General features: G+C 38.0%; 1 protein-coding gene across 1 annotated transcript; it reads right to left on the bottom strand.

Annotated features, from left to right (window-relative positions):
* Positions 1 to 63,870: 63,870 nt before the first annotated feature.
* Positions 63,871 to 130,908, bottom strand: timm50 (translocase of inner mitochondrial membrane 50 homolog (S. cerevisiae)). The gene is made up of 11 exons (XM_028797463.2): positions 130,694 to 130,908; positions 122,521 to 122,686; positions 114,404 to 114,435; positions 99,694 to 99,715; positions 95,278 to 95,336; positions 94,655 to 94,774; positions 91,538 to 91,642; positions 81,702 to 81,800; positions 71,734 to 71,890; positions 69,311 to 69,417; positions 63,871 to 64,526 (listed from the first exon to the last, which is right to left on the bottom strand). Exons 1-11 carry the CDS (start codon positions 130,871 to 130,873, stop codon positions 64,425 to 64,427), a joined length of 1,149 nt encoding a protein of 382 aa, XP_028653296.1. The 5' UTR covers positions 130,874 to 130,908; the 3' UTR covers positions 63,871 to 64,424.
* Between the last annotated feature and the right edge of the window lie 7,997 nt (positions 130,909 to 138,905).

Raw genomic sequence — 138,905 nt, 5'->3', positions numbered from 1 at the left:
ATTTTAGCAGGTTTTCATAAATACGATTCATCGTTATATGCTATCTACTCCTGAAATTAGACGCAACTTTTCTGCGAAGTAGTGTGGAGTTCCAACGCAGAGATAATAAAAGTATGTCTTGGGGTGAGCCATCATTGTGATGCAGAGGCAAAGTTTGATGCCGGATAAAAGCTCGGCGACGGAAATAAAGTTAAGGAACCCACAATTTTGATTGTGTTTTTGACTTTTAATAAATGTGTAAACATTTCTGAAAAGTTGTTTTCACTTTCCCATAATGGGGTACTACGTAAGACTGACAGGCAGAAATGGCATATTTATCCATTTAAAACGCAATCTACAACACAGTAAAGTGTGCAGAACGTGAAGGGATCTGCACACTTTCAAAATCTAGCTCAATTGAAAATAATAAGCATCTATCTATCTATCTCTCTATCTATCTAACAATCTATCTACCTATCGATCTATCTATCTATCTATCTATCTATCTAGCTATCTATCAATCTATCTAAGTCTGTCTACCCCAAAAACAACAGTATTCTTTTAGTTTTGCCCCATTCTTGGAGGATACCCGCCTGTCTGAGTCCTTTGTAATCTAATAAGTGGCAGACGGGCGGGCAGGCTACCGAAATCTGTGCTATTGTTGTCGATCGGGGTGGGGTTAGGATTTCTATTCGAATTTCTCAATAGAGGTGCTGTCGGCCTCAGGCCTGACGAACTTCTGCTAAGCGAAGTGTGTCTGCCATATGCCCATTACAATAAAGAGACAAGTTGGAGGAACCCGCGGGCTGTAGTTGCATTCTTCCTCACAGCACTGATTTCACTGAAATATTAGACAAGATTTAACTTTTATAAACACCTTTACGTACGTTAGCGGGTAGGCTTAATACTAGAAAAATGCATAATTAAACAATACTGGACTCAGCTTATTTCACACTTTGAACAAGTGCGCAGCCAAGCAGCTCCCTTCTAGTTTTGTTTCTTTCTTTCAGCGCGCAGCTAACTTTGAACTTTTTACAAGTGGACTTCGGTGTTTGACAGCATAGGACTTTGGCAGCACTTTCTGCGGAGAGAGATATAGAGTACTAGGTGATCCTTTTTCCTTTAACAGAGCTATACTTTGTATAAGCAATAAAGGAAGTGCAAATTCATCTCAGTTTTTTAAATCATAATCAGTAAGTGTTTCGCCCCCTAACATTACGATTCTCTCTGTAATGATAATTTTAATATATTCTCCAATAGTCTATACGGAGCACACCACCTGGTTAAGCGAGTTTTCTGTTTAATCTGAACAAAGATCTGGCATGTGCCATTTGATAAATGGTCGAAAGAAAATCGATGATTTTGTTTCCCCCGCTGTAAGACACCGTATGTGTCACAGTAAGATTATGTGTGTGTGTGTGCGGCACAGAGAGAGAGAGAGCGAGAGGAGGAGGAGGGAGAGCTCGCGTGTGTTTTCGCCTGCTTGCCACATGTCCTTTGGAGATTGTAATCTATAGTTTGAGGGATTTCGTTTGTGCCTATGTGTGCGTGGGGAGGGGGGCGGCGGTCGGATCTGCAAACTGTTGCCCGCGTTTGCACCCCTCTTCTTTTGTCATTGTAATGACTGCAGCGCGTGCCTCAGCTGCTCATCCAGGACCTGCGCACACTCCGCGTGCAGCCGCTCTGCCCGCCCGCCTGGCTGCCTGGGAGCGGATCAAGCAATTAACTCTCTCGCGCGCCCCGTCCTTCCTGTTCGATGTCATTTTCTAGGGATGGTGTCTTGAACTTTTAATCATAGCGAACTGTGTACATAGTGGTTACACACCAGTTGGGAATACTAGGAATAGGTTCAGATTCCCAATTTATTTGTTCCTCTCTCCTATCAGATTAGCTTCAAATCAGCAACGCAAAATCGGCTAAAAGTAATACTATTTTTTACCAACAAAAGATGTTAGTTTGCACAGTCTTAATTGCTTCAATAGACAAATACGTTAACAAAAGCTACGTCTTTTCTGGTTATTCTGTTTTGTTAATCTTTGAATCTCAGCCCCTGCTTTCAGGCTGTTTCAGCGATAGCCTAATTGTTTTATGCATGAATGCATACACACTGGACCATTCTTGTGTCAGCGAGGCAGATCTGCACATCTCCCACCTGTCTGTATCTATGAATCTCTGCCTTGTGACACCTGTTAAGTGCGCAGCTTGTGTTACGCGCTGTTATCTCGAGCATCGCGCCCCGCGTGCGTCTGTAAACACCGACGCTTGCCGTCCACTCTAATCACAGATTACGCGAGTCACCGCTCTCTTCATACTTACCTGTTTAATTAAAACCAAAAAAGACTACAAATGTGGCCGTTATGAAAACAAGAGGACTTTTTGATGAGATAAAAAAATATAGGATACAAAAAGGAAACTCAATCATAGCTGCCAGGTTGCAGATTGTGGTGAAAGTCGTTAGTTTAAATTGAATTATTTTGAGTAAGTGTGGACTTGAGGGGCGCCATGATCGCCGACGCTGCACTCTAAAAAATAATAAAATTACCAGAGCGATGGCATTTTTATATCCCAAAGGAACCATCCACATGAAGGCGCTAGAAAGAACTTTTATTTATTTCGACCAGTAAAGGGCTCCGTAACTACCCATGAAACAGATAATAACAGATTTGTGAAATACCTATTGGTTCATGATTTTACAGGACTCTTGCGGCGTACCTCTTCTTATCCTGCTAGTTAGCCTACTATACATTAAGGATTTTTGTTTCGACACATATTAAGAACCTCTTCAAAGCCCAAATACCTAAATTCATCAGCACAGAGCCCTTCCCAGAACAAAATGGTTCTTTGTCAAGCAATAGTTCGACGGGGATCCACACTTCCCAATAAAGTGCCATTAAAGAGGCACCATTTTAAAGAGTGTGTTGGAAGAACGGTCCAAGAACCCACGAGACTCCGAAATGCTTAGGAAAAATAGATGGATGGGCCAGCTGGGTACAATGGAGTTATCCAGACGCTTGATCACATAATGTACGCGGACTGGTAGCGTCTTTGATTTGAGAAATCGCGAACTAAACATCTGTCGTGTGTGTTCTGTCTCTAGAACTATAAAACGTGTCAGTAACCCTTTAAATAAAAATTGAGGATTTATTTTTTAAACAAAAAGGAAGATTTTTAATTAATAATTTAATTAATGCGCTTTTTAATTAATCTTACACAGACTCCAATGAAACAGAACGTTAAAGTGTCGCGTTTAATTGGATATCATTGGCACGCTCTTAAAATAACGGTTCTGCAATGGTACTTTAGTGGCTTCTGTGCTTCATTGTGCTTCCTTTCATTCCGTGAAGGGTGCTTTGAATCTAAAATTGTGTTTTTGGCCTTTGAAAAGTCAGTCATTGTCCAACCCGCTATATCCTAACACAGGGTCACGGGGGTCTGCTGGAGCCAATCTCAGTCAGCACAGGGCGCAAGGCAGGAACAAACCCCGGGCAGGGCGCTAGCCCACCGCAGGGCGCACACACCCACACACCAGGGAAAATTTAGAATCGCCAATGCACCTAACCTGCAAGTCTTTGGACTGTGGGAGGAAACCGAAGCACCCGGAGGAAACCCACGCAGACACGGGGAGAACATGAAAACTCCACGCAGGGAGGACCTGGGAAGCGAACCCGGGTCTTAATTGTGAGGCAGCAGCGCTACCACTGCGCCACCGTGCTGCCCAGCTTTGAAAAGTTTTATAATATAAAACAGAAATCTTAAATGTATAGGCTACATAGGACAGCAAACGATCAGGAATACCCGAACTTAGTCTGTGTTACTGTACAGCGAGAGTCCTTTGAAAATCAGGAACTCGTGTGATATTTCACAGATCTGTTGTCATGTATTCGGGTTTATATGTGGAAATTTATATATATACATATATATGGCATCACTTTGAAGAACCATTTAGCACCTTCATTTTTAATTATACTTATATATAGGACCTGCATGCGTTTTTACTGTAGATCAAGGTTTTAAAGTCCAAGTGTCCACTGAAAGATGGCCACTGTGAAAATGCCTCACGTGCTTACCAGTTTTAGGCTTTAACGTATACTTTATCAAGTAAATGAAACCATTATGATAGGAATTACTATAGTCCGTGAGACATTTCTTCTTTGTGTTGGTCTTGAATAATGGGTTTAATAGTGTTTTCATACAGCGACGCAGAAGATAGCTGTTTTATCAAGCGAAAATTTCAGAAAGTATCATTAACAAGTTTCATGTACACAGGCAAGTCTTGCTCATGTACGGTAAAACAAAATCGTAATGGTTTATTATGATTGCGATTTGAAATCATTTCATTTGGGCTTCTTTCCTTTTCTTATAATTTTACTTCTGTTAAAAGAAAAACGTTGCTTTACATGCAGGTCAGTGTAAAAAAAAAACTGTGCACAACTATTAAAAGTATCTGAAAACTGAAAACGAAAATATTTTGCCAACTCGGTGATGTCACTTTACTTATTTACTACCAAACTTTATTGTGTGCTCACTGAATCCTGTCCAAATGGAGATAAGAGATCACCTAAGTGTACGTATGCAACGTCAAGAAGAAACCGCAAGTGAAGCAGACAGACAGACAGACAGACAGACAGACAGACAGACAGACAGACAGACAGACAGACAGACAGACAGACAGATAGATAGATAGATAGATAGATAGATAGATAGATAGATAGATAGATAGATAGATAGATAGATATGGAAAGACTATATAACAGATCAGTGCGTTAGTGTAAATAAAACAATGGTGGGCAGAAAGCCGGAGCTCCGTCCTGAACTGAGAGACCGGCAGTAGGGCCGATCCAGCCCTGGACGAGATGACATTCCGTTAGGAGATCTGAATGGAGTTTTTTGCTGCAATTCAATACTTATTTTTGATTTCGAATTTTGAAAATGGTGCTTTTTTAACAAGAATCCGAGGATTCGGAAATCAGTGCATTGATTTTATTTTTATTTTGTTAAGATATTTAGTATGAGTTCTACACTTATCTGTCTAATTTAACTGTCCTGGAGAAGAAGGTTAAAATGTATTTTGAAATAAAACGGTAATACATGTCTTCCTTTAACCCTGACATCAAAATATTTTTCTAATGCATAAGGCATATAACACGTCTTATACTGCATGTTCTACTTCGTATTTGGTTATTATTATTTAAAACACAGTAGTTGGTTGCACTCGTGTCCACACATTCTTGTTATGTTTCTATAATACATTGATTATTTTTCTTTGTAACTCGCCTGCTAGGCTTACTCTTAAGGTGCCAGCGTTGTTCTTCACACTCATGACATAAGAGAACCATTTTTGGTTCCTAAAAGGATGAAGTTGCCAGAAATATATATCTATTTTTTATTAATTTAGATCCGTATGGTTTAGCTATGAATAGTTGATAGCATATGAAACACTCGTGTTCATGATTTTAGAAGATTCTGTTCAGGTGTCACTATACACGAAAGATTTCAGTTTTGTCCACATATATTTGGAATCTTTTCAAAGCCTGAGCAACTAAATTAAACAACAAAGAACCTTTCCCAGAATTATTTTTTTTCTGTCAAGCAAAGCTGCTTACAGCCCATGGTCAAATTCCATTAAAGAACCACTATTTTTATATTCCACATGATCTCATATTCATTTAATCTGCTATCTCTTAATGTGACACACAAAAATGAAATGTCAGATGCAAAGGGCTCTTCCAGAAATGAAAAGGTTCTTTTTTCAAGCAAAAGTTCTAAAAGGAACCACACATCCCTGTAAAGTGCCATTGAAGATCCATTATTTTTAACAGTGTAGTCAGAATCAGCTTTAATGGAGCCAGCGTCAAAAATGTGCCGCTAATGATCTTTTTCTTCTTCTTCTTCTTCTTCCTTCTCTGAGCTGTTTATCTGTTTACCCGAGTCAAACATTTGTCGGATGCCCTTAATGTAGTCGTTCGCATTAATTGAACAAAATGTTGCGCAGAAACTGTTGCTTTTCTGGCGTACCTCTGTTATTCTCAGATTGTAAAGCGTTAAAATGTGAAGGTGAGTGAAATTGAATATAATATAAGGAATAATTACAGAAATCTTTTTCCCATAAACTGCACAAACTCCAGGCATTTAAACAGTTATTGTAAATTTGTAATAGAGTTGTGAAAAGGTGGTGGTTCTGTTTGAATATTCATAGCTCGGCTGGTTGGCATGCCAGTCTAAAGTGCACGTTGTGATTAATAATTAACTCTCTGATGGGGCATTTATAGGCCGAGATGATTGTTTTTTCTTTTTCTTTTTTAACTCTAACCCCCCCATTCTCTCGATCCGCCATTCAACTCCCCGGTGATTCGACATAACTGTGCAGACACATGTCGGTAAAAGAATTTGCATTGCAGCAAAAGAGATTGACGCGATTCCAGTTTTTGGGGGGTGGACTTTCAACGTCCGGGGGTCTGTGGAGGTGTCATTTGGTGGCAGAAGGCAGTCAATCCGCTCATTTGCTGTGAAGGTGTTAAAAAGCGACAGGAGACCAAACGTCATTTTATTTACACACTTTCACAAGTGAGTGAGACTTTTACAAAAAGTTAAATGGCCAGACTTTTTTTCACTTTAACTCTCACCTTCTGTTTAGTGAATGCAGTTTGTTCACACGCTTTCACATGTCGGTGATATTTTCACTTTGTTTTACGGGGGCATTTTGTTCACACGTTTGCTTAATACGACCCTCATTTAGATGCACCGTCGTGTGATCTTTGAATGCAAAATCTAGCGGCGTTTGAAGGGTCTCCGCAAAGAAAGGACCACTTAAGGTGCCTTTCCTTGACCAACACGAAATGATGGGAAAAACAAAACAAAGAATAATAAAGAAAGTCAAAAAATGGTCAACTCAATTGGTGTATTAATTCCCACACGCTAGGAATATGACCAAACTTAACAGACGCTGTAAACGAGCTGTCCATAATACGCTTATTCAAATACCACTAAAAAGTAAAATCTATTACAAAAAATGTCGGTAGCGAAAGCTTTCAGTGAATTTCTGTAGCGCTGTACGAAATTAAACTTTGGTTTGTGGCGAGTTGAGCTGACAGAGCTTCGTTGTTAAGATGAAATAATTATACTCTTCATCAAAAGCAGCAACATTGATAGTTTATGCTGCTCTAGCAGTCCTCGTTAATTTCAAACGTCTCCTTATTCCTTAAGCACGGTTTCTTTTAAAAACGTTTATTGATCCAAATTACAATCCATTTACTTAAGAAAATTTGGCGTCAAACGATTTTCATAAATCCTCAGGTCCCATTGGACATCCAGCACAGAACCTGCAATAAAGCAAGAGGCGTGTAACCTTAAAAACAACGATTCGGAAATGGTCCTTTGCTGGGTGGTGTGGTTCCTCGTAGAACCTTTGGCTTGACACAAAAACACGCATTTCATTCCGTAAAGGGTTTATCTGCACATGAAACTGGCTTTTTGGACTTTGAAATGGTTCCTAAAATAGCACGTGGACAAAACATAAATCTTTAATGTATAGCAGACTGTGGATGCTGACCGATGAAGAGAACCTGAATCTAGCGTTATTGCCTGCAGCCAGAGTCCTTTTAAAAAGCAGAAAGCCATTGGTATTTCATAAATCTGTTATCGTCTTTTTATGGCTACTTCTGGAACTTGTTACAGATCTAAAGAAATTAAGGGATCTATACGGATGGTTCATTTGGAAAACAAACCTTCTGGGATCGCTCTGAAGGAGAACCTTTTCATTCTGGGAAGGGTTCTTTGCTTATGAATGTAGTGTTTGGGGGGCTTTGAAAAGGTTCCTAAAATGTAGACAAACAAAAATCGTTAATGTAAAGGCTACTTAGCCGGATATGAACCGATCAAGGAAACCTGAATTTAGCCTGTATGATTGTATGCAGTAAGAATGCTTTAAAATCAGAAACCCCTTGATGTTTTATAAATCTGTTATCATCTATTCATGGTTAGTTTATGGAGCCTTTATCTGATAGATAAAGGTTCATTCTAGAAAGTTCACGTGGGTGGTTCCTTTGGGCTCCAAAAATGGTTTTACTATATGGCATGACTCTGAAGAACCGTTTGATTTTTAAAAGTGCACTGCGTCCCTCCAGGATCTGAGTTTGACACCCCTGCTATTAGGTGTAATTGGCCAAGGACACAATAATGAACATCCGACCCGGAGAGATGAGAATTCATGGCATGGTGCGACTCTCACAATCGTTCAAATTGACCTAACCACATTGAACCAAAAACGGTTCCCCTATGGCCTCGCTCCGAGGAAGCACTTTGGTGTTTTAATTTTTTGAATGTGCTATGGAGTGGATTAGAGACTTCTGAGAGTATCATTTGCTTATCTTTTTTTTCACTCGATACATCTCATCTTTTTTGTACGCGTCTTTGGAACACTGCCTGCAGTTCAAACCATGACGATATGAATCAAATGTGCCCCTTTTCTACTTTGTTTTAAAATTCTAAAATGAATACGACATTTTATAGTATGTATTGACGATCATCAATCGATTCATCCATCCATCCACACTTTTGTATTTCTTCTAAACTTCTTATCCGATAGGTCACACTCATTTACAATTTACAAGTCGATCATTTACATAACGCGAACTTACACTTTTAACAGTAAAGGTGCCAAAGTGAATGTTCCACAAAGACTTTATTTAGATCCGTAACTGATTCTAATAATAACCATGAACAGAGATGATAACAGATTTATGAAATGCCAATGGGTTACTGATTATGAAAGGATTCTTGCTGCATACACCACATTCTGGATTTTTGATCTGCCAGCATCCTGCTGCAGCCTATATATATATATATATATATATATATATATATATATATATATATATATATATATCCCCACATATTTGAAACATGTTTAAAGCACAAGGACCCAAATTCACCAGCAAAGAACGCTTCCCAGAATTAAATGGTTCTTTGTCAAGCGATAATCCAATAAGGAATCGCGCAAACCAATAAAGCGACATTTTGTTACAGTGGTCAGTGTTGCACGGATAGGTTAGCTAGAAATTAATTAACCAGAGTCAGAAAATGGATGGATGGATATTAGGGTCCCTTTCCAAAGATCAAACATTATATGGAAAAAAAAACATTTTCAGAACGAAATGGTCCTTTGTCAAACAATATAAGACGAACAACACAACCCAGTAAAGTGACATTTTAGACCCAGTATTTTAAGAGTGCATCTGAAGCTACAGAGCATTCGTGTCACAGCCATGACGATGATGATGATGATTACGATTGTGGTGAGATTATGTAATAAATCTAAATTGCAGATCTGCATGACATCATCCTGGGCTTCGAACCTGTTTGATTGTGAGGGATACAGATGATGAAGAGGAAGGAAGATGGTGATGACAAAAAATGAAAACCGATGATGACTGAGGGAAAATGTTCACAGCAAGACAGAGGGATGTATTTTATCGAATGTTATTTTTTAAACCTGCCCTTTCCTTTACAAGTTTGCAGGATCCCTGAGCTTTTCCCAAAATTTTAAACAAATGTATGCCAACACCCAGTGTATAACTTGATAATGTAGTCTTTAATTAATATACCATGTAAGACTTTAGGAAGAAAACAGATCAATCGAAGAAACCCAATTCATAAACTAGGGCCCGTGCCTCATGGAGACTAATATCCAGAGGCTGCCTTAGGGGTGTGCGGGGCCTAGGGCTTCCCAATCCCACGCGGGGCCGGTTACGTTAAACGCTGTTACCGGTATGCGTGAAATGTATAAACTTGCACGCGAATTTAATAAAAAATAATGTTAACATACACCGGATTTTTTCATTTCAGTATTCAGCTAAATGTTTGCAAGATAGCACGCAGACTTTATCAAAATATAACGATATAATCTATTTAAAAAGCGCGATTGATCATTCATGACAATACCACGACAGTGCAGAATGCAATGCGGTGTCTTCCGGAAATTAGCCGGTTATCATTAGCGACACAAGTTTTTCTGCATTAATATCCACATACGGAATTTGACCTCGAAGAAGGATTTTAAAAGGGTTCTTCTTAGAAGCATCTCAAATATATATACACTATATATATATATATATATAGAGAGAGAGAGAGAGAGAGAGAGAGAGAGAGAGAGAGAGAGAGAGAGAGAGAGAACGGGATATGGGGACGTCAAAAGCGGGCTCCCTTTAGGCGCAGGGCCTGGGTCGTTCGCCCCACTTGCCACCCCAAAACGCTGCTCTTGCTAATATCTGAACACTTTCATAGATAGATAGATAGATAGATAGATAGATAGATAGATAGATAGATAGATAGATAGATAGATAGATAGATAGATAGATAGATAGATAGATTGCTCAGTGCACATACACGTATTAGCGCTCATTACTTTATGTTCACCAGCGGACTGGCGCCTTTTTCTGCAGGCGCACTTTTCCTCCCGCACTCTCGTCCGTGATGTCAGCTCCCTCCATCCCTCCCTCCAGACCCATTGTGCGCATTCCCGCAAAGAGCGCGCGTAGATGAGCGCGCCGAGCCTTGGCGCTGCCCCGGGGCCTCGCATTGCAGATGGCAGCCTGTGCAGCACTCTTTAAAAGCCGACATTTGACTGAACCTTTCAGAAGTGTCAGACCTGCGTATCAAGATTCTGGAGGCTACTTCAAGTAGCCTCAAAGTAAGCACGTGTCACTGCTAAAAGGAATTGTTCTGAGATATTTGCTTACATACCTGGCCAGGGGCGGCTGTTTAAGCGGTTGAAACGCTTATGTAGAATCCGCTCGATGTGACCTTTTGCTATAGTGTTTAGAAATTACAAAATTCTGTTTTGAAGATTTGCATTGCAGCAGAATAATTTCTTTTCAATCACGGCATACTACTTTGTTAAGCAGAGATAAGAATATAAAGAGCTCGTACTGAGTCACTATACAGAGTTTAAAAGCACACTAACCTGCGTGCTTAGTAGTAAGATGCAGGTAGTGCAGAATTATGAACAAAATATTAATTTTCATGGTGTAATTCAGTTCCAAGAACAACCTACTTAGAATTTACGTCAATATTGTACTCAGGCAGGACTGTTGTTGCACATCTGCAAAATGTTTTTTTTTTTTTCAAAACTATAACAATATTTTATTTTTGTGTATATTAATTGTAATAGACAGAAATTTTGTAAAATGCAACACTATAATATTAAACACTGTTGTAAATAAGCAGAATCTTAAGAAATTTCATGAACAATATTTTTATATCATCATAGCTAAGAACATTTTTTTCCAAACAAAAGAATTTTCGTGTTTAGAGGTAAGCTAATTTTTGTTTAGTTATGAAGTAAAAAGTATCCTGCATGTGTTTTATTTATTTTTTCCCTTATAGGAAACAGTGAGATTCTGTATGAGTTCATATGAGAACGGCATAACTTTTGAATTGTTCTTTTGTTGCTTGTTAAATGTGAAATAACCATAGATTGTTTTTGGAAATGTTGCAGTATTTCCTCTCAGGACTGAACGGATTCTCATTTCAATAGTATGTGCAGGTCCAGAGTGAGCTGAAAGGGAAGTTATATCTTTGAGAATGAGACCATGGCTGGCAGACAGCCCCATCTGAAGAGAAAGTTGCCTTTTAAAGACTTTTTATAATACGTGGAATTTGCTTAGACCGGTATCTCCAATGACTTAATCGTTTTCAAAAACATTCTTTGATTTAAAGATGTTGGCAAACAAAGGGGAGGTCTTCATCAATTTCAGCTGCATTGTTTACCAAAGGATGTAGCCTGTCGGGTCCCGAAACTTTGAGTTATACAAGAGAGGAAAAAAAAATATGAAATAAAACAGAATTCTGCATGCAAAAAAGCAGAACTTGACAACACAGTGTATCTGTTTATCTATATCATAAATAACTTGTCTTATTTGTCTGGCAACATATATAATTAAGATCCACATAACAACATTACACGAAATGTTAAATGGCTCATAAAGATCAGTTTAAAATGACAAGCATCACTCAAAATAACACAGCAGACTCAGTTATTACAGATGCGTTAACCATTTGCAAAAATACTGACTTGAGTATTTCTAAAAAAAAAAAAAAAAAGCTGAACAAAATAATTTAAAAATAATTAATTGCCTTAATTGGCTATTCAAGTGCAGTATAATATATTGGGTGTACCCTAAGTTCTAGAATTCAAACTGATTATAAGTTAGCAACAATGTTTCATCCAGAAAGCACACACAAATTCATAGCCTTTATCTGTTTATAGGAGCTAAGACCCCCAGAGCCCATGGTGATACAAAAAAATAAAAAAATTGTTTATTTACACAAATTACCAAACTGAACAAGCTAAGAATTGTCACCAAGAGAAATATGTCAGAAAAGGAAAGAAACACATCTGCAAAATGGCCAAAATAACCACTGGCTCAAAGTAGCCATCCCCAAAGAAGATGTTAAAAAATAACCACAGTGCAAGGAAAGAATACCACCCTACCACAGTGACGAGTGATATTCTGATGTGCACATGGATAGCTGGTGGTCTACCTGCTAATGACGTTCACTGACCTTTGTAGTTAAGCATAAATTAAGTGTAAAGCATATTCATTTTGAATATAAACTTGGGTGATGTCCACAATACTAATGGCATTTACTAAATAGAAATGGTCTTTGATCACACTAGTGTCTTCATATCATTCACAAAGGCATCTCTGTTAGCACTAAATGGCAGAAAACGCACATGACATAGATGTTTGCCTACATTGGGCATGTGTTCATCAGCAGAAACAATAGTGCCTCCAGCCATGGGCTTTACCTCAAAACTGTAGCGACCAGTAAATGATTTTCCCTTTGCACATGTATGCAGCATTCCCACGGTACAAAATACAATTTAGACACATACAGGTTTGCAACACAACAAGCGCCATTCGAATGTGAAGGGTGAGCCATCAAGGAATGCTACATTGTAAAGAGCAGAATCCAATCAGGGGAGGGCTAAGTAATAAGCACGAACCAATCAGAGTGTGACTAGAGTCTGCATTTTTACAAGTCTGTGTTTTTGCCCATCTACACCACAACACCGAGGCTGCATTTTCAGAAGTATATGGCTCTGGAGAATACTTTCAGAAGACTCCTCTGTTTTCAAGGGTTAAAACCTCCAGGGTAGTGTGGACGAAACATGAAAATGGAAACTAATGCCTGTGCTTTTAAATGAAAAAGTAGCAATGTGGATGGGGCCTTGGGTTAGCCATCTAATTTTGAAAACATCCCAAGAGTAATTCTGTCAGATAAATGAACCTGTTGATGGCTAGGGTGCTCATCAAACATGGTTTGCCAGCAGCATTTAACCCTGGTTTAGATGGAGAATATTTCATGCTGAAACACAAGGACAACATTTTGACACAAACCAGCCTTACAGCCCAAAAAGCCCACCAATATTAATTGTCACCCAGTTTTTCTGGTATAATAATAAATATGAGATATGAAGGTCCCTCATAGGTCTACCTCCAATTGCAATATCACGAAATTTATTTCATGTGTCTATGGTTTGAAGAAATACTTTCCAACATTGCATTAAACTTACTTTTATTCTACCGCCATCTATGTACCCATGGGTTAAATTTCTTTTTTTCAAATGGCTCCAGGATGTCTTATTACCTTTAACACTCCAAATTCCTCCTTTTCATCACCTTCTAATCTACATTTCTTTAAACTAAAAATATTGAATTTCTTTCATTTTTCTTAAAGCCTAGTCCTTCACGTATTTTTCTGGACCCACTCTCTAAGGTCTATCATTATGTTTTTATTAGAATTCATGGACCAGCTTAAGTAGAAGTTGCCAGCTTTGTGATCCAGACACTTTTTTTTATATACACACAGTTTGGATAAATGAAATTTTCTAAGATGAATTTATTGTGTTTCATAACTTGATGATTTATCCAGCTAAATCTGGGTCCAAATGTAGCTGGTAGAGTCATAATTTGGACCTTATCCAGTGAGCACATCACCCCTCATCAGGTTGTTAGAAGTATAAAAAAAATTGACAGGAGACCATTCAGTCTTTCAGGCTCATTTGTTTATCTGATAGCTAAGCTGTCCCCAGTGGCGGATCTACCATTAGGGCATTTCAAGGCTTTTGACAGCAAGTGGACATTTCATCTTGCTTCCCAGCATGCTCGATGAAACAATCAAGTGTTCACACCTCAAAATCACAAGAGAGAACCTCCTCTCTGATGAAACAATCAAGTGCCCAAGACATTAAATCAAGAGTGGAAGTAAGTGCGTTGCATGAAATAGTCGGGTGTCTGTGCACAAATTGTTAAAAGTGAGATCAACTCTCTGCTTTGGGAGCTCTATTCACTAAATCACCCAGGGACTGTACCGATATCTCATCCAGATATTTTTTCAAGGTTGTCAAGGTTTCTTCTTCATATGTTTTGGTGTTTTGTTCCAGATTCCTATATTTCTTTGGGTAAAGAATTGTTTCCTGGCTTTGGTCCCAAATGCACTTCCTCTTGAATTCTACTGGTGTCTTCAAGTAGGTGATTCATCATCTAGTTCAAAGAATTTGGCTGTGTCTACTGTATGGATGTCTTTGAGAACTTTGAAGATAAGAATTAGGTCCCCACATAGTCTCTCATGCTTGAAACTAAAGAGGTTTAATTCCCTTAGTCTGTCACAGTGGGACATGTCCTTAAGTCCTGGGATGGACGTGTTTGGAAATTAGGCAGAAGTGCTTTTAGGACTAAAGTCAGGAAGTCCTTCTTCATTCTAAGAGTTATGGGATTCTGGAACAAGCTATAAGTCACGTGGTTGTGGCAGAAACCTTGCCAACCTTTAAGAAGAATCCACATGAGACATTATAGGACAGCTTAGCTATTAGATAAACAAACAAGTGACAAATGGACCGAAATCTCCTATGTTTTCATGTTTTTACACTCTAAAAATGAAGCTTCTGTAACAGGATTTGATTGGGTTGTGTAGTTCCTCACAGATCCATTGCTTGACAAAGAACTATTTAATTATTTGAAGGGTTCTTTTCATATGAAATGAGTTCTTTGATTTTTGAAAAGGTTCCTAATATGTGGGCAAAACAGAAATCTTTAACATATGGTAGGATACAAACCTGAACTGAGCCTGTGCTGTTGTATGCTGCAAGAGTCCTTTAAAATCATGAAATAATGGGCATTCACAAATCTGTTTTCATTTATTCATGATCATTTATGGAGCCTCCTACAGATATAAATAAATGAAGGTTCTTTCTGGGACCTTCATGTGAATGGTTCCCTTGTGGCATCACCCTGAAGAGTCATTTTATTTATTTATTTATGGCACATTTATTTTTAAGAGTGAAGGTGACTGCAGATGTGCTTTAGTCTGGCTGTACTGTATATGTGAGCATATCCAACAGTGGACTTTCTTCCTGTTCCTGCTTTTTGTGTATTTCATGGTATAGAAGAAGAAGTACAAACTCTGGGACATGACAAAATGGTGACAGCAGTGGGATCAGTCATTGAGCAGTAAGAATTTTTTTTTCCGACACAGAAGTAACATGGCACCATCCAAGATGTCAGGTAGGGTGACTCATACTGCAGAGATGGCAACTGGAACAGAGGAAGAACAATTGGCAGGAGCTGAAGCCACAGGAGCGGTGGCTATAGGAGATGAAGGAGAACCTCTGGGGCAAGACACATGGGCAGAATATAAGAGTAATGTCTGCACTCCTAAATTGGTAAAGTGGTCTCAGAAATGGATGGGTGGATGACTAACCATTTCAAGTGATGTATATGGAAAATAACTTTTAATTTCTCTTCAGGCGTAGTGGGTGTAGCCTTTCATTAATTCTACAATGGATGAATGGATGGATGGAGAGATGGATGGATGGATATGCTCTCCTTTAATGGTCCTATAACTCATATCATAGTATTTCCTATTGACGTTTTTTAATCTCAAAGCTATCGAAATAATATTGTACTTCTATTGCAAGGTTTACCAAACAGGTTCCATAAATAAATTTGCTGATGGAGAACAAATAATAACTTCATGAAAGACTTAACATTCCTGGCAGAAGTTTCTGTGCTCTCAGTCTACAGAGTAACATACATTTGTATTCTAAAACATGGCGCTTCTTACACTCTGTTAAATCAGTGTTCATAAATGGGACAATGAAAAGACAACGGCCAGCAATTCTGACTTGGTGTCCAGTGAGCATGTTCATCAAATCTTCAGAGATTTAGAGCAATGCTGAGGTGGAGAGGTGTTAGGACAGCAAGAGAAGGGTGGCTGGGGAGCGCTTTAACCTTTTATCTACCATTTTAAAAATGACAGTTCTGTAAGGTCACTTTATAGGCTGTGTGATTCCTTGTAGGACCTTTGCTTGACAAACAACCATTTCGTTCTGCGAACAGTTCTTTGTATGTGAAATTGCTTCTTTGGGCTTTGACAAGTTACCTAATATGTGGACAAAACAGATGTAGGGCAGGATATTGACAGATCAAGAAAACCTGAACTTAGCTAATGCTATTGTATGCAGCAAGAGATATTCTAAAATAGTCTGTTATCATCTATTTGTGGCTATTTATTGGGCCTGTTATGGATTTAAATAAATAAAAGTTCATTCTGGAATCTTCCTGCAGATGGTTCATCAGGGCCCCCCTGTTCTCCACCACAGCCCCACCCCACCAACCAAACCCCCCATTGTGGCATTGTTCTGGAGAAGGACCTTGGCACCTTTGTCTTTAAGAGTGTTGGTGCCCCTATGCCTGAGGTTAGCACAGTTTCTCTCCCAGCATTCCCAGTGTCCTCCCACATTCAGTACTTGCTTGTTTTTCTAATTTGATGGACGATTGTAAATGTCTTTAGTGAGGGGTGAATACGTTAATATGTGTGTAAGGGGTATAATAGACTGGCACCCCATCCGAAACTGGCAAATGCTTTGCTACCATTGCTTCCAATATAAATGCCCCATTCTTGAAACAATGGGTTTAACAGATGAATGAATCAAGGGCTTAATTTTTTCCTTAGTGTTTGACGTTAGCCCTTTCTATTAATAAACAAAGCACATCACTTTAAAAAACAAATGTGCCAAAGGTGTTCTTCAAAGCAATCTCATAGGGGCACCATTTTTGGTTCCCAAAAGAACCATCTTCATGAAGACTCTACAATTTACTTTTATTTATTTAGATCCATAACAGGCTCCATAAATAACAATTAATAGATTATAATAAAGGTGGGAGCGGAGGATGCCATCATCTATATGCTACATCGATTCCTCTCTCACTTGGATAGAGGCAGTGGTGCTGTAAGAATTATGTTTCTAGACTTCTCTAGCGAATTCAACACAATCCAACCTCTGCTCCTTAGGGACAAGCTGACAGAGATGGGAGTAGATTCATACCTGGTGGCATGGATCGTGGACTATCTTAAAGACAGACCTCAGTATGTGCGTCTTGGGAACTGCACGTCTGACATTGTGGTCAGCAGCACAGGAGCGCCACAAGGGACTGTACTTTCTCTGGTCCTGTTCAGCCTATATACATCGGACTTCCAATACAACTCGGAGTCCTGCCACGTGCAAAAGGTCGCTGATGACACTGCTATCGTGGGCTGCATCAGGAGTGGGCAGGAGGAGGAGTATAGGGACCTAATCAATGACTTTGTTAAATGGTGCGACTCAAACCACCTACACCTGAACACCAGCAAAACCAAGGAGCTGGTGGTGGATTTTAGGAGGCCCAGACCCCTCATGGACCGCTCGATCATCAGAGGTGACTGTGTGCAGATGGTGCAGACCTATAAATATCTGGGAGTGCAGCTGGATGATAAACTGGACTGGACTGCCAATACTGATGCTCTGTGTAAGAAAGGACAGAGCCGCCTGTACTTCCTTAGAAGGCTGGCGTCCTTCAACATCTGCAATAAGATGCTGCAGATGTTCTATCAGACGGTTGTGGCGAGCGCCATCTTCTACACGGTGGTGTGCTGGGGAGGCAGCATTAAGAAGAAAGACGCCTCACACCTGGACAAACTGGTGAGGAAGGCAGGCTCTATTGTTGGCATGGAGCTGGACAGTTTGACATCTGTGGCAGAGCGACAGGCGCTGAGCAGGCTCCTATCAATTATGGAGAATCCACTGCATCCACTGAACAGTGTCATCTCTAGACAGAGGAGCAGCTTCAGCGACAGACTGCTGTCAATGTCCTGCTCCACTGACAGATTGAGGAAATCGTTCCTCCCCCAAACTATGCGACTCTTCAATTCCACCCGGGGGGGTAAACGTTAACATTATACAAAGTTATTGTCTGTTTTTACCTGCATTATTATCAATCTTTAATTTAATATTGTTTTTTTGTATCAGTAAGGTGCTGCTGGATTATGTGAATTTCCCCTTGGGATTAATAAAGTATCTATCTATCTATCTATCTATCTATCTATCTATCTATCTATCTATCTATCTATCTATCTATCTATCTATCTATCTATCTAATGAATTTGTAAAACAACAGTGGATTCCTGACATAAAAAGGACACTTGCTGCATGCAATTTGGGGACCTTTTCAAAGACCAAAGCACCAATATGATATGCAAAGTAACCCTCCCCAGTACGAAATGGATCTTTCTCAAGCAAAGGTTCAGTGAGGAACCACACAAACCAGTAAGGTCCTATTAAAGGACCATTCATTTGAAGAGTTTATGGGTCAAGATGGAGCGCAATTGTACAGTGGTGCCCACCTTCTCACCTCCTCCCAATCAATCAGCCTTTAGATGGAGTTTGCACGTTCTCCCTGGTGGTCTGAGTTCATTAACTATAATCTTATGTGCTCTGGAAAAGGGAGAGGGGTGGACAATCAGAAAATGGTGCTCGGTTTGTGCCCAACGTTAACGAGCAGGCTCTCACTGCAAATCGTCAACAGAAAAATGTGCTTGTGGTGTCTGAGCACAGAACCCCAGAATGCAAACGTTCATTTTGCGATTGGTGTGAAAAGTGGAATGGGAACTTTGTTTTTTGTTATGTGCAAGGCATCCTGGGGTGCTTATGGTAGAGAACAAATGAGAAAAATGGAAGAGTAAGCATCTCTGAAGTCTGAGACAAATAAAAGTTTGTTTGTTACCTGAATGGTCTTTAGCATTAAACCGTGACAACCACCGCCCCCTCGGTGAGTCAAGAAAGACAGAACAATGTTCAACAAAACGGAATCAACGGGGGACGTTTTCAGACGACGGAGCTTCAAATTACCTTCGTCTGCTTTAGCCCTACACGATTCTGCTTTCGTGACAGCCGCCGTTACAAAGGCTCCACCATGCAGCACAGGATTTCCGTGGTCTTCCCCGAGTTTGTTTGCCCTGAGCAGAAGGAAGCCGGCGCATTCTCAGACCTTCTGCTCTCAGGATTCTGGAACGGCCCTTTGTTTCCCTGCCCGCTGTCTAAGCACCAGGGTGTGAAATAGGCCATTAGTAGCATTTGCCGGACTTTTGATAAGTTATTAGCCCATCGGTGGGAGATGTGATGCTTTCTGCGTGCAGCAGGGAAAATAAAAACAGAATTAGTCAGGAGTGTTTATTTTGGAGGTTTCAATGGATAGCTGTTATTAGCTCGGGTCACGCTATTGGACTTCGAAACTCCACATGAACGCTTTGGCGGATCTTTATACGATCCTCGGGCCGAATTTTATTAACACGAGCCTTTTATCGAAGGAGCTGGCACGTTTCTTGACACGATTTTTGAGATGGGGGGTGGGGGAGTTGTCTTATCATAAAATAAATAAGTAGTAAGTGATGGTCGCAATCAGCTACGGCACTAAAAGTCGTACGAGAATTTGTGTTGCGCCATACACGCTTAATATTCCGGGTTCTTTTATGGCACTTTACTGGGTTATGTGGTTCCTCGTAGAGCCATTGCTTGACAAAGAAGTTTTCATTTTGGGAATAGTTCTTGGGTTATGAACTTGGCATTTTGAAATGTTCCCTAATATGTGGACAGAAATCTTTAATGTATAGTAGGCTACATATCAGGATATGAGCAGATCAAGGCAACCTGAACTGGTCCTGTGTTGTTGTGTAGCAGGAGTCCTTTACAAATCAGGAAGCCATTGGTATTTCACAAATGTTATTATCTCCCATCCATCCACTCATCCAGGGCAGGCCCGCGCGGAAGTCTAACCCGGCAATCCTGGAGGACAACATTATCTATTTATGGTTATTTTATGGAATCTGTTATAAAAGGTTGTCTCTGAAACCTTCATGGGATTGGTTCGTTTAGGAACCAAAAATGTTTCCTCTATGGCATCGCTATACAGAAGAACCTCTTCATTCTGGGAAGGCTTTTTTGCTTATAAAATTATTTTTGAGTGACTTTGAAAAGGTGCCTTAATATGTCAGCCAAGCAGTAATCTTTAGTGTATTGTAGAATACCGATAGAGCAAGACAACCTGAACTTAGCCGGTGTAACCGAATGCAGAAAGAGCCCTTTTAACATAAGGAGCCCATTGCTATTTGGCAAATCGGTTATATCTGTTCATGGGAGAGCCTGTGACATATCTAAATAAATGTTTATTCTGGAAAATTCGTCTGGATGGTTGTTTTAAGAACCAAAAATGGTTCCCCTATGGCATCGCCCTGAAGAACTGCTTTGGCTCCTTGATTTGAGTGACAGGCGGGCCACGCAGACGGGCGATGTATGATGAGCATAAATTGAACACATTTACAATAAATGTAATAATGTAAGATAAACAAGGATTGGTGTATACGTAGAGGTGTTGTAAAACTCAAGAGCAGGTATAGTGCAAACAACATTACAGTAAGTGATTTCTCCGTCACGCTTCTTGCTGCATGATCGTTATCTTTACGCCGTTATTAACTTTACTGCAGTGTTAGTCACCGCCAATTGAAACACTTGTTTACTATCGAATATCCGTTTTCAGCATTTCTGTTCGAAACCATTTATATGAGCACAAAGCTGAATCTTAGCTAACTCGTATTTGTGATGTGTTTCAATGGAGGAATTTAGCTCGACTGACCCACTGGCTCTGTTATTTGTCCTGTGAGTGTATATCATGTTTTATATGCTCAGCTGCTGTTTGCATCTGATTTTCCCCTTCTGATTAATACATTTTACCTAATCTAATGTCCATGTTCAGTAGGAAAGTGACATTTTAAGTTATAAACGTGAAGTGGCAGTGTTCAACGACACTTCAAAAATCCCGGTTCTTTAAAGGCACTTTTGTGGTCCCTCACTAAACCTTTGCTTGACAAAGAACCCTTTCATTCTGGGCAGGGTTCTTTGCAGATGATAATTGTTGTTTGGATATGTGGACAAAACAGATAATGGCAATGTATAGTAGGCGCCCAATTAATTGATAATACCAGATTTGTGAAATACTAGTGGGTTCCCGTTTTTAAAAGGATCCATTTCTGCAAGATATAACAATAAGTTCAGGTTTTCACGATCTGTTCCATTCTGTTAGGTTGCCACCTATACATGAAAGGTTTCTGTTTTGTCCACATATTAGGAACCTTGTCAAAGTCCAAAGAACAATTATCATTGGAAAGAACCCTCCCCAGAATGAAGTGAAGTGGCTCTTTGTCAAGCAAAGGGTCTGCGGGGAACCACACAACCCAGTACAGTGGCCCAATGTTTTATTATTATTATTATTATTATTATTATTATTATTAAGAGGAAGAAGAATCATAATACATCTTATTTATATTGCGCCTTTCCGATGAATGTACATATGGAAGATTCTGGGTTATCTCTTGCAAAATGACTTGTTAATGGAATACTCTTATTACTCGGCTATATGTGACAAAAAATGATTTTAAATTGTTAGACTAATCTGTTTGACAGATTTGATTGAATGGTGTGGAGACTTGTGCTTTTTTGGCCGCATGTCCTGTAGTACGCCATTATGTATCTGATAACGTACAGAAATTTCAAGAAACGTAACGAAGATATATAAGCCTAAACAAAAACATCACAGACAAGAAGTATTTCTTCTTTTTAACGTGTGCATTATCCATTTGTCCTTTATTTTTATTTATTCATTTATCTTTTTGTTTGTTTATTTTGTACCAGTTTTGCTTTCACTTTCACTAACTCTTTTAAAACGTAGACATTGGGACTGTGGATATTTTTTATATACGCATCATCCCATTTAATAATCGGACATTCCCAGCCGCTGTATTTGGAAACCGTCGACAAACGCAGCTACACTGAGATTAACGGGGACATTTTTTCTTCCAATTTGAGTAAATAAGAGAAGTTGAAATAGAAATCTTGAAAACTTTTAAGATACTGGGAGAGCTTATAGCTTTTAGACAAACAAACGAACTACAACTGGACTCAATGGTCTCCTCCCGGTTGTCAAATTTGTTATGTTGTTATGTAAATGCCATATTATATATATTTAATCTGTTATTTAAAATAACAGTCGGCTTTGTTAGTTAGTTAGTTAGTTAGTTAGTTAGTTAGTTAGTTAGTTAGTTAGTTAGTTAGTTAGTTAGTTAGTTAGTTAGAATGTGCACCTCAAACTCTCAAGTGCGAAATTAACTCTTACAAGTAAAAGTAAACTAAATACTCTAAGAGTTAAACTTCACACTCGCGATTCTGGTGTGTGACATTACTATGTTTAGTAAATATCTGAGCGTCACAAAAAATATTGCGAAATCAGTATTTGAATTCAGTTTACATCTGTAGCTGCAAATTAAAAAGGACCTGCTAAGATATAAAGCACGACATTTTATAACACTCGGTGAATAAAATATTTAAAGGCAACTATTAAAAGCAAACAAGCCAACAAGACCGTGATTTAGGAAGTCTTGACTAACGAGCTCCTAAGATTTTGAACTTTAAACGATGAAGTCTCTTTTACAGTCCTTGACAGTGACAGTGTGTGACCCTGAACGTGAAGTGTCACCTCTCCTAACGCTCCGTATTCGGAAGACCTTAACTGTCGATGTGCGTTTATATGATTTATTCACATGAAAACCGTTAAACAGTCATAAAAATCATAGATCTTTAATGGCATTTATGGTAGAACAATTGCTTGACAAAGCATCATTTCATTCTGGAAAGGGTTTTCTGAATACAAAGTTAGTTCTTTGTGTTTGAAAAATCAGATAAAAGATTACAAAAAAAACATACTGTATGATAGACAAGCCAGCAAGCTACTAACAGATTAAGAAAACCAGGATTTGCATGCGCTATTGTATGCAGCGACAGTCCTTTTAAAAACCAAGACCTGTTAGTATTTTACCAGTGCCAGACGAAGCCCATCTGGAGCTCTAGGCAGGGTTGACGGATGTCGTCCCTCGTTTTCCTAGCGCCCCATCAATAGCACAGACGGCACTCCTTTATACAACATACTTTTAAAGAGCATGCACCCCTTGCCTTTCATAAATGCCCCTCAGAATTGCATCTCTAACTCCTGGTCTGCTTATTAAGTTAAATGGTGTCTCTAGATTAGGTCAGTCGGAATGATTGTGAGAGTCACCCCAATGAATTATCTTCTCTCCAGGTCGGAAGTTCAATTGTGTCCAATGACAATTCAGATCCTGGGGGGGGCCTCAGTGCACTCTTCTAATCAAGGTGCCAGAGCAATTCTACGGAGCGATGCCATAAGGAAACCATTTTTGATTACATGAAGGTTCCAGAAGAACCTTATTTATTTAGATTAGTAAAAGGCTCTATAACTAACCATGAATAGATCAGGACAGATTTATAAAAGACCAATGGGTTCCTTATATTAAAGGATTCTTACTGCATATAAAGATGTGGGCTAAGTTCAAGTTTTATTGATCTTTTCATATCCTGCTAGGGAAACCATTTTTGGACCCAAATGAACCACCAACAAGAACTTTCCAGAATTAACTTTTCTTTATTTAGATCAGTAAAGGCTGCATTAACTATTCATGAATAGATGATTTATAAAAGACCAAAGGGTTCCTGATTTTAAAAGATTCTTAGTGCATTCAAACACACAGACTAAATTCAGGTTTTCTCATATCTGAGCACCCATAATTGTACATTAAAAATGTGTTTTGTCCACATATCAGGAACCTTTAAAAGGCTCCAAATGTGTGGACAAAACACATCTTTTGTGTATAGATGATGATACAGAAGGCTCCAACAGGTCAAGGAAACCTGAACTGAGCTTGTGCTGAGCCTTTGAAAATCAAGAAGCCACTTGTATTTCACAAATTTCTTCTGGTTATTTATGGAACCTGTTACAGGTCTAAGTACACTATATGGACAAAAGTATTGGGACACCAGACCATTATACCAACAGGGACTTTAATGACATTGTATTCAAATACATAGACTTTAATATGGAGGTGGTCCCCCCCTTTGCAGCTCATGCAGCTTCCACCCTTATTGGGAGACTTTCCACAAGATTTTGGAGTGTTTCTGTGGGAATTTGTGTCCATTCATTTTGTAGAGCATTTATGAGGCAGGCACTGATGCTGGACAAGAAGGCCTGGCTCATAATCTCCATTCCAGTTCATCCCAAAGAGTGTTTGACAGGGTTGAGGTCAGGGTATTGTGTGGGCCGGTGAAGTTCTTCACACCGAACCCATCCAACTTTGTCTTTATGGACCATGCTTTGTGCACTGGGGCAGAGTCATGCAGAAATAGAAAAGGGATTTCCCCAAACTGTTTACACAAACTTGGAAGTATAGCATTGTCCAGAATGTCTTGGTAAGTTAAAACACTAAGATTACCCTTCACTGGAAGTAAAGGGCCTAGCCCAAACCCTGAAAAACAGCTCCACGCCATTATCCATCTTCCACCAAACTTTGCAGTTGGCACAATGCAGCCAGGCAGGTTACATTCTCGTGGCATTCGCCAAACCCACACTCACTCATCTGACTTCCAAACAGAGAAGCATGATTCCTCACTGCATGGAACAAGTTTCCACCGCTCCATCTTATTCTTGCCATTGGACTTGGTGGCTTGCATGCAGCTGGTCAGCCATGAAAGCCCACTCCTTGAAGCTCCAAGCCACACATGTTTTTGTGCTTACATTAATACCAGTGGAAGTTTGGAACTCTTCAGCTATGGAATCCACAGAGCGTTGGTGACACACCGTGCACCTTAGTAGTCATTGACCCTGTTTGTTACTTTACATGGTCATCTCTTTTGTGGATGAGTTGCTTTTGTTCCTAAATGCTTCCACTTTCCAATAGTACCACTTGCAGTATACCATGGAAAGTCCAGCAGTGATGAAATTTCACGAACCATCTTATTACAAAGGTGGCATCCTATCACAGCACCATGCTTGGAGTCACTGAGCTCTTCAGAACGACCCATTCTGTTTCACAAATGTTTGTAAATGGAGACTGCATGGCTAGCAGCTTGATTCTATACCCCTGTGGCAAAGGGTCTGATTGAAACACCTGAATTCAATAATTAAGAGCTGTGTCCCAATACTTTTGTCCATAGAGTGTATATAAAGGCTCTTTCTGGAACCTTCATGTGGATGGTTCTTTTGAGAATAAAAAAAACAGTTCTTCTATGGCATCACTCTGAAGAACCATCGATGGCACCTTGATTGTTAAGAGTGTTGGTGCCCTGTGCCTGATGTTAGTAGAGTTTCTCTCCCAGTATCCCTGTTGGCCCCTCTTCTTCCCGTTTGGAACTCATATGTTTTCCTAAGTTGATGAACGATTGTAACTGGTTTTTAGTAGCGGTGTATATGTTAGCATGTGTGCAAGGGGCATAAAAAACTGGTAGATGCTTTTTTAATTAGCGAACAATTACTCCTGCTAGTGACACAGACCTCTTGTGGCTTCATTTTAGTTGACCTACTTTTCAAGACCTCTTAATGGCTTCTTTTTTTCCTTAATTAGGATCCAAACAAAAACGAGATGTGAAGTGCTCCAACAGATGACCACCGTAGCCAGGAGACCCAAACTCAAACCAATATCTCAATCAGAAGTACCACTTTTGCTGTATGAATGAAGAACAATTATTTAATTCCATGGATTTCCAAACCCGTTAAGTTTCCTTATTTGTTTTTTTTTCTGAGGTAACCATCAAAGTATTTCATGATTTGAGGGCAGATCACTGCTTCATAGATCTCCACTTTTCTTTCTTTTCCAATATGTTACTGATGGACGCAAATGTGAAAACTGGATCAGGTTATTGCATTACTGCATGTCTTGGGTTGCTTTGCATCTGACTGATAATTATGGGAAAGCAAAAAATCATTCTGGGGCTTAAATAGCAAATCAGTTATATATAAAGCAAAATAACTACATTTCATTAGCAGGGGTACTAATGAAGAAAGTGGCTGGAAAAAGAACCTGCATGGACTGTGGGCCTACAGGAGCTTAGTTTGACATTCAGGCTGTAGGCAGGCTCTTAAGCAGGGGTCTCCAACTCCGGTCCTGGAGGGCAACAGCAGCTGCAGGTTTTCATTCAAACCCTTTACTTAATTAGTGACCTGTTTTTGCTGCTAATTAACTTCTTTTGAATTCATTTTAATGGACTTGCTCTTGAAGACTCAGACCCCTTAATTGTTTCTTTTTCCTTCCTTAGCAGCCAAACAATAATAAGATACAAAACAAGCCAAAACATAACCAGCAAACTTTGTCCATCATATAATATTTGAAAATAAAGAAAGGCAAATGTCTCAGGAATATTGATCTGCTCAGGTCCACAAAACATTTTATCAGTGCTCTTAGAAAAGAGAAAATCAACAATTTCAGAAATGTCTGCTATTGCACAATGAGAGCAGCAACAAGCCATGGAATTAAAGAACGGGTTTAATGAACAACAAGAATCAGATCCTACACTGAAAAAAGTATAACCTCCATTCAACTTAAAATAATTAAGGTAATGATTCACACTTAATATTTTCAATCTGAACCAATTTAATTCTTTTTATCTTATTGAACCCACAATTTTTAAGTTGAGGCAAATCATTTAGAGTGATTGGGTGCAATTCACTTGTTTTATACTGAAGTAAATCTATTTTTTAAGTTGTTACAATTTAAAAATTTTATTGGTCGTAACCTGTTTTTATGCTATTAGAAATATTATGAACATAACACATTCCAATGCTGTACTTTTTACATTTATTTAAAAATCTAGTGCAAATACATAAGCATTTTTGCAGTGTAAATCTTAAATATACAACAAAAAGTATTAAATATTTCTACAGCTTTCTTGAAAGTATGTTTTATTACGAGTTCTAATACTTAAAATTAAGAGTTGAGAAACAGGGTTACTTACCAGAAATCCTCCGTTATAAAAGTCTGATGCTGAAAATGACCAGACCTGTAAGGCCACGTCCACTCCACTCGGGAAAGTGTTCTTCTTTTTTGGCAGCTAGAAAGCCAACACGTTGGAAAGTTCGACCGTAAGAATATACAAATGCACACAGCACATGAACAACCGAAAATATTAGGTTAACTGAAATAGGGTTTTACGTTTATTCCCTTTTACTTTGGTACAAACATTTTTTTTTACTTTGATTGAAATCTGAAACCAAATATTTCAAGCTACAACACTAAATGACTAATCTTAAGTTGTTTGAAAGAGAAAATTTACGTTGAATGAAAAAATTCAATGTTATACTTTTTCAGTGTAGTTAAGCAACTGGTTGGAGTTTGAGGCCCTGAGTTGGTTGGTTTTCTGTTGTGTTCTCTCTCACTTCACATTTCATTTCAGTTTGGGTGCCATTTAAGCAAAGAAATGAAGCAACTCAGAGGAATGATGAAGAAATTCAGAGGAATACATCTTAAAAAAAACAAGTCAATTAAAATGAAAGGAGAAGGAGTTCATTAAGAAAGGAAAGGGTCACTAATTAAGAAAAGGTTTAGAATGACAACCTGCAGCCAATGCATTCCTTCAGGACTGGAGTTGGGGACCCCTGCTCTAAAGTCTACAGGCTTTATTTCAAAATCATCAGACTTTATATGTCACCTTTAGAGATTGCAAATTCAAATGAAGCATGAAATAAAGTAGAATGTATACATTCAAAAATGATGGTACCTTGATGACACGTGGCATGCTTCCTCATTGACCCATTGGTTGATGAAGAATGAATTTATTCTGGGATGAGTTGTTTGCTTATGAAATAGGGTCTTTGTGCTTTGAAAAAGTGTCTAATATGTGAACAAAACAGAAATCTTGAATGCATAGTAGACTACCTATCAGAACAGAGTAGATCAAGAAAACCTGAACTTGGCCCGAGTTACCGTCCTCTTTAAACCAGGAAGCCATTGGTATTTCTCAAATCTGTTATCATCTCTTCATGACTAATACGTTACAGATCTAAATAAAAAGTTCTTTCTGGGGCCGTCAGAAATTGGTTCAATGAGCTTTGAAAAAGCTCCTAATGTGTGGACAAAACAAATCTTTAATGCATAGCTGACGAGATGGTCGCGACTAATCTGTGCAACCTGACAGTCAATGGAGGTTCGTCTTACAGCACACGTACCCCTTTCCATTCTCTTAAATGCCCTTAACGATGTTTTAATGTTCAGACTTTACAATTCATGGTCCAAAAACACGGTCTAATCTGTGTGTTTATTTGTGTCTTTTAAAGTGAGCAGGCGACGCTTGTCCATTTGTGACTCTCCCGCTGACGCTGTCATGTCTGCGCTTTCAGCTGCGGCTTTTTGTCATTGAGACCGAAGTCATTAAGCAGTCTTTAATGTTAATTAGCGACTTGTCGGCGCATTCATAAACAAGCAGAGAAAACTGATTGCTCTTAAAGGACAGAGAAAAAGGCACAGCTAAGGTTAATTTAAATAAACGTTTTAAAGTCCCAAAGTGCTTTTGAGACGCACACTTCTGTATGTCCATTTTAGTTAGAGTTTAATCGACAAGGGGGCACTAATCTCGATCCCCACTTCGTGTCGGGTACAGCAGAATAGCAATCCGGACGAGACGTAATACAGATTTGGATTTGTACACCAGATATTTATTTTATATGTTTGTGAATGTTATTTAAGGAAGGCCGTTTCCGCAAAAAACGTATGGCATACTTATGACATATGGTCTCATGTCTCGCAGAATTTCGAATTAGCATCTCATTATTACGAGGTTATCTCACAATCTAGGCTATGCGTAAACTCCATTATACTGTATATAAGTACAGGGTGCTACGCTGGAAATCATCAATGATAATTGGTGCACTTTCTCCCGTAATATAAAAACGAAGCTATGCTTCTCAAAACTACTAGTTCTGTTTATTTTATTCACTTAGAAAATGGGACTGGGAGTAAAAGTGAGTTTAAAATGGTCCAATATAAAAATGTAGAATAATTTAAAGTACCTTCAGAAAATGTTCAGACCCCTTCACTTTCACCCATTCTGTTATATTGCAGACTCGTGCTACACTCATTTTCCCCCAACAAACAACACCAGATACTCCAGAAAGTGTAAACAGGATATTAGAATTTTCTTGCAAATTGAATAATCTAATAATCTATCCAATTAACACACATATTAAGCCTGAAGCTTCTTTGGCAGCCATTCCAGCCTGGAGACTTCTTGAATCTGACATGACAAGCTTCACACACCAATTTGAGGTCCACAGCTCTCTGAAGTAGGATTTCATTAAGGATATCGCTTAAGGATTTTACATATTTTGGTGAAATAAAAAAAAAATGGAATATCACATTGATAAAAGTATTTAGAGCCTTTATTATGACACCCAGTCTATTGATCACCATTGCAATGTTTCTACATTTTGATTGGGGTCCACCTGTGGTCAGTTCATTCGATGGCACACACCTGTCTATAAAAGGCTGCAGAGTTGAGCCACACCAAGCCATGAGGTCTTAGGAATTGCATGCAGAGCTTTAGGGACAGGATTGTGCTGTGGCACAGCTCTCAAGAGACTGAAAAAGAAATATTCCTGCAGCATCGAAGTTTCCCAAAAGCACAGTGGCCTCCATATTTCTTTAAAAAGAAAAATAGTTGGAACAACCACAACACTTCCTAGAGCTGGTTGTCCAGCCCAACTGAGCAATCATGGGAGAAGGGCCATGGTAAAAGAAATGACTAAGAATCCAATGATCTCTGTGGCTGATCAACCAGAGAACCTGTGTGGAGATGGGAGAAACTTCCAGAAAGACAATCAGCATTGCAACACTCCACTAATCTGGGTTTTATGGCAGAATGCCCAGATGATACATGAAAGTCTACATGAAGATCGCAAAAAGACACCTAAAGGACTCTTGAGCTGTAAAAAAACAAGATTGACTGGTTTGATGAAACCATCATTGGACTGCTGCTTCTTCTTCTTTTGGCTGCTCCTGTTAGGGGTTGCCACAGCAGATCATTTTTTTCCACATCTTCCACTTCTCTACATCTTGTTCTGTTACACCCATCACCTGCATGTCCTCTCTCACCACATCCATAAACCTCCTCTTAGGCCAGTGGTTCTCAATCTGTGGGGTGGGCCCCCCTAGGGGGGCACGAAGTAACAAAAAGGGGGGTGTGAAGATATGAAAAAAAGAAAACAAGAATCAAAAAGATGAAAAATACATCTATTGAAGCCAAAACAAATTAATTTAAACTACATTCTGATACTAGAAAAATAAATATAGAGTTAGATAAATGTCGATAAAAGTAGGTATAATAAAATATGCATCTATGATATATCATTAATTAAAAAAGAACAAATTGGTATTAGTGGGCTCCTTTCAAAAAAACGTTAGGGGGGCGCAATTAAAACTGTTATGAAAACTCGGGTTGCAAATACTTAAAGGTTGAGAAACGCTGTCTTAGACCTTCCTCTTTTCCTCTTCCCTGGCAGCTCTATCCTTAACATCCTTCTCCCAATATACCCAGCACCTCTCCTCTGTACATGTCCAAACCAACACAATCTCGCCTCTCTGACTTTGTCTCCCAACTTGAGCTGACCCTCTAATGTCCTCATTTCTAATTCTATCCATCCTCGTCACACCCAATGCAAATCTTAGCATCTTCAACTCTGCTACTTCCAGCTCTGTCTCCTGCTCTCTGGTCAGTGCCATCGTCTCCAACCCATATAACATAGCTGGTCTCATTACCGTCCTGTAGACCTTCCCTTTTACTCTTGCTGATATCCGTCTGTCACAAATTACTCCTGACACTCTTCTCCACCCATTCCACCCTGCCTGCACTCTTTTTCACCTCTCTTCCACATTCTCCGTTACTCTGTACTGTTGATCCCAAGTATTTAAACTCATCCAGCTTCGCCAACTCTACTCCCTGCATCCTCACCATTTCACTGACCTCCCTCTCATTTACACACATGTATTCTGTCTTGTTCCTACTGACCTTCAATCCTTTCCTCTCTAGAGCATATCTCCACCTCTCCAGGGTCTCCTCAACCTGCTCCCTACTATCGCTACAGATCACAATGTCATCAGCAAACATCATAGTCCACTGGGACTCCTGTCTAATCTCATCTGTCAACCTGTCCATCACCATTGCAAGAAGAAACTCTTACCTACTTCTCTGCCACTCCCGACTTCCTCATACAATACCACAGCTCCTCTCGAGGCACCCTGTCATATGCTTTCTCCAGGTCCACAAAGACACAATGCAACTCCTTCTGGCCTTCTCTATACTTCTCCAACAACACCCTCAGAGCAAACATTGCATCTGTGGTGCTCTTTCTTGGCATAAAACCATACTGCTGCTCACTAATCATCACCTCACTTCTTAACTTAGCTTCCACTACTCTTTCCCGTAACTTCATGCTGTGGCTCATCAATTTTATCCTCCTGTAGTTACTACAGCTCTGCACATCCCCCTTATTCTTAAAAATCAGCACCAGTAGACTTCTTCTCCACTCCTCAAGTACCCTCTCACTTACCAACAATCTGGTTAAAAACTCCACTGCCATCTCTCCTAAACACCTCCATGCTTCCACAGATATGTTATCTGGACCAACGGCTTTTCCATTCTTCATGCTCTTCATAGCTGTCCTTACTTCCTCCTTGCTAATCTGTTGCACTTCCTGATTCACTATCTCCACATCATCCAACCTTCTCTCTCTGACATTCTCTTCATTCATCAGCCTCTCATAAAGTACTCTTTCCATCTGCTCCACACACACTCCTTGCTTTTGAGTACATTTCCATCTTTATCCTTTATCACCCTAACCTGCTGCACATCTTTCCCAGTTGAATCCCTCTGTTTGGCTTCAATTCTTAATATCACATCTGGAGGAAATTGGGCACCACCCATCACATGCACAATACCATTTAAATAATGAAGCATGGTTCTGGCAGCTTTGGGCTGGAGACTAGACTGGGAGACTAGATAGGGTTCAAGGAGCTGAACAAAGTACAGAGGAGTCTTTAATGAAAACCTTCAAGATGGTAACAGATTTGTGAAATACCAATGGCTCCTGATTTTAAGAGGACTCTTGCTGCATACAATAACTTTGGCGAAGTTCTGTTTTTCTCAGTCTATTAGTGGCCTGCTAGGTAGCCAACCATACATTGAAGATTTCAGCTTTTGTTTCTACATATTAGGAAGTTTTTCAAAGAACAAAGAACCAACTTCATCTGCATAAACCCTTCCCAGAATGAAACGGTGCTTTGTCAAGTAATAGTTCTACAAGGAACCACACAACCCAGTAAAAAACATAAAGCGCCATTAAAGAACCAGTATTTTTAAAAGTGTAGTGCGACAGGATGCCGTGTTTCACTGGAGAGGACAACAATTCTGTGGTTCCCCAGGAAGGCTGGAGTAAGGGGGGAGGTTTTGGACTTATCTATTTTATGACCTCTGAACTGTGTTGGTACTGAGGTCCGAAAGCTGGTATTGATACCAAAGACTAAATTTTAGTACTGTTCCAAAAATATTCTATAATACATCTTCATACAAGATACATTATGTATTTCAAACTGCTTTGAAAGAAGTTAAATAAAAACATTTAAACAAAATGAAATACAAAAAATAACAAACAAAATAATAAAATGCATAAATACAAAGTCATGTAATACAACTGCATGTTTTGATTATGGTAACCTTACATAATTATATTGCATCACTTTTTTCATTCAGTTTTAATGGTCTGCGTTAGTGGGATCAGGAATAGTTACAGTACAGTACAGTTCAAAGCGTTTATTCTAGAAGTCCACAAACAAAATCTGCCCCACAGTGCTCAGTGCTGTATGTCATGATGCAGACCACCATGTCACCTGGACCTGAGACAACCTGTTGCAGGGTTTCTGAGACTCAGTGTGGAACGTGTAGGAACGACATTAAGTATATTTTGCATTGCTTTTTTATCTATCTTAGCCATTTTTGGTAGAAAAAACGTTTGTTATGCTGAGATTTACATTTCATTAAAATGAGATTCATTGAACATGATGTTCTATAAATGTTTATCCGAGCCCACAAAAAGTATTTGTTGTTCTGAAAATTTCACTACTTTGGTGTTCACTATAGCTGAATTTAACCTGTGGTTAGTTAGATGTAAGTGGTGCTATTTAATAGATAGCCAGATGGATAGAAATGAACGACATTATATCAAATAAGGAAACACAGACAGTACGATAGATGTGAAAGGCACTATATGATAGATAGATAGATAGATAGATAGATAGATAGATAGATAGATAGATAGATAGATAGATAGATAGATAAGAAACGAAAGAAACGATAGATAGATAGATAGATAGATAGATAGATAGATTTTGAATCACAGTTAATTTAATTTGGCTTTTTTGACATTGATCAACGGGAAAAGTCTCTTTAATGTCAAATTAAAAACAGATCTCTGCAAAGTGGTCTACATTCACTTTGAATATCAAAACACTAATCTATTTATCTATCTATCTTATCCTGCCTTACATTTGTATCTACATATCAATATTGTATATATTGCCTTTCCTATCTATCTATCTATCTATCTATCTATCTATCTATCTATCTATCTATCTATCTATCTATCTATCTATCTATCTATCTATCTATCTATCTATCTATCTATCTATCTATCCATCCTCTTCCGCTTATCCGAGGTCGGGTTGCGGGGGCAGCAGCTTAAGCAGAGATGCCCAGACTTCCCTCTCCCCGGCCACTTCTTCTAGCTCTTCCGGGAAAATCCCAAGGCATTCCCAGGCCAGCCGGGAGACATAGTCCCTCCAGCATGTCCTGGGTCTTCCTCAGGGCCTCCTCCCTGTTGGACGTGCCCGGAACACCTCACCAGGGAGGCGTCCAGGAGGCATCCTGATCAGATGCCCGAGCCACCTCATCTGACTCCTCTCGATGCGGAGGAGCAGCGGCTCTACTCTGAGCCCCTCCTGGATAACTGAGCTTCTCACCTTATCTTTAAGGGAGAGCCCAGACACCCTGCGGAGGGTGCATGGGAGTTTGCCCAACCAGTCTACATGTGTTTTGTGGACTTGGAAAAGGCGTTCGACCGTGTCCCTCAGGGAATCCTGTGGGGGGTGCTCCGAGAGTATGGGGTACCGGACCCCCTGATTAGAGCTGTTCGGTCCCTGTACAACCGGTGTCAGAGCTTGGTCCGCATTGCCGGCAGTAAGTCGAACCCATTTCCAGTGAGAGTTGGACTCTGCCAGGGCTGCCCTTTGTCACCAATTCTGTTCATAACTTTTATGGACAGAATTTCTAGGTGCAGCCAGGGCGTTTAGGGGGTCCGGTTTGGTGGGCTCAGGATTGGGTCACTGCTTTTTGCAGATGATGTTGTCCTGTTTGCTTCATCAGGCTGTGATCTTCAGCTCTCTCTGGATCTATCTATCTATCTATCTATCTATCTATCTATCTATCTATCTATCTATCTATCTATCTATCTATCTATCTATCTATCTATCTATCTATCTATCTATCTATCTATCTATCTATCTATCTATCTATCTATCTATTATATATAGTGCCTTTTCTATCTATCTATCTATCTATCTATCTATCTATCTATCTATCTATCTATCTATCTATCTATCTATCTATCTATCTATCTATCTATCTATCTATCTATCTATCTATCTATCTATCTATCTATCTATCTATCTATCTATCTACAGTGGAGTGGTCTGTTACTTCGGTTCCCCATTATGCTAATTTAATTCTCACTGTATTGTATTGTATTATATTACACACTCTAGAGCTGCCACCTTCTTCATGTAACTTTCTCATCAAGTTCAGACCTCTAAAGAAATCACCAGTCATTGGTTCCCCCACAAATGGAGCCCAATGACATTTCTAAAACACAACATCCAGCACCCCTCAAGATGACTGATATGGTACTTGATTTGTGCCAGTCAGCAGTCACTCTGACTCTTTCAGCTCTCTAGATTGTCATTTGCTCAGTATTTAGGATGGCAGAGTGGATGAGTGTGCCAGTCAGAAGGTTGCCCAATGCTGCAGATACACACTAAATACAGTACTCTGATTTCTTACCATATGTTAAAGTCTATGTGCAAAATTCACTCAAATTTTATTAAGTGTAGTAAATAGAAGCCTTTTCATATTAAGAGCTTTTTCATATTCAGTACTCTAATGAATGAAAATTTTATAAACAGGTTGATATTTTTATCGAGAGTGGCACGTGCTCCCCTTTCCCCCAGGTTTGGCAAGCCGAATTAACATTTAGAGATATCTCAAAATGAATTTTAAGGTATCTGGAAATGCATTTTAGATATCTCAAATTGAATTACAAATATCTAAAAGTGCATCTATTTTAAGATATCTAAAAAGCATTTTATGATATCTCAAAAAGATTTCAAGATATCTTGAAATAATATGCAGTGCATTTTGAAATATCTGAAATACATTTTAAGATATCTTAAATGCAATTCGAGATATCTCGACATAGGTTCCTATGCATTTTGAGATATCTCAAATACATTTCGAGATATCTCGAAATCACTTCCTGTAAAATTTCCTATTCTTTCGATGGGACTTCCTGTCTATTTTAAGATATCTCAAAATGTATTTGAGATATCTTAAAATGTGCAGGACGTTATGTTGAGATATCTGAAAATGAATGGGAAGTTATTTTAGGATATCTCAAAATATAATTAAGATATCTCAAAAAGCATTTAAGATAACTTGAAATTCACTGTTGTTTGAGATATCCAAAATACATTTTTAGATATCTAAAATTTATTTCATGATATCTTAAAATGGGTCTCTGCTCCATTTCAGATATCTAACAATGTATGTCAAGATATCTCAAATTGCATTTCAAGATATCTACAATTCAATTTAAGATATCTGAAATACATTTCTAGATATCTCAAAACAGCTTCCTGTCCATTTTCAGATATCTCAAATACATTTTCAGATATCTCAACATCACTTCTTGCTCATTTCAAGATATCTCATAATAAACAAGAAGTTCCATTGAAATAATAGGCAGGTTTACAAGAAATAATTTTGAGATATCTTGAAATGCAGACACAATTATTTTGAGATATTTGAAAATGTATTTGAGATATCTTGGAATGTATTGCAGATATCTTAAAATGTGAAGGAAATTATTTTAAGATATCTCAAAGCAAGTTTCAGGTATCTTAAAAAGTAAATTACATTTTAAGATGTCTGAAATTCATTTTGAGATATCTCTAAATGTTAATGCGGCTTGCCATACCCCAGGAAATTCTTTCTGTTACATATCTGATTGCAATTTGAAAAAGCTGCAAATACACTCCACCAAGTTAGTTAAACTGGAAAAGATTCAAATCAAATATGGCATCCCCAGAGCTGCTCGGGGTTAAGTGAGCAGTCACTATGAGGTCCAATTGTTTGTTTAGGCAACAGCATCTCCATTTCAATTAAAATGTTGGGTTACTTTTTTCACCTTTCTTTGCTGCAGAGTGTGCTACAGCAGGGGCACTCAGACAGGCCACGAAGAGCCAACATGTCTGCAGGTTTAATTCAGCCCCCACTTCTTTGTTCGATAATTACTCATTAGCATTTTAAATATACCAATTAACAGCTCTTCCTATTTGGGGTGCTTTCGGTCGTTACTAGGAGACGTACGGTAAAAACTTGAGGCATTGTGGCTCCTTAGTGACTGACCATTTTCACAAGGTTTATTTAACATCTTGTTTAGTAGTATGTAAAGGTTTTTAAATGAATTCTTGAGCAGAGGATAAAACAGGTGAAAGCTATGAAAAACAACAAACATCTTTTATATACAACACACACACCTAGAGTATGTACTGTAGGTGAAAATGTTTAAATAACGTTTTAGCATCTTGGACTCTTAGGCTCAAAAGGTTTTTCTAAGGGAGTTAAATAAGTAAGCATTTTTAAAAAGATGCAACTGTGTTAAAGTTATCGTTGAAAGGATGCTGTGAGATTACTAAATTAATAAAAGTGCTTTACATCGACTTTACAGCGTCAAACTGGTTTGAAGTATGCGGACACTTCTGTGGGAAGAAGCATCTGACCCTGAATCTCAGCAAGAAGAATATATTTAATTGTTCATGTTAGTTCATTCTTTATTTTAACTTTGAAGACTTGCATGTTATCAAGTATATGCTAAAGATGCTCACATATATTCACATCTATAAAAGCTTTCTGTGAACAAAGACTGTGAGCACATCTCTGATTACAATACAAGAATGACATCTGATGTGGTGTGCTCTACAGGTGTCTTTGCTGTGTACTTGCTGGAGTCGAGAGAGCTCCTGTATTTATCAACAAAGGGAACTGGGGATTAAGCAGAATTTGGGGTCAAGAATTGTCCCATGTCAGTTCATACTGTATGCCTTTGCTCATCTACTTGCACTAAGTACACCGATATAATGGGGCATTGTGTTTCAATTGGCTTTCAGAACAGCATGAATTTATCTGGGCATGGGTTCTACAAGCTGCTGGATACATAATCCTGGAATGTTCTACCATGCAGATTATGCTGTGAAGTTGCTGCAAACTGAACAAACATCAATTTTCTACCTGATTTTGAAAATATTTTAAATTGTTGAGATCAAGTGATGAAGCAATGAAATCTCACTGTCATGTACCTGGAAATATTTGATGACCATATGTGTCTTATGACAGGGTGCCGTTTAATACTGGAGGTGTCCATCTGACTGTGGATAAACTGTAGCCATGAAGGAGTGGATTTGGTCAGCAATGATGTTGAGATTCTCAGTGACATTCACACATTTTCCAAGGACTTTAATTTGTGCCATGAACGCATTCTTCACACCATCACACTGCCACCACTGGCCTGGACTGGTCAGAAATGATGTTGAGATTCTCAGTGACATTAAAAAAATGCTTTAGTTGCCTCACATTTTCATGCAATCGTTTTGTTCACCCCACTGAATTAAAGCTGAAAGTCTGCACTTCAACTGCATCGGAGTTGTTTCATTTAAAATTCATTGTGGTAATGTACAGAACCAAAATTAGAAAAACGTTGTCTCTGTCCAAATATTTATGGAGCTAACTGTATCTATCTATCTATCTATCTATCTATCTATCTATCTATCTATCTATCTATCTATCTATCTATCTATCTATCTATCTATCATATAGTACTTTTCATCTATCTATCTATCTATCTATCTATCTATCTATCTATCTATCTATCTATCTATCTATCTATCTATCTATCTATCTATCTATCTATCTATCTATCTATCTATCTATCTATCTATTATAGTGCCTTTCCTATCTATCTATCTATCTATCTATCTATCTATCTATCTATCTATCTATCTATCTATCTATCTATCTATCTATCTATCTATCTATCTATCTATCTATCTATCTATCTATCATGTAGTGCCTTTCCTATCTATCTATCTATCTATCTATCTATCTATCTATCTATCTATCTATCTATCTATCTATCTATCTATCTATCTATCTATCTATCTATCTATCTATCATGTAGTGCCTTTCCTATCTATCTATCTATCTATCTATCTATCTATCTATCTATCTATCTATCTATCTATCTATCTATCTATCTATCTATCTATCTATTATAGTGCCTTTCCTATCTATCTATCTATCTATCTATCTATCTATCTATCTATCTATCTATCTATCTATCTATCTATCTATCTATCTATCTATCTATCTATCTATCTATCATGTAGTGCCTTTCCTATCTATCTATCTATCTATCTATCTATCTATCTATCTATCTATCTATCTATCTATCTATCTATCTATCTATCTATCTATCTATCTATCTATCTATCTATCTATCTATCATGTAGTGCCTTTCCTATCTATCTATCTATCTATCTATCTATCTATCTATCTATCTATCTATCTATCTATCTATCTATCTATCTATCTATCTATCTATCTATCTATCTATCTATCGATCATGTAGTGCCTTTCCTATCTATCTATCTATCTATCTATCTATCTATCTATCTATCTATCTATCTATCTATCTATCTATCTATCTATCTATCTATCTATCATGTAGTGCCTTTCCTATCTATCTATCTATCTATCTATCTATCTATCTATCTATCTATCTATCTATCTATCTATCTATCTATCTATCTATCTATCTATCTATCTATCTATCTATCTATCATGTAGTGCCTTTCCTATCTATCTATCTATCTATCTATCTATCTATCTATCTATCTATCTATCTATCTATCTATCTATCTATCTATCTATCTATCTATCTATCTATCTATCTATCATGTAGTGCCTTTCCTATCTATCTATCTATCTATCTATCTATCTATCTATCTATCTATCTATCTATCTATCTATCTATCTATCTATCTATCTATCTATCATGTAGTGCCTTTCCTATCTATCTATCTATCTATCTATCTATCTATCTATCTATCTATCTATCTATCTATCTATCTATCTATCTATCTATCTATCATGTAGTGCCTTTCCTATCTATCTATCTATCTATCTATCTATCTATCTATCTATCTATCTATCTATCTATCTATCTATCTATCTATCTATCTATCTATCTATCATGTAGTGCCTTTCCTATCTATCTATCTATCTATCTATCTATCTATCTATCTATCTATCTATCTATCTATCTATCTATCTATCTATCTATCATATAATGCCTTTCCTATCTATCTATCTATCTATCTATCTATCTATCTATCTATCTATCTATCTATCTATCTATCTATCGATCATGTAGTGCCTTTCCTATCTATCTATCTATCTATCTATCTATCTATCTATCTATCTATCTATCTATCTATCTATCTATCTATCTATCTATCGATCATGTAGTGCCTTTCCTATCTATCTATCTATCTATCTATCTATCTATCTATCTATCTATCTATCTATCTATCTATCTATCTATCTATCTATCTATCTATCTATCTATCTATCTATCTATCTATCTATCTATCATGTAGTGCCTTTCCTATCTATCTATCTATCTATCTATCTATCTATCTATCTATCTATCTATCTATCTATCTATCTATCTATCGATCATGTAGTGCCTTTCCTATCTATCTATCTATCTATCTATCTATCTATCTATCTATCTATCTATCTATCTATCTATCTATCTATCTATCTGTAGTGCCTTTCATAATCTATCTATCTATCTATCTATCTATCTATCTATCTATCTATCTATCTATCTATCTATCTATCTATCTATCTATCTATCTATCTATCTATCTATCTATCTATCTATCTATCTATCTATCTATCTACGGTTTGCCCTTTTACTTCTGCACTTTGTGACAAGGGAGCACAGAAGAAAGCACTACAAGGGTATAAGAGCTCTTGCTGTCTCAAAGTTTATTCTGCTTTCCTTTCAGTAAAAAAGATGGAAGTGATGGCTACCAAGAAGACTAATTGTTTTGGTCATATGTGTCCTAATAGATATAAAAAAATATTGTGAGCAGCAAAGGGTTCAGTTTGCCTCAGACTTGCATTATGTTCTAAATTCTTTCTGAAAGACCGTGCCAATCAGTTATTTCAGAATGAGTTTTTTCCCACTTTGTTAAGCAAGAACACTCTTTGTTCAACTAGGTGCATTAGTGGATGTCTATTACTGTAGCATTACAAAGCTATCATTGGCTTTTAGGCATCTAACTACTAAATAAGAGGAACTTGTTGTCTGTTAGGCATCAGAGAGATGGTTTTGTGAAGAGAATGCTTTAGACAAAAGGCTTCATAGAACCATGATGTTTGTGTCTCTTGGTGCTCTGGGTTCCCTAGTGGTCAATGTTGTAACAGTCTGCACTGCACATGGAGCGAGGCTGAGAGAATCTCTTCACAAGCCAAAAGTCACATCTGAACTGGACACTTTGCTTTCAAAGGTCAGAGGTTTACATCTCAGTGATGCCATTTCTGGCGGGATAGCAGCTGGGAGAGGAAAAAAGAAGTGTTCTCCTGATTTCAGCTTCCTCAGCTTTGGCTTTAAATAGGCAGCGTGTGGGGTAAAAGGTAGTGATGTCAAGGTGGCCCCGCCTCCTATGGCTCCACCCACAACACACAAGCAATGGTAGCACAATTAAACAGACAATACACAATTAGTACAACAGAAAAAAAACATAAAAATGACAAACAATCAAATAAAACATACAACACACATAAATACAGACCCTTACATGACAACTGTGAACACAGAATGGAAGAAGGTGACGATTTTTTATTTAGTTGTGTGATGATAGATTGAAGTGCTAGTACAAGTTTCCTGATCTCTGTCTGTCATTTCCTGGGAATTCCTAAATGCCTGATTCTTTTGTTATAACCCTGGTCTGTTGGAGAATTATATTGGAATATCATTCTCCATTTTTGTTGAATTTTAACTGATCAAATTATGTTAAATTTGACAGTAATCACTCCTTCCCATTTGCTATCAGATATGGTGTCTCAGTGGATTAAGTGCCTTGACTAATTTCAATTGTTTCAATATCTGTTGCTATTAGGAGTTAACATTCCAAAATATATTTTATTCTCACTCATTCCCATACATAAAGCTGTACTTCCTAATAAAATGTGTATTATTTTAATGGTGCCATTAATTGTTTCAAATCTATAAAATGATGGATAAATAAAAACTATTCATTCCTAAACTTGGACAGAATAAACATTTTCTTAGTCGGCAGCACAGACTTAGTGGAGCACAGAAAGACAGGTACACCATAACATCACTTTTTAGGACCATAGCAGCCAGAATACACAGTAGGCCTGGCAGAGATTTTTCTGGAAAGCAAATAATTTTTGTAAGGACTGCTAGGATTTTTTTTTTTAATATTCTTGTTTCAGTTTGGTGGATTTTGCCTTGAATCTGTGTTTTGGAATTTTTAGGCAAACACTTTTTTTGCCTTATTTTCCTTTTTTTGAGCAATTGTTGCTATTCTTTTGTTTACGTTAATAAAGCCTTTATTTATAGAGATTCTTCAATAAGATTTGCCATTTGATGCCAGAGGTTTATGGTTATTCTCTCCTCTGAAAAGCATTTTTGTGCCATTTTGAGTATTTTGAGAGTTTGTGCTTTTAACAGCCTGATCCTAATTTTCAGTGAAGCATGCCTTTAGAGTTTGGGGCCAGGCTGTCTGGGGTAAGGCCTTATCCTGAGGATGACCAGAGAAGTCCTGTTCATACTCCTTTTGTAAGGTTCTGTTTCAGAATTTTTAATGATATTTGAGACAGCTCTGTGCAGTATCACATATCTAATGTCAGCTTTTGTCAGCATAGTGAAATGGTAAGGGTAGTGTGTAGAATACAAAGAAGTAAGTTGAATTGTAGCATTAAGGTTGTCTCTCTACTGCAAGACAGCCTCTAGATCAGAATGCTCACTAGTCAGCCCCTAAACGTCTTTATAATCCTGTACAGTCTTTGAAGGACCCGATCTCCAAGTCATCTTTTTGACTGCCCAGGTTCCTGCTGGGACATCACACCTGCTAACCTGTAGGAGCTGCGCTGGTCCCTTTCCAGCCTTCCCGCACCTCACTGTCTCAGTCAGACAGTAATCAGCTGTGAATGTGTGCTGGAGATAATGCCAAACTCAGTTCCAGTTTCCCTAAATGTACATTATTCATTTATATATATATATATATATATATATATATATACAGTAATCCCTCCTCCATCGCGGGGGTTGCGTTCCAGAGCCACCTGCGAAATAAGAAAATCCGCGAAGTAGAAACCATATGTTTATATGGTTATTTTTATATTGTCATGCTTGGGTCACAGATTTGCGCAGAAACACAGGAGGTTGTAGAGAGACAGGAACGTTATTCAAACACTGCAAACAAACATTTGTCTCTTTTTCAAAAGTTTAAACTGTGCTCCATGACAAGACAGAGATGACAGTTCAGTCTCACAATTAAAAGAATGCAAACATATCTTCCTCTTCAAAGGAGTGCGCGTCAGGAGCAGAGTCTGTCAGAAAGACAGAGGAAAGCAAACAAATCAATATGTCTGTTTGGCTTTTAAGTATGCGAAGCACCGCGGCACAAAGCTGTTGAAGGCAGCAGCTCACACCCCCTCCGTCAGGAGCAGAGAGAGAGAGAGAGAGAGAGAGAGAGAGAGAGAGAGAGACAGAGTTTGTTTTTCAATCAAAAATCAATACGTGCCCTTCGAGCTTTTAAGTATGCGAAGCACCGTGCAGCATGTCGTTTCAGGAAGCAGCTGCACAAAAGATAGCAACGTGAAGATAATCTTTCAGCATTTTTAGACGAGCGTCCGTATCGTCTAGGTGTGCGAACAGCCCCCCTGCTCAATCCCCCTACGTCAGGATCAGAGAAAGTCAGCTCAAGAGAGACAGAAAAGTAAGCCGGGTAGCTTCTCAGCCATCTGCCAATAGCGTCCCTTGTATGAAATCAACTGGGCAAACCAACTGAGGAAGCATGTACCAGAAATTAAAAGACCCATTGTCCTCAGAAACCCGCGAAGCAGCGAAAAATCCGCGATATATATTTAAATATGCTTACATATAAAATCCGCGATGGAGTGAAGCCGCGAAAGGCGAAGCGCGATATAGCGAGGGATTACTGTATAGTGAGACATGCCCGGACACCACCAGACTGAGAACACATCTTTATAAAAAGCACACATTTAATTTTCTTCACTTTGCACAACACACAGTGCTCCTGCACCAAACACTCCTAACACAGGCCTCTTCCACAATGTCCTTGGACCGCCTTTCCTCTCTCCACGGGAGCTTCGTCCTGCTCCCACTCCCGACTCTAGCTTCCCGACTGTAGGAAGGCGGCCCCTTTTATGTTCACCCGGATGTGCTCCAGGTGCTCGATGACAATCTTCACGCAGCACTTCCTGGTGTGGTGGAAGTGCTGCTCTTGCACCCAGAAGCACTTCGGGTGTCCCTGGAAGAATCTTCCTCCATTTTCCCAGGTGTGGTGGAAGTGAATGTTTCCCAGGCTCTAAGAGGCTCGGGGCGCCCCCTGTCAGTGGCCATGGGCCCCAACGGGCTTGAGCCTCCTTGCTCCTCTCCCGTTGTCCTCTACAGATCCAGGGTGGTTGCCCCCTCATGGCCCTGAGCACATATATGCCTGTCCCCCAGCCTCCTGTGACAACATATATATATATATATTTTTTTACAATGTTTAATTTAACAAACCTTATTACACTATAAGTTCGTAAAAGTAGGCTAGTTAATGTTACACAAATCTGCTGCTTGAATAGTTGAAGTGAAAATGAAACAGGTGTGCTAAAACCAGCGTAAACCTGACAAACAGACCTAAATCACCAGGTGAATGTGGCTATGTAGGTGTAGATGCTATCAGGAGTGGATGATAGATTTAACGAATGGCATATAGAGGTACATATTAAATTCAAATCCCTGATGCTTGCCTAAAGAGTAGTCAAAGGGTCAGCAGCTTTATATATGGAGACACTTGTTAGGTCCTGTGCTCCTCCTCAATCACTCTGGTCAGCTGATGAACGGCGTCTGGTGATGACCACCTCTGCGTGATATCAAATTTCAATCCAGACCCTTTTCAGGCGCAGCTTCTAGCTTGTAAAATGAGATGCCCACCTCCACTGGAACTTCAGAGCCTTTAAGAAACATTTGAAGACTCTCTTGTTTGGTGAATTTATGACCAACTGATATTAGTTGTTAGATTTTGGTAACTGAGGAAGTGTCACTCGCTTGTGTTTTGCTCTGAGCTCTTCACCTGCGATGATGTATTTTTGTACCCGTGTCCTGTCACACTTGTTCCCCAACAGCCCCTAGACTGATGTTTCTCAATTATGTTGACTTCATTCATAAGTCACTTTGGACAAAAGCATCTGTTAAACAAATAAATGTAAATGGGAGTGACGACGCATCAGGTGAGGTTGAGAAGAGCGAAAACTCCTTCACAGAGTATGGACAGAGGAACAAGTCCAAATCGCAAGACATCCAAATGAAACTCTAATTTTGGCATCTGAGCGTATGTATAAACAGGACTGATTTCATGACATGTAATTCAATGATACCAGTGATGCGTTCTGGTGCCCAGATTACCACTCTGCTCCTGGGCAGTCACAAATTCCTGGGCAGTCACAAATTAAGAGCTGATGACAATATGATGGGGTGCTGGCCCTCAAGTACCTTGGAGAAATGCTGCACCACTTTCTCTGTGTCACTCTGTGCTTTAAAGTGCCAACACCTCACAGTTTCAGTCAGTCAGTCATTGTCCAACTCGCTATATCCTAACACAGGGTCACGGAGGTCCGCTGGAGCTAATCCCAGCCAGCACAGAGCACAAGGCAGGAACAAATCCCTGGGCAGGGCGCCAGCCCACCGCAGGACACACGTATAGACACACACACACATACATACATCCATCCATTTTCCAACCCGCTGAATCTGAACACAGGGTCACGGGGGTCTGCTGGAGCCAATCCCAGCCAACACAGGGCACAAGGCAGGAACCAATCCTGGGAAGGGTGCCAACCCACCTCAGGACACACACAAACACACCCAGCACACACTAGGGCCAATTTAGAATCACCAATCCACCTAACCTGCATGTCTTTGGACTGTGGGAGGAAACCGGAGCGCCCGGAGGAAACCCATGCGGACACGGGGAGAACATGCAAACTCCACACAGGGAGGACCCGGGAAGCGAACCCAGGTCCCCAGGTCTCCCAGCTGCGAGGCAGCAGCGCTACCGACTGCGCCACCGTGCCGCCCATAATAAAATATGCATCTATGATATATCATTAATTAAAAAGGAACAAATTGGTATTAGTGGGCTCCTTTCAAAAAAACGTTGGGTAGCGTGATTAAAACTGTTATGAAAACTCGGGTCGCAAATACTTAAAGGTTGAGAAACGCTGTCATAGATAAAGGTGTCAGCCAAATAAGTGAATGAATGTAAACGTTTGTTTGTTACATCAAAGACCATAAATTTTAATTGCATTAAAATACAAAATGTTATATTTTCATTGAAATTGCTTGCTACGTCTGCAGCATCTGGTACTTGGATAAAGAACTGATTTGCAGTGTTCAGCCCCAGCACGATATGTTAAGTAATCTTTTGTCCATTTTTGAACAGTTTCTTTTCGTTTTACCTGGTCCTTGGTTTTTGGGTCAGTTAAACCTTATTTGGTAAAGCTACAGTTTCATAAAGGGCTCTCTCAAGGTGGCTAATTCTCTGTGCACTAAGACAATGAATCAAAAGCAACGTGGGAAGGCGCACACCCACATGGCAATGAGGGAAGCAGGCACAGTGCTACAGAGGAGGAGCGAAGCATATCTAAAATCAGGAAGCACACAGAAGGCCAAATCACTCAGCCTCACGATTAGCCTGGCTCACTCTGTACACTGTTATGGGTGACCCGCTCTGTCCCTTTATAGCCAAGGAAGCTGCTGCTGCTGCTGCCGCTCTTCATTCTTACCCATAATGTGACCGGAGACTAAGGGTTCTCTTCAACTGGCACACATATGTCATTATTCTGCTTGTCTGTCGGCTATTGCACTCAGTCTGTGGTTCTGAATACAATACAGTTTATTTTTGTAAAGCCCAAAATCACACAAGAAGTGCTGCAATGGGCTTTAACAGGCCCTGCCTCTTGACAGCCCCCCAGCCTTGACTCTCTAAGAAGACAAGGAAAAACTCCCAAAAAAACCTTGTAGGGAAAAAATGGAAGAAATCTTAGGAAAGGCAGTTCAAAGAGAGACCCCTTTCCAGGTAGGCTGGGCGTGCAGTGGGTGCCAAAAGAAGGGGGTCAATACAATACAATACAGTACACAGAACAGAACAATTTCTCAATATAGTAAGAAATAAAAAATATAAATTTTAGAAGTACAGAGCAGAATTTAACAATAGATGATATATCCCATAATAAGATTTGGATTTGTGTAGAGTCCTGGAGACCTCATCCTTCAAGCTGACTCCCCCATTTGGCCATTCCACGGCTGAAACAGTGCTGGGCCAGCCATCCAATGAAAGGACCCCTCTTTCCCATGATTCCTGCGATCCTCCATCTGGGATGACTTTTCCTTAGGCAGGCAAAACAACTTGGCAGGTGGGCCGTGGCACCAAGTGCCACATTTGAGTACCGAGAAGAAAAACAGAATAAGTGAGGGTTAATATATAATTATAACTGTCATGTTACTTATACCTCAACATGTGCTGCTTTTGTAAAGGGCGAGACACAGATGTTATCACATGGACGAGGCTCATTTTGTATTTAGCTGGCCCTTTTAGGGTGACTTAGTGGTACTGTAGGTAGCAGACTTCAATTATGAATAATGCTGCACATCCACTCTGAAACACTAACACTGAAGACTTTTAGTCAATGACTTACTCTGCAGACGTGTGTCATACCGTCATACCAACAGCAAAATGCCTGAATAATGTGCCACACATGCACACCTGAGGCTTGCCTTCCCAGCTCTCCAGAGGTAAGCACTACCATTCAGTGGACACGAGTGGGCACTCTTGCTGACAGTATCATGTCTTCTTTCTCCCACAGCTCTAAAACCACTCAATAAGGGAAACTGACTCCAGCCCTTCTGGTCTGGCCACTATAAGGTCATGGCATTCCTGACAGAGGTTCTCTCATTCCAGAGAGAGAAGACCACAGAACGGAGCTCGGGCCTGAATCCTGACTGCCCTACAGAGCATTGAATCACCCTGAGCGTACCTTATCTTATCCTACTTTTTTGTGCTTTGTTATATTTATATGCACTATCAAGCACCTGTTTATTTTGGGAGTCTGCAAATATTTAAAGGGACAACAACATTTCTGTTGTGGACAGTGTGTTCCTTGGGTCGACGATAAATGCCACAATTTGACTGTAACTGCTCTTGTGTTGTTAGCCAAGTCATATTTTTTTCTTCCTTTCTAATTTTGTTTCCTTTTTACTAATTCTGGTGTGTTGATTATACTATTATTAATGTATTGAGCTTCAGTAATAATGCATATTTGCCCTGAGAACATCTTTTGTCAAGATATCCTGAATACAGCACACTGTACACATTTTTGAAATTTCAAAATCTCCCCTTGAGAATTTGCAAGCTCATCTATTTTAAAGCAGACTAAGAGCTGTGACTACTTCTGTACATGTGCTTTCTCAATTTTTTTATTTTTAATAAATTTGCAAAAACCTCAAGTAAACTTTTTTCACGTAGTCATTATGGGGTGTTGTGTGTAGAATTCTGAGGAAAAAAATGAATTTAATCCATTTTGGAATAAGGCTGTAACATAACAAAAGGTGGAAAAAGTGATGCGCTGTGAATACTTTCTGGATGCACTGTACATGGTATATTTTGACTTAAATCAATTTCTGTACAGTTTATTTGATGTTCTTTATTAATCCCAGAGTAGAATTTGTCTTTTCACACGACCTTTGGGGGTCAGAGTGTAGGATCAGCCATTGTATATCACCCCAGAGAAATTTTCAAGTTAAGGGCCTTGTTCAAGGGCCCAGCAGATACCAGTGCAGATCCTTCGCCTTATTTCAGAATTGCTTATTTGCATAATTGCCAGGACAAGAGCCTACCCTGAAAAGCTCGCTGATAAGGCAGGATCCAAATTAGGCAGGTGCCAGTCTGGCGATAAAAGAAATGAATGTGGATTCCATGAGCAGGACAGCTTTCATTCAGACTTTAGCACTTCATAAATCACACTATAGAGCAGAAGTCACAAACTTGGCACCTTGCAGGTCACAGAGGTTTCTTTGTGTTTTTTGTTCAAACTCACCTTTGAATCATACGCTAACCTGCTTTCAAACTGAAACCATTTTTTGTTTCTGGGCTTGGCAGATGTGTTTACAAACTGACTACAATGTCTTGCTTAACCAAGATGTATTTAGAAGGTACTTTTTGCTGTACAGATTTATGTTCTTTTCCTCCAAGGCTCTTGTTAAGTCACATATTTCACCATTGTTGTCTTCTTATAATACGGCCCAGTTTTCAATATGAAGCTATGGCTTACCTTTGACACACAGACCATCAGCTGCTGACATGGCGTAAGCTGCACTTGCGTCATCTGTTTTGAAATGTATTGTTTCTAGAAGTGCCCCAGTGTATATAAGGAAACTGTGTTTGGGAAAGACGTCTTGGGACACTTTAGTTATCTCTCCCTGTTTAACCGCATTTATAATATCTAAGTTTCTACATTTTGCAGGGAACTATTCTAAACAGTGGCACAGCTCCAACATGAAAGCCAGCATCACAGGAGCTTTATCACTACCTGTCAACATTGGGAAAGAACAAACTCTTCAGTTAGTATTTGCATGTATTTTTTTTAGCTCGTGACTTTATTCAAATCCCTGTTGTAAAGTTACAAATTTCTCTGGATTTCGGCAGTTGAAGTACTGACGTGAGTCACTTAAAATACCAGATGGACCGAGCGGTAGGACTGGGCCAGCAGTCTTCTGCCTTACATATGAACACCTTAGGGACTCAGCCAGCCGGCTCTGCGCATCTACAGTGTGCCACAAACTACCAGCAGACAACTACTACAGTAGAGACGGCATCTGAGCAAGCTTTACAGCTCAAGTATAGCAGAGAAATAAAACATCGTTTAATGGAAATAAAGCTGTTTAATGTTCAAAAATGTCTGCAACTTATCCAGGTTTGACTGCTTTGTGCCCAAGACAACTGCTGGCTCACATGACCCTGACCTAAAGTAACTGGTTTTAATTACAGATAGATAGATAGATAGATAGATAGATAGATAGATAGATAGATAGATAGATAGATAGATAGATAGATAGATAGATAGATAGATAGATTATGAAAGGCACTATATAGATAGATAGATAGATAGATAGATAGATAGATAGATAGATAGATAGATAGATTATGAAAGGCACTATATAATAGATAGATAGATAGATAGATATGAAGCAAATATTTAATAGATAGATAGATAGATAGATAGATAGAATATGAAAGGCACTATATAATAGATAGATAGATAGATAGAATATGAAAGGCACTATATAATAGATAGATAGATAGATAGATAGAATATGAAAGGCACTATATAATAGATAGCTAGAATATGAAAGGCACTATATAATAGATAGATAGATAGATAGATAGATAGATAGATAGATAGAATATGAAAGGCACTATATAATAGATAGATAGATAGATAGATGTTTTATTTTTCTGTGTTGTATCTTTTAGTCACAGTACATTTATAATTATTATATAGTCACTAAACTAGCGCTGTTGTTGGGTCCGGCAGATGACCGCTCTCACTTCCTACTGTATTTACTGTATGCATATTCTGGGACTGCAGTGGGCTGGCGCCCAGCCTGGGGTTTGTTTCCTGCCTTGCGCCCTGTGTTGGCTGGGATTGGCTCCAGCAGACCCCTGTGACCCTGTATTAGGATATAGCGGGTTGGATAATGGATGGATGGATATTCTGGGAGTCATGACCTTTGGGGCCCCATGTGCCTCTCTCCTGAAGAATTTCCAGGCACATTTGGAGATGAAGTCATTTCCAATGAACAGCACAATCCAAATTGCAGAACAATACTAATCAAAACGGTCAGCTGTTTATTCATTCTACTTGAGTCAGTCACTTGCATAATTTTGAGAGTTCATGTAGTTATCAGTGTAGCTTTACTTTCAGATACATTTGAAGTTTCTGTGAGAAGTCAAATCAGTTCAAATATGATAAACCAGGGTGAGTTTCAGTTATCTACGTTTGTTTGCAGTGGCTGGCGTCCCACCCCAGCAGGCTCCTGCCTTACACCTGTCATTGCTGCTTCCTGATCAGGAGAACTCTGGAATAGAAAAAGCAGCAAATGAAAGGCGAGGGAGGGCACTACCAGGAATGCTCTTAGAAATAAAGGTGACAGAGTGGCTCTTCAGAGCAATGCCATAGGGGAACCATTTCTGGTTTCCAAAAGAGGCATTTATGTGAAGGTTCCAAAAAGAACCATTTGTTTAGATCAGTATCAGGCTCCATACATATCCACTGTCATGCACGCACACATGTTTGATTGCATAAACATTATGATTTTTTTTTTTTTACCTAGAGAACCAAGTAGTGTGATAGACAGTCGGCTTTATGTTATTTTGGAAGAATTAAGTGGACAGGACTGGCAAGCTTTGTTGGCCTGAATGACCTGTTCTCATCCAGATTGTTCTAATGTGTCTCAGAGTATCTCCTTTGCAGCTCATCACAGGTACACAATTCCTTGCCGAGTTAAGAGAGGGTGCTGTCTCCGACAGTCTCATCTTTTCTCCCCTCTGCTGCATTAAGCAGATGCCCCTTCAGGACTACTGACTTCACCACTTCCAGCCCAAACCTGACACATTTAGGTGTCGGCATCTCATTTGGACCCAGACTTGTCAAAGGACAGAGCTCTCCGTGAAAGATCTGCTCTCAAAAAGTCACCAGCCTTAAGAAGCCAAGAAGACTGCATTGTAGTTTTGTGTTCTTGTACTGCCATTTTGATTTAAAACTCTTTGGAATTATAAAAGGCTGGCCCAGCCGGAATCCCAGCACTTTTTGCGTCCCATCCACACCATGAATACATGGTAACAGAATAGTGCGATATACAGTGCATAATGACAACGTGAAAAAAGTTTACTTGAGATTTTTGCAAATTTATTAAAAATAAAAAAATTGAGAAAGCACATGTACATAAGTATTCACAGCCTTTGCCATGAAGCTCAAAATTGAGCTCTGGTGCATCCTGTTTCCCCTGATCATCCTTGAGATGTTTCTGCAGCTTAATTGGAGTCCACCTGTGGTAAATTCAGTTGACTGGACATGATTTGGAAAGGCACACGCCCGTCTATATAAGGTCCCACAGTTGACAGTTCATGTCAGAGCACAAACCAAGCATGAAGTCAAAGGAATTGTCTGTAGACCTCTGAGACAGGATTGTCTTGAGGCACAAATCTGGGGAAGGTTACAGAAAAATTTCTACTGCTTTGAAGGTCCCAATGAGCACAGTGATGGTCACTCTGTCAGAGCTCCAGAGGTCCTCTCTGGAGAGAGGAGAACCTTCCAGAAGGACAACCATCTCTGCAGCAATCCACCAATCAGGTCTGTATGGTAGAGTGGCCAGACGGAAGCCACTCCTTAGTAAAAGGCACATGGCAGCCCACCCGGAGTTTGCCAAAAGGCACCTGAAGGACTCTCAGACCATGAGAAAGAAAATTCTCTGATCTGATGAGACAAAGATTGAACTCTTTGGTGTGAATGCCAGGCATCACGTTTGGAGAAAACCAGGCACCGCTCATGGTGGTGGTAGCATCATGCTGTGGGGATGTTTTTCAGCGGCAGGAACTGGGAGACTAGTCAGGATAAAGGGAAAGATGACTGCAGCAATGTACAGAGACAACCTGGATGAAAACCTGCTCCAGAGCGCTCTTGACCTCAGACTGGGGTGACGGTTCATCTTTCAGCAGGACAACGACCCTAAGCACACAGCCAAGATATCAAAGGAGTGGCTTCAGGACAACTCTGTGAATGTCCTTGAGTGGCCCAGCCAGAGCCCAGACTTGAATCCGATTGAACATCTCTGGAGAGATCTTAAAAATGGCTGTGCACCGACGCTACCCATCCAACCTGATGGAGCTTGAGAGGGGCTGCAAAGAGGAATGGGTGAAACTGGCCAAGGATAGGTGTGCCAAGCTTGTGGCATCATATTCAAAAAGACTTGAGGCTGTAATTGTTGCCAAAGGTGCATCGACAAAGTATTGAGCAAAGGCTGTGAATACTTATGTACATGGGATTTCTCAGTTTTTTTAATTTTAATAAATTTGCAAAAACCTCCAGTAAACTTTTTCATGTTGTCATTATGGGGTGTTGTGTGTAGAATTCTGAGGAAAAAAATGAATTTAATCCATTTTGGAATAAGGCTGTAACATAACAAAAGGTGGAAAAAGTGATGTGCTGTGAATACTTTCCGAATGCACTGTACATGGGCTCCTGATTTTAAAAGGATACAATAACACAGGTTAGGTTTGGGCTTTCTTGATCTGTTAGGTAACCTTCCATACTTTAAAAATTTCTGTTTTGTCCACATATTAAGAACCTTTTCCAAGCCCAAAAGACCAGCTTCACATGCAAAACATCCTTCCCAGAATTAAATTATTGTTTGTCAAGCAACAGCTCTACAAGGAATCACACAAACCAGTAAAGTGCCATTAAAGAACCAGGGTATAAAGAGTGTAACTGGTTTTCTAAGAATTACAGTGGGTAGTAATTTTACTGAATTGCACAACACAACAGAGTCAATAAATATGTAAGTTTTAAAAGTGACAATTGCTTATATGCACTGCAGTCTTATACAGGGGTGGCTCATACCTCCTTCATTGACGCTATAAAGCCATCTTCACATAGTAACTTTAATTACTTGGGCACTGGAGGATTTAAATGTGTACATTCAGCCAGTAAAGATGTCAACATATTTTGTCTTCATTGCTTCATTTTCTTTTCAAGCCCTCCTCACAAATGTATCCATAGATGAGCAAACGTTAAAGATGGGTGGTAGGAGTTCAGCATTGTTATGGGGATATCATCCACTACCTCAGGGCACGGGACAATACAATGGCATTCTAGACTGGGAGACAACAGCCTTTTATCTACACGACTTCATACGGTCTTCTCATTTCATGTGATTATGCAGACCACCTGTTTCAAAGCCTGGCAATCAGACCCCCCTGTTTCGAAACAGATCCTGGGAAAGAAATAACACGTGAAATCTGCTTTGTAAAAGCCAAAAGGGAGTCTGCTCTTAGGGTAGACCGCATGGGCAAAAATCAAGCCGAGGATTTGAAGCCTCGTTTCTCTCAGTGTTTTAAAATGTCACACTCCGGTACACTCAGCCGGCCCAGCGACACTAGAGGTACAAGCGCTTTCTGTCTGTTTGTAATTAGGGCAGACAATAACACAGCCGCATTTATCTCCAGTTGTCTGGCATGTTTTAAAATGCATATATGCAGTCTTGAGCAGAAACAGCGACAGGTGCCCATGTGCGTGTGTGTGTTTGGGGGAGGGCTATGCTGACCTGGGGGGGGGGGGGGGGGGTAAAGGGCGACGGTATGAAAATGATCTATGAGTAATCAGCCTGCTAGCATGCCATGATCTGTCTCTGGGGGTCTCCATCCTGAACAGGGCAATTGTGCCGGACAGAGTCACAGCTGCTGTTTCTTGCATTCTCTGATAAAATCTACAAAGAGGCCGCTGCACATCTTTTTTTTTTTCTGTTTTCCATGTGAGTTTTGGTTGGGGGTGATGGAGATAAGGGAAGGGTCCATGTATGATTTTCAGCAAGGCTAAAACCTTCTTAATAAGTCTGCTATTTTAATGACACTATCCGTCGGTAAAGGGTAAGGCATATTCCATTGTCCTTTCCAGATTCCAGCACCTTTCCTTTCCTGTTTCCCATGAAAGCAGCCCCCCTGCTTCATCTGAGATGCCTTCCAGTTTTCTGCACTCTGTGATGTATGTAAAAGTTGAATTTACTAACTTTATCGTGAATATGCTGTGTTGTCAATCTTTCTTTTACTTAGAATCTTTGAAAGTGTGCACCATAGTTTCTATTCTCTTTTTAATATACATTGAGGACGTGTGGAAAGAGTACAGGTTGGGGGGCATGCACTGGTACAGCGCATTGCTGCACTCACCACACAACAAAACAGCTTGGAATCCCAGTTGGCAACACCCCAGGCAAACACGCGGTTCAGAGCCACCCTCTTGAAATTACCACTTATCTGCTGCAGGCAGGTGTTATGTGAGCGACCCCTTGGCCTGGTCCAGCTGCTCGAGTCCTCAGGATCCTATGAGCTGGATCACCCTCAGGGAATCACAACACTTGGCCGTAGTGCCGTAACTGACGCTCCTTCACAATGCAGGTGATGCGCCTCATTCGGGACTCTGAGAGCATACACTCATTCGACCCAAAGCCTCTCTGAAGAGACACAGTACCAAAGGAGTCAAATCTTCATCTCAGGTCACTGGATAGCTCCAATGTGTTGCAAACATATAACAAAACAGGAAGCATCAGGACTGTAAAGACTTGGACCTTCATCCTTTTGCACAGATAAAGGGACCTCCACACATCCCTTTCCAGCAGAACACAGGCTTTCATGCAGTGGGAAACACTTCCCAAATCATTTCCTACAGCACAGTACCAAAGCACAGCAATGCACCACTCTTCCTTCTTTGGCTTCTCTCTCTTTGTCTTTGCCTCCACTCCTCCACCAGCAAGCATTGTCTTCTCCCTCCCAACTCTGGCTGTTGGAGCAGTGGCATCTGCTTTCTTTTATGTTGCACCTGGGAGTATTCCAGTGGGCCATTGGCGTGGTCTGGAAGCACTCCCGGGTGAGGTGGAAGCCCAACGACGTAGGGGCTCTGCAGCTCCTGCAGAACTCCCTTGTGGCACCCATGGGACCCAACAAGGCTGTGCCGAACTCCAGCTCCCGTGAAGCCTTGTGGAAGTCCGTGGTGCTGCAGCAACACAGGGTTGCTGCCTTCTAGCTTTCCAGGGGGGATAATGCCCTGTGAACGCTCTCTCCCTCAGTCCTTCTTTATGAAGGCGTCCTAGCCAGGTAAGGGCCCTGGCCTTCCACTACTATATATGTATATACACACACACACAATACTTGTACATAATTTGAGCAGTTTACCATGTACTTCTGTGTGCATCTATCATTGTGTATTTTATTCCCCCCAGTTTTCTTGCATATCATTTTCTGATGAATTCCAACAGTGTGTAGTATACTTTATAAAAATCAATCAAAATATCATGCTTGAAACCTAACTAACTAAAAAATGTGCCAGTGAGTATCCTGCCCTTCGGCTCATGCTCAGGTCACTTAGGGAGGGGACATTCCCAATATTCTTTCCCTATGTGTGAGGTAATTGCTTTTGCAGGAAGTCAGGCTCAATTCACCACCGGCAAACAGGAACTAATGAGGCAAGACGTGGATTCCTCCTGAGGGACTCTTTAAGGAGCATTGTGAAATGGAGAATGTGTCATAACACAATCCAATATCAGCCCATTCTCCAGTTCCACAGCAGCGTGGGAAAACAAGTGTATGAAGTTCTACACACAATATGGTGTGCAATATTATGTGAGACAGCAGCTGCACTTCCCGTGAAGGGCTCAGCAGTTGGACATCAGTTGAAATGTTATGAGTGCCGTGCCGCAGAGCCTAACGTTTTTAAAGGGGTCAAAATAGCCTTAAGTCAGGAGTTTCCTCTATACAGGTGTAGTTCTAGTGTTAATGAAGCAATTTATGGCTCCGCGCACTCAGAGTTAAAACTAAACATACAAGTGTTTTACATGGAACAGAGTATAAGCTGGTGTAGGTATAGTAAAGGTTGATTCATACAATCATAACACCTCACCTCGATGTGGAAGAGCAAAGCCTATTACCAGATAAGCTTAAGAAACCCCTCAACCCACATATTAGACAGCAAACAGCGGCGTCACATGGACACTCCCATACACACGACTGAAGCCCAGAGAACAGGATCTCCATACGTGCTCACAGGCCTTGATCATCACACGTTATTCCACATCATAAACAAAAAGTCTAATCAAGAACAATTTTTTTTTTTGGTTCTTTATTTCTTGTATTAGGAATTTGTTAGTTTTTGCATACCCCTTGGGGTCAGAGCGCAGGGTCAGCCATTGTACAGGAGCAATTTCAGGTTAAGGGTCTTTCTCAAGGGCCCAGCAGAGTAGGATCTCTTTTGGCAGTGACTTGAACCGGCAACCTTCTGGATACCAGCGCAGATCCTTAGCCTCAGAGCCACCACTCCGCCCCAAATTGCTATGCATAGCATGATACCATTATCAGTGTTCAGGCTCCAATATACACGGAGCACATTATACATTTGGTATCGCACATGTGGACCAGTGTCATTGAGGGAAGACACAAAACATGGTCAGAGAAATCATTTTCTTCCATGTCCTTACACATGTGGCCCCACATACTAAGATAGGCACTTAGTTCTATAGTGATATCGGATGACTAGAGTCAGAGAATTAATCTCTTTAGAAGTCAGAATTCATTTCCATGAGATGATTCTGAGATGTCACCTTCATCTTATTTTACAGGAGCTGTACCTTCTCCCACAGTGGACAAGTGCCATTAAGTTCCATTATCCACGATGAACTTGTAAGGGTTTCTCAGCAGCAAAATCTGATGTCTAATCATGCATTTACGAGTTGATTTGAAATTTTTGTGGAAGACTCCAACAAATAAAATTGTGAATGCCGGACGATTCAAAGCCATGCTGTATACAACCGTTTGGATATGACTTGGCGCCCTAAAATATTTAATCTGGTGTCATCTAGATAATCTGCAATATACCTTCCCACATTGTGTATGTTTTGTTTGCTATGTACAAAGCGATTGTGCTGACAATGGCTGATGTATAGTAAAATCTTTATGTTATAAAGCTCTTTCACAAAACAACAAAATCACAAGGAGCTTGAAAGGAAACAAAAAACATCATTTAACCAAAGCCAATGCCACACTGCGTAACTTCTAGTTGGAGGTGATGTCAGACTTGACAGCTGTTGATGATCTCGTCTTCGGAGTAGGAAATAAAATAGAATGAAAATTAGATGACTATGTGAGGACTTTCCAACACAGTTTCATGTTTACAAAATATCACAAGCTCACCCCCTTTTCCGATTACCAATAATATGCCAACTAATGGAGCTCGTGCCCATGTGATGACGAGTTCAGTGGCAAATATGGCCCTTTTTTCTGTCCTGTGGTGACACATAAATGCGCAACATTGGATAAGCGAGCCTCTCTTCAGTTTGCCTGTATCTAAGAAAGGCATTAATCTGATGCAGTTAGTTCAGAATGCAGCGGCAAGAATCTTAATCAGAAAAGAGAATCCGAGAATTCTTGATCAGAATTGAAGAGGATCCTGTGAAAAGGATCAGAAGCTTTACATTTCTTGGAGTTATAATCAGTGATATCCTGAAATGGGTAAAACATTTTAGCTATTGTCAACGAAAAGCTTTCACTTCAATAAGCACTTAAGAAAGTCTCCATCTACTGTATGTTCACCAATTTCAAAAAGTGCAGAATGAAGTCCATTTTCACGTGGTCCTTAACATCCTAGTATGGCACCTGCTCAGCTGGAAATCACAACGGACTGATGAGTGTGGTAAAGTTGGTATGGAATATTTTCTCCACACAGGTGTCTTTGCTTCAGGGAATATACAACACAGACAACGGAATTATCACAGAAAAACACAATCAGCTCAGTATCAAGCATTACAGGATGAGACTATTAACAAAATTACACAAGACTATACATATATTACATCATAAAATAATGCAACCAACCAAACTCAAGCAAGTGAAATGTAAAACAAAGACAGTAGAGTGTTTTTTTTTTTTTTATGATAATGGTTTCCAAATCAGGGAACCCTGCCTAATGACTGATAGCAAACTCCGTGTAGAAAACATAGCTTTGGAAAACTGATGGAAGACTGAAGTTTAACTTGACACTTTTCTCCTTCAGTACCTTCAAGACAGACTTGTGAAAGAGCAATGTCTCCACTGCATTGTGCTCTTTTATGTTGCATAATAGAGCTACCTGTCCTTGCAGACCTTTTAATTAACTTTTCTGAGCCAGTCTTCTTCATTTTATATGTAATATAAAAAACAAGCAAGGAAAAATAAATATGATTTGATTATTGAGGGGCATCTAAAAGCAATGACACCATATACAGTCATATGAAAAAGTTTGGGAACCCTTCTTAATTCCTTGGATTTTTGTGTATCATTGGCTGAGCTTTCAAAGTAGCAACTTCCTTTTAATATATGACATGCCTTATGGAAACAGTAGTATTTCAGCAGTGACATTAAGTTTATTGGATTAACAGAAAATATGCATCATAACAAAATTAGACAGGTGCTTAAATTTGGGCACCCCAACAGAGATATGACATCAATACTTAGTTGAGCCTCCTTTGCAAATATAACAGACACCTCCTATAGCCTTTGATGAGCGTCTGGATGGAGGAATTTTTGACCATTCTTCATACAAAATCCCTCCAGTTCAGTTAAATTTGATGGCTGCCGAGCATGGACAGCCTGCTTCAAATCATCCCATAGATTTTCGATGATATTCAAGTCAGGGGACTGTGACGGCCATTCCAGAACATTGTACTTCTCGCTCTGTGTGAATGCCTTTGTAGATTTCAAACTGTGTTTTGGGTGATTGTCTTGTTGAAGTTACACAGGGGTTGGATATTCCTACTTTGTGACTGATGCTTGAACATTATCCTGAAGAATTTGTTGATATTAGGTGAATTCATCCGCCCCTCGACTTTAAAAAAGACCCCAGTCCCTGAACTAGCCCCACAGCATGATGGAACCTCCACCAAATTTGACAGGAGGTAGCAGGTGTTTTTCTTGGACTGCGGAGTTCTTGTTCAGCCATGTAAAGTGCTTTTTGTTATGACCAAATAACTAAATTTTTGTCTCATCAGTCCAAAGCACTTTGTTCCAAAATGAATGTGGCTTGTCTAAGCGTACAAGAAGCGACTGTTTGTGGTGCGAGTGCAGAAAGGGCTTCTTTCTCATCACCCTGCCATACAGATGTTCTTTGTGCAAATTGTGCTGAATTGTAGAACGATGTACAGATACACCATCTGCAGCAAGATATTGTTGCAGGTCGTTGCAGGTGATCTGTGGGTTGTCTGTAACCATTCTCACAATCCTGCGCATATGCCGCTCCTGTATTTTTCTTGGCCTGGCAGACCTGCTGGGTTTAACAGCAGCTGTGCCTGTGGCCTTCCATTTCCCGATTCCATTCCTTACAGTTGAAACTGACAGTTTAAACCTCTGAGATAGCTTTTTGTAGCCTTCTCCTAAACCATGAGACTGAACAATATTTGTTTTCACATCTTTTGAGAGTTGCTTTGAGGATCCCATGCTTGTCAAAGGGAAGCACAACTTGTAATTGACCACCTTAAATACCTTTTCTCATGCTTGGACACACCTGTCTATGAAGTTCAAGGCTTAATGAGCTAATCCAACCAATTTGGTGTTGCAAGTAATCAGTATTGAGCAGTAACAGGCATTCAAACCAGCAAAATTACAAGGGGTCCCAAATTTTTGCACAGCCAGTTTTTCACACTTCATACAACTAAATACTGCTTCACTAAAAATCTTTGTTCGGAAAACACCCCAGTACTCAGATGTTCCTAGAAAATGAAAGACATACCACTGTTATCTTTTTTTATTGAAAGTAAAGTATTATGCAGACTGAGAAGGGTTCCCAAACTTTTTCATATGACTGTAATTCTTCAAATCTTACCGTTTAAAAATGATTGAATCCATTATACCACAAATTTGATAACATCGGTATGTATCCGAGTCTAAAACAATTTAGAAAGGAACAAGATTACATTTTTTAACAGACTGATATAAAGCTATTAAAATCAATTTGCATTATTCATGAAGACAATGAGACAAAAACATTCATAAACTGCAAATGTACACACCAAGCAACTTATCTGGCGAACTGTCCAAGAAAAGTCAACATCAAGATCTATAAAACACAATCCACACAGAGGTTCTACGCTCGCACCTTTCTTATAATTTACTTATTTGGTTTATGTCTTGACCAGAGTACCCAACTTACAATATTTGAGGAACAGTTACATTTCTTTTGATTTTCCTACTGGAGCCAGGCAGATGAAGTGACTTGCTCATGGTCACACAGGTTCAGAAGCGGGATATGAACTTGCAACTTCAAACCCTGAAGTTCAAAGCCCTAATCACCATGTCAGACTGTCTTTCATGAATGTACAGTATACTACCTGCCTCGCAAGCGACTAAAGTTAATGGAATTTTAACAAGTATTCTGCCTTATGAAGGACAAAACCCATCTTTCTTAAGCATCAGAATTGTTTGAATTTAAATATACTCTTAAATTACTTGGCTGTGGTTGTCACCAACATGTTTTATCTTGGTGAAATGGAATCTGAAGAAAAGAAAAACACAGCCTTTGTGGTTTAATCTCTGTCGCTCAATCAATATACAACCTTGAACAAGTAAGTCACTTAGCCTGTATTCTAAACGTCCCAAAACATACATGTATTTCTGTTAAAAAATACCTAAGCTTGCAAGCCAGTTATATCTAGCATTCCAACATTGACTAGAGGGCCTTCATACTGCTGCTTTTGTTTTTATGGTTCAAGAACATATCTTCATTCGTGAATTATCCTAAATAAACAACAAAGAGAATGCGTTATATATGCTATAAAAAAAGCTTGAAGAGAGTAATTTTGAAATATTTAATAATTACATATATTATTACTAGTGCTAATCATATAAGAAAATATCCAAAATAAAAAGAATAGTAACATCAAAAATGTGACTCATTTTATAAGGCAATAACTGAGACAAATGAAGACAGACAAAATAATAGAAGTGGTTGACATCTAAAGTTATTGAAAAATCTTCATATGTCTCCATGATTGCGAGTTATTAAACATAACAGCTCTATCAGTGCTTATCTCCAAGAGGTGTTCAGAACAAACCAGATACGTATTACAGAATGACAACCACCAAATATGGTCAAACAAGTGACTTCAGATAGAAGATAACGGTTTCAGTGCAGATTCAGTGAACAAAGTGAATCATTCTAAGACAGGGTGTAATGAGATCACTGTATTTGATTATAAACTATTTAATCATAGTGTACCCTTGTTCTAGAACCTTCTTCCAGTACACACACTAGTGCTGTACCTTGCAAAACTATTAGGGCCCTTTACTGACTAGGTAATTGTACTGAAATTTTGTAGTTATTTTTACTTCAAAGAATTGAAACACAAAAATTACACTTTTTTGTTTTAAATTTGACATTACTGTACGTTAGGGGCAAAAAAGTAAATATGCTGATGCCTATGTACTTAATCCCCGTTATTGAAGTTCTGAGTTTATAGAGCTAAGAAAAATATTGCCTATTGTTGACAAAATTGGTTTCCACCAGCAAATCAAAACATAACTGTAGAATTTTCTGGATAAAAAAAATCCAAGTTAAGGGATTATAAATAAAATTATGAATGTGAAAGTCAGCTCTGCAAATGAAAACTACAGAACATTACAATCAAGTCAGATAAAATACAAATGTACAAATTAGGAAGAGTACAAAACAATATCCAAATATATGGATCTTTCATTGGGCATTATTGATTCTATTAGTGGAAGCTACTGCTGGATATAGAATGTCCCTTAAATAAATCTGTGCAAAAAGTGAGACTTGTGAGTGGCCAACAATCACTGTGAAGGAGTCAGAAATGTTCTGTAGCACAGAATAGATCAAAAGTACACCAGTCAACCATAGCAAGAGCTAGCTGTACGTAAGAAAGACTTGTAAGGGAAGATGGCAAAAAAGAAATTGTTAAAGAACTATGAATAAGCACATGTGAGGGTTTCCAAAAAGCATGACATTGGCATCTGTGATATAAGAAAATGATTTGTGGTCAGGGGTGACCAAGGTAGAGCTTTTTTGGCCAAAGTTCAGAGATATACTGTATGTATGGTAGAAATAAAACACTGCATACACTTTGGAAAACACTAATGTCTGTGAAGTACAATGGTGGCAGTTTTACTGTATGCTGTGTGGTTGCTTTTCATTAGCAGGGACTAGTTATCTAGTTGTGTAAAATGCAGTAACTGCAAGAGAACTTGTTTCAGTCTGCTAAAAAACTGAAACTTTGTCACATGTCTCTTTCAGCAAGACAGTGATTTTGAACAAAAGGCCAAAGCAATCTTGGAATGGCTCAAAGACAAAAAGGTGAATGTCCCACAATGACAAGACCCAATCTCAATTTGACAGTGAAAATGGTGGCACACATCTGAGTAACCTGAACAACTGGGAACAAATCTGTCTGGAAGAAAGGGCCAAAATCACTACTGAATAGTGTGAAAAAGCAAGTACAAACTTACCTCCAAAAGACTCATTGTTGCAAAATATGTCTTTAACACACATTTAGGTGTGGGGGTGAAATTTTCACAGCATATTTTTTTCCTTTCAATTTGTCTAATAGAAAACAAATATATTTCAGTGCTTTGAAATTAAAAGTAAAACTAGAGCAGAATTTCAGCATTGTTATTTATATTCAGTAAAACTGATAGTAGTCCTCACTAACATCTCTGTTAAATTGATTGTACAGCATAATGTCTTTAGAATAAAAGCAAAAACATACACAACATGGCTAATGTGTGTGTGTGTGGGTACCCATGTGGCTGTATGCAACAAGGATGGCCAGCACAGGACTTGATTCAGTACAACTTACTGTGGCTTACCTTTATGCAGCAAGGGCATTCTAAGCAGGGCTTACATTCTACACATATCTCCTTACAGCTTTGAGTTGGGAAAATGTCCTTAGGATTGTTTTTGTAAAGCCCAGATCTTCAGTGTCATTATCTTTTTAACATTCATCTCCAACGATCTGTTTTGAATTATTTTCCTTTTTTTGTATAGTAACAGTAAATGTTTTTTGTATGCAGGGGTCCGAGCATTCTTCATGCAAGAAACAAAACAAATTAGCCATAGAGAGTCACAAGGTCTTTATTTAAAGAGCAATGCAAAAAAAAAAAAAAAAAAAAAAAAAAAAAAAAATTGGATTCTCCTATTGTACTACTAATTATGTTTAAATACTGCTTTACTTGAAATAAATACAAAAATAATGGGGTTCACAGGTTGTGTACTTCAGGAGAAACATGTTCCTTCTTTTACATAATTCTGCTACAACCTGTCTTTAAAACAGACCTGTATTTATTACGCACAGCACCAAAACAAAGCAAGAAGTCCCTTTACAAACAGTAGAAGAATGGTAAAAAGAAGAGACTGCACTCTGTTTTTCTTCTATGTTTAAAATAGCTCCCACTGAACAAATCAAAGTTTATTCGCCTTTCAGTTAGGTTAGGATGTAGCTCAATTTCCATCTTATTTTAGCCAGGGCCCAATTTTTTTTGGACTTAAAAAGTAACAAATGTGACAAGGATAATAATTTCCAGAATGGATACTAAATTATTTGTTGAAGGAAGTTGCCCACAACAGCCATTCCATTTGTAGACTGTCCATGAAAATGGAGACTGAAAATGTGTCACTGTTGTTTTGATCTAGGCCAGAAACGTCCTGTAATAGTACTTAGTGACAAGCCTTGTTGTTTATGTCGAGAAAGTTCAGAGATTCTGTGCTCTTCTTCCTATTAAAAAAAAAACAAAAAAACAGCAAGCTCAATACATGAATTGAGTTTATTTATTTAACGCCATTAAAATATCATCTACCAAAAAAAAGACATTTGCTTCACAAATTCAGTATAGATACAAACATTTTAGTGGGTGTTTTATTGAGCATACATTCAAAAAAGTTTGTGAACCCTTTGGTATTTTCTGGGTTCCTGCATTAGTGGTTTGTAAAATGCAATGTAATTTTAATCTAGTTAAATATAAATAAAACATATTGCCTTTATTGTGACCAATGGCTGCAGCAATCTGTTCAAAAAAGCTGTTCACCCTTTTTAAACTTATTTTCATATTTTCCTTTTTTATCAATTCATTGCAAACTCCATTTTAAAAAAGGCTGGTAATTTGTGAGTGCTTCTTTAAAAACTCATTATACTTGAAATAGCAAGTTAAACCCCTCATAATGTATGTGCTCCCCAATCTGCTTGATAATTGGTAAGTGCTTCTTCAACTGGCCATTCCTTGAGGAGACCATAATAACAGACAGTGGTTGCCACACAGAATGCAATAAATTAAGGTCAAGACAATTATTACACTACAACCTATGATAATAACCTAAACTATTTTTTACCCATTGGCTACAAAAATAGAGAATTTAAAAGGCTTTAGACCCTCCCTGCTCATCACAGAAATCCATTAAATGCCAAAGTTCATTTAGCTTAAATGAACATGCATTAAATAAAACTGAAAACAAAATTTTCCAAATAATCTCCTAAATGCTCGACTGGTCTGGGGTGCGTTTCCCAAATGCATCATAACACTAAGATCATCATAAACTTCATCTTAAGATTAAATCATTAATTTATGATCGTTTCTCAAAACCATTTGCAAAAATAATTTACAGTAGATAATGTGAAAATAAATTAGAGGCGATACCCAAGGGTTTTGTGCTGTAGGATTGGGGACTCTTAGAGACAGGAGGTAAATAATGATTTATTAAAAAAAGAGGCCGCCAAAATAAAAATGAAATTTGTGAAATTCTTATCAACCCTAAAATAAAAGAGAAAAAAAATCCACATGTTGCCAAGCATGTAAGCCAATACCATCAAATCAAAATCATTCTACGTTTTGAATTACAGAATTATTATAAATAAAACACATCAGAAGCACTGAATGCTCACAAGATAGTTGCCTGTAACGAAGGTGACCAAATTCAAATCATTCAAATTAAAATGTCTACAACTTTAGTGCATGATGGCATCCAAACTGATTTTTTCTTTCTTTTTCTTTAAAAATTTGCTATTTACTCTGTGATCAAAAGTATAAAACTCAGAATCTGGTCATTTATCAACACAGAAACACTGTTTCTACCATTAGCTACATCAACAGGATCTTTGATAACAGGACTGATAGGAGAGACACTTGATTCATGAGATTACTGATGCTCCTGACTATCAGTTTGTGTTTGTGTGTTTTGACTGTTCTGCCTTGGATCCTATTCTCATGTTGCCTTTTTGTAACCAGGCTGAAATTGTCACAGATGTTCTTACCCTACTTACCAGCAGGATAGGAGAGTAGCAGGAAAAAGCACAATAATGAAATGTGATCTGACTTGTGTAACTTACTGCAACCTGAGTAATGAAGCTTAGCAAGTAATATAGTGGGGAAAAAAAGTATTTAGTCAGCCACCAATTGTGCAAGTCTTCCCACTTAAAAAGATGAGAGGCCTGTAATTTTCATCATAGGTATACCTCAACTGTGAGTGACAAAATGAGAAAAAAAATCCAGAAAATCACACTGTCTGGTTTTTAAAGAATTTATTTGCAAATTATGGTGGAAAATAAGTATTTGGTCACCTACAAAGAAGCAAGATTTCTGGCTCTCATAGACCTGTAACTTCTTCTGTAAGAGGCTCCTCTGTCCTCCACTCGTTACCTGTATTAATGGCACCTGTTTGAACTCGTTATCTATATAAAAGACACCTGTCCACAACCTCAAACAGTCACACTCCAAACTCCACTATGGCCAAGACCAAAGAGCTGTCAAACAAAATTGTAGACCTGCACCAGGCTGGGAAGACTGAATCTGCAATAGGTAAGCAGCTTGGTGTGAAGAAATCAACTGTGGGAGCAATTATTAGAAAATGGAAGACATACAAGACCACTGATAATCTCCCTCGATCTGGGGCTCCACGCAAGATCTCACCCCGTGGGTTCAAAATGATCACAAGAACGGTGAGCAAAAATCCCAGAACCACACGGGGGACCTAGTGAATGACCTGCAGAGAGCTGGGACCAAAGTAACAAAGGCTACCATCAGTAACAAACTACGCCGCCAGGGACTCAAATTCTCCAGTGCCAGAAGTGTCCCCCTGCTTAAGCCAGTACATGTGCAGGCCCGTCTGAAGTTTGCTAGAGAGCATTTGGATGATCCAGAAGAGGAATAAAACCAAAATAGAACTTTTCGGTAAAAACTCTTCTCGTCGTGTTTGGAGGAGAAAGAATGCTGAGTTGCATCCAAAGAACACCATACCTACTGTAAAGCATGGGGGTGGAAACATCATGCTTTGGGGCTGTTTTTCTGCAAAGGGACCAGGACGACTGATCCGTGTAAAGGAAAGAATGAATGGGGCCATGTATTGTCAGATTTTGAGTGAAAACCTCCTTCCATCAGCAAGGGCATTGAAGATGAAACATGACGGTCTTTCATCATGACAATGATCCCAAACACACCGCCCTTGTAATGAAGGAGTGGCTTCGTAAGAAGCATTTCAAGGTCCTGGAGTGGCCTAGCCAGTCTCCAGATCTAAACCCCATAGAAAATCTTTGGAGGGAGTTGAAAGTCAGTGTTGCCCAGTGACAGCCCCAAAACATCACTGCTCTAGAGGAGATCTGCATGGAGGAATGGGCCAAAATACCAGCAACAGTGTGTGAAAACCTTGTGAAGACTTACAGAAAACGTTTGACCTCTGTCATTGCCAACAAAGGGTATATAACAAAGTATTGAGATGAACTTTTGTTATTGACCAAATACTTCTTTTCCACCATAATTTGCAAATAAATTCTTCAAAAATCAGACAATGTGATTTTCTGGATTTTTCTTTTCTCATTTTGTCTCTCATAGTTGAGGTATATCTATGATGAAAATTACAGGCCTCTCTCATCTTTGTAAGTGGGAGAACTTGCACAATTGGTGGCTGACTAAATACTTTTTTGCCCCACTGTAAATACATTTACATTGTACGGTCCTAGTGATAGTGGCAGGCCAGCACATCTAGCATAATAGTACTAGGAGGTTCTAAGAAGTCCTGGTATTAAAGGAAAAAAGGGATGATACTCTGAAGAGTAAAACGCAGAAGTGCTGGTACTGCATACTGATGAGTACTGGTCCACTTCAAGCACTGATCTGAACTAAAGTAGCATGTTAAATTCATCGTAATCTGTGTGCTCTTATTTGTTAATTGCCAAGTACTTCTTAAACTGGCTACCCCTTGTACTAACCACTGACAGTCAGTAGTTGGCACACAGGATAAATTTAATGTAACACATTTAGAATACAGAGATTGCTTCATGAGAAATCGTTCATTACTGATGAAGCACTTATTGCTCAAGTGACATTTTCCTGCTTCATTTTAGTTGTCTCCCTTGTTAAGATTTTGGACCCTTAATTGCTTAATTTAATGTTACACAGCTGTATTCATTGTTTTAATTACTCCTTATTAGCAATAAAATGCAAACGGCAAAGGAACCAGCAGTTCTACATTTAGCTTGTCTCCATTTTCACCTGTGTGTATTCATCATTCAGTATTTGGTGTAATTAAGTACTCAGAAGGAAACTGAAGAGAAAGTGAAGAACTGAAAATTATTCATCCATAGTATGTTTCAAATCACTTGGATGATACGTGTATCATTAGATGGGGAAATAAATTATGATTTCAGAATGAACTAACATGGTAGAGTTAAAACACTATCAAGCCAAGAAATTATTGGTGAGAATTGGCTTCTAATTAAGCAACTTGGTTGGAAGAAAAAATACATACAAATAACATCACTTCAAGAGAAAACCACCATATCAACAAACTAATTAAAAAGGTAGGCTCAGTTATGAGACACAGTCTTAATCCCCTCAAGGTAGTACTGGAGGATAAAATGAAACCAAAACAGTGCAATTATGAAAAATGCTGCACAACCCCAGTCTCAAAAACTAAGTTCTTTAGAAGCATGTAAAGAAACTCTACTAGGGCTTCTTTATGTAAATGGAACTACATCTTTATAATGCCTCACAGTGACTGCTCTTTTTATCTTTAGCCAAGTCAGATATTTTCTTTCTCTTCATTCATGCTATTGTGTACTTAAAAGGGGTTTGTTTGCCATAATATAATATTTATTTATTGAATTTTATTAAAAAGCCTCAGGGGATTAAAAAAAAAAAAAAAAAAAAAATCTATCTAGTTACTTTACAGATTGAGATAATCTAAATGGTTATATACTGTTGTCATTTTTATTATTGTATATTGCTGAAACATTTTGAACAACATTTGGTTAATATTTAACCTCTTTGTTCAATAAACTTTTATTAAGTCAAATTAGAAAAGAACTTATTAAAGTAACCCAACAGAACCTATTGAAAGCAGCATCAAATGACTTCTGTGGTCAGTGAAGGAAAAGTAATTCTGAACTATGTAAAATAGTATAGATCAGAAGTATGATCTTAACATGCATACAGACTCAAGCCAAAAAAAAAAAAAAATGCAAGCTATTCCTTAAGTTATGAAATGGTTGACATTGTGCACCACTTTGTTTACCTGAGCAAGCTGTTCCTGTCTCTTTTTGAATGCTTCTATTGGATCCTTTTCCAATGCATAATTCTCCAACACCATTCTTACATCTTCTACACCACTAATGGCAATTGCTGCAAGAGTATAGTAAATTTACATTAAACAAACAGATACAAGAAAGTGAATGAATAATTGTCAGAATGGATTAAAGTTACTGTAAAGTCTAAAAAGCTCTAGTTAATCTTTTGTCTACATCAGGGGTTCTCAACATGTATTAAACCGAAGACCACAACTCTTCTTGTCAAGAGATTAAGTGGACCACATAATATCAAAAAGTATTCTTGAAAGGAACACTAAATGGTAGTCTGATACATAACCCAGATCACAGATACTTACTTGGTAATGACATCAATATTTGTTTAAATTTTTTTTTAGGTAAAGTTTTCAAAATATAGCCCAATAAAGAATAGAAATGAACAAAGAGAAACTAGAATAACAATAGCTTTCTAAATAAAATCATTAACTTTTTATAAATAAAAAATGCTTATGTTAATGAAATTTCTGATGTGGACTAGAGGAGATCAGATCTTTACAATCAAATGACAAGTGAGTGATAGCAAATCAAACTTCTGACTGCAGAGAACAGTCCAGGAGTGTTGATGGAGAAGTATAGAGAATGCCAGAAGGAGTTGCATTGCGTGTTTGTGGCATATGAAAGCATATGACAGGGTTCCTCGAGAGGAGTTGTGGTATTGTATGAGGAAGTTGGGAGTGGCAGAGAAGTACATAAGAGTTTTACAGGATATGTACGAGGGAAGTGTGACAGTGGTGAGGTCTGCGGTAGGAGTGACAGATGCATTCAAGGTCGAGGTGGGATTATATCAGGGATCGGCTCTGAGCCCTTTCTTATTTGCAATGGTGATGGACAGGTTGCCAGACAAAATTAGACAGGAGTCCCCGTGGACAATGATGTTTGCTGATGACATTGTGATCTGTAGCGATAGTAGGGAGCAGGTTGAGGAGACCCTGGAGAGTTGGAGATATGCTCTAGAGAGGAGAGGAATGAAGGTCAGTAAGAACAAGACAGAATACATATGTGTAAATGAGAGGGAGGTCAGTGGAATGGTGAGGATACAGAGAGTAGAGTTGGCAAAGGTGGATGAGTTTAAATACTTGGGATCAACAGTACAGAGTAATGAGGATTGTGGAAGAGAGGTGAAAAGGAGTGCAGGCAGGGTAGAATGGGTGGAGAAAAATGTCAGGAGTAATTTGTGACAGATGGGTATCAGCAAGAGTGAAAGGGAAGGTCTACAGGACGGTAGTGAGACCAGCTATGTTATATGGGTTGGAGACGGTGGCACTGACCAGAAAGCAGGAGACAGAGCTGGAATAGCAGAGTTAAAGGATGCTAAGATTTGCACTGGGTGTGATAAGGATGGATAGGATTAGAAAGGAGTACATTAGAGGGTCAGTTCAAGTTGGACGGTTGGAAGACAGTGAGAGAGGCTAGATTGCGTTGGTTTGGACATGTGCAGAGGAGAGATGCTAAGTATATTGGGAGAAGGGTGCCAAGGGTAGAGCTGCCAGGGAAGAGGAAGGCCTAAGAGAAGGTTTATGGATGTGGTGAGAGAGGACATGCAGGTGATGGGTGTAACAGAACAAGATGCAGAGGACAAAGATATGGAAGAAGATGATCTGCTGTGGCAACTCCTAACGGAAGCAGCTGAAAGAAGTAGAACAAATGCACATGCATAAAATCAGGGTTGCTGTTAGCAGTGTCATTAAATATAAGGCACAAACACAACTGCCATCTTCAAGCCACAAACACTTGTTTTAGGTGTTCATCTTTTAATATTTTGACTCTCAGACGTGGAATGCACCATCTCTTGAATCCTGTGACGCCCTCCTCTTTTGCATTTTTCCTTCTACCTGTCTGTCAGTTGCATTTTACGGTCATGGTACATGAGTTAAAAAAAAAAGAAAAAAAAAAAAAAGAAACAAAGGCCACACACAAAAGGCACCTGTGGGGTATTATAAAATGCTTTAATAAAATGAGTTGAAAGACACACAAATTACAAGAACTTTTATATATAGAAGCACAGTGTGATACCGAGGTTGGTGATTTTAGAGAATTTTCTTTGATTACTATGTATTCAATGGGGTGGTTAAATTTATACATTATTTGCACATATATAAACACACTCACACAAGCACACACACACACACACACACACACAAAAATACACATTGCCAACAGATCCTTATTGACAAAAATATTTTTTGCTCCTCATATAATCAGGGCTACTTTTATTGACAATTAAGTTATGAATGACATGACTGATGTCTAAAACTTGGTACACTTTATAATCAGTTCGCCAATGACTTAAGTAATTGATTTATAGAACAAATGTGCAGTATGCTTTATAGTAAGCTTAAGCACTCATACTCACTTTTAAGAAATGCTGCAAGATCATAGAGAGTGCGGTCTTCTGAACTACCATCCCATTTCTGAAGAGCTAGACCATTGAAGGGTTGTAGGCTGAATGCTTCCTTCTTACAATCAATCACAATAACCTTAGAAGCATCTCTGTTCAAACAGGACACATCCTACAAATATAATATTCAAAACAAAACATGAAATATTCAGTATTATCCTCTAGTAAAAAACACCAATCCGGAAGGGTCACAGTAGATTAAGGCATTTGGTCCAACCAGTTTCTTAATTTAAATTAATCACTGCTGTTAAATTAACTTCTTGTTTAATAAGATACTTCACTGGAACTGTCCACAGCCTCACAAACAAAAACAAAAAAAAAATTAAAAATGTACAGTTTATTGATGCACTAAATTCTGTTTTTCACCAAATAAAACATGTAGCACTAGGACACTCGGCCTCTATATACCTTCATAGTACCTCAAACTTGATCCAAACTAAATGCATGCATATCACCACATTTTTGTTTACAAAAAAAAGAAAGCATTGCTAATCACATATATGGTGATTTATAATGAACCCATGGCCCCTCAATGTGCAGCAGAAATTGTATTCATGTGTGTTAGTTACTGTTATCACTTATTGTGGGTTTGTGCACGGATAGTTTTTTATTCTGTTAAATGCATTTTGTGATTGCCTGGGTCATTTATGAAGACAATATTTATTTTATTTCAAAAGGGAAACAAATGTTATTGCTAATACTGCGTTACTATTTTGTTTTATGCACTCTGAGATAAGCAATGGTCAGATATGACCAAAATATTTATTTTATTTTTCAAAAGTGGGAAAAAAAGTATTGTTACAACCCCAGATTCTGATTAATTATAGCTTATTTTTTTAATGCACTTTTTGATGCCCATGTGTCAGATGTGACCAAATTTGAAAGGCAAACAATGAATAAATATTATTTTCCCAATATGTTCATTTATGTTGGTTTAAAATTTCTTACTATCTGCTGCTTACTGGCCACTGAAAATGTCTGGCCTAGCTACATTTCTTGGTTTGAAAAAATGGCCCAACTGAATTTATAATTGAGTATCTCTCCCCTTCATCATTTATATGTATAAACAAGCACATTAGATTGAACATACAATACAGTAAAACACATTAGGTCTCTTAATATCAACCTAAACACTGCTGCTGACCAGGTGCTTCCCTTTATGGCTACAATCTACTCATTTTCAAATGGATACTTCAATCTGGACAATTCCACCATCTTACAAAGGGCCAGAGGTGGGTAGAGTAGCCAAAAATTGTACTCAAGCAAGAGTAGCGTTACTTCAAAATAATATTACTCAAGTAGAAGTAAAAAGTAGTCATCCAAAAAATTACTCAAGTAAGAGTAAAAAAAGTATTTGGTGAAAAGACTACTCAAGTACTAAGTAATTGTTTTATCATAATAAATGATTTATTTTTTAGAAATGTTGTAATAAGACAGACAAAAATATAAAATAATGTGCAAATTCTGCTATTTCCAAATAATAAAATAATAAATTAGTAAAAATTAAAATTTTTACAAAATAAAAATGCACAAATAACACAAAGTTCCAAATCTCAGTTTTTCACAACAAAGCTTTTGAAGCCAATACCTACAGTAGGTAACATGTATGTTTGAATAGCGCAAATTACTTACAGTGACAAGATATACTGTACAGTGACAGTATAATACTGCATATTCACTTGCCCTCCAAATAGCACATCTGATAAAAAATAACATTAGAACAATGCAGCTTGTGCACATACAAGAAGTCTCACTTTACCCTGACTATGTGTCTGGGCATGTTTGGTTAAAACGTGCTTGTTCTTTACTCAGTGAAGTGATGGTTAAACTTCAGCAGGAGTTGGCTCTCATTTTTCATTTATTCTTTCTTTCCCTGTCCGCTGTCTGTGAGGAGTTAGTGCCGCTATGCCATCACAGTTTGTGTGTGGTCATGTGACTGCATGGCTATGTCCGATTTGTGAAATGGAGCCATGTGATTATTGTTGCTACGTCTGATTGGTGAAACAGTCATGCAGTAGATCCACTGGCGGCTTCTCTCTGGCAAAAATATAGCGTATATAATGGAAAAAAGTAACGATTTGAGTGTTGCCCAATGTAGCGGAGTAATAGTAGTGTTTCTTCTTCACAAATGTACTCAAGCAAAAGTATAGTGCAGTAAAACTACTCTTAGAAGTAAATTTTTTTTAAAAACGTTACTCAAGTAAATGTAACTCGTTACTACCCACTTCTGCAAAGGGCTCATCATCTCAAGATAATGACACTAATTTCAGTTTACTCCAGTGGCCTAAACAGCCTTAAGATCTCAATCCAATATCGGGAGGAGGTAAATCTTGAGATTTGCAAAAGCAGTGTGTGGCCAAAGACTCATGATGCTTGTTCGTGACACACATATATACATATGACTGTGTGTCACATAATAAGTCAATAAAACAAGTCAAACTCCACACTGCAAAAATGCATAAACAAAAATTAAATTGAAATTGGGATATTGGCTCTTACCCAAAGGGGTAAGAAAAATTATGTGAGAAGATTTCTAAATTGGCCCTAGTGTGTGCTTGGTGTGTGGGTGTGCTTGTGTGTGTCCTGCGGTGGGTTGGCACCCTGCCCGGGATTGGTTCCCTGCCTTGTGCCCTGTGTTGGCTGGGATTGGCTCCGGCAGACCCCCGTGACCCTGTGTTCGGATTCAGCGGGTTGGAAAATGGATGGATGGATGGATTTCTAAAGCAAGCTAAAAAATCATAAATACATTTTTTTTTGATTAGTCAGTAATTCTTACAATGAGGAAAACAATATTTAATGTTATGGTATAAATACTTTTCCCTTGCTCAGATTTAATTTTTTGCAGTGTAAATAATGTGGATGGCATATTTTGTGCTGAAGTAAGAAAGACAGAAGTAATGTGTGCGGCTGATAGAAGAGATACACGTAGACTTTTGCCTTTTATTAACCTATGTGAAGCTTAAGGTTTTTAAGTAATTTGTTATACAGTCAATAATCTATCCAACATTTGTCTGCATGTAATTATTATTATTATTCAATATTTTGTTTGGCACCTTTATTCTAACTACACAGGCAGATTAAGTAACTTGCTGAAAATTCCACTGTTAGTGGGCTATGTGCATGACTTGGGCCAGCAACCTTGTAGTTGAAAGTCCAGTGCCTCAGTCACTTCCCTATATTGCCTAATAAGTACATTATTATTATTAACAAAGACAGTTTGCTAGGATGTGGTTAGGGATAAAGGCAGATGATCATTTGCAGCCTGTTTGTCAAAAGTAACGATATTAAGTGTTGTTAATATGTACTGTAAACCACTTTCCTATAATGTAGCAGCTTAAAAGAATCATCTGTATTTCATTATCATGCTAAAGTACCCTTTCAGAAAGAATTACGTAATAAAAAAATCAATATAAGGGGCTCTTTTTCGAAAATAAGGTTTACCCCCGTGTCATTAGATTCAAATGTAAAATAATTTCTCAGAAGAATTTTGCAATTTTTACCAATGCTGGAAATTTTTGTTCCTGTCAAACCCACCCATCAATTCTCTACACAGCTTTTTCCAGCGGAAAGGATACATGCATAGCTCTCTTTTTTAACATGTTTGGTACCACTCAATAGTACTGAACTTGCAATTAAGTTCGATAAAATTTTTTTTTTTTTTTAGTGGTACCATAATATATTGTTAAAGTGTCAATACATATCACAGTATACAACTCTTATGTACCTTGTCATAGACAAGATATGACACACTATAACCCAATCCCCAATTCCATTCCCATAAGCAAAAAATCTAGAGTGTTCTCCAACTTCTCGTATTTGTAGAGATTATACATTAATTGTATGAATATATCAACTTACGAAACAAAACATGTACCCATTCAAATTTCAAGCTTATTTGATAGTTCTTTTACCTGATTAGACACATTTCCAATCTGTGTTTGTACCATGTAATTTCTTTGCATTGTCGATAAGTTAAATAACAGTTAAAAATAATATGTGCAATGTAGTTAATAAACTGTTACTAAATAAGATGAATAATGTTTTCTTGGTATGTGTATTAATGCTGCAGCATATTCTTACCTATTTGGTTCATTCTTTAACTGTAGCACTGTACTGACCTCTGAAGGAACTTTTTCAGGAGGATAATAATACAAGGCCATGAAATTGTGGAAGTGCACTAAGAGCAGGATGGTGAATTAATCTAATGGAGTAAACATTGTCTGTCATCAGACCACAGCCTACCTAGGCATTTGTGGTATAGACTCGTTAATAAATTATTGGCAACAATCATGGGATACATTAGGGATGACATGGACTAACATTCATGTGCTGCACTTTAAATACTGTATTGACTCCAGGTACTGAGATTGTGCACATCCTGAACTTCATTTTTATTTTGGGTCAACTCTTTACATTGATTAAACTCATAACTGGTTAAGTGAAAAATCACAATAATCTTCCATACTATTATAAGCACTAAAGTTAGTTCTATCTGTATATCTATGTCCTAATACAGAAGTAAACATGATTGGTCTCATGCCTCTGTCTTGTTATTCAATGAAGCTGCAGGAACAGACATGGAATAAAAATGTCACGTAGCACAAAAAAAGTTTAATTAATGGAACATAAATGTAAGGCTAATACAATACTGTGTCTACAGGATGATCATGACTGGTCCAGTTGGTTTGGAAGAGGGGTGGTTGTGGATGGGGGAAGGAAAAGATCCTCAGGGCGCACGGCTGCTGCTGTTAATTGACACACGAATCATAGATGCTTTGTGTCCAGCTGCCCACACTAAACATCACCCTCCTACACAGTCATGCATGGACTTAGCATGCACCAGATGGACTGGGACGCTAGGAAAGGTCAGTCCAGTCCCTCAAGGTATATCAACAAGCGGTATTGAGGGCATGGGAACCAAGGAGGGGTAAACTAAAAAAAAAAAAAAAAAAAAAATTGTGACACTCTCTCCCAGCATCCCAATAAATTAGTGGCATCTGCTCACTTAAGACCCCCTTGTTCATCATAACAGAGCAAATCACTGCAATCCCTAGAGAACTAAGGGGGCATGCTTCATTTAGGAACCTTCACTCTCAGTACAGAAAATGATTTCAAACATTTCAAATCTCATGTATACTGTGCCAGACACATTAAAATGACTATTTCAAATCTATAGGCAACAGAATTTAGAGATAGGTAAAAAACAAAAAAAACAAAACAAAAATGAACAAGTTATATAATAAAGATACTGTCTATGTAAATACATCAAATGTCACATTAATGATACAAAACAAACAACATAAAAAAGTATCAGAAAAAGGAATAATTAGCAAACTTTTTAGGAAGGAAAACCACCTGACTCTTCAGATTAAAATTTTGGCAAACAAATATACTTTAGGACATGCTTTACATTTACTGAACTTTTTCTCCCCCCCTCGAATTTCAAGTCAACAACCTCAACAAGAAAATAAACAATTATATCAGGCAATGTGTTGCGTATTGATCAGCACATGCAAGTAAGAATTTAACTATATCCAACAGACATGACAAAAATGATACTATGTACATATTCTAATAAGACACAATCATATGAAAGCATTCTTCCACTTGTCCTTTTTAACATTCTTTTTACTGCTTTCTTGAATTGTGTACATCATAGAACATAAGAAATTTAACAAACAAGTCGAGAGCACAATTGGAGACCTTCATGTTCATTTGTTCTTTTAACACCACATTAAAATAAATAAATAAATAAATAGGGAGTGGTCTCCCCTAGACTTTCTGGTATACTCAGATATAGAGATGGATATTTGAGGAGTAAACCACAAGAGAATGATTATATTTTGCACATTAAATAACCATTAACAACAAATAAAACACATTTTATAATAATTGTTCAATATATTGTTAAAGTTGAATAAAATCGGACTCTGCAGCTGCATGAATAAAAAAGTACCACTTCTGGTTAGCGAAAAAACAGTAGCTCAAAAGATGATAGAAATCTACGTTTTGCACCTAGTACTTGAATGCAAAATAATGTTCAAAGTGTACTCATGTTATCATGTTTACATAAACACACACACACACAGATATAATTCCAAAAATGGTATTTTCGGACTCTGGGAGGTCTAAAACGTCGAGATTCATCAAAATTTCGAAATCAAAATTTTGGACGATTATAGTACTTTCCCTACGAGAAAATAAATCGGACTCAGAGGGGGTCTAAAACGTTGAGATTCATCAAAATCTCGAGGTTGGATTTTGGATGATTACAATACTTTCCCTATACTTCATATACGAGAAAGTAAAAAACACAAAAAATTTGCACTTTTTAATAATATGCATTCCAACATTCATTGTTTTTCATAGAGAATGTATGCTTAATTCTAATATAATTAGCTACAGTAAAGGGTAGTTGGTATGAGATTCCCCAGTTAGTGACATGACAAAAATTTCCTCAAATAACATTCTTTCTAAGTACTACACAGCTACACAGTTCTCATTTTATAACTCAAATGATTTCTTGTTAATAAAGACCAAGACACCTTCAATATGATCCTGAAGTAACAGAACATATAAATGTACTGTCATAAAACAACACACATACATAGTACAGATCTGTCAGCATCCTAAAATGTTAAAAAGTGTACATACTTGTGAAAATAATGCACATGCATGGTTCAGATCGGGAGATCACAACCATTCCTAGGCCCAGTGGAGGAAAGTCCCATGCTGTCTACTGAGATACAGCTCGCTCTCTCTCGACTTCTCTTGAACAAATGAATGAAAAACGTAGTGGGCTTTCATAAACTTGTTTATGTAACCATATGTGCAGACATTTATGTTGGCAGTCTGAGTTTATATATGTATTCAATAATGGCTCTGTCTCAAAAAGTTTGTCAGGACAGCAAGCAAAGTGACTGCCATCATAATAGGTAGAACACCAAAACACATGACGCATGGTTTCAACAAAACATGTCCATGTGACAGAATTACTGGAGTGATTTTTTTTTCCCCCTTGAGAGTTTTATTTAAAGACAAATATCAGGCAGATATACACTAAATAGCTCATGAAAATGGATAAACCTACATATGTTATTGTGAAAAATGCATACAGCCAACTGGTAAATGCATTAGCACATGTCTCAGCATACTCACGAGTGTAAATATAGCCAAATGCTTTTTAGCTTGAGTTGTTATTGCAGATAAACATTAAATTCACAGTGCCAGGGAGTGGGAAGATATTGATTGTTGGTGCTCTTAGATTTTGTGTGTTTTATGGTATATAAAACACTACTGTTTTAATTGTTTGTGCTGTTTACTTCCACAGGTACTATGCTGATTAGCTAACATTTTTAAACATCAGTGCAAGTATATATACAGGACTCAAGTGCAAGAAAAAGCTCAGAATTGTTTAGATTCTGTAAAGATGGTACACATTTTTGAATTTCTCATAAGAACAAGATCCTTGTGACCATTGTAACCAAATAAATCAAAAGCAATCTGCATAAATAAACTGGTCCTCACAAGTGACATCTGAAATTTGCCTACTGCATGTCAGGATTCATTCTTCTCTATTTCTCCAGATGACACAAGGAGGACATTTAAACAAGTTAATGGCCACAAAGAAGCTGGCCCTGAGAATGTTTCAAAAAAGACAACAATTTCTGCCCCATTAACAACAAAACTGGACTGTCTCTGTGACTATAAACCGACAACAATAGATAGATAGATACTTTATTAATCCCAAGGGGAAATTAACAAACTAATTGCCATTATGATGAAATTTTTTGAAAGACTGGTGCTGTGACATATTAAATCAAATATTTCAGATAGCATGGACTACCTTCAGTCTGCATATCATCATAACCAATCCACAGAAGATACCATATACCTTGCACTTCATACCACCCTGGCACACTCTTTATACAGTACAGCTCAATATTTAACAATGTTATAATGGTCAACAAGGTTGTAAACTTGGGACCTTATACTACCCTCTACAAAGTTCAAACTCACTAGCTATAAGACATCCAGGTATGACATCTGCTCAGCTCAAGATTGTAAAGGACTACACAGTGTGGTTAATATAGTGTAGATGTTTAATAATTTACTTTACATTTCTGTGTGTCAGTAAAGATCTCAGAGATCCTGTACAGTCACTATTCTCCTTCTATTCTATTTCTGTCTATGGGTCAGAACATTACCCACCAACCTAAAAACTGCATGATTATTTGTGTGTATGCATATTATACATATCTCTGTCTTAAGTTCAACATACCTGTTCATTATTTGAATTGCATGTTCTCTTATCTTTCCAATGTTGCTGAATGAATAAGGGAATTTGCCCTCTGTGCCACATTATATTTATACCCCAATAAAACAGGAAATCATGTATTACTACTTGAAAGTTCATTAACAGTCTGATCAACTTAACTCAATAATCATGGTACATGTGGTTTTGGTTAAAAATAATTTCTTAAGGATGTTTTTTTCCTCAGGAGAAAAAAAAAAAAAAAGTTCAAGTAAAGGTTGGATCTCTCTATTTTTTTTTTTTTTTTTTAGTGTGAGTTTTAGAAAATTCACCAAAATGTCAAATTTTAATCCTTTCTTTTTCTACTCATCTTTCCCAATGGTGCTAATAACTGCATATACATACACATATACACACGTGTTCACACACTATAAAGACAAAACAACACACAGCTTCTTTGAGCAAAACAAACAAGGTCAAACCAGAAACTACTGTATTAAACATTTTGATATCCAAAAATTAACAAAAAACAACAAAAACATACACATCTCAGCATTGTTTACTGTTATCAGAAACAGAGAAAGAAAGTGAGAGAAAGAAAGAGAAAGAAACACACTCACTATTACTAGAAACTTTAAAATAAGCTTAAACCGAAGTCTAATCAACCAAAACTTTTACCAAGATTTATTTAGTAAATGCTTGAAAATATTAGTATGTGGGCATGCAGGAAAGGAAGAACTGATTTAGTTCAAAACAAAAAATTATCATATGGGGTGGGGGGTGACTTGTTTTCAATCCTATCTTTTGTAAAAATTGATCTATTTGTATGGAATGATTACAATAAAATTAATAAAATTAAAAAAAAAAAAAATCATAAATATAAATTCTAATACAAAAAAGAGAGCCTTCAACCCAAGTGTGTTAAACTAGCCTGAAACAGAGAAAATGACTTATAATTTCCATAGGATTAAAAACATTCCAAAGTATGAAGTACATTTAACATTACTACACAAGTAGCATTTGCAACTCCTCCGGTCTTCTACTCTCCCATTAACAGCCACTCATAATCTTCACGCCCTTTAAAGCATCGTTATCCAGCTTGCACAGAAGGGTTGGCCCAAGGGACTCTCCCTTTCATTGGATCATGCATTGCACTGCTTTTCCTTCTCTCTCTAAGCCAGGGAATCGCCAACCCAGAGCCACCCCCACCCTACCCAGGTCTTCAGCAGATGGAGAGTAAGCAACAGTACCAAAAAAAAAAAAAAAAAAAAAAAAAAAAAAAAAAAAAAAAAAAAAAAGGGGTGGGGGTGTATTATGGAAAGCAGAAGGTCAGCAGGGAAGTAGAAAATAGAATGGCCAAACACTCACACTATTGTAATGTCCAGGTCAGACAAAAGGAGAAGGGGCTGGACAGACCAGCTGTGGGCAAGTGCTCAAATTACAGTACACAAGTACTCATTCTGGTCGATCTGCCTGTTCCTTTGGTGAACAAGGTCACCTGGTTATAAACTGCTGCCATAATACAAATGACAACTTTTGCTGTACTTACAAGGGATCCACAACTTGATATTTCATGCAAAGTTCTAATTATGAAAACTGGTCAGTATCATTTAACATACATTTAAGACTTACACATTTTCATGTTGACCTACTGACAGACTTACGGTACCTTTACATGATGACCTTCTACATAACGTGTGGCATCTCGAAAAAGCCTGTACATCACAAAGCCATGTGGGTCAATACTGTCAATCAGAGGAAATGCAGTCTGGTTTTTAAAAAAAAAAAAAAAAAAAAAAAAAAAAAAGATTATGAAATACAATTACAAAAATAAAGAGTATAAATACAAAAATAATTGAATAAATAGTATTTATTTGGTTTAAGAGAAATGAAATGGAAAATGAGAATGTATATGAAAACGTCATCTTAATAATATTACAGCAGCACCCTTGGCTTGAATCCTGTGCCCATTTGAAGTTATAATTATACTTTGTATTGTTCATTAATAACTTGAGGAAAAAAAAAAGAATATTGCTTAACCAATAATCAAAAATGATATTTAATCACATCTTACAGCTTTAAAAAAAAATCTTGACCAAGTAATTTTTTTTCTAACAAAGAATTTATTACTATACCCGAGGTAAAATATAAATTAAAAATAAATACATTATAAAAGGTTAAAATCTTTAACATATGCATTAACTGTTCAAAGTGATTAAGGTTTTGGACTTGCTAATAACACTGTGTGATCATAAGCCCTTTTCACCTCCCTGTATTCCAAAAGAAAGATCAAAAGTAAATGTAACCAATTGTATCTCAAATACTGTATGTTGCCATGGATAAAGGCATCAGCCAAATAATAATAACAACAACAGCAGCAGCATGATGGTAAACACATTTATCTTGGATAAAATGTAATCTAATATTATTATGAACACCTCTAGTAATACCAACATATAACTGATGTTAATTGTTAGCTTCATCCATTTGCTTTCAAAGCACAATGCACTGGTCTACTAAGACTACACATATAGTTAACTTGCATACATAACTGTACACATATGTTAAGAGCCATATGGACAATGCATAATCTACCTGAACTATTCAAGGACCTACCACTGGAAACCTTGTTTTCTATCCTTGAAAAGACTCTTTGGTCCTAATGCATGAATGGACACAAAAAGTAACTTTAAACAATTGAATAAATAATGATGTTCTGATGTTTAATAATGCAAAAACCCTTGTGCCCCTTCCGCATGTTTTAGAAGAAAAATTACATACCATTGCTAAGTACACTTATGGATTAAACTTTTACACAACTAATCACAACTAAATTCAAAATCCTGTTAAAACTTTGCTGGACATTCCTTGTTGCTAAATGATTTAAATGTCACACCATGTTTATCCAGTCCTGATTTCTAGAACTCTATTCTTAACTTTCTGCCAAATGTGGATATATTGCCTGTAGGTATTAAAGAATAAATAAAAGTGTGTTTATGGTAAAACAAAAATTAAATTATTTTGACTAATCTATAATGAACTTGACAGCAAAATAAAAAAAATTATTGGTTAAGCAAATTAAAATAACCATCGTCAATTCAGTTAAAAGCAACCTTAAACAAAACATACATATGTACTTCTACACAGTACTATACTCAAGAAACATTTAAAACAGTTACTATTAAATAACAGAGATGAGGCCCACAAAAGAAATTTAATGAGTAAAATGTTTTCACTGTTGTCTAAGTGCAATAAGTATTGTAATTACTGATTTACAGTAAACCCTGTGAAACGGTTGCTTTGCATTTGAGTCATCGGTAGAAAACAGAAGAAATATGAAAGATAAAAACTACTAGAGGAGTTCAAGTTTGTCCTATTTTACTTTAAATTTACAGTCATTACATTCATTCAGAATTTACACTGGTGCCCCAAAATTGTTTCCCACCTTGCACCTGAAGAATGTATCCAACCACCCTGCTATAAAAAACTGAATTGTAGATTTTAGAGTACATGTAGGCAAGTATGAAATGAACAATTTTTATTTTGCTTTGTATGAATACAAAAAAAAAAAAATATTTCAAGCTATTGATCTTGCCCCTGGTTTTTAAAACAGTCACCACTGCACTCTGAACAGTCTTGATCTAACATAGCTTAAAAAAAATCCCCCTTTAGCCCACCAGATGTCCTCAGGCAGAGTAGCACAAAAGACTACCCCCCATGCAGTCCATGTGGACATCTCCTTCACAAAAAAAGGGGGGGGGGGGGGGCAGCATAGCACATTAAAATGCTACAGATTATGGTAGCAGACATCTGTTGGCAATAAAAAAAACACTGGAAAACCATCAATGTGTTTGAAGCAAAGATCACTAGTACAAGTAAAAGATGAAAAAATCAATATTTCAATCAAACAGGTGTAAGAACCTCCTTAGTTCACTAAACAATAGCATATAATAATTTGGAGAAAAGTGATCTTCGTAAATTAGAAAATAACACAAACACAAGCTCTGAATGAGTATGTTTTTGATTCATACTACAAAAATCAATTAATTATTACCATCTCTAAACTTCCATGTAAGCCATAATTAACTATAGGTTTCATTTTGACAACTGATTAAAGTTTCATTTGCTGCTTATGTCAAATATTTGACAGGGTTTAACTTGTTAAATTTATTGTAACTATTATTTATATTTTTGCCAGCAGCTGACCAGCTGTTGCTTCAACTGCCAAAATGCAATTTCTAAGAGAAAAAAGTGGCACAGAAGGTTGCTGTTTCAAAGCAGCGTACTTGTCAGATGTCTGCCCAGTGAAATACAAGTAATTAGCTACAGCAATAGAAAACAAATCTGCTTATGTTTATCAATACTACTGCTAAAGTGTCTTTTAATTTGTTTATGCTAAAGCAAATTCTCTTAAAAACATTACGAATGGTTACACTCCCCTTCACTAAAATAAAACACTGTGGTATTTACATAGTCTTTGCTAAGCAGACAAACTATTACAATTCTTAATATTTTATGAAGGAACAAAACACATCCATATGAATTTAACAGTCTACCAAATTTCTTACAAAAATGGCAAAGATGGAAGCAGTTTTGACCAGAGACCATGCAGTTTTATTAGTTTTCCTGCACCAGAAAAAATTGTCATACATGTAATTTACATAATATTAAATTACTTAAATAAAACCAGATGTTTCATATTTCTGAATTATACTTAAGAATTTAACAAACATTTGTTGAGCAAATATATCCTGTGGTGAAAGCAATACGTTGTTTATTTATCTTTTACATTTTAATATCAAGAAAATTTTGTCAAGTAATATGCTTGTGTTTTTCTAATTTTAGGTAGTAATATTAAAATTTTGAAGCTAATATTAATATAATTTTCATTTTGTTATCTCTCAGATGCGCTGATTGAATGTTTTGTTTATAATACCTTCACATGAAAAAAATGTTTCTATTTCAGAGGCTTGTGTTACCTCGCTTGATGAACATCACAAACAGGCCAGTGGATGATGGGAGTCAATATGTGTCTGCACCACATCCTGCAACATCTTGGCAACACAGACACCTATGTAACGGTGTGTGGACTGCAGCTCACAGTTTAACACAATCATCCCTGAACTCCTCCACTCTAAAAATTGCCCAGCTTTCTGTCCCTGCCTCCACTTGTCACTTACTCTAAACTCAGTTTTAGCCCCCATACAATTGGCACCGGTGCCCCCCAAGGATGTTTGCTTTCTCACACTACTCTTCTCCATCTATTCTAAAAGACTGCACCTCTAAGGACCTCTTTGTCAAACTCTTCAAATATGCGGATGACACAATCATTATTGGACTCATCAGGAATGGTGACAAGTCTGCATATGGAAGGGAGGTTGAGCAGCTGGTCCTTTGATGTGCGGAGAACAATTTGGAGCTAAACATGTTCAAAACTGTGGAGATGACAGTGGACTTCTGGACAGGCCCCTCAATATTACCTCCCCTCTCCATACTTAAAAATAAGGTAACAGTTGTGGAAACCTTCACATTTTTGTTCTCAATAATCATCCTGTACTTGACATGAAAAAACAATATAAACTCCAAATAAAAAAGGCACAGCATCAGATGTACTTCTTGTGACGACTGAGGGAGTTCAATTCACCACAGGAGGTGCTACTTCAGTTCTACATAGCAACCATTGAGTCAGTTCTAATGTTATCCAACACAGTAAGGTTTGGACCAGCAAATAAACAAAACAAGAACAGGTACAATGGATAGTCAGGTCTGCCAAAACGATCACTGGCACAAATCTACAGGCTAAACTACACCAAAACAAGCAGATATAAGAGCAGTTTCTTTCCACAGGTCATCAATCTCAGAAATGGTTAATTCGGCTGTCCATGTTCAGTATCGACACCCACGAGTCTTGGTGACATGTTCTTACATAACTAACAGATGGGTGCATTTAGGTTTTGTATGTCATTACAGGTGTTAATAGGTGATAATAGTGGGCTATAAAAACACACTGTCTAGCGAACTGACTGTAATACCAATTCTTAATAACAGGAGTAACACGGACAAGAATAAAAAAAATTATGAAAAAGAATTATATGCTGTGAAAACTGATATTAGCAAACAAATAACAGGAATAAAGGTGCATGTCTAGAAAAACTGCCTCCTATGTAATGTTGCCACTTAATATATAAAAATTTAAACAAATAAAACCATGTTGCTGTGAGTTTCCTTTTAGAATCAAAAGACATGCTGTAAGGTAGATAATATGAGTTGCAATATGAGTCAGAGTAGGTATGTGAATAAATGGGTTCAGCGGTGCTCTTCCAATTAATTGTTCTTCCAATGTGTATGTTTCTGCTGTAATAGGGTCCAGGCTGCTATGATTCTGTAGTAGCGAAAACAGGTACAGAAACCAGATGGGTGAAACTAATGGCTAAATGGGAACCATGGTAATATAGAGACTTATAAGCCAGTCATGTCAGTCAGTCATTATCTAACCCGCTATATCCTAACACAGGAACACGGGGGTCTGCTGGAGCCAATCCCAGCCAACACAGGGCGCAAGTCGGGAAAAAATCCTGGGCAGGGCGCCAGCCCACCGCAAGGCAGACACACACACGCGCGCACACTTTAGGGACAATTTAGGATCACCAATGCACCTAACCTGCATGTCTTTGGACTGTGGGAGGAAACCGGAGCACCCGGAGGAATCCCACGCAGACACGGGGAGAACATGCAAACTCCATGCAGGGAGGACTCGGGAAGCGAACCCAGGTCTCTAGAAATGTTATGTGTAGTGCAGGGGAAGTGTCAGCCCAATTTAAAGCACAATGACAAATGTAACATACAGTCGGTTCCACATAATGCTAATAATGCACAATTATGTTTGATGGGTTACTAAAAATAACCTAAACAAGTAGCATCTCACTGCAGTACAACAATATCGAGTTTAAGGGATATTTGAGTACTTCATTTTATTTTTCACCTTTTTTGAACACTGTACTAATACAAAGCTAGAAATTGTGGACCAGCAATGTAGTTATTGAAAAAAGGACAACACAGAGTATTTATTTAGTGTCTGATATAATTCATACAATGAACAATTCAACACATTTTAAAATGTATCACTGCCCTTTAGGTTTGACAGTCATACAGTATATGGACAAAGGTGGTTAGCTGAGTGTGGATGGGCAGAAAACATCTAGGCTCCCATTTTCACAAGTTAGCTAGGCATGCTCTAAGCACACTAGCAGAATGCTGACCCAATTCTGTGGAATGCTCTTCTATGGAGTACTCGATGACAGACTACACACAAGTTAAATTATTTACTAACTCCCAATTATGCGATTTGCTTTGTGTTGCTGATGTCAATGTTTTTATCTTCCCAATGTGCACATCAATCATACTTCTGCATTTTTAAAGCATCAGGACTGATAAAGGTATTAGTTTTTTTCAACTGGAACCATACTATCTATGTGTGTTCCAGTTGTGAAAAAGTAGGGGTTGCAAAGCAACTTGCATAGTACTACATGTTTGGTTAGATTCATGAGAATGTCATAAGGAGTCTGAATAATCATCACAAAAATGTAAATCAAAAAGTAAAAATACCTTAATCTGCTCAAATAAAAATGAAAGCAGAACCATACATATATAAGTGTTGTGCCAAACACTTGGGATAGCAATGTACCTGTGTGTTAGATGATATGCTTGAGGCATTTAAAACTATTGTCATTGATTTCACTTGCTAAAAATAAACAACCATTTTGCTAATGGTCACTTTGTCAACAAATAGTTAAGTGGTTATTAATCCGAATTATATGGTGTAGTGAATGCAAGAACAAATTACAAATGAGTTCCATTTTTGGGCTGAGGAAGAAGCTAATACTAGAAGCTTTGGTCACATTTATTTTTACAAACTTTAAAAGCGTTTATCTTCATTTAAAAATAAAAAGGTTGTTTTTCTGAAATTGTGTAATCCATATGACTTACCACTTACAGTATTTTAAGGAGCAACCACCCACAGTAAAGCAATTCAATTAATGCAAAAAAGTTTTATGAAATTTGAGAAAAAAAAATCAGGATACATTATAATGCAGATATATTCATAAATATGCTGATTCATGATGGACTACAGATCACACATCAATTAGTAGAATAGAAAATAAAAAAAAAATAAAAAAGGGCGAGGTTGTTGGAAAATCATACTTTTCCCCACTTTTGTTAATTTACTTGCTAATTCAGATTGTCTTCAGCAACATTTCCATAGGAATGATCATTGCTTTCAAAAAAGAAGACAAAACAATATTGAAATTACACTTGGAGATATACAGAATTAATATACACTAAGGAAAATATACATATATTAACAAAGATATAGTGAATATACCTGTATTTGTACAGTTAGGTCCATAAATATTTGGACAGGACAACTTTTTTCTAATTTTGGTTCTGTACATTACCACAATGAATTTTAAATGAAACAACTCAGATGCAGTTGAAGTGCAGAATTTAAGCTTTAATTCAGTGGGGTGAACAAAACGATTGCATAAAAATGTGAGGCAACTAAAGCATTTTTTAACACAATCCCTTCATTTCAGGGGCTCAAAAGTAATTGGACAAATTAAATAACTGGAAATAAAATGTTCATTTCTAATACTTGGTTGAAAACCCTTTGCTGGCAATGACAGCCTGAAGTCTTGAACTCATGGACATCACCAGATGCTGGGTTTCCTCCTTTTAATGCTCTGCCAGGCCTTTACTGCAGCGTCTTTCAGTTGCTGTTTGTTTGTGGGCCTTTCTGTCTGAAGTTTAGTCTTCAACAAGTGAAATGCATGCTCAATTGGGTTAAGATCAGGTGACTAACTTGGCCATTCAATAATTTTCCACTTCTTTTCTTTAAAAAACTCCTGGGTTGCTTTGGCTGTATGTTTTGGGTCATTGTCCATCTGTATCATGAAACGCCGCCCAATCAATTAGACTGCATTTGTGGAAACCTTCACATTTTTGTTCTCAATAATCATCCTGTACTTGACATGAAAAAACAATATAAACTCCAAATAAAAAAGGCACAGCATCAGATGTACTTCTTGTGACGACTGAGGGAGTTCAATTCAACACAGGAAGTGCTACTTCAGTTCTCTCTGAACTGAATGTCTCTGAACACCTCAGAATTCATTCGGCTGCTTCTGTCCTATGTCACATCATCAATAAACACTAGTGTCCCAGTGCCACTGGCAACCATGCACGCCCAAGCCATCACACTGCCTCCACCGTGTTTTAGATGATGTGGTATGCTTTGGATAATGAGCTGTTCCACACCTTCTCTATACTTTTTTCTCGCCATCATTCTAGTAGAGGATGATCTTGGTTTCATCTGTCCAAAGAATGTTTTTCCAGAACTGTGCTGGCTTTTTTAGATGTTCTTTAGCAAAGTCCAATCTAGCCTTTCTATTCTTGAGGCTTACGAGTGGCTTGCACCTTGCAGTGCACCCTCTGTATTTACTTTCATGCAGTCTTCTCTTTATGGTAGACTTGGATATCGATACGCCTACCCCCTGGAGAGTGTTGTTCACTTGGTTGGCTGTTGTGAAGGGGTTTCTCTTCACCATGAAAATGATTCTGCGATCATCCACCACTGTTGTCTTCCGTGGACATCCAGGTCTTTTTGTGTTGCTGAGTTCACCAGTGCTGGTTTTCTTTCTCAGGATGTACCAAACTGTAGATTTCACCACTCGTAATATTGTAGCAATTTCTCGGATGGGTTTTTTCTGTTTTCGCAGCTTAAGGATGGCTTCTTTCACCTGCATGGAGAGCTCCTTTGACCGCATGTTGTCTGTTCACAGCAAAATCTTCAACATGCAAGCACCACACCTCAAATCAACTCCAGGCCTTTTATCTGCTTAATTTATAATGACATAACGATGGACTTGCCCACACCTGCCCATGAAATAGCCTTTGAGTGAATTGTCCAATTACTTTTGAGCACCTGAAATGAAGGGATTGTGTTAAAAAAATGCTTTAGTTGCCTCACATTTTTATGCAATCATTTTGTTCACCCCACTGAATTAAAACTGAAAGTCTGCACTTCAACTGCATTCAACTGGTTTCATTTAAAATTCATTGTGGTAATGTACAGAAACAAAATTAGAAAAAAGTTGTCTCTGTACAAATATTTTTTTTATACTGTATATAAATATATACGAAAATGTTATGCAACTGCTCTCCAGACAACATTGACCGATGATGAGCCATGGGGATGTACTACAAGGGATATTTAAACCTGCAGCACTGGAACATGAACATTTTTAATGGAATAGATTAGATGAGTCATGTTACAATGGAACTGTGTTTTGCATACACAGATTTTGTTTTTGTCATTATACATGTTTATGATGTCTTGTAAATGTAATACCTATCTTGGAATGTTACTGTGGCAGATCGTGTTTCAACATAGGACAGAGGGTGGTGACTGGCCAGGATTGTACAAAATTACATTTGCTCCATATCTTTCTTAGGCTTCTGTTCAGGGTCTTTTATGCAGAGACTGGGTATTCAGTTATCATTACAACTGTACTAACAGTAATTTCCAAACTAGAGTCAAATATAAAGTCAGTGTATAAACTAGGAACAATTAGTTTATTTTACCTTTAAAGCTCTATTCATATACTATAGTAAACAGTCATTGTGTCTTTCACAGTTATGTGCACTGCTGTATATGCTGATCAATTTAGAAGTCCTGGGTAAAAATTCTAAGCATGAAAGATAACATTTTTTTCAATGCTGTCATCCGACACAACATTAAATGAAGTTCAACACAGACATGAAAACACTATTGCTTACAACAGATTTTTTTTTTTTTATATTGTTCTTGTGGACAGAGATTTAAACTTTGATCATAGTGATAGACAGAAATAGGACAAACTATTGAGGACTATGCACATCAAATCTGGAAGGACTGAGGAAAAAACATACTTATATACATGTAACACAGAAAAGAAGATGAAACTTTATCGCATATTACTTTGAATATGTAAAAATATTTTGCATTTAGCAAACTGACTTCAGGCATTTTGTATTTAATTTTTGGAAGTTAAAATTTTTTTAATATTACTTAAATAACAGTATATTTAACAACTAGCAAATTACATCACTACTTAGAAGGCAAGTCTGAAGTGGATGGTTTAAATCATGAGAACATACAAAATACTTCACTTTATGAATTTAGTTAATACTGTGCAAAATGTGCATTCTGAAAGGTTTCCTTTACAAACTCTCCGCAAAAAGGTGGTCACTGTAAAAACAATTATGATATGGAATGCATGAACATGGGGTTAATTGAAACTACATACTAGTTTACCAAAAGACTGCAAGTTTGAACTGGAAAAAAAATAGCACTATAATATATAAAAAAGAAAAAAACACCACATTTGATACAACTAAAAGAGGAAGAAATAGGAATTAAAATATCTACAAACAAATTAATATATGTTAGATTAGAAAACTACTTACCATTCCAGTTTCTGCTGTAAAAATTACAATCTCATAAAGTGGTGCAAGCTGTTGGAATAAATACTCAATTCCAGGTCTCTTTTTAAATCGCCATCCAGTTACCAACTAGCAAAGAAAAGGAGATAGTAGATTAGAAACTGTCTGTCTTAAACTAAAAATTCATTTGAAAGGATGCTTAGTACACCAGACTGAACAAAGTATATTCAAGTCAAAATGAAGAACCTGAAGATAAAACACTTAAGGTAAAATTACACAACATACAGTTTAATTGTTATGACCTATGATGGTCCAGGTCAGCTAAACAGTCCTTTGCAGCTTTTGGGATCCACTTGAACCCGGAAACACCGATTACATACCCAAGGATGAGTCAGACAAATGAGGACACATGCAGTCAGCAAGAGGTAGTGCAAGTGCATAGTACTTTTATTCACAAAAAACGAAGTGTCTAAAGTGCACTGCAGTCAATAAATCATCCATAAAAACAAGTGAGCAGTGGAGGTCAAAAAGTTCAAAATCAAAAAATAAAATCATCCCTTAATACCTCAGTGAAAATTAATGTCAGAAATATCCTTAAAAAAAGGCTCTGTGCTCCCCTTAAAATGTCAATCAACAGGCACAGACCATCCTTAAATTCTGCTTGGGTTCCTGCTGCTTCCATTTACTTTAAATACTATATCATCTTTTTTGTTTGTTTCTATACATTCACAAACCAAGCAAAACATTTGATCATGCCTAATGACCTTGCAATTCATTTTATATAAACGTGTCACTATGAGTCCTACCCAAGGAAAGTTTTTTTTTAATATTAGTACTTTTTTTTTTTTTTTTTTTTTTTAAAAAAACATACCCTGAAAATCCAATACAGCACCCTGACTTAAATTACAACACACTTCAAGTAATGTATTAGGTATCTTTGGCTAAAAAAGATTTAGATTGAGTGTTTTTGGACATCAACCCCAAATAAATGTACAAAAGCAACACTGAAATTTTGTTTCCTGTGATGTTTATTTCAAAGCACTTAAATTCAAAATACACATTTTTACACTAAATCATTATGTTAAAATGTTTCCAAGAAAAAAAAATGGAAAGATGTTGTTTGTATAAGAATTCATTATCTGTTTTGTGGAACAAATTATTTAGGAAGACAAAAAATAATTGCCTATCAAAGACACTGCTGTCACTAGTGAATCATTAAAATATTAACCACCACATTTTCTGGATAAAAATACAGTTAAGGACAGCTGTAAAAATAGAGACTAAAGAGCATTTAAAATAAAATAATCTAAATGCATACATTTTGAAAGGGGTAGAAAGCAATATTAAAACATTTGGTTGTCTCACTGGATACCGTTTGTTTTATTATCAGAAAGCAGAAGCTACATCAAACCTCCCAGACACAGCCTAGAAAATGTCATCCTTTAAAAAACTCTGGTCAATTAACTATTCTGAAGGAGCTAATAAAGTTCAGTAGCTGAAAATGGAGTAAAGGAACCCCAGTTAACCAGATCAAGAGCTCTGCATAATAAATGCCTCCACGGATTTGAGGCACAAAAGAAGCCTTTAAATCAAAAAGAAATTTGTAAATGCTGGAGCCTGAGTAACAGAGTTTGTCAGTTCCAATGCATAACAGTGTTTTGTGGTCAAGTGAGACAATGATACATTTTTTGCCAAAGCTCATATAAAGATGTGGTACAAATAGAACTCTTCCCAGAGTTCCAAAAACACCATACCTACAGTGAACAATGGTGCTGGTAACATTATGATTGTCATCTCCAGAGACTGGGCATCAGGTCAAAAGAGACAAAAGAATGGGCTGTGGAAAAAACTAGCAAATATTGCAAGCAAACCTATTTCAGTTACTGTACTTAAAAAATTAAAGATTGGGCAAAAATTTCTGGGTTAATAGTCTCATGTGTGATCATTTAAAAAAATGATATTCTGAAAACATTTTTTAAAAATTGGTCTGTTTTATGAATTTTATAAATTAATTTTTAACAAGTAAATAATTTTATATATTATGTTTTTCAAAGATTTAACTGAAAACCTGCTTCAGGATTCTTAAATTATATTCGACAAGCTTAAACCTCACAACTTCTGATCAAAGGCATGTAAATGTTTTTCTAGGATGGTGTCTATACTGTCCTAATATGTGACTGAAAATCAAAGCAGGTTAAGAGTGGACACAAAACCTTTAGGGTGACAGTCTTTTTCAATACTCATAATCTGAAAATGGTTTCTGGTTACCATGTGAGTTAAAGCACACCTGTCAATGTATCAAGGTACCTAGGTTGAGTGTGCATAGAGATGGGACATGACAGGTGGTAGAGCCCAAAGCAGAAAAGTACAGATGGCTGTCTGACAAGGGTGAGGGGATTAAATGGACCCTTTCTGGAAAAAAAAAACACCTGTATGCCTGAAGCATTTAATGGTCAGTATTATATTATTAATGATTCAACAACTTTGAAAAATCTTTATAATAGATTCATAAACTAATGCTTAATATCTTACAAGTGCCTGGCGGTCTCCTTTAAACAAATGAAAATGTGCAATCCACAAAGGAAGGGCATATTTACAGTCCAGTAATACTTGATCAATGGACCAAAAAAGTGTACTGACATTTATGTGACGCTGTAGATGAGCACCCAGCAGACATCAAAAAAGTTGACTATATAGGCAGTAATTCAGATTATGGCATGTTGTATAGTAGGCTTTTCAGATTAACCTCTCTTCATGACAAAACACACACACAAATTACCTTCCAACATTACCACTGTGATTAATGGCAGTTGTTTACTTCTTCAGCACGAAACTACTTAAGTTTTTCACCAAATGCTTTCTTTTCCTAAACAAGCAAACTTACAAAACAAGTAAACTACAAGATTTCACCTTGTTTAAAAAAAAGTCCACAATAAACATTTGTACACTAATCAGGATTTTAACATTCCTTTGGGTGGCAGTCTTAATGTGGAAAGCTAAACCCTTCAATACATTATTCCAGTCATCTATAAATGGATGTGTTTTCTTTAAGACAACATTCACACCAAAAAAAATTACAATAATAACAGACTGTTACTCTTTTACAGCTCAAACTTCTAGAGTTTAATCATGGTCACTCACCGACCACTCTGGATGAAGTAGAACATCAGTCAGCTCTAGGACAAGTGTGTACGGTGGCTGATAGTATGGCTCCTTCAATGGGTCCGGGAGCAGTTTGGGACTAGTGGGTTCAATAATCATCTGCACAAATGAAGGAAAAAAAAAAACATTTACTTTGTATGTGTACACATACATATATACTCACTTAACATACACACACATATTATATATATATATATATATATTACACACATACATACATACACAAACACACATTAATATATACTCATTTTTATATATATCATATAGATAAAATGTACACACACACACACACACACACACACACACACACACACACACAGAGGAAATAAATACATTTTGTGTATAATGCAAAACTATAATCATTTACATATACTGATTATTAGTGAATTTATTTTAAACATAACGGGCAAAAAGTCAAAATGACACTGAAGCAAAACTTTATAACATGAAACAGATAAAACAGCCTTTTGAAATTTTAAAATGATATACTTCTGCAGCAGAAAACATTTACAACATTTTAAATAAAGACATTAAAATTTAGCTCAAATTTTTCAAAACACAAAGTAAGCCCCAGGGATGAGGATTATGCTCATGCCACTAACCTGTCTGTAATCTTTAAAATACTTGCAAGTCCTCCTTATCTGTTGAAACACTGGTGGGTCTGGAATGAATACATTAAAAAACATTTAAAAAAACAAAAAACAAAAACACAGACAATAGGAACGGCTCTCTTTATTAAACGCTTCCATAAAACCAACAAAATAAAAAGAAGTGAAGGTTCAAATATCCCAAAATGTCAAGATTTTTGTTATTCGGAGTTGGTCCAGTTTGCAAGAATTTTATAAATTAACTGGATTTTCCTAAGTGAAACATTTAAAGCATAACACTGATACTTTTTGAGATCATTTTTAACTGTTTATTCAAAGGCCATTAATGTAGTTATGCCGACAGTCTTACAAACAACCATAAATATAGTCAATTGTTAAATGTACTATAGTCAATTCATCACAACTAAAAGAAATCTGTATAATCTACAAACACTACTAGTTTATGAGCCTATGGAAACCTAATCAGCTTTTAAAGACTTCACCGGGCTTCTGAACTAGTGTTGGACAAATGCATTTTACTCAAAACCATTTACCATTTTTAGCTTCATTATTACACCTAGTACTGTGTGTTACAACTCCATTTTTAAATATTCTATTATAGGCATAGAATACTCCTTCTCAAACACTTGCATTCCTTTGCTTTTCATTGAACTTGACACTCATTCTGGCAAACTAGTAGGTGGTGCCCTATAACATTCATTGTACCTGGAGAACATAACGGTATATTTTTTGACAAGTGAAACTTAGTTTAAAAGAGTTTAGCTTTAAAGAGAAGGATTACCAAAAAAAAAGTTTCAGATTCCACTAAAGCCACATTAACCAAAAATCTAAATCGGCGTAGCTTGTGAAGTCAGCCCTAAGGGTAAGAATACAGTGCAGTCAGGTCTCACTCATTCAAATGGCATACCAATTATCATAACAAAAGGCAATGTAGCATAATGATGGCTTTTGCTTCTAACGTACCAAAAAAAAAAACCCACACACTTTTTTTGGTTGGGAGGGGGAGTTGATTAAGTTCCCACCCTTGCCTGCCTGTGCCCTCAATAACCACAGTCAGGGAAATGTTAATGCAGTAATCTCCAGGGAACACTGTTTAGTGATGCGATCATTGTCACACGCTCCAAACCAAACCTGTTCTCCTCTGAAAGAAATATATTTCTAAACGTCATCTGCTGCACCTCCAAATCTGCCAGCTCTCAAGGGAGAGTGAGGAACAGGGTATTGATGACAAAAACTGGTATAATATGGGGTCAGCAGAAAACGTGGTGTTAAGTTATAGGAACTCAACAAATGTTACTTGAGCAAGTCTATGTTAATTTCCTGAAGAAACTAACAGTTTACATTTGACACACATTAGTTACTAAACTGAATCTTAAACTATAACCACGTTTTAAAATTCATGAATTTATAATAAATATGGGCAAATTATGTTTTTTTGGAAGTTGTTAGGAAAAACTAAATAAATGCTCTTTATTAAAACAAACAAGCAAATATTCTATGTAGCTTAGTAAAACTGTTACAAAACAACTTTGGCAGTTAAAAACTAACAATAGACTATTTTATCTCATCTTAAACATTTTTAAATAACCAGATAAACAGATAAAATTAAAGTCAAACTCTCCTTAAAATTTGAAACTTTAAAAATATTCTTAGCATTCTAAAATAAGGCGCCAGAAAAGCTCATAACAAGCAGTTTACATATTTAAAATTGAAAACCTAAAGTGCAGTTAAATAATTTAAAATGTTTATGGCAGCACAGTGGATAACACTGCAGTCTCACACATAAAACAAACTGAGTTTGAATCTTGGCCCTATTAATGTATGGAACTGTCAACATATCCCATTGTCCATGTACATTTTTCTCTTGCATCCAATGAGAGGGAGGTAATGAAAACCATCGGCTTTAACTTGATATGAGTGAATGTAGATCTAAGCCAGTGTGTGCCTACCAAAAGACTGATGATTTCTACTATGATTCTAATGCTGCTGAACTCTTTTTTCCTGAAGCTGGATTAAGTGTGTTTAGGAAATGGATAATTTCTCATTGAACTTACATTTTAAAGTAAATAATTAGGTTCCATGAGCTATTACAAATTAAAAACAGTCTGATACAATACATTTTCACTTACACTGTAAATAAGACAGATTGCTTTATAGTACAGTAGTATGTAAATACAACACAACCAGTAATCTTTACAAAGTAATAAAAAATTAAATTTTAAATAGCAATGCATTATTAAATAAACAAACTTGTTTCACAAAATACCTAGAAAAAATAAAATTTTAAAAATCAAAAAAATATGTAACATATGTAGGACATATTTCTACCAAATTTACATTTCTTCAGTAAAGAAAGTTATTGATGCTTAAGTGGCAGCTAGAAACCAAGCCTGACAAACATTTATTTTTATGTTCCAACTGAAGACTTGCCTGAAATCAATGTTGATTTTATTTTACAGTACTTCTGTTGGCTTTTTTCTACAGAGTCACAACTGAGGAAAGGGGTTCTCTTTGTTAGGGTCACAATAACTGAGGAAGGAGTCTTAGAAAGGAACAGAGGCAATTGACTAATAATGACATATGCCACTTTGGTCAAGATGAAAGCCGCCATTGTTCGTTCCTCCAAAAGCCTGTTCATTCCCCTCTGGTTCAGCTGGTTGTTTTAAATAAACATCATTTTAAACTTCAGCAGCTTTCTGCCTCTCAATCTTCCCTGGTAGATTTGCCAGGATTGCTAGGCAATAGGGTAGGGGATGCCTGCAGAAGGCAAGGGATTACAGATCCATAAACTAAGTATATTGTATTTAATATGTGTTAGAGATTATGGTGGCCAGACAATCCACATGTATATTTGATAACATGTCAGATTTTGCAACATGGCAAAATCCAGTATGGCTATAAGCCAAAATAAAATTTACAAGCAACTGTCAAAATCAGGAAAAGAATGTGCCCGTAAATATCACATTTTTTATTTTAATAAAAGAAAGTAGTATTTTAACAGAATGATCCCCCCCCTCCCTCATTTCCCCCAGCTGCAAACTGCACTGCTCAAATATGGCAACACAAAACAACAAAGTATAGAAAAACCCCTGCATTAGACAAGAATACCTAGAAACTTCAAGGGCATTTGTCTCTACAAGTAGTTGAGGGCTGCATTTATAAGGCATTCAAGTTTGGAGTAAATAAATACCTGCTGCCAACAATGCTATAGTGAGATGACGACACAGAGAACTAAGTGGAGATAATTCTATTATTAACCACTGTTATTTTTGTTATGATGAGTGAAAAATATATTGTGCCTGGTGTCGCCTCTTCTATACTTTTATAAAATGAGACTGGAATGCATAAACATGTATTACCACACAAATCAACTAAATAGAAAATCTGCCATTATCAAATACATCCCCATCTGGCTTTATGCCTATCCAATCTGTCACCTACTGCCTATCTTTAACTTCAATTTAGATGCCATTAGTTTCTCTGGATACCCATTTTTTGTTCCTTTTAGATGCATGCTGGTCTTCATTCCCATTCAGTTCCATATCTCTTGGGAGAAGTCTCTCTAAATTTTGTTTAAGTTTTTACTGCAAAGAAATCTGTCTGCTTAGGGAGCAAGGAACCTGGCCAGCTGTAGGCTCTGAGACACTTCTTTTCACCCCCTGGGACTGGCCATTTAATTCATTGGCCCCCCGGTCATTATTAGACTTCATTACAATATCAGGCAGTATTAGCACATAACCCAACTTAGTCCCCAGGCACCACAGTCAAAGAGGGAAGAATTAATTAGGTGAGGACTACATCACATCCCTATTGTTCTGGCATCCTATTTCAAACAAGGACATGGGCAAAGTTAGTCTACTTGTTTCTGGATTTTTAGGTAGTAAATTTAATTAAAATTCATAAACAACAAAGTAGGCAGGGTATTTGAATAAAGATGTTTACTACTTGAAAATTTGTATTCTAGCAGGATATACATAATAAGTTTCATCCACAAAAAGACTATCTACCACACACAACACACAATTTTAAAAATATAACTAAAGTGCACATAATTATCAGCACAAAAGGAGGAGTTTGTCATCAGTAAACCCTGAGAGCAAACAGCAAGCGCGTTTCTATAAGTGTGATTGCAAAATAGTACTCATGTGTCCAAACTCAGGTGTCAAACTGTAGAATGCTATAGGCACCAAGATGATTATATTGGAGTGTTGCTGGGTTTTTCTAACCTTTCTTCCTTACTATCACAAGATTTCTTCACCAGCCAGCAGCAGATTTTCTAACCTGCTGAGAGGCTATCCGTTGTAACTACTTACACCAGCTGGCCTCAGAGCTACCATAAATGGCACTGTAAAGCAGATGAAGTAAAAAATTTAATAAGATTAAAGAAACAACAAAACTAAACAAACTTACCATTATCAAACTCATCAGGAATCTGGAGAGAATACAAAAAAGAAAGAATAAGTGAATGAACAAAGATATTTAATTTACCCAACTGCACATGGTGAGGAGGGGGTGTTCCTGTTTAGTTACACACTACAGAGCACCAGGTCTTCAATTACGAGTCAAATTAATCTCCAAACAGATGAATATTCAGATACATCTGCTATAGGCCTTTATCGCAGCTGGGGTCTCGGGCTACAGCCTAGGGGGGGCTTCAAAAGAACAGATCGCTGCATCCCCCCATAGAATGACGCAGTGGGGTAGCGTGGGAAACTTAGACTTGGGGCTTGAATTATAGGCTTGCTCTTAGAGGGCATGTGTGAGCATATGTAGTCCAGCAGACATGCATATTTTTACCTGTGAAAGCACACATGCACAGATTTTTGAAAAAATAATGGAAGCAAAATTGCAACACAGCACAAAGCATACATACAAGGTCTGTCATTAAATAAATGACAAAGACCAAAAACCTCTAAAGACCCATAATCAATGTATTGATGGATCTCTCATAATAAAATTAACAATTGTTTCCAAGTTGGAAGGATCACCATAAAATAATGTATTTACCCTAAAAATCCCCTTAATACTCATATCAATCTCTTTAATTTCATGACAGACATCACACGCATTACCATATTAACTTTACATAATCAAAATTTCATCCTTTGTTTTCTCCAATTTAACTCTGTAAACTACATAATTATTTGACTTACATAATTATTTTGACTGGGAGTGTTGTTGCAGAATGAATGTTTGAATAAAATGTGAGATTTATGAATATACCACTTTATATACTTATGGACATAAGCAATGAAAAGAAAATCATGCTTTAAATTTTTTATATTAAAAAATGTATAACATAAAACATTACATTACAAAATGAACACTTTGGACCCTTATTGGCTAGTCTGCCTGTTCTGCCAAAGCGAACAAGCCTGTGATTTAAAAAAAAAACAAAAAAAAAACGCTTTAGAGAAGATAATACAGTAAAATTATATAATAAGAGAAAAATACACTGTTTACTGCTGACAGATTGAAATGAAGTTCATTATGACTAAAGGAGAAAAAATACATTTATCTTTACTAGTAAATGAATAAATGCATAAATATTTTGCAGAACATCCTCTAGTTTTAAAGTTTCAATTTAACAAGGTCACAGAACTCCCTCTTATGGTTAGAGAGAGTCATTACATTTATGGCAGCCAGAGATCTCTGTCAAACTTGAACCCAAAGGGTTCATTTGACAAAATTAACTCACTACCAAAACTTGCTCAAAATAAATATTAAATTGTATCCTAATTTGTAAAAAAAAAAAAACAAAACAAAAAAAAAAAAAACAACAACTGAATGCAAAAGGAGCTTCTTTGGTGAATTTCTTCTTAAAACATATTTTAGTTATTTTATAGGGAAAATATGTATCACATATACTATACATACACACACACACACACACACACACACACATACAGGCTGGACAAAAGTAGGTTTACAGTTGTTTGTATGGAAAAAGACATGATGGTTATGATTATTACAATAGCTTTATCAACTTCATTAACTCAAAAGAATGTCATAATGGCACAGTGCACTTAGGTGCAATCTCGTAAGTTTTACATACACACACATACACACACCTATAAATACATGTATACACACACATACTATCTGAATATACAAACTTTATTCCTAAAATTCCTGTGCCCCAGTTAAAAAGACAAGCTTGGTAGGCTTACTTGACAGTCTAAATTATGCAATATAATCAGCTCCCTTTTCCATCTATATTAAAACAGATCTTGCTATTGAATTCAGTTAAGGATCCTAGAATATATATTTTTACATTTCTTGATTCTTGAAAATTCTACAAGCAAAGGTTTGATAAGCGATTTGCTCAACTCAAGATTTCTTATTCACCCAATATTTCCAAAATCATTTTCAAATAAAAATGTGAATATCAACTTAGAAAGACTTAAATATCATTGCTTTGTAGTGTGCACCATTTACTGTTGGTTTACTGAGTGAAGAAATCTTTAGCAGGTTTGTACGATTATCCAGTTACTCCATATCTGAATTCTTACTGAAGAACTTATTTAAATAAGCACATGGTATCAAGCTAACTTATTTAGCTATCACTCACACAGCAATCTTGATATATAATGCACAGTGCTGTGAAAAGTTTTGCCCCTTAATTGTTTCTTTTTGTACAATTTACACAGTGAATGGCCTCAGAACTATGGACAAAAACACAATATTAGAGAAAGGGAACCTGAGAGAACACAGTACAGTGTTTAAATCGGTATTTTATTAATGCAAGCAACAAAGTTATCCAAAATGCCTACCAACCACATGAAAAAGTAATTGCCTCTATTGTCTCAATACTTGGTTTCAGCACATATTATTGGAACCATTTAGTTGAGATCAGTCTTTCACTTGGGAGTTGAGAAATTTTAGCCCACTGTTCTCTGTATGACTGCTTTAATTTAGACACATTGGTAAGTTCGTTTCCAGTATTACTACTGCATCTCCTTAAGGTTCAAGTTAGGACTTTAAAATAGGACACTAAAAAACATATCTTTTATGCCTTCTAAACCATTCAGTTGTAGACACCCCTTCCTGATGTGCATCATTGTTCTGCTGCAAACCAATTACGCTTCAGGTCATGGACAGGTGACCAGATAGAAATTCTCCTTAAGAATACTCTGGTAAAGTGTAGAGTTCATGGTTTCTTCAAAAATGACAAGAAATCCAGTACCACTAAACACATGTTCTGTTGTAGGTATTATTATCCTATTGTCAAACACTGCATTAGGTTTACATTGGACATAGTGAAACCTACAGTTTTGGACAGAGACGTTTTTCTAATTTTGGTTCTGTACATTACCACAATGAATTTTAAATGAAACAACTCAGATGCAGTTGAAGTGCAGACTTTAAGCCTTAATTCAGTGGGGTGAACAAAACGATTGCATAAAACTATGAGGCAACTAAAGCATTTTTTAACACAATCCCTTCATTTCAGGGGCTCAAAAGTAATTGGACAAATTAAATAACTGGAAATAAAATGTTCATTTCTAATACTTGGTTGAAAACCCTTTGCTGGCAATGACAGCCTGAAGTCTTGAACTCATGGACATCACCAGATGCTGGGTTTCCTCCTTTTTAATGCTCTGCCAGGCCTTTACTGCAGCGGCTTTCAGTTGCTGTTTGTTTGTGGGCATTTCTGTCTGAAGTTTAGTCTTCAACAAGTGAAATGCATGCTCAATTGGGTTAAGATCAGGTGACTGACTTGGCCATTCATGAACTTTCCACTTTTTTGCTTTAATAAACTCCTGGGTTGCTTTGGCTGTATGTTTTGAGTCATGTCCATCTGTATCATGAAACGCCACCCAATCAGTTTGACTGCATTTAGCTGGATTTGAGCAGACAGTATGTTTCTGAACACTTTAGAATTCATTCGGCTGCTTCTGTCCTGTGTCACATCATCAATAAATACTAGTGTCCAGTGCCACTGGCAGCCATGCACGCCCAAGCCATCACACTGCCTCCACCGTGTTTTACAGATGATGTGGTATGCTTTGGATAATGAGCTGTTCTACACCTTCTCCATAGTTTTTTCTTGCCATCATTCTGGTAGAGGTTGATCTTGGTTTCATCTGTCCAAAGAATGTTTTTGTTCCCCAGAACTGTGCTGGCTTTTTTAGATGTTCTTTAGCAAAGTCCAATCTAGCCTTTCTATTCTTGAGACTTATGAGTGGCTTGCAACTTACAGTGCACCCTCTGTATTTACTTTCATGCAGTCTTCTCTTTATGGTAGACTTTGATATCGATACGCCTACCCCCTGGAGAGTGTTGTTCACCTGGTTGGCTGTTGTGAAGGGGTTTCTCTTCACCATGGAAATGATTCTGCGATCATCCACCACTGTTGTCTTCCGTGGACGTCCAGGTCTTTTTGAGTTGCTGAGTTCACCAGTGCTTGCTTTCTTTCTCAGGATGTACCAAACTGTAGATTTTGCCACTCGTAATATTGTAGCAATTTCTCGGATGGGTTTTTTCTGTTTACGCAGCTTAAAGATGGCTTCTTTCATCTGCATGGAGAGCTCCTTTGACCGCATGTTGTCTGTTCACAGCAAAATCTTCCACATGCAAGCACCACACCTCAAATCAACTCCAGGCTTTTTATCTGCTTAATTGATAATGACATAATGACGGACTTGCCCACACCTGCCCATGAAATAGCCTTTGAGTCAATTGTCCAATTACTTTTGAGCCCCTGAAATGAAGGGACTGTGTTAAAAAAATGCTTTAGTTGCCTCACATTTTTATGCAATCGTTTTGTTCACCCCACTGAATTAAAGCTGAAAGTCTGCACTTCAACTGCATCTGAGTTGTTTCATTTAAAATTCATTGTGGTAATGTACAGAACAAAAATTAGAAAAAAAGTTGTTTCTGTCCAAATATTTATGGACCTTACTGTATGTCATCCAGAGAGTTCTATTTTGACTCATCTGTTAATAGAAAATTATTTCAAAAGGCCTGGAGGTTATCCAGGTGTTTCTTTGCAAATATGAATTAAATGCTATTACTCTTGGATAGTAGAGGTTTCCACCTTGCTATTCTCCTATGAGTCCTATTTTTACTCAGTCTTTTTCTTAAAATGTAGTTATAAGCACTGACCTTAGCTGAGGTTAGAGAAGCCTGCAGTTCTTTGGATGTTCTCCTGGGATACTTTGTGACTTCTTGGAGAAGTCATCATTGTGTTCTTGAAGTAATTTTGGCAGGTTAGTCATTCCTGTCAAGATTCACTACTGTTCCAAATACTCTTCATTTGCAGATAATGGCTCTAGTGGTGCAGTGGAGTTCCAGAACCTTAGAAACTGCTCTGTAACCTTTTCTGGACTGTTAAGTTTCAACAACTTTTTTTTCCTAGTCTCTTCTGGACTTTCCTTTGATCAAGGCAGTGTGTTCTTCTACAAACTTATTGGTGACTACTTCACTCACATTAAGGGTCAATATATGGCAAGGTTAAAATTTAATGTGGCTGGCTGCAATCAGGTCTGACTATGTTTGGTTAACCGAGTCAAGTTAACTTTGGTCAGCTGTTTCAGTGGGCAACTATTGGGGAAATTCCCCTTTTAAAGCAGGCAATACAGGTGTTGGATAATTTTATTACTTAACATACTTAAGTAGCAATTTAGAAAGGATATGTGTACTCTGGTTCCGTTTATCTAAGATTACATTTGGTCTATATATCTGAAGCTATTCAGATCTTGTGGCAAAAATATAGTAACAGAGGATATCTGGGGAATGGAAGGTTCAGCAAATATTAAATTATTGCCTTCCCCAGAAGCTTTATGCATAAGGTGAGAACCATTTCCCAGAAAGGGCACAAGTATACTGCAAGATAAACTCATGCAACAAAATGCACAGAGCCAATTTAGGTGTCTCAATTAGTCTGATAGTCACATCTATAGGAAGTGGGAGGAATCCAGGAGTACAAGAAGAAAACCTTTAAAGACACAAGGAGAACATACAAGTTTCTTAGAGACAGTGCCATCATATTGCCCGGTCTCTTATCTTTTGTGTAATTTTGTGGAAAAACCACGTTTTATGTGTACTTAATTTACAATTTTTGTATGCATTTTACTTCACTCACACACACACACACAAAGCAAAATCTAGTTCAATATACTGATTGATTATAATCACAATTAGGTAGAGTACATAATCACCACAGGAGTAGCCAGGTATGATAAAATCCATTTTCATAATGTGAGGAGGGGTCAGACACCCAAATACATGAACCACAATTAGTTTGTAGTCATACCCTGCTGCTTCCAGTGCTCTTTAGCTTTTCATCCCTATCTGTCAGCACATTTTCAGTTACAAAGAAGATTGCGTTAATGCTCTTATTTTTTATGGTGGCAGTACCACCTCATACAAGGGAGAAATCCTGTGAAATGCCAACAAGCATTCTGTACTGAGTGAATACAGATTCCACTCTAGGAATTTTAGAACAGTTTTTTTTACATTTGGTGTGAACATAGCAGAATATCACCATTTCTGTATGTAGTATGGTGCTATTGATTTTTATGATCAAATTATAGGAATGAGGAAAAAATAATTTTAAATATAAAAACAAGTTCTGCAAAGGAGACCCAGGTGAGAGGTTTCCAATGAGGAATTATTCATGAGTTAAAAGCCTTAATGTGTTACACCAACATTAAAGTAATGAAACAATGATTTGACTGAAGGCAAATTTACACATACAAACACAGACACACACCACAATAATGGGACTCCAATTGTTGGCATGTGTCATATGGTTCTCCAGTTAGGATATGGGAGGAAAACCCAAGGATATGGGAACCAGAGAGAGAGTTTAAATCCAGCTTCATGAGGCTATGAAACAGCAATAAACCACTGCAAAAAGACTACAGAATATTCTCTGGCTAAAGTCAAGTCAAGTTGGGGAGCATGCACTGGTACAGTGCGTTGCCGCACCTATAACACAACGAAACAACTCGGGATCCCAGTTTGCAACACCCCAGGCAGACACGCGGTCCAGTCCCACCCTCCGGAAATGACCCTCTATCTGCTGCAGCCAGGTGTTACGTGGGCAACCCCTTGGTCTGGTCCTGCCACTCGGGTCCCAAACAATGAGGATCTTACGAGCTGGATCACCCTTGGGGAAACATGCCACATGGCCGTAGTGCCGTAACTGATGCTCTCTCACAATGCAGGTAATGTGCATCATTCGGGACTCCATGAGCAACCGCTCATTCGACACAAAGTCAAAGGAGTCCAGTCTTCGTCTCAGGCCACTGGATAGTGTCCATGTCTTGCAACCATATAGCAAGATAGGAAGCACCAGGACTCTAAAGACTTGGACCTTCATCCTTTTGCATAGATATCGGGAGCGCCACACACCCCTTTCCAGTGACCTCATGATCCCCCATGCTCTCCCAATCCGTCTACTGACTTCATAGAAGAGTCACCACAGACATGAATGTCACTGCCCAGGTAAGTAAAACCTCTAAACAAGGTCAACACTCTCTCCGAAAACAGACACACTGCTGATAGCTGTGCCCAAGAGGTCATTAAAGGCTTGGATCTTGGTTTTTATCCAGGACACTCACAAGCCCAGAGACACTCCGACTCCTCGCTCAGTCTCTAGAGTGCCCCAATCAGCCTCCATTGACTCCGCAAAGATCACAGCATCATCAGCAAAGTCAAGATCCGTTAACCTTTCTTCACCAACAGATGCCCCACAGCCGCTGGACCCCATGGCTTTGCCCAACACCCAGTCCATACAAGCATTGAACAGAGTAGGAGCAAAAACACACCCCTGATGAACCCCAGAATCAACTGGGAAAAACGCAGAGGTCCCGCCTCCACTCTGCACAGCACTCACAGTACCAGTGTACAGGCTGGCCATGATAACCAGCAACCTCGAGGGGATCCCGCGAATCCTCAGGATGTCCCAGAGGGCAGCTTGATCAACTGAGTCGAACGCTTTGCGAAAATCGACAAAGGCTGCAAAGAAACTGACGACATTCATGTTTGCGCTCCATGAGAACCCTCAGTGCCAGGATATGGTTGAGGGTAGACTTCTTAGGCGTAAAACCAGACTGTTCCGGTCGCTGGTAGGTGAGCAAGTGATCACGGATCCTATTGAGGACGACCCTAGCAAGGACCTTACCTGGCACCGAGAGCAGTGTTATCCCCCTGTAGTTGCTACAATCCTGGCGATCACCCTTCCCTTTCCAGATAGGGACGACAAGCCCCATTTTCCAGTCAGTTGGGATGACGCCAGTCTCCCAAATGGAAGCAAAGACTGCTTGCAATGCCAGGAGGACAGCTTTACCACCAGCCTGGAGAAGTTCACCCCGGATACCACAGATCCCTGCAGCCTTTCCCCTCCTCAGCTGGTTCACCATCTGTGCAATCTCAGTGAGACGACTGGGTGGTTCACAGCTAATTGGAGGATCAGCCTCAAGAACCGTGGACCCAGAGATATCCAACGTCCTAGCTGGAGGATCAGCTTTGAACAACTGCTCAAAGTAGTCAGCTCAGTGGGTCACAACTGCAGTGTCATCCATAAGGACCGTTCCAACAGCCGCCCTGACTGACTTTCCGAGGAACAGATTCAGATGTGCGTAATGCTTTGATTCCTCTGTAAGTAGGACATGGGTCGCTAGACCACAGATGGTGCATCACTTGCTCACAGATTCCACTAACAAACGCCTCTTTATCTGCCCTCAGAGCCCTTCACAGCCGTCCCTCTCAGTTCCCGATACAATCCAGAGTTGCCATTGAGCCATGTGCTGCGACTCCTCTCAATGATATCCAGGGTGCCCTGCGAGATGAAACACCTCCTTCTGGGAACACCAACACACTGGCTAAAGTGCAGAAAGAAGAAAAAAAAAAAAAGAAGAAGAAGAATACCTTTTCCTATGCTTATACAGCAGACTTCTTCCATAGAATGTAACTAATTCATGACTGTGTATATTTTTCCTTAATGTGTCTTTGCAAATGCCAAATACGATTACTGAAGAGTAAAAATGTAAGTATTTGTGTATTAGTAATCTCTACACCATGTACCTAGTGGAACACCATAAAACTAAGTGAAATGCCACATAATAAAAAGGGAACGATAAAAGAATACAGTAAGTGAATAAAAAAACAAGATGATTCTGAGTAATGCAGAATAGAAGTGTTCCATGTTCTTTAACTAATAAGGACATTTTAATACTAAACTACTTTGAGAATGTTATGTTATCCTGATAAGATTCATGCTCTAAAAGTATGGAAGGTTGTTTCAAAAAGAAAAAAATAGAAGAAAAATTACAGCTAATACAAAATGTGTATTTTTCATCTTGGCTGTGCATAAAAGAATAAATTAAACCAATACAGAACATATTGGGCAACTATACTTCAAGCACAGATCCTTAATTACCATAACAAGCCTTAAATACAGACCAACTGGGAACTATAAAAACAAAAAAAGCAATTGAATACTTTTTAAATTACAAATTACTCAACTTTGTCACAAAGCGTATGTAAAATTCCTTGGCTATAAACTGCAGTATTTTTAAAAAGGTGTTATATTAATATCGTTCCTAAAAGGCATCAAAAAAAGATCCACCTCCTAAGTCACTCCCACCATCACCTTCTCTACTTGCAGTCTTCACACAGACTTGTAAGGCACACTTTCTATACAGGTAGGCTGTTGTGAAAGTGCAAGCATGGGGCTTAACAACAGCCAGATACATTTTATACTCTCTTTGATCCCTCAGAAACTTCCCGTGGGAGAATTTTTTCCCCTTCCTTTATTTCTACCAACATCTGTCACCTACGACATAGCTGATAAAGTACTAAAATATCCTTTCTGTTATTTCAAACGATTAAGACGGGTTGGAGGTTTGTTGAAATTGAAATATTGTCCATAGGAACCAAAATACTGACTTCATTTAAAGCTGTAATCTTCAAAAAAAAAAAAAAAACAAACAAACAAACCAACAAGGTAAACATGAATAATGAGTGATAGTATTTTACTTTAATATTCTGTCCAAATCACAAAGGGGGGAAAAAGCTGGCTGGCTTTTAAAAAGAAAGCAACTTATTTTAAATGACCACATATCATCCATCTGACGAAGATAAATTAAGCTGTGTGGATATATTTCCTCTGTGAAAGAATTCACATAACTTAAATTTTGTTTATTACAAGTAAAGAAAGCATTTGTATTAGAAAAAAAAAAATCTACTTAGATTAGGATAGTAAGTGTGGATTTAGCTTTGGCTAATGCAGTGTCTTAAAAAGACACTAAATTACTAAATAAAGGTTGGGTTTAATTTCTTGTCGTCTGAGTTCATTTTACTTTGCAACAGAGTCCTAAAATGACTTTGCTTACTCTATTAGACAGCTAAATAATTTGATACTAGATGTTTTAAAATTTAAAAAAATAAATAAAATAAAAAGAACAGAAAAAGCAAATGACAGAATAAATTTAGAATAGCTATTCTTGATGGGGAAAGAACAGAGTTTGAAGTCTTGCTTTGTTCTCCGGGAACCCTCTAATTGGCACGTCAGCAAGACAAAACCTAACATCACCCTCTTCCTGACATGTATCAGACATCAAAAGAAGGCATGGCAAGTGAGACAGGAGTGTGCCATGTGCTTCAACCTGCTAAATCTCACACACAACTTTCCCATCAGGAAACTTTAACTTGTTGGACCACAAGTCTTCAAAGTAAATGGCAGTGTGTTTAACATGCCCTATTGTAGTTTCACATGTAACTACTAGGACTACTTGTGTGAAACATTAGTAACAAAAATTCTTTAGGATCTTCAGATACTGGATATTAATTTGATGACTTTTTTAAAACTTAATTTGTAGATTAAATAAAAATTCAAATTATTTAAAAATCATGCAACTGACATTGGCACAATATTTAATTGTTTTTACACTTTGTATCCTATATTGAAATCCTTAACATTCTTTCTTAACATTATACTCATGTTTTCATACTGGACAAATCAAATTGGCAAGTCAGACTTTAATGTTAGAAATCACAAAATCTTCAAATTTACTCTCCTTGAAGTGCCATTAAGAAGTGGGTTATTGAGTAAGCAAATCCCATGAGAACATGTCTCACCCATAGATCCCAGGGTTGGGGGTGGTTGGACTGTTTTGAAGGAAAGGTGATAGCACACTCTTTAATTAGGAGATAAAAACTTGTTAACATTGTAATGTCGGCACACTCCGCACAACAGCTAATCACACTTCCAATCAATTCACATAAACCAGAAAACTACAAAGTGTGTCTGGACTGGTGTCATAAAAATGTATCCATTCAGTACAGCTACGAAAGCTTTTGTTAAATTATTTATAATTAAGATTACTAACCTAAACAAATCAGAAGAGAGCTTTTCAAATGTTTTCAATGAAAATGTAATTAAGCAAACATTTAAAGCATGGCAAAAATTAACCTACAGCTTGATATAAAAATATTTTATAAATTTCCCTTTCAGCACTGAATTTTATAGGTACCAGCTCTTTTCTATTTCACATAAATGCGGCTTTACTAGCCCCAAGGGGCACTTAAAAGACCATAGCACCATTCTGATCTACTCAAAACTAGTTCAGTTCCTCCTTCCCTATTGAATTCAATACATTATGCAGTATTTTGTGAAGTTCCCAAACTTTCCATTCGTTGAAATCATGGCAAAGTGAACTCTATGTATGGGGTTTGCTCAACACTAGCAGTCACACACTAATTTGAAGTTAGAAAATATGTGTTTTATTTATTTGTAATTATTTTTATGCATGTCATTTGGTGTGCTGCAAGATATATAATCCGGTTCAGGCTGCAGCCAAACTTTACACAAAAACACCAGTTATGAAGCAACTGCTATGTACTAATGCTGTGTGATTTTGGGCTATAAAAAATAAACTGTATTGTATTGTATAATGCTAATAACAAAAACATGTTTCTTATTTAAAAAAAAAAAAAAAAAAAAATTGGATGCAAGTGTCAGTAGGCTTTGCACCCTAGGAACCAAGTTACCCAAACTACAACGTTACAGTATTTACCGCTCTGATGCTGATCTTTAAGATCATAAAATAGGTCATTACGATAGCAATTGATGAGAAGAATTCATAATTAATTGCAGAATTACAGTACTTTAGGGTTCCTCTGGAGTGCCTCTTTCTCTTGTATGATTTGGCTCAAAAACTTAAGTTTCGAGTTTGGTATTTTTCTGTCTAGCCGTTTTAGCTCTAGACCATCCTCAAGAAACTGCCACAGACAGAGAGGCACACACACATACCCACATTGAGATATGGATGTTTTCAGTATCAGGGAACTCTAAAACATCGAGATACGTCAAAAAATGGAAATTGAAAAAATCTAAATTTTTGCCAAATCTAAAGCTTTTGCTCCTCCCCCACAGAATGACAGGTTATGGTGAGGAGGGCACACAGCAAAAATTCACCAATTTCTTTATATGTGCCTCAATAACCCAGTTATTCAGAAAAACCTGGTTTGTAAAGTTCCATGTAAACCCTAATTGCAGTTACAGAAACCAGGTTAATGGCCTCTTAGAAATCTGATTAGCAATAACCCAATTATGTGGCCATATAAACTATTAATACAGTTATCATTAAGGATATTGTAGTCTACAAAAATTAAAGTAAGCAACTTTTAAATTTTAATTCTATTTTTAATTTATTTATTGCATGTCATGTTGTTACACTGTGGACCCTGAGCTTCGCAATTTCGTCTTTCTGTATACTTGTATATGGTTGAGATGACAATAAAGTTCACTTTGACTTAGTAGATCTTTCATCAAACAGAGCTTACAAAAAATTCCAAAATTACACTCTTAATCCTATAATTTAGGTAACCCAACAGTTATCATAAATAAAGTATTTGAAGGACTGTTTAAAAAAGTTTCAACTGCATCTCTGAGGATACAGAACATTTCCAGTTCTCATTTTACAGGCAGTAATACTTAAATAAAAAAGATAATTATTTGTTAAGAATGAATTTGTTATTTATCTTTTCTTTAAATGGTTAATGTATGGATGTCATAATAGCTGAATTTTTGTACTCCGTACCAATATCATTCAAAATTTTATGATATTTGATACCTTTCAATACCACAGCAAAAACAGGAATCCCATTCAATGGCTTTTTATTAAAGTACCTCCATTTTTTGAAGTGAATAAAATTGTGCCTTTTTCTGTAATACAGTATAAAATATATAAAAAAACTAACAGTAACAACAGATTTAACTTACTGCTATATCTATAAAGTAGTTACCCAACTATCTCTTAAATAAAATACAGTAGTATTGGCATTCATAAATATCAACATACAATGCAAGGCTAATTTTTACTAGTGGCCGAGATGAAGATCCCCATAGTGTAACAGCAAATGGGAGGTTTATAACCTTGGGGGGGATTTTAGTTCACAACTTATCATGAACTACCCAATTTGTCTTAGTAACTGAAAACTACTACTTAAAATCCATAATAAATATAAAAATTAAAACATTATATATGTCCTGTTGAATTATTTAATTTCAAGATTATTCCAGATATTTTCATTAAACCTACTCTTTAAAGATTTTTTTTATAACAACAAGCTTTTAAAGTCCGGTTTGTAAGTGAACTAACCGTTTAGGTTTGATATACTGTATTTGCTATTGTAAGATTCAAATTTGTATAATTAACTGAAAGGTTGTATCATCAATATAATAAGACATTTTTAATGTAGTTTTTACACAGTTTTAATCATGTAGTATTGTGCCTTCTGGAGTATATCGTTTACTTGCAGTGAGTGTGGTATGGATGTTCTCAGTACTACCAATACTGTAAAAATGCTTGTATAGATAACATTTTTAGGACTTTAGCACCAAATTAGTACCACAATATCAGTTCTTGTGATATTGATATAACAGTTTGATGCTATTACATAAATGAATTCTATTTTCATAAAATAAAAAACTGTTTAAGTTGTAATGATGTGCAAAATGTGTTGGCAAACATGTTTTCAATTTAAGACAAATATGAATCAGAATTATGTTTGCTGCTTAGCTGCATTTTAAATGGTGAAAATTTGCATTCAATATTTTGACTGTTTTTATAATGACAGCACAATATAATCTTGATGCTTTCCATTCTAAAACATCTAGAATTCATTATAAAATTATGGCTTGCCAGCTAATACAAAATGAAACTACAAGCAAAAAAGAATACAAAGCAACAAGATTACAAGATACATAGATATGTGATGTTACGGGGTAATCAGAATTAGATAGAAAACATAACCTGAATATCAAAATGTCCCCCACAAGGTAGTAATAAAAAGAACACAGCACATGCCTAGGAAGACTGTCCACTGGCATATGAAATTCATTATGCAAACAAAATCAAAACAAGAAACACAATAAAGCATGCTTTTCCTAGATAAGCAGTCTCTTTTAAAGAAGAGCATAATATTATTGATTTGTTGTAATCCAACCTAAAAGTTATTACATTTCATTTTTGAGCGCAAATATTTCTTATAAATATGCCTAATAGTGCATTTATAAAGATATTAATACAATATTGCACAATTTCTAATTCATAAATTAATGACATGAGGTGCTACTGTATATTTTCAGTCAGCAAAATCATTTCTCTGCTCATTGGCACTGCCCCTGACTCATCTAGTTAAAGGATGGCAGGATATCTGCTTTGAAGTGATGGCGCTTTTCATTCCACATTCTAAAAGGAACGTCACTGTGAAGACATACTTCATAAACTTCTAGAGATTCAGAGACCAAATTACAATTACAGAAAGAATAAGGAGTGACCAAATATGTATGTTTTTATTTCTTTATAACAAAAATACCTAAATAAATTAAACTTCACAGTTATCAAACATAACTTACAGCAGGTAATTTGGCACCTGTTGGAATCTAACATATGTTGGAGAAACAGGAAACTATTGTATCAGATAACCTGTATAACTGAATTAATGACCTAGAGAAATGCAGCGCACAGTGTTTAAAAAAAAAAAAAAAAAAAAAACCTGAATCAGTCCTGAAGTAACTTTCTGCAGGAAATCAATCCACATATTGAAAATATTAACCCACATCTAAAAAAAACTGTTAACCAATCAATAAATAAATACATACCCGGTTTCCTTGTTCATCAGTGGAACTGCCTCCTGCAAGAAAGGAGAGCAAATGTTTTACCAAGGAGCAAGTTTAAAAAGATTTAATGAATATAGTTTCAAGTGTCAGAATCACAGTATGATCATCCAATGTACCTCAAAACTCAGAAAATACTCTTTTCTAAAAATCAATTCCTTATTTTCCTATATGAAGATTCAATAATTGTTTAAAACAGGTCTCTATAAAAAATGCCCAGTTGATTTAATTAAAACTTTGCATCTTATGAACTCAAAGTATAAAGTACTAGCAAAAATGAGTCTGGCCCTGTGACTTATTTATTGTCATAGCGAAGCAGACCCTTACTGGAAATTGGAAAGGGAGGTCAGAGGGTACGAGAGGGATGCGAGGAATAAATAGTCTCCCCTGAGTCAGTTCCAGTTGCCTCAATGAGGTTCTTGTGCAGAGATTTGATCTGAAGCCTGGTGCCATTACAAAGTTTTGGTTGCTGTAAGTTTCATAGTAACACAATTGGTGTGCCGACTTTCAAAAGTAGAATATGCAGAGATTTGCCTGGAGGATTAAGAGTGTGAAGAAATTCTACCGGATAGTGCACCGTGTCCTCTAGTTCTTCAACAGAGTCGACAGACTTGTCTTTGTTTCGGAAGTTAGTTGGTGTTTCTTTTAGGGGGCGGTAGCTACCTAGTTGGAAAAAGTTCATTTGTAATTGCGACGTTTTAAGTAACCGAAAACTATATAGATAGGATATTAAAAGGCGATACCTCTCCCATAGTGATACGGCGGTAAAAATCACATAAGAGAAAATAACTTAGCTTTCTTTAATGACGATTTACGCGGCATTACAGACGGAGGAAGCCATAGCAAGACAATACTTTTATCAAGGTGGGATCTTGATGTATACAGTCTGCCATTTTCCGTCGCTGCGCTGGAAGGCTTTTCAGGACGGATGACGATATCACCCATCCGTCTGTCGGCTTCAAAGTATTTGGCTGCTGTGCAAGTCTTATATACTGGTTCCTCCACGTGCAGGCCCTTACTTAGGTTCCAAACAAGGGAAGGAGAGGATTCCATTTCATCTCTAACATACAGAAATAGTACAATGGCCATTTTCGTAGTTGTACCTTCTTTCTTCAAATGCTTGCCTAGCAGTTCTAAATGTTGAGAGCCCCTGTGTGCTAACTTTGGCCTGGCCTGTACATGTGAATGGATTTATAAAATAATTTTTTGTACAGAGCACAGTGACATTAAACTTATATTCTTATTACAGTTGAAGTAAAATGGTGTTCATATGTGAAGTCATGTCATTTGTTGGTGTTCGAATAGCTCTCTCCCTCAACCATGAGACATCCTTTTGATGCAGATTTCGTAGGTTAGGGTAAACATTTTCAATAAGGGTTTGTAAAAGTCTTCACCAGGAGACAGATAGTTAGGAACATTGATTTTACAGTTATGTTCAATTAAATTGCCATCATCTATTTTGATGAGGAGAGCAGTGAACTCTCTGGCTTTTTTGTCACAGTTCAAGTAAACCCCCATATTTATTCTTAAGGTAAGAACGTTGGTCTTAGGCAATAGGTATGAACACTTCAGACATGCTTTAACTTTGTCGACGCGTGTTCCTCTTCGGACAACTGGTAAGTTCTGCCGGAAGTCTCCAGTCAGCAAGACTATCAAGCCTCCCATCATTTTTGTCATGTTTCTGATGTCTAGTAGGGTCCTGTCTAAAGCCTCAACACCTGCTCTGTGTGCCATAGTGCATTCATCCCATACAATAAGTTTACAATCGCGCAGCACTTGCGCCATTGTGCTCTACTTGGATATGTTACACATGGGGGAATCAGTATGGGTGAGGTTTAGAGGTAGCCTGAAAGAAGAATGGGCAGTCCTTCCACTCTTGAAACGGTGGAGTAAAGAAGAAGGAAGCAGTGAGCACGACGAACAGCTGAGGAAAGTAAGGAAGCGAGTAAGGAGGCACATGAGCGAGGGATGTCGTTAATGTATACAGGCAGGAAGTCAACCACGTGGTATGTGCGTGGACAGCGGCCGTGCGGAAAAAAAGAAGTGGGACTGGGGGCAGCCCTTGTGCTTCTCTGCCGTGAAATAAATCCTCTGTTAATGGAAATAACAAATGAAACCACCAAAAAGAAGACGTCATTTTTGAAAGTTCGTTACGGGGCATGGCGCGAAATGAAACACTTAATGTTTGGAAGTACAGTGTAAAGGATGAGTATGGGAAATTTGGGCTTCCTATGTATATTGGAAGTCGCAAAAACACTGAGGAGTTTCCCCTATCTATATATACAGTTTAGGGGGTACACCCATTTCCCCACCTTGGGTGGTGCAATAGGACATGAAACATACCTAACTTCTGTAAGTACATTGCAAGGAGTGAACACGCAAAATTTCAGCTTCCCACCTATATGGAAAGTGGGAGAATTAGTAATGAGTCATTGAGGGCTTTGCCTTTTACATGTATAGATAACTAAGTACGAACAAGTAACATCTCTTGCTAAATTCTTTTTTGATAAACCCTAGTTTTGTAAATAAATGTGAAACAGGATTTCTTGTTTACCCTCAATATAGAGGAGTAAGCATACAGAGTAATGTTTGCAAAATTAATAACCATTGTAAAGTTTTCAAAAAAACTGACAATTTAATGCTTTCAGCTTTCCTGCCTATTTATTTATTTATTTATTTTTTTACAAAAATGTTCAGCTGTCCAATACATTTATTCATAGCATGGTGTCCCTGAACACACCTGAATATTACATTAAAAAGTGCTCCAAGATTCAAAACTGTCAATTTTTTATTGACTTGATCAAAGATAGATATATCAGACTCTTGAACATAATGGGGATAAAAAATGAATTTACCTAATGCCTCTCTCTTAAGTATGCAAAACATCTGCATGACATGTTTTTTTGATGAGGTCGCACATAACATTTCCTTCTGATGACAGTTCTATGAAGGTTATCTCCATGCTAAAGTTTGGATACCCATGGCCAAATTACATTTTTTTCTTGACATTTGAGGTTAAAAATAAATACAACTTCAACAGCACACATACTAAGTCAATGACACTTCTCGAAATATGTTAATTTACAGTTATGATTTATTTAATTAACAATAAAAATAAAAGCAAATGTGGTACTTGCATAAGTTCGGGGACCCTATTAAGTAAGCACTAAGTAATACCACCTTTGACAAAAATCACAGCTTGTATAAGTTTTTTTGTAGCCATCTAGGAGTCTATGAATTCTTAGCTTGGAAAACTTTCCCCATTCTTCCTAGCAAATAGTTTTCTGCTACATGATATTCTTGGTTTGTCTTGCTGATTGGTCAGCACTTTTAAGATGTACCCACAGACTTTCAATAATGTTCAAGACTGGGGACTGCGAGGGACACTCAAAACCTTTACTTTACGCTTCTTGAGGTATTTCTAGTAGATTTTAAAGTGTGTTCTGGACAGTTATTGTGTTATAAAAGCCATCCTTTGTTCAGCTTTGTCCTTTTCTTCAAAAGCTGCTACTATTTTCAATCAAACAAACGGTTCGTGGTTCTGGCTAAAGAGTTTATTTTTAATTTCATGTGTCCACAGCACTTGGTTCCAAAATGCCTGTTTTATAAACATGCCGTTTGCAAACTTAAGATATTATTTTTGTGAGATGGTTGCAGGTGAAAAGTTTCCTTCCGATGGCTATTTTAGTAGTAGCTAAAACTGCCTGCAGGTTCCTTGCAGTCATACAAGGGTTTTCCTTTTGCCTTCCAGCACAAATACAAGGTGTTATGTCCATTTTCTTGGTCTTCCAGATCTTGTCCTGTCCCCCGCAGTTCCCCTGAGATCATTTCTTATGGTCTTCCCCTGCTTTGGAGGCATTACTCAGTTTAATTTTCAGATCCCTATTTAGATGGTTAGCAGTGGCCACTGTTGTTGAGTGTTTGCAGAATGTTTAAAGAGCCAAACAATGTTTTAGGTGCTGAAACTGTCATCAGTTGAAAATTCTTGACCAGACTAACAACAAATGAGCTAAGTCAGACCAGACTAATGGACTAACAAGCTCTGAAACTGATGTCTAAACTTTTGCAAATGCCCAATTTCTCTCTCTTTTTTTTTTTTTTTTTTTTAACATCTTTTAATTCATCAAATAAACTTTTACAATACATTTTCATTAAAATGCCCTTGTTTCTGTTTACTCGCAGTCAAAGCTGCTATTCTTATATTTTTTGGTTGGGTTGTCCAAGCTTTTACTTAATGGCATTTGACAATATAAGGTGGTCAAAAACTGTGTCTAGATAGGTTTATGGTAGCTGAAATAGCTTTTATAGACCCCTGACAACCAACTCAAGTTATGTACAAAGTGCATTAACCGATATACTGTTGTTGCTTGAGAATGGCCAATGGCATGTAAAAGCTATCAGACATGTAGATGAGGAAAATATGCAGGTCAAAATAAACTCGCTTAAGCTACAACTGAAAGAGTACACCAATCAGTAATTAAGATCACACAGGAAGTCTCTTCGTTTTAAGACACAGATTTTAAAAATTAGCCAATGCTTTTTAAAAAAGAGCTTTTAAAAATCTCAAAAATTTGTGCAGCATACTTTACCTGAGATATACTAATGAAAAATTAATTTTCTGAACACATTTCCTTAAAGAAAAAAAAAGTCAAATTTTTATGAAATTAGTACACAAGGAACCAATTTATTTCATGTGGACAGGAGACATGAGAGTAAAAAAAAAATTACCCCCCACATTCTTGTAACATTGATTTGTACACACACACATATTATATCTTAATACATAATTCGCCTGTCTCCTCACTCACGTCCGTCTGAAGCCGAATGCGCAGTCGCCTTCTGTGCACGTCCGAAAAACCTTACGAGACCAAAATCCAACCCTAACATTGCGGCAGGCGGCGGATTTAGCCTACGCATTTCGGGATTATATTTCTGAAATCCCAAATCCTTCCGCCCAGGCGTAGGATATTAGCCCCAATCACAGCCAACCCTCACACTCAAAATAATACGTAAGACCATATTATTATTAAGTACTTTCAGCAGCAGGAACGACTCCACAGCCATCACGATCATTACACTACCGTCGTCTGCAGATGTTGATCTGCGCGAAGCGAGGTACACATTCTAAGCCGCATACAAATCTCCACAGGTGGCGCGGTACGCATTGTCGTACGCTGCTGTGGAGATCTGAGTAAAATAAAATGCTGCTGGCCTATTCGCACCAAGCACTGAATTTTCACCACACCATCTGGAGCGATTTTAATGCCCCTTGCATTCTCACCCTTTCAAAACTGCTTATTCTCGCAACTTGGTGCCAACGGCCGCAAAAATTCAAAGAGAAAGGCGACTTTGATTAAAGCTCTAGAGGCCTGAAAGGCGATTTCGACTACAGCTCGAGGCCTAATTATGCATTCTGATTCAATTACGCATTCATTCAATACACCTATATCAGGTTTGTGGTGCTTATACTTATTACTATTCCATATTTTACTGGAACATTGATCATTCAATATTATACTATAGGCCTGGAAAATTCATCAACTAACAGTACAAGCCTGTACAGTAATGAGTAAAGCGGATTAAAATCATTACAAAAAATCTTTTGTTTCTTCTTCTACTTTTCGTTGATTTGTATTTCTCATTTTTTCCCTTTTACTGCCATAGGCCTACATAATTATAAACTATGGCAATTTTTATGCACATTACACAAAATAAATTAAGCTTAAAGACTACATGTGTTTCCAAATTCAAAGGGCATTCCCTGTCAAACTAGGATTCGCCATGACTATAAACAAGTCACAAGGACAAACATTTGACATGTTAGGAATATTCTATGTGGCTTTTTCAAGAGTCAGAAGGGCGAGTGATGTGAAGGTGCAAGTTAAAGATGGGCCACATCAAGGGAAATTACTACCAAACAGTGAGAGTGTCTTCACAAAAATTGTAGTCTACAGAGAGATTTTACAACTTTAGTTGCATACTGACAGGCCTCCAGTATACAAACAAAAAACGTTGTCATAGATAGCATGTATTTTTTAAGTGTACAGTATTTTTCGCTGTGATAAAGTCATACATATCCCAAACCTCTTAGTTAATTATCATTACTTACATCACTTTATTTATTTCTTACTTCTCATTTGTTCTTCATACACTGCTGACACAAACTCGTGCCCGTTTCATCTTACATTGTCGAAACAGGCTTTTTGTCTAGTATACAGTGCATTCAGAAAGTATTCACAGCGCATCACTTTTTCCACATGTTATTATGTTACAGCCTTATTCCAAAATGGATTAAATTCATTTTTTTCCTCAGAATTCTACACACAACACCCCATAATGACCACGTGAAAAAAGTTTACTTGAGGTTTTTGCAAATTTATTAAAAATAAAAAAAAACTGAGAAAATCACATGTACATAAGTATTCACAGCCTTTGCTCAATACTTTGTCAATGCACCTTTGGCAGCAATTACAGCCTCAAGTCTTTTTGAATATGATGCCACAAGCTTGGCACACCTATCCTTGGCCAGTTTCGCCCATTCCTCTTTGCAGCACCTCTCAAGCTCCATCAGGTTGGATGGGAAGCATCGGTGCACAGCCATTTTAAGATCTCTCCAGAGATGTTCAATTGGATTCAAGTCTGGGCTCTGGCTGCGCCACTCAAGGACATTCACAGAGTTGTCCTGAAGCCACTCCTTTGATATCTTGGCTGGGTGCTTAGGGTCGTTGTCCTGCTGAAAGATGAACCGTCGCCCCAGTCTGAGGTCAAGAGCGCTCTGGAACAGGTTTTCATCCAGGATGTCTCTGTACATTGCTACAGTCATCTTTCCCTTTATCCTGACTAGTCTCCCAGTCCCTGCCGCTGAAAAACATCCCCAGAGCATGATGCTGCCACCACCATGCTTCACTGTAGGGATGGTATTGGCCTGGTGATGAGTGGGGCCTGGTTTCCTCCAAACGTGACACCTGGCATTCACACCAAAGAGTTCAATCTTTGTCTCATCAGACCGGAGAATTTTCTCTCTCATGATCGGAGAGTCCTTCAGGTGCCTTTTGGCAAACTCCAGGCAGGCTGCCATGTGCCTTTTACTAAGGAGTGGTTTCTGTCTGGCCACTCTACCATACAGGCCTGATTGGTGGATTGCTGCAGAGATGGTTGTCCTTCTGGAAGGTTCTCCTCTCTCCACAGAGGACCTCTGGAGCTCTGACAGAGTGACCATCGGGTTTTTGGTCACCTCCCTGACTTAGGCCCTTCTCCCCTGATCGCTCAGTTTAGATGGCCAGCCAGCTCTAGGAAGAGTCCTGGTGGTTTCGAACTTCATCCACTTATGGATGATGGAGGCCACTGTGCTCATTGGGACCTTCAAAGCAGCAGAAATTTTTCTGTAACCTTCCCCAGATTTGTGCCTCGAGACAATCCTATCTCGGAGATCTACAGACAATTCCTTTGATTTCATGGTTTGGGCTCTGACATGAACTGTCAACTGTGGGACCTTATATAGACAGGTGTGCACCTTTCCAAATCATGTCCAATCAACTGAATTTATCACAGGTGGACTCCAATTAAGCTGCAGAAACATCTCAAGGATGATCAGGGGAAACAGGATGCACCTGAGCTCAATTTTGAGCTTCATGGCAAAGGCTGTGAATACTTATGTACATGTGCTTTCTCAATTTTTTTATTTTTAATAAATTTGCAAAAATCTCAAGTAAACTTTTTTCACGTTGTCATTATGGGGTGTTGTGTGTAGAATTCTGAGGAAAAAAATGAATTTAATCCATTTTGGAATAAGGCTGTAACATAACAAAATGTGGAAAAGTGATGCGCTGTGAATACTTTCCGGATGCACTGTATATATACTTTGACATTTGTGTCACATTGGTATCATACCCCTCCAGCCTTATTTACCTTAACTATATGTACCTAATTTATGAGTTTTGTTTCTTAAACCAGCTCATTCCTAATCAAGCCTGTATTAAAGCAAGGCCCCAAAAGACAACAGAATATGTTTCTATGCACTCATGTTAACACTAATACTGTACTATATGAATTTCCAATTATATGTTGCTTCCTGTATTTTTAAAAAATGTCACAGTACTTACCAAATATATATACCACAGTAACAGTACTTCCAATACCAAAGAGACCTGCAAGCCTTAGGATGATTTTCTTAGCATAAGCAGAGTTCTCTTTTTGTTTTTTCTCCTCTTGCTTCTTCTGACCAGAATCTCCAGATGACCATGTGGTCTCTGAGGTGGCGGAGTTTTCCTGCAAAACAAAATGAGAATGACTGAATTTACACGCTAGCATAGCGAAATGCCAGTTTATTAAAACAGGCACAATGGCAAGTCCATGTCTTTAGATCATATTGTGTATTTATCCTCTGTTCACATGATCTTTCTTTGTGCTTCGTGCTGCCTTTGTTCATCGAGAATTACAGCCCTCTTGCGATACAGGACAACATGTAAAAATGTTTTTTTTACATGTAATGCAGGACAGGTACATACCTAATCTTTAAAAAAAAAAAAAACACCACAGTGGGTTAATAAAGAATTAAAGAGGAAGTTGAAAAGGACAAAACAGCTGTATAAAGGAATACATGACTAATAACTCCAAAGTGAATTGCTGGGCTCATGAGAACACGAGTGCAACCATAAAGAAGGATATTAGGGAGCCAAAAAGACAGTTGGAGAGGAATACAGCAGATAAGACGAAAGATGACCCTACAAGATTCTTTCAGTATTTTAGGAGTAACAGAACAATCTAGGACGAACTGAAGTGCATCAGGAATAGTAAAGGGAAATTAAAAGATAGACAGTGAAATAGCAGACACTCTAAACTTGTATTTTTCTGAGGTCTTCACAAGTGAGGACGTGGATAACCTCCTAGCAGTAAATAGAGGAGTACTAAGGAGGTTCCCGAGTGATTTAAGAATTGTAGAGGGAGAAGTACTGCTCAGATTAAATAGGCTGAAATCAAACAAATCACCAGGACCAGATAATATTTACCCTCGAGTTCTTAAGGAGGCTAGTGAGTACATACATAAACCATAGACACATATTTTTAGGAAGTAACTAAGCACTGAGGAGATTCTGAAGAACTGGAAAAGGGCAAATATAATCCCATTATATAAAAAGGGTGACAGGGCAGATCCAAGCAACTATAGGCCAGTAAGCTTAACATGCATCACAGGAAAATTAATGGAAGGAATTATTTAGGATAAGATTGAGTAGCACAAGTTCAGAAGTTTCTCTGAACAGTCAGCATGGGTTCAGAAGAGGGAAGTTGTGTTTTACTAACATGCTAGAATTATATGAGGAAGAAAGAAAATGATATGATCAAAGTGGATAATAGGATATTATTATTTAGCATATTAAAGCATTTGATAAGTGCCCCATGAGAGGTTGGGCATCAAACTAAAAGAAGTGGGAGTTCAATGTGATGTGTTTAGATGGGTGCAGACTAGGCTCATACACAGGAAGCAAAGGGAGATGATGTGAAGAACCTCATCAGAATTGGCTGTTCCACAAGGGACAGAGATAGGGCCACTGCTGTTTTTAATACACATGTATGTAACCTTCATAAATGTAATATTTAACAAAATATCAATGTGCAACTTTCAACATGTACAGATTCCAAATCTGCTCAATTATACCATGATCTAACTTAATTATAAATGTCAATGAAAATTCCATGCAACTAACATTATGGTAATAAAATAATGTTAATTACAATGCCAATATTGAATAAATGTTCGGTAACTTAGGCAACTCAAAAAAAATAGATATTTTGAAGCGGAAATGCAAATTATTTAAATTCCATCCAGCACAATAGATTGGCATATAGACAGAAACCCTTGCAAGTGATATAATAATAGTCAGTTTTGAAAAGGCAGAATATAAATAAGAATTATGCTTTTCCTGTAAAATGCGGTATATTACATCAAAAAAACCAACTTAAGAGTTTAAGTCAGAAGTATTTGTGAGAAAGAACATTTACAGAAAACATTCAGTTGGGATATGCATCAGATGAGAGAAGGACCTGCTGACTGAAAGGTTCAAATACATTGAAGATAAATTTATGGCAAGAAACCATTCCCACTTTATTCTGACATGTAACTGGCACTGCCCCCAACCCTGACCCTACACTTTACAGATAAATAGCCCACATGGCGACTGCACTCATCTTTTCTTGGGTTGAACTCAATGTGAATAAAGTGTTCCCTGGTAAATAACGTGCTAGGTCTGGTTGGTGAAGGTTATACCAGTGTCAGGTAACATACTAACAGATTTATTTTGACCTTTAGTAGAAATTGTATTTTTTGGATTAGAGTTTGTCTGGTTTTGCGTTCAACTGTACAAAGACAAACGGCTTCGTATTATAGTTGAACGTTTTTATATTTTTACTATGCAGCAGAGAGAGTAGTTGGTTTGTAATAACTTCTAACTAGGATTATGACAAATTCCCCAAACACCACCCCCAAAAAAGCCTGTAATGGCTGGCTGTGAAATATGTCCTTCCCATACATTTGTAAATGCTAAAAAATTGTGAACATATTGCCTTACAGATTATCAGCCATACGTTGGTGAGTTGATCCAAAGGCCACTTCCACCTTGACTACTTCAGTCGTGGTGCTGGGCTGTCATAATCTGAATGTTCTTCCAGTTTATCCAAAGATGTCTAAATGTCTGCACAACCGAACCAGCGTGCAGTGCAGCAAATTCACTGTCAAAAGAAAATGTGCAGAGGCTAGTGCATTTCCTGGGAATGACTTTTGTACATTTTACAGCTCTTGTCCTCATGTTGAACAATGGCAACTACAGACTCCAAAGGTAATCTGTAGGTAGAAGCAAGCCTAGAAATTTTATGCCTGCACTAATGAAGCAATGACACACACCTGAGTAATCACAAACACCAGTGATGGCAATTGTCCCAAATATTATGGTTCCCTAGAATGGGGGACCATGTATTGAAAGTGCAATTTCTACAAGGTTTGACTGAAATGTATGTAAATACCCTTAAATTAAAGTCTGCAATGTGCACTTTAATCTTATCTGAATTGATTGATGTGTAATTTTAAACTGTAGAGCAGAAGGGAAAAACAAGGAAAAATGTGCCTTTGTCCCAAACATTATGGAGGGCACTGTATATCTGGTCAGACAGTGTTATTATGTTAGGTGTCCTGCACAGTCCCGATAAATGAAGAGAGGCTTTGCATGGAGACCCACAATCGCTGAAACACACAGTTAGTAGGCACACTTAGTAAGCTAAGTAGAACACTTTATTGCTAAATACGAATCTGCAAACACTGAATTTCTGTCATTCGTTTGGCTTTGAAGGCATACTAATGTTAATTAGAATTTTCCATAAGAAGCAGCACACTATATATATTTTAAAGGCAAGTTGAAGAATGTAATGCTGTGTCAGAATTATAAATATATTAAGCAAAGATAACTACAGTCAAAGTAATTTTCCAATTCTGGATTTGCACATCGTGATAAGCAATAAGGTCTGATCTTTCATGTGTGAGAGAGAGAGAGAGAGAGAAAGTATTTAGTATGGGTTTTAAGCAGTATTTTTCAGTAAATATACAGAATAAAGATTACACAGAATAAATTTATAGTTCATGATTCAGCATAGGGTTTATAAAGAATGATCTACTGTAACTCCCCATTTGTTGTTATATTACAGGGATTCCCATCTCTGACTCACATTAACATGCAAACCTTACATTGTATTTTGATATTTATGAATACCAATACTAGTTTACTTAAATGATAGTTGGGTAACTACTTGATGTATATACCAGCATGTCAAATCTCATTACTGCTGGAATATTTACTTTGTATATTTTATATTAAATTAAAGAAAAAGGTGAATTACAGAAAAAGGCACAATATTGCTCACTTCAATAAAGGACGTACTTTAAAAAAAAGTTGGTGAATTGGATTTCTGTTTTTGCTGTGGTATCAAAAGGTACTGAGCATAATAAAATTTCACTAGTAGTGGTATCAAATACAAAAATTCTGCTATTGTGACTTCCCTAACATATACGGTATTATTAGCAGGGGTACCCTGCGCTGCCAGGAGTGGAATAATGTGTAATACATTCTGCAGGGTGGAAGTTTTGGCCCAAACCAAAACTTCACTGACTAAACCCACCACGACATACCTGTGCCAAGTCCCAAAAATGCCTACTATGGGCAGGTGCATTTTCTAAATAAAATTCACCCAAAGGGAAAATTTTTGTAACAAAAGACAGCCTGTGGTCTTCTTTATACAAATGAGGAATCTGTGAAAAAGTTGGTGGAAATATATTCTATGATGTGGACTGGCATGCCAGACAAACACACATTCAATTTTATATATTAGATCGGGGTATCCATCTACGGTCCTGGTGGGCAGCAGTGGCTGCAGGTTTTCATTCTAGCCATCTTCTTAATTAGTGAGCCGTTTTTGCTGCGGATTAACATGTTTTGTCTTAGTTTTAATTGACGTGACTCTGACCCCTTAGTTGTTTCTTTTTCCTTAATGAGCAACAAACAATAATGAGACACAAAACAAGCCTTCACATGACCAGCTAACCTGAAAATAAACAAAGGTGAATTGTCTCGGTCATGTTGATCTGCTCAGGTCACCAAAACATCTTGATGGTGGTCTTAGAAAAAACAGAAAATCAACAGTCTACTGTGGCAAAATGAGAGCAGCAACAAGTCAGGATATTCAATAACGGCTTTAATTAACAGCAAGAATTAGCTTTTCATTAAGAAACTGGTTGGAGTGAAATTGGCTGGAGTTTGACGTTCCAGTTTAGTTGGTTGTTTCACATCTCATTTCTGTTTGGCTGCCATTTAATGAAGAAACGAATCAATTCAGAGGACTGAATTCTTAAAAACACGGCTATTAAAAAGAAGGAAAAAGGAGTTAATTAGCAGTGAAAACTGCTCGCTAATTAGGAAAAGGGTTAGAATGAAAACCTGAAGGCACTGCGGCCCACCAGGACCGGAGTTGGACACCCCTGCATTAGATAATTCTATCTCAACTAAAATTTCTCTAATGTATAGGTTTTAAATTTATTCTACAATTTTTGCTTATCATTACAAATACAGTTTCTATATTCATAACTAATGAAAATACATTGCCTGAGTAAGAAATATTATTTATACACTCAAGTACAAGTATGACAATGTAATAATTGGCATTTTATTTACTTTCACACATTTTATGTACTGCAGAAGTCTGATGCCCTATTTCTGAATGTACTATAATAAAGACAGAATAAGTATTTAAATGTCAACTACAGTATAGGTGTTTAGGTAGATAATTATTTGTAAAGTTAAATATTAGCACTGCCTGATTTACAACAGTTCTGATCACAGTAAAGCAGAACAGTACATGCTCCTTCACTATGAGTTTAAAAAGGCGTAGCCTCTTTCCTCCTTTTCAATAATTGACCACACTTTGAAACCTTGCACCGATTCAAATTACATAATTCATTTTCATTTAACTACATCCACTTTTTTTCTCTACACACAAGCAGGTCTACAACAAATCCTTAAAAAGCTGGTACTTGAAACTAAGAAAACACTGAACCCTTTAACTTGATCAAGTTGATGCTTTAAGATCAACCTAAACCTTGTATAGTGTATGACATACAACTGATTTATAATTTTTTAATATACCTGTATTACATCTAACTTTTGAATTGCCATTTTCCCGACTGTGCACTCAATTAGAACAGAATGAACAGACAATGACAACAAAAGAACAAAAGATATTTCATAAATAAGAGAACATTCAATGCATCAGCGTTTCGTTAATAGTAAAGCTGTTCGTACACTGTCTCCAGGTCCTGTGTCTGTATGTGCGAGATGTGCTTCAAGACGTAACCTAATTGTACTTTAGTACAAGATTAACCAAATGAAAGAATTTTGATGGACCAATTCTATTAGTATCTCAGATCTCCAAGTGGCCATCACTGTGGAAGCCTGAAGGGGTTTACATTTTTTAGCTGGTCAGATTAAGACATTATCTTTAGTCCCTGGAGGCACTAAACTGTTACCTTTTTCGGTGCCCTTTATGCATTAATTTTATTTTAATAGAATAAATAAAACATATCATAAAAATACAGGCACTGAATAATGGTTGAAAATTAAGAATTTATTTTTTTCTTATTTTGAAGCTGCATGGCTACCACTTAAAGTGGAGTTTGCTATATATATTTTGCAAACCACACACTACATCTGCTACATCAAGCACTGTGGTGATTAACAAAATAACTTTCTCTGCAAGATGCTGTGCCAACTTTTATTTAATTTAAACAAATATTTCTGCTTAATTCAGGAGTGCACTTTACAGTTAATGAAAATGCAAAAAAAAAAAAAAAAAAAAAAACACACACTACTCCAACTTTGTTTTGAAAACTTAGTTAATATAGCATTTCAGCACTAAGGCAGCCAATCTATTTTTAAATTAAGTTCATTAATGCTTTAGTGTACATAGGCTATCATTTCAATGGAGGTCAACTTCTACTCTCCATGGTAACCTTTTAGTTTTACTTTTGTTTAATAATAGATCAGATTATGATAACAGTACTATTCATTAATATCTGTAAATAATACCTATTCTAAATAAACACAAGATAATTTGACTTCTTCAGCACTCCTCATCACTTAACCTGGCGCTTGCTGCCTTGATGAATCTCCTCCAACTTTTGTCCATCACAAACATTTTCCTACCTTCACCTGCATCTCCACACAGCCCCCTCACACGAGCTTCTGCTTCACAATCAATCTGCATCCTGTGGCAAGAATTCTCCATGCTTTCTTAATTACCTTCCCCTTATTTCTCCATCTAAAGACTGATACCATCTCAGTCTAGTTTATCTAATTTTCTCACAGATCTTTACCACTCCTCTCATTTTCCTAAACTTTTCATTCCTCGATCTCTCAATCAGACATCCATCTGAAGGCCACCCATGCATTCAAATTTCAGTTCTTTCAAGTTTCACTTCCTCTCTTTTTATTGAGTGTTTATCTGTTCCATAAATCAATACTGGCCTTATTACTGTTAAAACTGTAAATTATTTTTAACCATTATTTGTTGTGGCATTCTTTTATTACAAGCCACTCCTGGTCTCTACTCCCATCATTTCTTCCATGCTGCCTTTATTCTCTCACCTATTTCCACTTCTCGTGTCCCCTCTTGGGTTTGAACTTATCCAAAGTATTTAAACTTGTCTACCTGCTTAAGATCCAAGTCCATTCAATTTTGTATTCACATTTCGATACTAACCATGACCTCAGACTTTCCAATATTTACTCCACCACCAATCCCCTACTCTGGAATTCATCATCTGACTATAATTACAAGGTCAGCAGAACATGGCAGTTTCTAAAACTTATCACCCTCGATACCCTCACTATGCACATCAACCACAATGACAAAAAGGAATGTGCTAAGAGATTAACCTATATTGAAACTACTTGCACATTAAACATTTTTGTATCTCCATGTGCAGTCTATCCCTCATACATTACTTCTCTACCAGATTGAACATGATGTCAATCTGTAAATAACGTTAAGTAATTTGAAACGTAACATAAAGCACTGAATAATAGTGAAACTTTTGGCAGTTTGCATGTAACTGGGGACTAAAAATAAAAACAATAACCTTACTATATACAAGAATACATTGACTGTAAGCGATGAAGCACATAAATGCATGATTGTCGATGATATTACAGTTAAATAAGAAAGATAAAAAAGGTTTGAAAGAACGACAGGTTGCGCGAGTATTTTAAGCGTTCAGCAAGTCCCAACGCGCAAGCATCAACATTCTGGAGTTCAACCTCATATACTTGGGAAAGAATAATCAATACTCAGTATCTGTTGATGTATAGGTTTGGCGTGTTCTGCTCTTACTTTAAACCTTTTTTCCTTTCACCTATTAGCATAATTGCTATTTCAGTTTAATTCAGTTAATCCCTAAAACTGTTCAAGCGACATTGGTAGCAAGGAAGGAACCAAACCTAGTCACTGTACTTTTCTATCGCTCTTTCTCTCTCTCTCTCATACACACGTGAACCTGACCTTCACCTGCCAAAGGATTGCTACAGAAAGCCCTTCACCTAACTTAGTGTTCAAACATTCATTTCAAACTCATAGTTGAGGGCTGCGAAGACACATCAGTTGAGTCGTTAGCTTACATGACTTAAAGTCTTGAACGTGGAATTAACATAGAATGACAAGTCAAAGACTACTCGAACCACCTACCTGATTCCTCTGTTGCTGCAATCTGTCTTGAAGAATAGCTTGAGCCAGTCCCCCAGTAGCACTGTTAGCCTTCTCCGCAGAGAATGCCCGGAGGAAGGACTGAAGCAAGATGCCACGGTTATGGACCCGGCTCAGGCCCAAACCTGTGCGAACACACATGGGGAGCATTGACACCGACATCTTGCTTATTGAGCGGACATCGCTAATAACAACTTCCTGTCTAAGCTACAATTGGACTAAAACAGAAACGTGACAGAAAATGAACCAATAGAATACACAGAAAAAGAAACGCGTTTTTATTGACAGGCCCACTGTCAAATCGTAATTAGGAAAAGGTAGGACGTCTAGGAAAACGTTATAGTTGACCTTCTGTGGAAGCCAGGTTATATAGATTGATAAAGTGACTTAAGTTTGCTATTGAATTATTTGGCAAACGATACACGTGATTGATTAGAAAGTAAAACGTTAACAAGGTACAGAGCACAAAACTGCCACGAGATCTGAAAAGCAGATGTAGCATGACATTTTAAAACCTGCCTAATCCAACTCAGGGGTACGGGACACGATGCCCGGTGCTGCGCGCCTCGGAATAATGAAACTGTCAGTTTTCGGTAGAATTCAGTGCCTCATTTGTTTTAGCACGGGTGCGTTAAGTTGCGATTGGTTCTGATCTCACTGGGTTCGTAGTCCGGCTTTGCATGTTGTTGCCTCTTTCAGAGAAGAGTGAACTTTGTACAAGGTGCGGCGAAAAATGACACATTTTATAAAGTCTTCACTTTTATCTTCACCTACAGCTAGTTTTAACCATCCGTACATCACACCTTTTGTACCTATAAGTTCTTTACTGCTGGCATCATTAGGTATCTAATGTAGTCATTGTTAAAGGGTAGCAAATCTACAGCATGTCACTTTACATGCCTGGTCCTCTTTCTCCCCATATTGATTAACACCACTGGATCCTTTACATCTTATGAAAAATGAGTGAAAAATCTTTTCTACCATTATTTAATCTGAAAATTAGATAATTTAATGCTTCTAGTATTGTTTTGTGTGATTACCCTGCACAGGGCTTTTACTTAGCATATCTTTGAACATTGCATTACTGATTAACTGGTGCCCGTCTAAGTTTAGCTTTTCCATTGTGCACCCGGTGCTTTTAAATTAAGCATAAGCTTCCCACAACACTGAACAGGACAGACCAAAAGGAAAATGAAAGGATGAGTTTATGGATGGACATATTCTGCTTTTTATCATTTTAAATACCTCAAAGTAAAATGTATCTATCCAATTTATAACCAGTTTTTCCAGTTCAAGACCAGGTTGGTATGAACTTATACAGAATTCAGGGTTTAATTTTGTTTAATGTCTCCTTAGTTGTCTTCAAGCTCAAGTGATGTCTTATTCACATTTGATAATGTAGTTAGCTAAATATAATAATCCATCCTTTTATTTTCATACACAATCTAGTTCAGGGTTCTGGGGCAAATAAAGACAAAGATGAAATCTTTTTTATAAAGCAATCATAAAGAACAAGTGAAAGCAAAAAAATAGCAGATGTTATTCCTTCTCTTAGATAGATAGATAGATACTTTATTAATCCCAATGGGAAATTCACATTCTTCAGCAGCAGCATACTGATACAATAAATAATATTAAATTAAAGAATGATAATAATATAGGTGAAAAAAAAACAGACAATAACTATGTATAGTGTTAAATATTAACGTTTACCCCCCTGGTGGAATTAAAGAGTCGCATAGTTTGGGGGAGGAACGATCTCCTCAATCTGTCTGTGGAGCATATCTATCTATATATATATATATCTATCCATAGAAGCAATATTATAAACTTTTCACAAAATGACTTTTAACAGGAACTTTGGGTTAATTGCTGCAGTACTGGCACAACTAGCCACTCTCCTAATGCGACTGCTTTGTTAATTAGAAACCCCCAAAACTCACTTTTTTTTTGTTTTTGTCTGCTATTTGAAACAGAATGAACTTAATTTACAAATCTGAGTTCTACTAAAAGAATGGTGTCCTTGGGATTTCTCCACAGTGTGGCAAATGGCCCAGGCAACACTGCAATATAACATCCCTAGAATGTTATGTTGAAGGTTTCTCATAAAAGTAAGTATAACTTTGCAAACCATATACTAAACTCTTGTGGGTACTGCACACAGTAGTCTCTAGAGATCTTTTGTAACATTTGCAGAATGTTCGAGTAATACTATCAGTAAAAAAAAAAAATGGGTAGACCCATTGATTACATTTCAGAACTGAAAAAATAACCAAACCACTTTAAGATATATATCTCAAATGCACATTTTAAAAACATGTCATGCATTTTGATGACAGGTAGTCCCTATTGGAAAAAAATAGGAAATTATATAAGAAGTCATTTTGAAATAATGTCCACAAAGTTAATTTAGGATATCTTGAAATGTATTATCAGTTATCCCTGTTAATTGTAAGATTTCTTAAAATTCATTTCAAGAAATTTTAAAATGGCTTTAGAGATATTTGTAAATGCTAATTCAGTTTGCCATAGTAGGTGGGGCGCTTCCTACTCCTTCAGTTCTCCTTCAGATACAATATGTTTAACCCTCACAACTTCTTCGGGTCAAATTTTACACATTTTTGTATTTGAAACCATTAAAATATTATATATATTTGAACTCTGCCATGTTCTATAGGATTCATATTGACCCACTGGCTTTAAGGGATTTTCCGCTGTATTTAGGGTGCTTTGTGTATTCACAACCCATAAACATATGCTAAATGTCAGCTTTTCAGCTCAGAAATGTGCAAAATGCCCTAACTTCACAACACAAAAACATCCTAAGTATCATCTATTCTAAAATTTAGGCTCAATGGTACTACAGGTTAAGATTGATAATAAATAAATTTGGGTGAAGAATTTGATATCCAGGGTACCTAAAAATTGGGGTATCTGAAAAAGACCTGGAAGACACAGCAATGAGTCAGCACTTGAAGATGTTGCGAGGGTTACCATTAAGGAAATGATGACCAAACACAAATTTTCCCAAATGTCCTATGAATGTTTTATGAATACATCCATCAAAACTAAAAGTAGACTATCAAAAACAATGTTAAGCATTCTTTAATATGGTTTAAATATGGCACTGTCTCAAAACTGAAAGTGGACCAAACTGGAACCTTTTGAAATTTTATTTTACAGTCTTAAACACAATGTTTTGATACAATCAAAAAAGTACCAAATACATATGTTTATGTGAATGTCCTCTATGTAACAGTGGAAGAGCGTATACTAAGAGCTGGCTTGCTGCCCTCTAGCAGGGGTTCTCAACCTCATTCCTGGGGACCCCATGTCGCTGCAGGTTTTTGTTCCAACCAGCTTCTGTTTTTAATTGAACTCCTGGGCTAATTAAGTGAACTGATATTTCCCACCCCTCCTCGAATCGCCACCTTATCGTGGTGGAGGGGTTTGCGTCCCAATGATCCTAGGAGCTCTGTTGTCTGGGGCTTTATGCCCCTGGTAGGGCCACCCAAGGCAAACTGGTCCTAGGTGAGGGATGAGACAAAGTGCGGTTCAACACAACCTCCTATGATGAACAAAAAATTTGGACAGCGTTTTCCCTCGCCCGGACGCGGGTCACCTGAGCCCCCCTCTGGAGCTAGGCCTGGAGGTGGGGCTCAATGGCGAGCGCCTGGTGGCCGGGCTTGCGCCCATGGGGCTCAGCCGGGCACAGCCCGAAGAGGCAACGTGGGTCCCCCTTCCCATGAGCTCACCACCTATGGGAAGGGCCAAGGAGGTCGGGTGCAGTGTGAGTTGGGTGGTGGCCGAAGGCGGGGACCTTGGCGGTCTGATCCTCGGCTACAGAAGCTGGCTCTTGGGACGTGGAATGTCACCTCTCTGAAGGGGAAGGAACCTGAGCTAGTGCGCGAGGTCGAGAGGTTCCAGCTAGATATAGTCGGGCTCACCTCGACGCACAGCTTGGACTCTGGAACCAATCTCCTTGAGAGGGGCTGGACTCTGTACCACTCTGGAGTTGCCCCCGGTGAGAGGCACCAAGCGGGTGTGGGCATACTTATTGCACCCCAACTTGGAGCCTGCACATTGGGGTTTACCCCGGTGGATGAGAGGGTAGCCTCCCTCTGCCTTCGGGTGGGGGGACGGGTCCTAACTGTTGTTTGTGCGTATGCACCGAACAGCAGTTTGGAGTACCCACCCTTTTTGGAGTCCCTGGAGGGGGTGCTAGAGGGCATACCTTCTGGGGACTCCCTCGCACTGCTGGGAGACTTCAATGCTCACGTGGGCAATGAAAGTGAGACCTGGAAGGGTGTGATTGGGAGGAATGGCCCCCCCGATCTGAACCCGAGCGGTGTTTTGTTATTGGACTTCTGTGCTCGTCACGGATTGTCCATAACAAACACCATGTTCAAGCATAGGGGTGTTCATATGTGCACTTGGCACCAGGACACCCTAGGCCTCAGTTCGATGATCGACTTTGTGGTTGTGTCGTTGGACTTGCGGCCACATGTCTTGGACACTCGGGTGAAGAGAGGGGCGGAGCTGTCAACTGATCACCACCTGGTGGTGAGTTGGATCCGATGGTGGGGAAGGATGCCGGTCAGGCCTGGTAGGCCCAAACGTGTTGTGAGGGTCTGCTGGGAACGTCTGGCAGAGCCCCCTGTCAGAAGTAGCTTCAACTCCCACCTCCGGCAGAAATTCGACTGTGTCCCGGGGGAGGTAGGGGACATTGAGTCCGAATGGGCCATGTTCCGTGCCTCTATTGTTGAGGCGGCTGACCGGAGCTGTGGCCGTAAGGTGGTCGGTGCCTGTCGTGGCGGCAATCCCCGAACCCGTTGGTGGACACCGGCAGTGAGGGATGCTGTCAAGCTGAAGAAGGAGGCCTACCGGTCCCTTTTCCTGTGGGACTCTGGAGGAAGCTAATAGGTACCGGCAGGCCAAGTGGAATGCGGCTTCGGTGGTTGCTGAGGCAAAAACTCGAGCATGGGAGGAGTTTGGGGAGGCCATGGAGAACGACTTTCGGACGGCTTCGAGGAGATTCTGGTCCACCGTCCGGCGTCTCAGGAGGGGGAAGCAGTGCAGTGTCAACACTGTATATGGTGGGGATGGTGCGCTGCTGACCTCGACTCGGGACGTTGTGGGTCAATGGGGGGAGTACTTCAAAGACCTCCTCAATCCCACTAACATGCCTTCCAATGAGGAAGCAGAGCCTGGGGACTTGGAGGTGGGCTCCCCCATCTCTGGGACTGAGGTCACCGAGGTGGTCAGAAAACTCCTCGGTGGCAGGGCCCCGGGGATGGATGAGATACACCCGGAGTTCCTCAAGGCTCTGGATGTTGTAGGACTGTCTTGGTTGACACGTCTCTGCAACATTGCATGGACATCAGGGACAGTGCCTCTGGATTGGCAGACCGGGGTGGTGGTCCCCCTCTTTAAGAAAGGGGACCGGAGGGTGTGTTCCAACTACAGAGGGATCACACTCCTCAGCCTCCCTGGAAAAGTCTATTCCGGGGTTCTGGAGAGGAGGGTCCATCGGATAGTCGAGCCTCGGATTCAGGAGGAACAGTGTGGTTTTCGTCCTGGTCGCCGAACAGTGGACCAGCTCTACACCCTTAGCAGAGTCCTGGAGGGTGCATGGGAGTTCGCCCAACCAGTCTACATGTGTTTTGTGGACTTGGAAAAGGCGTTCGACCGTGTCCCTCGGGGAATCCTGTGGGGGGTCCTCCGGGAGTATGGGGTACCAGACCCCCTGATAAGGGCTGTTCGGTCACTGTACAACCGGTGTCAGAGCTTGGTCCGCATTGCCGGCAGTAAGTCGAACCCATTTCCAGCGACAGTTGGACTCCGCCAGGGCTGCCCTTTGTCACCGATTCTGTTCATAACTTTTATGGACAGAATTTCTAGGCGCAGCCAGGGTGTTGAGGGGTTCCGGTTTGATGGACTCAGGATTGGGTCACTGCTTTTTGCAGATGATGTTGTCCTGTTTGCTTCATCAGGCCGTGATCTTCAGCTCTCTCTGGATCGGTTCGCAGCTGAGTGTGAAGCGGCTGGGATGAGAATCAGCACCTCCAAATTTGAGACCATGGTCCTCAGCCGGAAAAGGGTGGACTGCCCTCTCAGGGTTGGTAGCGAGATCCTGCCCCAAGTGGAGGAGTTCAAGTATCTCGGGGTCTTGTTCACGAGTGAGGGAAGAATGGAGCGTGAGATCGACAGGCGGATCGGTGCGGCATCCACAGTGATGCGGGCTCTGCATCGGTCTATCGTGGTGAAAAAGGAGCTGAGCCATAAGGCAAAGCTCTCAATTTACCAGTCGATCTATGTTCCTACCCTCACCTATGGTCATGATCTATGGGTAGTGACCGAAAGAACGAGATCGCGAATACAAGCGGCTGAAATCGGTTTCCTCCGCAGGGTGTCTGGGCTCTCCCTTAAAGATAGGGTGAGAAGCTCAGTCATCTGGGAGGGGCTCAGAGTAGAGCTGCTGCTCCTCCACATCGAGAGGAGTCAGATGAGGTGGCTCAGGCATCTGATCAGGATGCCTCCTGGACGCCTCCCTGGTGAGGTGTTCCGGGCACGTCCAACCGGGAGGAGGCCCCGAGGAAGACCCAGTACACGCTGCAGGGACTATGTCCCCCGGCTGGCCTGGGAACGCCTCGGGATTCTCCCGGAAGAGCTACAAGAAGTGGCCGGGGAGAGGGAAGTCTGGGCATCTCAGCTCAAGCAGCTGCCCCCGTGACCCGACCTCGGATAAGCAGAAGAGAATGGATGGATGGATATTTCCCAAGTTCTGTGTTTAGGGAACAATATATTAATTAGAAAACTAAGTTTGCCAAAAAAAAAAAAATATTAAAATGTACCAAGCAGTTATAGGAATAATGAATTTTTTTTTCTTTTTAACAGTATTTCCATCTTGATTTTCATTCTACTTTTCAAGGTGTTTTAATTGTTTAATTAATCCATTATTTACTAATTAGTGGGTCTGACGCTAAAGTAGTTGCAGCCTTTGATTATTCAGTGTGTTGTTTGCCAGAGTGTCTGATCTGCTCGTTTTAAGTTATCATTATTAAGATAAAACGAAGGGGGAAAAACTGCACAGAGAAAGGGCAAAGTATAATGAAATCAACAAAAGAAAGTTAAGCATTTAAATCTATAGCAAAAGTAGAAATTTTATAAATGTCTTATAAATGTAAAAATCATGCTGCTATGCTTTTCTGAATGTCGAGTAAAAGAAAAAAAATACCAGCTAATTACAGTAAATGAGCTCAGTGTTATCAGGTGTTGTCACTGATTAGGAATCTGGTTGGAACAAAAACCTGCAGCCACAGGAGGTCCCCAGGACCGAGTTTGAGAAACACTGTACGCAACGTTGTACAGTGCATCCGGAAAGTATTCACAGCACATCACTTTTTCCACATTTTGTTATGTTACAGCCTTATTCCAAAATGGATTAAATTCATTTTTTTCCTCAGAATTCTACATACAACACCCCATAATGACAACGTGAAAGAAGTTTACTTGAGGTTTTTGCAAATTTATTAAAAATAAAAAAATTGAGAAAGCACATGTACATAAGTATTCACAGCCTTTGCCATGAAGCTCAAAATTGAGCTCAGGTGCATCCTGTTTCCCCTGATCATCCTTGAGATGTTTCTGCAGCTTAATTGGAGTCCACCTGTGGTAAATTCAGTTGATTGGACATGATTTGGAAAGGCACACGCCTGTCTATATAAGGTCCCACAGTTGACAGTTCATATCAGAGCACAAACCAAGCATGAAGTCAAAGGAATTGTCTTTAGACCCCCGAGACAGGATTGTCTCGAGGTACAAATCTGGGGAAGGTTACAGAAAAATTTCTGCTGCTTTTAAAGGTCCCAATGAGCACAGTGATCTCCATCATCCGTAAGTGGAAGAAGCTCAAAACCACCAGGACTCTTCCTAGAGCTGGCCGGCCATCTAAACTGAGCGATCAGGGGGAGAAGGGCCTTAGTTAGAACCCGATGGTCACTCTGTCAGAGCTCCAGAGGTCCTCTGTGGAGAGAGGAGAACCTTCCAGAAGGACAACCATCTGCAGCAATCCACCAATCAGGCCTGTATGGTAGAGTGGCCAGACGGAAGCCACTCTTTAGTAAAAGGCACATGGCAGCCCGCCTGGAGTTTGCCAAAAGGCACCTGAAGGACTCTCAGGCCATGAGAAAGA

Source organism: Erpetoichthys calabaricus, chromosome 1 (genome assembly GCF_900747795.2).
Source record: "Erpetoichthys calabaricus chromosome 1, fErpCal1.3, whole genome shotgun sequence".
Lineage (NCBI taxonomy): Eukaryota > Metazoa > Chordata > Cladistia > Polypteriformes > Polypteridae > Erpetoichthys > Erpetoichthys calabaricus.
This window is presented reverse-complemented; position numbering and strand designations above follow the sequence as displayed.

Coding starts and splice junctions, on each gene's coding strand:
- timm50 (XM_028797463.2), bottom strand. CDS start 130,873: ATGTCGGTGTCAATGCTCCCCATGTGTGTTCGCACAGGTTTGGGCCTG. Junction 95,337..99,693: donor TCCTGATGAGTTTGATAATG/GTAAGTTTGTTT, acceptor TATTCATTCCAG/ACCCACCAGTGTTTCAACAG. Junction 69,418..71,733: donor TCTTGCAGCATTTCTTAAAA/GTGAGTATGAGT, acceptor ATACTCTTGCAG/CAATTGCCATTAGTGGTGTA.